Raw genomic sequence first — 127699 nt, 5'->3', positions numbered from 1 at the left:
TCCATTTGCGACCACAGTTTCCATGAGAAATGCTTAATTATGAATGAGAGATTGAGGAAGCATCATGAGCATGAGGACATGAATGAGATCTTTGAGGACTGCAATATGGGATTGTGAAGAAATTAGCCTTACTCTCCTGTGCTATGATGAGCAGGGACAGGGAGGGGAAGCATAATATCAGTGTTGAACAATAGAAGACAATTTGCTCAACAAAAGGTTCCACCTGTAGTTGTTTCATGTCATTTCTCAATAGTGGATAGGAAGTGAAACGGATTAGAACATCCGATTTAAAATACTTGGTTTCTATATCTTAGCCATAAGTTTTGAAGAAGAAGCTGAATCAATGTTTTTTTTATTTTGTATACTTCAAATAGAATTGAACCCCTCTATTCTTCTTCAAGTTCTGCTTTATTTGCTTGGAATCTCAATCTATCTCTTTTTATTGAATCTTCATTGTTGAACATTGGGAAAAGAAGAGATATATATATATATATACACTCCATGCTGCAGAATACCATATAGTTGTCTATGACTAAAATTTAAAATTGATCATTAAAAGGACTACAAATAGTTGCTAAAGTCACTATAAACTGTCGCTAATACCAGTGTAATGACTGTGGTTTAATGATAAATTTTTAAATTTCAGTCATCCAGCAACATTTGGCATTAGCATCCGACATGATTGAAAGTGAAACCAATTTAATTGTGACTGATCTTTCTCAAGTTTTGAACCGCTTAGATTTCAATGAAAAATCAGATTCTGTACAACCAGAAAAAATGTAAATCCTAAAGACCAAATCCTGCGTACTCTGAACTCTTCCTGCTAATAATGAAAAAGTATTTCAAGGAAAAAAAAAAAAAAAAAGAAGATACGTGTAGTCATGTCTTCGTTCCCGTTGGACCCACTGAAGAAAGTGCATCGCCTGTTAATGCTTCGGAAATCGACGGTCTGTAAATAATGGCGACTAGTGGCCGTGAATTTGAGGCAAACTGTGATTCCGGCAGCCTTATGAGCGACGCATGTGAAAAACGAAACCTTTTTTTTCTTGTCGACCGTTGATAATTCCAATCACACTCTTGCCACTGATTCACTGAACGTGACACTCCCAACAGAGATCACGGCCTAAGAGAAAGGAAAAATTATTGCAAAAATACAATAAATGTACAGACAAATGCATCCACATTACGCAAATTGACAAATGGGACTTCCACATTCCTCCATAATTTTCACCTTCGATTATTATTATTATTATTATTATTATTATTATTATTATTATTATTATTATTATTATTATTAAAGAATTTGACTTAGTTAAAAGAAATTTAATTTTGTAGATGAATATTGCTTTAAGGGGTTTGGCATAGCTGTCGGACCAGTGACAAATAAAAAAAAAAAGTCAGGCCTCTAGTTTGATTCCGTAGGTAGGTATCGGCGATCGACCCCAAAGGCAAAGAGAAGAGCGAAAAGACTTCCTCAACGGACAAAACATTCATCAACATTCATTCCTGAGATCCTATCTGCATCCGAATTTAATAATTGATACGGATCCAACCCAATTGTATGTGAAGTTTGGATCTTATCTTTGACTTTGCAAACTCAAGTTGGAGCTAGAGTCTGGATCTGAATCGAGTTAAAGAAGATCCAACTAAGTCTTGAACTTGGTAAACGAGTGGACCCGACCCGAGCGTGAACCGCTTACATGCCTTCATAGATTGTGTGGAGCCATTGACCAAGCTGTGTTTGAATAGAAAGCATTATAGTAGCATTAGCGCACCATGCCCAATATGGTCCCCTTGTTTAACAACTTTCTACTCGGCGTAGCTACTACGAACCAATTTAATCACACTATTTTAATATGAAACGGTACCCATTTCTCAAGAACATTCATTCATTCTCTGCATTGACTTGCTAAGTTGCAACGGGCACTTCATTTACACGTCTTAATGCAGATTCTATATCTATCTAAACATTAGTAACACATTCTTTTATATATATATATATATATTGATAGTAAAATTTATGCTTGTCTCTATACGTGGCCCATTTGTTGCATTTTATGTAAGTTTGATGCAACAAGCACGTCGTAGTCATGCTCATTCGTAGACAGGTTAAAGTGACACGACCGTGGGTCTGCCTTGCCTGCTAAGAAGCATATAAGCTTCCTTATCAAATCAGGCAATGCAGACATATTGATTTCGAATGTGAAACATCTTACCAACTCAACTCTCTGATGCTCACCAGTCACCTTCCCCATTTAAGCGTAATAATACAACTGAAATATATATATATATATATACATATAGATAAGTGGACTGAACCACATACTGTTGGTAAGAGAATTCCAGTAAGTTTTGTATAATTAGATTTTATATATATATATATATATATATACCCACATTTGCCAAATTATAATAAGATGCCTAATGTTAGAGGAAATAGTGTAGCATCACTTAATTTTTTAGAGTTGACAAACGTGCAGTCAAATTTTAAGAGTAGATATGGGAGAGGTGAGTGATTATATGGTACACCCTTTAACTAGAGTGTCACTAATACTACCATTTAATATACAACAAAACATTTTTATTGTTGAAGTGACCTTCGTATCCGACCAGCCATATTAGAATCAAGATATCCTCAAAATCCATCTATTGGAAAAAGTGGTAATCTTTTTATGTAAAATAATAAAAATGCCTTCCATAAACAACCACTGGTGAGTATTTTTGTTGCTATGAGGAGCATTTTTTTTTTTATCTTGTATCAATAATTAATGATTGATTTTGATAAGCAAAACATTTCTCTTCAAAAATCAAAATTGGACGCTCATTTGGTAACTTCCCAAAATCGAGCGGGAATTTGTTATTTGCGTAAATGTTAGTTTTTTTTTAAAAAAAAATTCTACTTTTTGTGGCGCTTGTTGGTTATTTAAAAAAGCTTGCGATTAATTGGCGAGGAGAGGAATGGTAACGGTTGGGTTGGTTGTAGATAAAAAGCCGGAACAAAGGACGGGCAAGATCGGACGCATTGTCTTTTTGGATTTTTCCATCGAAGGGGACGGTCGGGTACTCCCCGAGTCTCGAGGGGAAAAGGCCCCTCAAAAGGGCCCTGCTTTTGCTGAAAACTACGGCAACGTCCCTTCTCCCCCCAAATGACTGAAATGCCCCTCCCCCGAAGCTCACTGTCCTTGCGTGGCGTCTTACACACCGAGGCGGTTCGCCGGGTCGATGGTGTGGGTTTTCGGGTCTGGGTCGGATTTCTCTCCAGATCCGGAACTGACCGAGCAAAAGCAACGCGACCTGGGTTCAGTATGGGGGTTCCAAATCCAAGCCTTGACTGGATCTGGATCTGGATCTTTTTTCCAGATTTAGAACTGAGAATTGAATTTTTATTCAGATCCAGCGAGATGTGGAGCAGATGGAGGTCTGAGTTTGGATTTTGCACTTTATCTACTGCTGACCTTTATCTGGTTTACACTTTCCTGTGACTAGTTTTAACAATTTAGGTTATTGGATCATAAATCACAATCGGATCCGGTCAAACTTGATCTTGGCAACCTACCGATGGATATGATCTAATCTATGGGCTTGGAAATAGAAAAAGAGGGTTGAGTAAAAGATGTGGGTCCAATTCTTAAAATCCAAACTCAGAGTCAACCACATCTCCAAATCATAGAGGACCAAGAGGAGGAAAAAAAAATAGACAAGAAACTATTCTACATCCAATGGGTTTGAATACAACCCACAAAATAAAAAACTTAAAAGATATCATATACAAATGTAACCCAGCTTGAACTATACATAAAGATGACTATATGTATATCTTTGGTAAAAAAAACATTATGTTCTCGATATAATTTTAAAATAAAAAACATATAAATTAAGAAAATTATAATTTCTGCATTTTAAAAGGACGCCACACCACAATCTTTGTCTCCGGAAGATAGGCAAAGGCAAAGGAGACTTTCCGGGCCACGGTCCTGATCTAATAATTAGATGGACCGGGCCCAGGCCCACAAAAGTTCCCTTTTAACAACTTTCGACACGAATCGGATGTCCGGATCGCCTCCATACCGATCCGGATCACAGGGCACGTCGGCCGTTTCGCGTAATTTTCGCATACGTTAGGGGTATTTATGGAAAGGGAGTGCAGATGAAGACAAGGAACCACGTGGCACGTTACTGTGCCTGGGGAGAAAATATGACGAGAAGGGAAAATATGAAGCTGCGGTGCGTTTGCTGACGTATCACTCCATCTCTGTGTTTCCCCGCCGCTCTCTCTCTCTCTCTCTCTCTCAATTTCCACAGTGGGGGGAAGAAGGCGACGAAGTCCCCACGAACGTTTTCTTTTCTCCTCTAATTCATTTTCTCTCTCCTATGTCCTTTGTTATAAATGAGAAGTGGGGATCGAAGTTGTTGAAGGGCGGACGGAATCAACAGAGTCTTATCGATCTGTTTGTTTAGTCCCTTTTCCTCCTTCTTCTTCTTCTTCTTCTCATCGTTTATGTTCGTTGTCTGTTCATGAATTGTTTGTTCCCGGATTGGCGGGAGGGAACGGGAGGTTTCGCTTCCGATTGCCGCGAATTGCAGCAGCGGACTTGGTTTCTGACGCAGGACCGGCGGTTTCCTTCGTTGTCACGCAAAGGTTGGTACGTCGTGGGAGTTGCTTTTCATTTTCCCTGATCGGTAACTGCTTCGGCATTGTGGAAGTTGTTTTTTGTTGGTTGGGTTTCGTGAGATGAGTTTCGATGGTTTAGTGGAGGAATTTGGTCTGGTAGGTGTTCTGTGTTTTTTTTTTTTTTTTCCATTTCTGTTGGTGGAACTAGGGCGTCATGAGCTTTAGTAGGATGACGGTTTCGGGATTTTGAGTTTAGTTGTTCTTTTTTTCTTCGTATGTGATTATGATGATGATGTTGCTATGGTGGGACGATGGGCTTTGTTTGTGTTTCAGGGATTGGTCATGGGGCTTGATCATTTGCGGAGTGAGTTCTGTGGCGGTTTGTCGACTTAGAACGATTTTTATGTTTTTTTTAGTGAAAAACCATGACCGATATCGAACCGCTTCAGCCGAAGCAGGGATCGAGCGGATTGAGCGCCCATGAGGCGTTGAGACGAGGTTTTGAGGAGCTGCTGAGGGATCATTTTGATTCTTGCATGTCTCTTGCCTCATGTAGCAATTCGCCTCGAGACCCTGGAGGGAGGCGCTGCCGGAGATGTGTCGGTGTATATTGTGAGTCTGTCGAAGCCCGGTGCCTTCATGAAGATAGGCCGGAGGAAGAAGACGAGGAAGGGGACCAGTTGGTGCGCCGAAGACGGCGGTCTGATCTTGAGGGCGATGATATTGCGGAGTCTTCAGCCGCAAGAAGGCGCTATTCACGCATCCTCAGTAGGTGGGCGGCTCGGCAAGCTCAGGATATGATTACCACGATAGAGCGGCATAACCGGGAATCGGAATTAATGGCACTTTCCCGTTTACATGCCGTCTCAATGCTGGATTCATCTTTCCTGAGGGAATCCCCCTCTTCCAGGGAGCAAGGTGCGGTGGAGAGACCGAGGACTCAAGCGTCCTTGGTCCGCCAGAGGTGGAGGGAGCTAGAGGATGAAAATATGATCAACCATAATGGCCAAAGGCCAAGGTCTAGGCATTCCGATACAGATTCCCCTCGATATCAAAGACCTGAAAGTGGTGCTCCATCTGATCGCGAGAACCAAGGCAGTCATGCTGCAATGGTAAGTTCAGATGTCTCAATGAACCAAGAAAGTGAGCAGAGACGAGCAGAAGAAATTACAAATTATGATCCTGAGGAACGGCAATGGCGACAGGGTGAGCAGCGCGATGCCGAGCATAATGCTGCTGAGGTTCCAAACGCTGAAAGTGAGCATGGGTACGGGACATGGTCGCATGACCATTCAGATTCGCAGAATGATGACCGTGATCGAACCTCTAGCAGAGAACAGTCTCCTGATCTTGGTGAAGGTGAAAGAGAGAGAGTGAGGCAAATATTTCGGGGTTGGATGATGGAGAATGCCTCTAGTAATGGAACTTCAGCCATGCCAAGGAGAGACAGTCCCAGGGCTGAATTGCTTGGTGAAACTGAGCGTGAGAGAGTGAGACTGGTAAGAGAATGGGTACATATGGCAAGCCGGCAGAGAGATTTACGTGCTAATAGAACAGAGCAGACTTTGGCATCTGCAGTACAAGAAGGGCCTGTTACTGACTCTGAGGAAGGTCAACCTGAGCATATTAGGAGAGACTTACTCAGGTTACGGGGAAGGCAGGCATTTCTTGATCTTCTGGTGCGAATAGATGCAGAAAGAAGGAGAGAACTTCAGAGGTTACTGGAGCATCGGGCAGTATCAGATTTTGCTCATCGCAATCGTATCCAGGTGAATAGACTTCTATAAAATCAGACCTAAAACTGTGGTTCTTGGGTTTACATTCGGAAGTTATGTTCTTCATCGTGAACAATGATGGTTCTCTTCCATAATGGTGAAAGGCATTTAGTTTTTCGTGATCTTTAAGTTATGTGTGTTTATATGGTGAAGTAGTTTTCTAGATCCTAGTTTTCCAGTGGAACAGTGTGTCCTGTGAGCAACTATGGCTGGCTGAATTTCTTAAAAGTGAGTTATGTGATTTTCTAACATGTGAAGTTCAGTCACTTCTCAGGGGCAGGTTTCTGAGAAATGGCAGATCCGACCCTGAAGAGAGACCACCATCAGTAGCTGCAAGAGAACTGTCTCAATTAAGGCAACGGCATACTGTTTCTGGCCTAAGGTGTTCTTCTATTTGTCACAAGTCTCATTTTCTTCTTATTTTAACTTTCTTAGCTCGCATGAAATCCATTCTCCTTCCTCCTAATTCGTGTTGTATGGTAACTGAATCACCAAGCAATAATACGTTTTTGGATCTCATGCTCGTCAATCCTACAGATTCTAATGCAATCAATATTATTTTGATGTTCAAAAATTTGTATCTTGTCAAAAGTTGCATAACATGTAGCGGTATTGGTTCTTTTGGTGGATTATAATCTAAGTATCAAACTGCAATATAGCTAAAGAGTGTATTTTGGAGCCAATTCTGCTGTCCTGCTCATGGTTTGTTACGGACCTGGTCCGGGTCCTAACATGGTTGACATTAGTTGACAAACCTGTTAGCTTGTTGGCAGTGTTGTAACTTATACGAGGCATCTAGCAGATTGATGTCTTCTCTGCCTATGAAGAGGGGAATGACCTTCCTTTCTGAACCATCCTTTTTTTATAGTATTGTTTGTGCCTAGCATGCATCGTAAATTTTCTCAGTCTGGGAACTTCTCATAGTAAAGGCACAAAGTTGCCTAAAAGGGATAAAGATGGAAAGTTTTCTCCACACTACTTATCTTTGACCGCAAGCGGGTAGTTTTAAAAGAAAAAGATTTGACCTTCAAGCTCTTAGTGTGTAGCTCTCTTGGAATTTCTCTAAATTCTGTGCATTATCGATATGTTTCACTATTGATTGAACTTGGATAAGATTGTTTATTGAGCTTAGGATAACTGGGTAACATCTTGTTCTTCTTGATGTTGGTGGAAACTTGGTGAAACGAAATTGCCAGTACTGTATTTGAAATACCTTAGAGCTGGTTATACCTTCAAAGCATTGGCAAGGGCCTGACAGCATTTCATAGTCATTGTTGCAGTCCTCAATGTGTTTCCTCTCGAAATGCTGGCATGCAATGCAAGGATGTATAGGTTACATGGATTTCAATTTGTGATATGCACATGAATGTCCCCTGCTTCTTGGTGTGTGGGCATGTGATTTTTTTTTTCTATGCCATTGTTGCTGAAACTTTATTGATTAGGAAGGTACTTTTAAAGTCTGTCCATTAGTACTGAAACAAGTTGAAAAGTAATAAATTGAAACTTTTACCAACTCGGACAAACTATGAGTGCATTCTGTTGTATGATTTTCTACTACTATCCTTGTTTTTTTTCTCTTCAATCAAGTTATCAAGGTGTACTTTTGCATCTAATTGTTCAATTGTCCATCTGTTGAAAGTGGAAAAGCCCATATATCAGTTATATGCACCTATATGGCTGAACAAGTGTTCATCTTAATATTCAGTTTATGGCCTCCAGAGGATCTATTTGCCAACCAACCTTAACAGTCTTCATGAGCAAGCCAGGCTTGTCTAAAGGGTCAAAAAGAAGGTGAAACATGTCAAATATATCCTCTTTTCATAACACTAAAACTAATGGCTGGTCCGATTGCAAGATTAATGGTTTTTTACAGTTTTTGATATTTCATAGGTCTGGAAGCAGAAGTTGCATTCTTGGTTAATAATAGTACAAGCTGCATTATCGATGCTTAAGAATTTTTATGGTCCTTCATATGTGGTGTATTTTGTAGATCTGGAAAAGGTCTGTTTTTCTGTGAGTAACTTTGATGTTATGTGCATACTAATCTTTAATGGAGTATAATAATATGCCTTATTTAAAATTTTCTGTTTTTATGTTTCCACTTAATATGTCCTGGTAAAATATTTTTTTTAACCTATTGATGTGCACCTTATATTATTAGGGATAGTTTTCGATCCAGACTGGAAAGTATTTATCGGGGTCAAGCAAGCAACCATTCTGAGACTGCTACAAGTAATAGTACAGATATTTCTAGAACAGACAATTCAAGGGTAGTTTTGGTGGATCCAAGTGAAGCTCAGACCGAGTCTCAGGCAAGAGACGTTGAACCTGATGCACATCCAATAACAGAATATATCAATAACACAGAAAATGTTACACCGATATCAAATTCTCAGGAGGAGAATTTACAAGAAGCAACTACAGATGACACAAGAAGAGATTGGCCTGAATCTGATGAATCCCTGATTATTGATGGGCAAGATGGTGTGCAAGATGGACATACAGAAGAACCACAGGATGATTGGCAAGATCAGGTTCCAGATCAAACACATAGCGATGATACACTGGAAGGTGAGATTGATGGCCCTTTGGGAGACGATGACAGATGGCACGAAGCAAGACCTCAGGATGCCATAGACAGTTGGCAGGAAGAGCTTCCCAATACTTCAACAACTCAGAGTAGTTTCTCCTTTGAAAGAGTCAACCAGTTTCAGCCTCCTGATGATGATAATGTGTACAGCATAGAACTCAGAGAGCTCCTCAGCAGGTTTGGTATTCCACTATTCTGGAAATATTTTAGCTACTTGTGTGGGTGTATCTCCACGTTCACAGTTCACATACGTTACAGTGTTTTCTCTTGAGTCTTGATTTTGTCAAATCTGCTTGTCATTTTTTGGGTACTTTTGGAGGTTGAATTTAAACAATCTATTTCTCGTCTCAGTGTTTTCCCTTTTTCATTATTTTTCTCGTAGGCGAAGTGTTTCAAATCTTCTCAGAAGTGGATTTCGTGAAAGTTTGGATCAGTTGATCCAGTCATACATTCAGAGGCAGAGTCGAGCTCCTCTTGACTGGGATGGGCAGACTGTGAACCACCTTGAGACGACTGAGGAGCAAACTCATGATCAGCCAGAGGAAGCTGATCAGAATGAGGATCAGCCTAATCCTATTTCTAGCCCTATAACGTCTCTGCCAACTCCACTACCACCACCGCTACCACCACAACCACTTTGGCATCAGGACCTGCAAACAACTAGCTGGCCCAGGCAAAGCTTGCAGAGATCTGAAATGGTATGTATGTTTTCTTTGCAGCCTTATGTATGATGCTCAGCTATGACGAGTTGGGGCAGTTGCTGACAAGTTTTGGAACTTTAATTGTATGAACTTATAAAATGATTGAGCAATGTAATGAAGTGATTTATACTTTTTGTCATTTTCAATGCTCCAAAGTAAGGGGCTCTGAAAGCAAAAGTGAACCAGCACCTGCATTCAGGCTGAATTCTATCACGGGCATGATGTAAAAGAACACTAATTAGTTTTACTGTGTTCATATGCTAAGGAAGTGCATTACGATGGTTCGAATCCACCCGTCTGTGGATATTGGCACTGAGTTTCTTAGGTGTGGATTTAAAATGTTTGATATCTCATCAAGCCCATTTACATTTTCTCACACTAATAAAAGAGCATTTATTTGTCACCAAGTTCATCACAAGGACCCAGACCATGTCTTTGTGTCCTGATTCAAGACTGCATGATGAGGTTCAAGTTTGGTATGGTTCGGGTGCTGAACTCATGATGAGGTTCAAGTTTGGTATGGATCGAGTGCTGAACTCTCTATTCAGAATTGGATAAAGTGTCCATTCAAGCATGACCGAATCAAACACTATTTTGTTGTTTGTTGCATGACCTTTACCTAGCAATGTAAGTAAAAGTATGGCTTGGTCGAAAGACCATCATGAGAAATCCCAGCTTTCTGCCATTATTTTGTTTGTAAGTGTTGAAATACAAGTTTCTGTTGTTATTAGTACAACATAAAATAAGCACAAAGAGTGAAGAACTGATAATGTGATACATAAAATAGTGTTTGTGTAATTGTTTTGATAGACTGCATTCCTAAACCACCCAGATCAGGGATGCTTCTCACTTTTTGGTTTTTCAGTTGTTGATTTGTCATGATAGAACTGTAAAACCCGTAAGGAGAAAAAAGTTCAAGGAAATGACTTCTCAACTATGGCTGGTTCTTTTTATGTAATAAATCTGGATGTGCCTACGATGGACATGAGTAGGACCTCTTTGATGTATTGTAAATAAGGGGCTACTTAATATATGAGTGGTCCATACAGCTAAATGGTTTGTGTGTCTCCTATTATCTTTCAGGAATGGGAGATAATTAATGATTTAAGAGCTGACATGGCCAGGCTTCAGCAAGGAATGAATCACATGCAGCGAATGTTAGATGCCTGTATGGATATGCAGATAGAGCTGCAACGTGCTGTTAGGCAGGAAGTCTCTGCTGCTTTAAATTGTTTTAGTGGACAGAAAGGTCAGTTCTAGTTTTGCTTTTCTAATGGTTCTATTCTTATGCTGGAAATTTTCTTTTGTTTTGTACATGTTCATCGTTCTACCTTATGTTTGTCCTTTCTTAGTTTATAATCAACTGGGGCTTATGTCACATGAGTGCAGGTGCCAGTGTGTTTTTTCAGAAAAAAGTAGGTGCGGTGGCAGTAGGTTGTATATTATGTATATATTATATATATATATATATGGGAAAATTGAAATAAGTAGCCGGATGTTTTTTTTTTCTGCCACTAAAAACCATTGCAAAAGGTGTGTTCCATTTGAAAACCGTGGTCAAGCAACTGGCCACCGCAAAAAGTGCATTTGCAACAGCCGGTTGTGTGGCCATGTTTTTAGCAACGAAACACACCTTTTGCATTGGGTTTTTAGTAACAAAAAAAAAAAAACCATCTGGCCACAAAGGTAGCTGGCTGATTTCAATTTTTCTATATATATATATATATACATAAAATATAATAACCATCAGTTACCAATGGCCATATCCAAACTGCACCCAAAGTCCAAACCAATTGCTCACGCTACTTGGGTGCCACAGCTTATTGGCAGCATCCACGTGACATAGATTGGGTTTTGTTTACATACCTATGCATAGAAATGAAATTCATAAATTTGATGTGGAGTCTGGACACTAATTGTGAATGTGCTACCTGGGTGATACCTCAAGAAGATACAAAGAAACGAAAAATATAAACAACATAGAAAGAAATGGTAAAATGGCCCTGAAACCTGGGGATAACCTAATGAATTTTATCTGCCTGGTTAGTGTATTTTGAAACAACCATGAGGTCCCAGTCCCGTGCATCCTTTGGGAAGATTGTTATTTCTGTTGACTCTTGGTCATATATTCTGGAAGCTTGAAATGTTAATCTCGCTGTTGTATTTTTTAAAACTGAAAAGCAGTATGTCCTTAGATCAGATAAATAAGAGGAACAGCAACTTTTTTGGGGGAGAGCTATACTTCAAACATTCTAAAAGCATTCTTTCTTGTTGTCACGTTCAGCATATCTTCTGGTGGTTATTTAACCAAGTCTAGCTAGGATTAGTATGAGCTTGAAATTGCAGTACAATTGCGTCTTTGAATGCCATGTCTTTTTTATGTAAGGCATTGAAGCGCGATGTTTGGTCTGCCATAACTTGTAAGGATAAAATATTGTAATCAGCCATTGCTGGTGTTTTCATGTCATTTTCTCTTTTGTAGCAGCAAAAAAGAAAACATTGAGATGATGCAACCTGGCCTAGGAATACTTCCTAACAATGTTGTGGGATAGAGATTGTCCATGGTATATGTACAAAAACAAGAAATCTAATAATTTCCTTTTTCAGGGTTAGTTGAAGAGTCGTCTGAAGAGGGCTTGAAGTGGGGGAATGTTAGAAAAGGGACATGTTGTGTCTGCTGTGATACGCATATTGACTCTCTGTTGTACAGGTTTGGCTCTTCAACTTGTGGCAACTGCTTTCTGTATGTATATATGCTCAGCGACATTCATCCCTTTTTGCAGATGTGGGCACATGTGTACATGTTATAAATGTGCAAGTGAGTTGGTCCGAGGTGGAGGCAAGTGCCCACTCTGTCGCGCACCAATTGTTGAGGTGATAAGAGCTTACTCTATATTGTAAAAAGCAAAGATTTTGTCACTGTGATCACGTGGTTCTCTCTCTCCCTATCCCTCTCTTTCTCTCACTCATTGTTTTTGAGACCACAGTGTCTGAGCAGGCTAATTTCGACAGCCCTTATGTTCATGATTCAAGCTAATAAAGAGCGTTAATTGCAAGGCTTTTTATGCCCCTTGGAGGATTTTGCTAGTGATATCTTGGCTCATATGTACTGTCTGTATTAAGACGCAGGCCTGCCACTAACATGGGCTGCAGATTGGATGGCCGCCCAACTGGTCAATTTTAAAAAGAAACCATAAGGCCATTTTTCTTATCCAGGTCATTTCGAGAGGTGCATCTATATAGTTCTTCCCTGAAGGCATGGATGATAAGAGGGACGGCAAATCAACCCTGTCACTGGAAGCCAAGGCCCATCAGTTCCCTTTCCTGATAATCAATGGTTGCAGCATCTCCCCACACATTTTACCAATCTTTGTGTGAGGGCAACTGTTTCGGGTTACACATACACTTCTGCGCGCTCGTTGGTGTCTTCCTATTTCAATGGGCGGCGAGGATCAATGTTGGTGCTTCTTTGTGCTTGTTTTATCAAAATTTGTAATGTCTATGCCCTTATTAACAGTTCGTGTTCTTTTGTTGATTACCAGCTGAAAAGAAATCCAATTTGTTACAGAGAGGTCCATATGACTGCATTTGCAGTTTATGTTTGGATAAGTTGTAAGTGGCTGAGGAAGAAGCGCTCTGCACATTTGGCATTCTACAGGACACGATCAAGTTGGTAAACTCTGGCATTCGTAGTCTCTGGTTACATAACTAACCTGCTCCTGCTCCTGCTCCTGCTCCTGCTCCTTAGGGGCAGCCCACCTATCTTCTAAATGCTTTTACTTGATTTCCGGGTTTGTTTAGCATCAGATGCAACTATTAGGGATCTGATCGTTTGGCAGCAAAGATTCTTTGTGAGTGTTTTATGAACCTGCCTCAAAGATTGAGGTAGGTTTATGGAGCATAGGGTTTGCTTATACCTTTTTCTATCTAGAATTGACAATCACCCCCCTACCTTAATGCTACTATCAAGATCCACTCTTGCGTCGTGCATGGGAGCTATTTGATTGCGAGCAGGAAATTTGCTTTTGCAAAATTCTTATCAGAAACTGTGGTTCATATTTTTCTTTGAAACAAACAAGTGAGTAGTTGGCCGTCCGTTAAATGAAGATTTCAAATCGATCATTGTTAACTTTGCCAAGTGAAGGCGTTTTCTTCCTAATAAAATGGAAAAATCACCTTTCGAAAACTTTTGAAAGGCCTTTAAACTCCCACCTGGCTCAGTTCATCATGCGAGGTGGAGCCCTTTACCAGAAATTATCACTGTTTTTTTCTCACCAGCACTGCCACCGTCCCAACAACTATCGCCACTCATTCTCTCTCCCCCACTGCGTTTTATCTTTCTTTATTTGTTTAATGGTTCGTGATTCAGGTACTTGATGGTGACAGATATTCCCGTTCTTAGAATTGAATGTTATGTGTATGAACAACTGCATCTTCTCGTTCAAATGATTGAGAACCGCATTAAGTAATCGGTCATCTCGTTTTCAATTGAAATTTTGTTTGGCAAGTAAGAGGTTGGTAAAATATTGTGGCCATTCCACAAAGTTGTTACACTGATAAGGAGACGAATGCTCTTGATGCTGCTATTTGAACTAAAAAGTATTAGCACATTGATCAAAAGGAAGAAAAAACCATGGATAACAACTACCAATAATCGAAAAGCAGCTCATGTACCACCTGAAAGGAATAATTGGAGTAGAAATTCACTGATAAACACCCAAAATAATAACAAGCAACAGTAACAATTTGTTACTATTCCAAAGCAGATTGATGGGATTGCATGTTACAATGTTTTACGAATTCATCCAAGTCTTTGAATCATATTTAACTGTTCCCATTGCCAAAAGGCTCCAAAATAAGTTAGTAAAATTGATACCTCGTCGAATAGTGCTGATGAGACCTGCATATTTAGGATCAAGCTTGACTTGAATTTAGCAGCAGCTTGTTTTACCTCAACCTAGCAATCCAAACAAGATAGAAATATAGCTAAAGAACTTCTTTGAAATTCCATTATCACAGTGACATCATGCCCATCTTCACACTGTGCTTGATCTGGCATTTTACGGGAGATCCAAACTTTCACCGGATTGCGAATAAAAAAGTTGGATTTGATAACCAAGTTGTGCCATTCATTTGGCTATAAATGTTAAACTCAATCCCATAATTCTAGCTCTTAGATAGGAAGCGAAGTGGTCAGATCTAGGACAACTGAAAAGATGAACTGCACGTTTCGTTATTCACATACTAAAAAGTAACTATATAAAGGAACTCACAAAGTTAGTAACAGTTAAACGAACTATTAAATCCAAATGAGTTGATAAAACACGACAATTTAACAACATTATCTAAAACCCTAATAAATATCCTAACGGGTTTAACGGAAGGTTGAAGAATCCACGGCAGACACAAGCGCGGGTCCCACCATCTGGATCTGGATCTGGATCTCTATTGGTCGGGGCTCGGGTCCACCTAGGCGAACCCGGATCACGGGGCAGCAATTTTGATTGCCCGACCCTCTCAAATTTTCGTGGAAAAAGGGAATCCCTCGTCCTCCTCCAGAGGCGGACGCTCCCATGGTCATGTAATCGCTCTACAGCTACAAAACCTCTCAACTATTTCGAAAAAACTGCTGTATGTTTTCTCTTTTTTTTTTTTCAGTTTAATTTTCAAATTCTTGTTGTTGAAGCCAAACTATGTAAAAATTGGTAAAAATTGAAGTAGGTTCATAAAACTTTATAACATAAATCTACTTCAAATTTTGAAAAAAATTTATTAGACAATAACATTAATTTTCATAATCACGCATTGATATGATTACATTGGGACTAATTTCTAGGCTGTTCATAAATCAATACCACTGTTTTTTATGTTTTCTTTTTCATTTTTATTGACATTCTTGTGGTTGATTTCGAATTGCGAAAGTTTAAACGACATGAAGTGTCTTGAGAAGAAGATTGATTGTTATTAGAGGTTGAATACGTGCGAAGTAGTGTTGTTGGTTGTTGTCCCCCGCTCCGCTTGTCTATCAAATGATATACGAAGGACGCAAGGAGGTGGCTCGAGGTAATAAGCTGAACAATTGTGACCTTTTCTTGAAACATAGCATAATTCTGGTGCAAATCTTGTAAATTATTCTGAATATTTATTCCCCCCTTCCTTCCCTCTTATCGCTCTTCTCCCTCTCTTTGTCTCCGTCTCTCCCTCTCTCTCTTTCTCTGTGTGTGTGTGTGTGTGAGAGAAGCTAAGCACCCACCGCGCCTCCTCGTTCCCTTCCCCATCCGTTTGACGGATCTCGGGTTGTCTTTCGTTTGTCCCCGGGGAAGAAGACGCGGAAAGAACCCCCTTCCTGATTTGGGGTTTCCAGCGGATCGAAGCCGTTTAGGGTGAGTGCTCCCGTCGATCGGAATTAGTTGCTTCTCTTTCTCTGGGATGAGTTGAATGATTATGGTCGTCTTCTCCTCTGACTCGAACTCGCCGGATTCGGCGTCTTAGGGTTTTCGGGCCGACAATGGCAGAGGGGGTTCTCTGCGGGGAGTCGGGATCCGATGAACCGCCGAAGTTTATTTTGGGGCTTATGAGCCCAAGAGCCGGCCACAAGCGCGAGTTCGAGTTCGCGGCGAAGGTTCAGGTGGAGCTCATTGGGTCGCTGGGGCAGCGGAGATGCCGGACGAAAGACACGATCCCTTACCCTGAGGTTGCTGCTGAGGAGAATCAGAGCGTTAAAGTGGAGAGCGATCTTAACCCTTCTCCTGTTCCAGATGTCTCGACTGTTCTTTCAGAACCGGAAGCGAAGGTAACAAATGCAATCGATGAGGTTGATGTCGACAATGGAGACAACACAGAGAAGGATGAGAAGACGCCGGTTTCTAAGCCATGGGTCTCGCTGAGGAGGATTACCAGGTCGGAATTCAAGAGGTTGAATGGCGTCCAAGGGGATCCTGAATTGGAGGATAGCGAACGTCCTTTCGGCAGGCAACAAAGGGCTTCTGAACCAATACGAGTTTTCAAGAGGAGGCGTCTCATTGGCGACGCCAATGCCCTGAAGGCGCAGCAGGATAGTAGTGAGGTTGTTGGGAAGCAAGGTGGTTCGGAAGATGATGCTGTTGCCAAGAAAGGGAAAACCGATGCAGAGGATGATCCTTCATCGGTTCTTGTGGCAGACGTGGAAAGGGGAAACTCGGTGTCGGTGGAATTTGCTGAAGGTTTAGATGGAAAAGAGCCGATATGCCCCAAAGTGGAAGAGGAATTAGGATCGAAAATTGCAGAGGGGTCATCTTCAGCAGTAATCTGTGCCAGGGATCAGGAGGAGTCTGGATCATCCACCGATGATGCGGGGGCAAATAGTTGCAATATCCAGGAGAACTCAAAGAAGCTCGAACTGAAAATGTCGAAGAAGATTACCTTGACCCAGTTCCCCAAAACAATCAAGGAATTGCTTGGAACTGGTGTACTAAATGGATGCAAGGTTCATTATTTATGTCGTCGGTCCTCAGGAAAGGTATTAGTTGTGAGCTTTAAGCATTTAATCAGTGTTTGGTGCGTTCGTCAATTGTTCTTTGTTGAATTTATCCATGCCATTCTTGTCACATATGTATTGTTAATTATTAGGAACCACTTCGAGGGGTAATAAAAGATGGAATGATTCTCTGTTTCTGTGGAGCCTGCAAAGGCAAACAAGTAAGCATGCGGTTAATCTTACCCACTAGATCATTCGGGAAAGAATATCTGGGACTGACATGACTGAATGACTTTGATAATTTGCAGACCGTTACTCCTGTCGTGTTTGAACTGCACGCTGGGAGTCTTAATAAACGTGCAATTGATTATATTTACTTGGAGAATGGGAGGTCCATACGTGATGTTCTGCGTTCATGCGTTGGAACTCCGCTGGAATTGTTCGAGGAACGGATGCAAACGGAACTACGTTTATCGGCAAACCAGGCAGTCACTTGTCAACGCTGCAAAAGTAATAAGGATGTTTACGAATTTCTTTCTGCATGACTTCTGATAACTTTAGCAATACATTATTATGCATTTATCTAATTGCTTGACTTGCAAGTTCGTTTAGTTCAGATTTTTGAAAATCCTTCGTTTTCTCTCATTTAGAACCAATTGGTGTCACAACTCATGGAAAATCACGACAACTTTGCAATAAATGTCTATCTCCTCAGCAAACACCTGTAAAGAAATCATATGGTGCAAGGTAAGCAATTACTAGTTCAACTATTTGTTTTATTACCTTTTTATGTTGGTATATATCTATTAAAGTTGTGTCAAACTACTATTTTCTGTTTATTTTCCAATCTGGAAACTTACTTGTGGCCTTTGTGTGTGAAAAATTGTCGGTTTGTTTTCATAAACAGCAAAGCTTAAAATGACATGTAAACAGAATATAAAAGTAAAATTCCCTTGCAAGTCCAATTGTTTAAGTCTGATTTTCCAGTTTTCACTTTTTTCAGTGGCTTCTTTGATTCTTAAAAAATGCTTATTATTATTTTTTTTGGTTTTTCTTCATCAACCAATTCCGATGTTCTAAAACCAAGTGACTCAGGACTTGACTTGTCCATTAGCTCCTGTCTCGAAGGGTCAACTCGGTGATTCATGCAGCCTTGCAGGGCTTTATTAACTATTTTTTCTGAAAAGGAAAATGGTATATATGATCTACATGGAAATGTTGTAGAATGGTGTGATTGCTTGTATAATTCAGAAATAAGTCACCTTAACATCAAGTAAAGCATGATTAAGTTATATTTACTCATGTAATAAGAAGAAACCAGGCCACTAGGCTGCTTTGTAGTTGGATACTTCAACATAATGGATTGTCGCGTTTCTATATCAATAAAGAACAACTGCTCAACAAAAATAAGCATTAAAGTCAAGATAACTTCTATAGCCATATTTTAGGTGGGTCAAACTAGTCTACATCACACAGTTGTGGGGCGCATGTGCAGCGATTTTTCAAAAAGAATTTGGGGTGGGTGCAGTGAGGTATATAGATACACACACACACACACGCACCAGACCACTTAGGAAAGAGACAAAAATCAAACCTACTAAAAATCATTGTTGAAGTCTTTTTATGCAATCTAACCTATGGATATGATCTTAAGAGTGATTTGATGATGTACATGTAGTCATGTACTAAATTAGTCATTTTTTTACTTTAATCATGTTGTTTTAATGACCAAAACATGAACGACTTTTATAGCATCCATATTTTGATAGTAGAAAAATCAGTTTTGTTTTTACAAAAATAACTTGAATTAAAACATGGTTTACATTGAATTACTGTTTATGAACATGTTAGGATGTTCACATTTCAACATTTTGCTTATAATATTTTTTAATGCAAAATTAAGAGGTCTGGTATTTGTCTCTTAACTTAGTGGTCTGGTAGGTATTTACCAATCTCTCTCTCTCTCTCTCTCTCTCTCTCTCTCTCTTTCTCTCTCTCTCTCTCTCTCTCTCTCTAATATGCTGAGGGTGTGGATCTCGACCCTTTGAAAGATGTTTGAAGGAGAGAGAGAGAGAGAGAGAGAGATTGCTGGAGCAAATGTTGCTGATGAGAGGAGGTATGCCAACTTGCCAAGTTCCTTAGAGAATGGGTTGGATGATGTCAAGAGGAGCATAGATGCTGCCAGAGTGACGAGTTTGAGAGGGGGGGGTGGGGCGTGATGGAAACAGGTCAATCAAATGGGCAATGGCGTCTGGTCGAACCTTAATCCCCATTTTCATTCTGTTTCCCTATTTTTCAAGCTAACAAGAGGGTAGTTCGGTGTGGCTAACTTCACTGGATGCACATGACTGTGTCCGGCACTGTATCAATGCCACATTTGCACCTACACGTGTTGTTGCAGGTGGGACACAAAAATGATTCTGAACGCAGGTGTGGGTGCAAAAATAACACATCCTTGTGACGTAGAAACTAGTGAACCAAGTGAGTGAAACAAGTTCTGGGCACCTCAAACCTAGTTTTGGGTTAGACCAAGTCCCCCTGTTGGTTGGCCTGGGAGGGGCTGAATCGAGCTGAGTCAGCAACTTGATTGAGCGAGATTTAAACATTGATCAATTTAAATGTGATTCATCCTTTGGTTGTCAATTCATTAGATGTTAAAAAAAAAAATTTCTGGTTTATTGTATTTAACTTACTCTGTCGGTTTTATTTTAGGAAATTTTGTAGAGCTTCACTTTTATTATGTCTCAAAGCATAAATTTTGTCTCCTGGTTTCATGAACATATTGTCTATCTTTGTTCCTAGACTAGCCTCATGGACTTTCCATCTGTGACAAAATCTGGCACTTTTTTGGGAAGAAGCAGATTTTTGTTTCTGCATATGATGTATATGACGAATAAAGTTTATGGTACACTCTGATGTTTGAGTTTGTTGGCCGAAGGTCATTAAAGTAAACTTAAAAGCCCTAAATGCATTTAAAATAAGATTGGATGAGCTACTTGGCTCAGTAGGAAAAGGAAAATTACAATCACTCTCTGCTTCACTAATGTTTGAGTCTACAAAATTTCACATTGTTCTTCCATGGTGGAGGTTTGGAGTGGTTGGATGCGGACTTTCCCTAGTTCTGCATGTTAGAACAACAAAAACTGACAGTACTAAATTATTATGAGTTTATCACTAATTCCAGATTAAACCAGATTTCAGATCTTTAGAAGAAACTGGGTAAGATATCCACTATTTTATGCATTTAAAACCACATAAACACCACTTGTAAAATGTCCAGACTGAAAATATGCAATGTAGTCATTCCAAACAGTAAACTAGAACATGTACTTTATAGTTTATATATGTGCTTCTTTACCTTTTTTTTTTTGGTGCAGGCAGAATTTTTAATCAAGGTTCTTCTTTTCATGGAGTCAGGGTCCTTTTCTCTTACATGGATCACCAAGTGCTCAGTCATAGACAAACACATTTTCTTGCTTGCCTAACTAGTGATGATGTCCTATGTTCGAAATTTAAACATGTTTATTTGCATTCATATTCATCTGTTTCGGTTGAATATATGGTCTTATAAGTTTAAGCTGATAAGAGTTGAATTGGCCTTTCCTTTTGTCCTTATGATTGATAGAAAATGAAAACTCTTGTTGTGTACAAATGGTTTACTTTTCATCCACCTTTGATCTTTTGTTTGTTGTGTGATTGTGTCTGAGCTAGAACTTTGACCTGTTGTTTGAATGATTACTTGAATTTTGACTTCATTATGCTCCTAATGCATCGTTACTGTGGTTTCTGATTGTCTCATCATGCCTATTCAGGTTACCAAAACCAGTGGTTACACCCAAATCCACTGGTATCATTCCAGGGCATAAGGTGTCAAAGAGAAAGAGTGCACCAGCTAAGCTGACTAGGAAGTTCGTACTCTAACTCTATTTTTGCAACATTACTAGTCCTTCCTATACTGATTATCATTTTTTAAAATAATTTTACAAAGATATTTAATAAGACTGGAAATTGTGTTTTGTAGAGACTTGGGCCTGCACAAGTTGGTGTTTATGTCAAAGGGTCTACCTGATGGAACTGAAGTGGCATACTATGCTCGTGGTCAGGTTGTTCAATACTAAAGAGTTACTACCAAAGCAGTGTCCCTGTGGCTGTTAATATCTTTTAACTTTCTGATGATTTTTCATTTTTTCTAACAGAGATTACTTGAAGGATATAAACAGGGATTTGGCATATTCTGTTATTGCTGCAACAGTGAGGTACTTGATGTATTCTTCCTATTGTATCATTCCACATGCATTTATACACCCCTCACAAAGATCTGATGGATTTGAGTGCTCATTAATTTCAGGTCAGCCCCTCACAGTTTGAAGCTCATGCTGGCTGGGCATCACGTCGTAAACCGTGAGTTTTCTATGACTGTTTAGTTTGGGTTGGCTGTTTTTTACTTATCCCGTGATTCCTATCCACTTAAGGTGTTGCATATTATCCAGGTACCTGCATATTTACACCTCGGATGGAGTTTCCCTTCATGAGCTAGCAATGTCACTCTTAAAAGGTCGGAAGATGTCTGCTAATGATAATGATGATCTCTGTACCATTTGTGGGGATGGTGGAGACCTCCTGCTGTGTGATGGATGTCCAAGGGCCTTTCATACAGGTGATATCTCTTTTCTGTTTTGCACTGAAAAATATTATTTAGGATTTGTGTTGTGTCTACACATAATAAATCTAAAAAAGAGTTCAGGTTAAAAGTGTTAGAAAGTGCTGTTCTTTGTGAATGTTCAAAAGATGCTCTCCTCTTGTTTCATCAGTAGGAGACCACATGATTCATCACTATAATGTACTTTTCCCTATGGAATGGCAGCCTGCATTTTTTCCTGCTGCATATGTGCAAACTTGGCATAATGAGTTATGACACATCATTTTATATAATGAGATTTAATTGATATTCAAGTCAATGTTGTATGCGTCGTATGGGATGGGCCCTTATCATACTGGTAGATATCGTAACTATTTAGCTTTATGATACATTCAAGTAACCAGATACATCGTGTATCTTACCTGTATCACGATGTATCTTATGATATGGCCTCATATTTTACTATACAGGCGATTCATTCCGTATGTTATGTTGGGGGGAGGAGGGGGAAGGGGGAGGGAAGAAAAGGGTGCCTTGACCCCCTATTTTTCCTTTCGGGTTTTAATAAGCCATCTTAACCCAACTCCTACAAGCCTTAAGACTTAAGAGTTGAGTGTGAGGAAGATGTTGCTGCTTTTAGGGAGAAAATGTTGGTTCGAAGCTAGATTTGTGTGTAGGAGATTGTTTTGTGGTTGAAGAAAGAGAGTTTTCCAATTTCTTCCCATTTTTTGTGGTTTAAAATATTGTTCATTTATTATTTGCATTGAACAAGTTTATCTTGTGATCTATGTCACATGGGTGCGGATGCAGGTGCCGGTGTGGTATATCTCAAAAAACTTGGGTGCTTATGTGTGTGTGTGTGTGTGTGTGTATATATATATGTAATAATGTTTTATGTTTATATTTTTTATTGAAAATTAAATTTTATTCAAAGGCCATTTTGTCTCTGGGTGCATTTTAAAGTCATATGGAAATTGAATGTAGTTTATTTTTAAAATTTAAATTGAATAAAATATATTTTTTTTTAATATTGGCAGTCTGGTCATCCTTTTTAAGGATGACAGACTTGCCATCTTTTCACTGTCCTTTTTTTTGGGGGGGGGGAGGGGGGGGGACAGAGAGGCATGTGACTGTCTAACTGGTTGAAGAATGCTGAAAATCTGAAAGAGAGAGAGTGAGAGAGAGTGGGGAAAATAGGATGGAAACAAAAAGAGAGAGAGGGAGAAAAAAAAGAAGGTAGATAAAGAAGAGGGGAAAAAAAAGAGGGAAAGAAGCAGGTGCGGCTTGGGTGCAGCTCCTGCATTGGGTGCATTTTAAAGCACCCTTGTGACTTACTTTGTGATGTATAAGACTTATACCTTGATGGGTATGACCTTATGATTATGTTATGTTAGATTGATGAATGTTCATTGTTATAAGTCTGTATTTATTTGTTACATGTTTTTTATAGAAAACATATTTTTTGTTTATTTTTCTATATTTTTTCTATATTTGAAATTTTAAGCACAAAACTAAATTTATGATTTTTTTGCAATACGGCATAACTGTTGGCCCCACTGATGAATGTTACAGTACACACTACATAGTTTGCAAATTCTAAACTGTAGTTTTTAGTAGGGTCACTAATAAAGATTTGAAAATCACATAAAATCCCTTGAGTTGTCAGATTTGGTTATTACAATGTTTATGTTCATCGCAATCATAATGCATAATGATTTCTTTTTCATTTGATAGTGAAATTGCTGAAGTTCCCAACCATTCTGCATGGTTTGATACAATTCCTTTTTGGACGAGGGGTAGCTTTATCTATAGTAAACAAATTTCTCATAGATGAAAAATGATAATCGAACACCAGAAGAACTTAAATCACCTTGAAAAAGTTTCATCTTAACTACAGTTTTGTCCAAGTCTGTCCTTCACTCCTTCTTTGAGATCTAATCAGTAAGATATGGGTGTGTATGTACAACAACATGGGGATTCATATTAAAAGGGCTTGAAATGATAGTAGTTTGACCTTATCAAAACAATACTAAGTTGTACACAGTCTAAAAAATTGCCATGTATGCATCTAAGGATGAAAACATACTGGTCTTGTAGTTTGGGTGCCTGACCTGTCATATTTGTCATTTTATTTTATAGTTTTTCCATATTTTTCTAATCTTTTATTTTGTTAATCTTCGAGACTATTTTACAAATACGGAACCTCAAGGTGGAGGTTCGTACAACACTTATCTATATCTATAATAGAGCATGTGGCAATCAATAAAGAAGTCAAATAAAAAAACAAAATATTTTGATTTGGCTGGACCTGCTCAAACCCAAAAATTGTATAGTTTTTCTTTCTAAAACTGATTCTTGAATTTGGCATTTGTTCATCTTCTAGGTTACTTTCATAGATAAAGTAAAGAAAAGCCAAAATAAAATATTTTGGATTAGGTTGGACCTGATCAAACCCAAAATGACATGGGGTTCAAATTTGGGTCAGATAGATGCTGGATCCGACTGAGCTGGTTATTATCTGGCCAAGAAGGCATTTTTTTTACAATGTTGTAAGGTCTTCGTGGGCCAAGGACTGCATATTTAGGTTTTTCAGAAATTTTAGCTATGTGATTTAAAAAAAAAAGAGTCTATGACCTTTACTTTTCTTTCCAGAATGTGTAGCTCTTTCATGCATCCCACGTGGTAATTGGTATTGTTCATATTGCGGACGTAATTTTGAACAAGAACGGAATGCAGCTCAAAGCCAAAATGCATTAGCTGCTGGGAGAATTCCGGATGTGGAGGCTTTGGAGAATTTACGTTATCGTTGCACTCGTGTTGTCAAGAAGCCACAAGTTGAAATTGGTGGTTGCGTGTTATGCAGGTCAGTATGCAAATATCATTTTAAACATGTTCGTTTTGAAGGGCTTTGATTTAGTTGTACCTGCATGTGCACATTCATTATAAATGCATTTCTTTTCTTATTGTGTATAAACTTAAGTGAAAACAAGTTAGTGCATTTATGTTGAGATCTATACATGCATATTTTTCGTTGACTATTTCAAACACTTAGTTTTGTTTGAGTTATGCATTTACTTCTGGTGCTGCTGAACTCTCAGGGGTCATGATTTTAGCAAATCAGGATTTGGCCCTCGAACTGTTATGCTTTGTGATCAGGTAACACCTGACGTCATCTGCTTATCTGCTTATTTTCTATTTGGAGCTCCTTATTTCTTAAGAGTTCTGTGCTCTCACTGCCATTGTTTAAGCTGTGCACTTGTTTTGTATAGTGTGAGCGAGAGTTTCATGTTGGTTGCTTGAGGGACCATGGACTTGGTGATCTGAAGGTACGGATTTGCTAGATGAGTTCCGTTTTTTGAAATATGAATCCTTAATATGGGACTTTTACTCATTTTTCATTGCCTTTTAATAGGAATTACCAAAAGAGAAGTGGTTCTGCTGCACAGACTGCAGTCGGATTAATACATCTCTGCAGAAGCTAATTCTCCGTGGTGCAGAGAAGCTTCCTCCTTCTCTTTCAAATATTGTCAGGAAGAAACTTGAAGAGAAGGACACAGTTGTTAATGCCGATCTTGATATAAGTTGGCAGCTTCTTAGCGGCAGAAATGCTTCACCTGATAGCAGATTGTTACTGTCAAAAGCTGTCGCTATTTTTCAAGTAATCATCTTATTTGTCAATTGTCCTTTATCATCATTTTTTTATACTTTGGCTTTCTAGTCTAATATGATTGGTGCTGGTCTTGGTGCCAGTTTGGAATCACTATATTTGGCAGCGTGTTCTTAATTCATCGCTAAGCATCTATGTAGGAGGACATATAAAGCTGGTTACCTGTCTTCTTGATGCAAAATATTCCTGATGTTATAGTTACATTATCAAAATGTCACACTCACATACATGTGCAAAAATGCATACACATGCACAATCCTTGTGTCCTATATGTAAGGCCTATATATGGAACTGTGTTTTGTATGTAAGCCATGTAAGTGTACGTTTATTACCTGCTCTGTATGTTAAATTGCTGCTTGGGGAACTTCTGTTTCTATAATAAACACCACATATTTTGTAAGTGTAGAACCTGAACATTGTTGCACTTACAGTTCCTGTTTGGAAGTACTTATGAATCTTTCCACGTTGTCTCTTTGATTTCAGGATTGCTTTGATCCTATCGTTGACACGGCAACAGGTCGGGATATGATCCCACCAATGGTCTATGGGTGAGAATTTGTCTTTATTTGCTTGCCCTGCTGTGGTCTATGGCCTTTTGGTTATGTTAATTTGATTTTCCTTGCCGAACCTTCTGAGTGAAACTGATCCAAGTTTTATCTTCTTCAGAAGGAATATAAGAGGTCAAGAATTTGGTGGTGTTTACTGTGCAGTATTGAAAGTAAAGTATGGAACTTCGTTGGATGTGCAAAATTTATGCTGCAGTTAGTCTTCATTAAGGAGTGTTTGCTGACAATTGCCTCCATTTTGTGTATGCAGCTCAGTTGTTGTATCAGCGGGAATTCTCAGAATATTTGGGAAGGAAGTTGCGGAGCTCCCATTGGTTGCAACTACGAGTGGAAATCAAGGAAAGGTACGAAGGGCTGTCTCTCTTGCTTTTTTGTGCTTCCTGTAATATGATTGGAAGATCCAGCTTTAGTTCTACTGGCATTTCATTCCATCTAATTGCAGTGAATAAAATTCTTGTTTTCTGTCTATCAGAGGACTGCTTTTGACTTTAAGATGTAAGCTTTGAGATATTTTACGCTTTAACACTCCAAAACTACTTTCTCATCTTTCCCATCCACAATAACAATAATAAGTATGCACAGCTGCACAAGACCTGCCCTAGAAACAGAAGCTTTAACTTGATTCAATTGGTTTTTCCTTCACTTGGAAAGGACTGGGACGGAGTCCATCCACTTCTTACTTTTCTTGTGGGATTGCTTTCACATCTACTAGTTTTTTATAGTGGCCATTGAACTTCTCAGTAAATAGTGGTAGGACGAACTTTTTGTCAAATAAGCGTGTTTGAAAAATTATTTAAAGTTTGAGCTTTAGTGAATATGATGTATGAGCCCTGATGTATTTGGTCATTTCTACTTGCAATATGGTTGCTTCGAACTGATTCTATCATTTCCTTCATTCCTGTAATTTACATGGACTCACTTGCAAGTTATTGATGGATAAGCATTTGAATACCAGCCGTATTTGGTTCAGCTGCAAAATAGGTTACATCTTGCACTTTGTGTCAATGATTCATGTAATTGACAAATTGATTGTATTACATACACCATGCTTCAAGCCGTGACTTTTACTAAGATTGAAGGGTGCATGCTTGCTAGGCTTGCTCTGCATAGATAGAAATGAGATGTTGTCTTTCTGGATTTGTTTCTGGCGCTGCTAAAAGCTTCTAAATTACTTACCATGATGACCCAAGTATTTTCAAGTTCACCTCTTCAAATCCTAATTAGTATACGTCTTGCCCATGATGTGTTTCCAGACCAAATTGTTCATGCTTTCTAAATGTAATTGTGTTTGGTTCTGCATCATCATGCTTTCATGCATCACTTCCAATCTGAATTAGTGGATACTTGAAGTCATGTCAGCATTGGATCTAAGTTTGTCAGAGATTATCCACATGTATGAATCTGTAATTTGGTTCAACCTAATTCTTTTTTATTCTGATGTTTTGCCTTGTTGCGATATCTTTCATATGCTTCTATTTCAGGGTTATTTCCAATCACTATTCACTTGCATAGAGCGGTTTCTTGGATTTTTGGAAGTAAAGAACCTTGTTCTGCCAGCTGCCGATGAGGCCGAGTCTATATGGACTAAAAGATTTGGTTTCTCAAAGATGACCCCCGAACAGGTGGAGTGTCTTTCCCTTTTTTGCTCATTGATGTCGGAAGTGTTCACGATTATCCAAAATAAAAAGGCAAATATGTACGACTTTTTTTTTTATCAACATGGGAGAATACTAAAATGTGATGGTCGTATTAACTTCTGCAGGTCTCAGAATACACGAGAGACGTGCAGATGATGACATTTCAAGGCACGTCAATGCTACAGAAGCTTGTTCCCAAATGTCGTTTGGTTAACCGCCCGGTGACTGCAAGCGCAGCCGATGCTAGCTGATGTGAACTTTGTCCATGTGAGGAGGCATTCTTTTTGTCATTTGATAGGAGGCGCTTGGGATTTGTGGACGTGGGCATCTCTTTTCCTTTTTTCTTTTTTTTGCAGTTGATGTACAGGAAAATTCTGTATCCGCTAGTTGGTCTGGCTTGGCCTATTCTTGTACAGAAAATAGAACGTAGTTCAATTTATAGAGAAAGCAGGAAATTTGAGCTTAGAGGTTTATGTAACTGTATAGAATTCATTATGTCGTTGTTTCCTTAAGAAATATGAAAAGGAATTTTTGCAGCTCTTTTTCCGTTTGAAATTTGAAATTTCTTTATGGTGTGCACACATGAGAGAGAGAGAGAGAGACCCCGGTGCATATAACGGCCGCACGGATAAAACGCTTGCTGCGTGTTAAGGTGGAGACAGGACTCGACCTTGTCGCTTCCCCTGCCAAACGTACATCTCTTGTGCAGAGCCAACTCCTTTGTAACGAAACTTGAGCAGCTTGGATTTTCAAAAACACCTTCCTTTGTCCGTTGTCATGCAACAACTGCACCTTCCTTTGTCGAATGACAATTGCAGTTGAAGTTAGGTAAGAGTTACGGTCTCCGTCCGATCAACTAAATCAAGTCTCGACCGTTGAAAATCCAATAACCTTATCCAAACGAGCATGATGGATCCAAACAGCATAGATAAAAGGCTATCCACATATGAGAATAATGTAGTTTTGTTCCATAAAATGTGTTTTATATAAGCTATAACCGAACGTATTTCACCTTTTATTCAAGAAAATGATAGAGATATACACATTGTCGTGGATCCTATCCAAAATGGATTTGATCCAGAGTCCATGGTAAATACGAGTCTGGTCTTTGGATGGGTCCAAACATATTTGGCGGGGAACTCACTTCCTTTTCTAAGATTTGTTTCTGGGTTACATATACAAACAAGAGAACTCAATAACATTGACACTGACAACTACTAGCACGAAAGATGGAACCAGATGGTGAGCCAACGAAGGAGATCCGTTGCTAATGGAAACTCGAGTTTCTTAATGCTTGAATAACCTTTACAGTTTGTCGCTAAATGGAAACTCGAGTTTCTTAAAGCTTGAATAACATTTACATCATATAAAAGTTATCTTTGCCACAACAAGGAGACTCATTAGCTTGTTATTTAATAAGAATTAACCAAATGACAAACTCCAAAAGCCAATCCTTAACATGTCCTGATGAAGTTCTATGGCTTCACACCACTTGAAATCGAGCGAGAAATCTGATCTTTCTTCGCTCGATTGGAGCAGATAGCGACAAATCATTTTCATATACATTCACATTTTTTTTTCTTCAAATTGATTTAAAAATATAACTTTAAGGGATGTAGCATGGTAGCATATAAAAGGTGCGTGAAGTGTTCGATTCCAGTAAAGAGTCAAATGGTAGGATCTGAGAGCACCGCATGCATCCGCGACCGGTTGAAGCTTCAACGGGACGGTCCCGGACGCGCGCTTCTTGTTCAAATTTTGAAAATGCTTCGTCTCAAATTCGCCCACGACTTTAGTAGATATCCCTAATGTTCGAAGTAACTAGTTTCTGTAGTTTCCGCATTTGAGAAGGGCAAAAGGATCATTGCCCTTTATTAAAGGATGCAACCCCCCTTTTCCCTATCAAAGTCGGAAAAGCAAGCCAAGCCGAAAGGACGTTCTCTTTTTCTTTTGCGCCGTCTCGTTGCTCTAGGGTTCCGGTTTCCAATCACTCTCCGTCTGTCCCCTTCAATTCCCTTCTGTCGTTTGAGGTATTGTTGATTCTGTATGTTATTATGATTAGGGTGCTGGTTTCTCTTTGATTTGTTTCCCGCATTTCATTTCTTCTTTGGCGTGGTTTCTGCATCTAACGAGATGCGGATTTCGATCATGTGGGTTCCTGATCCGCGTTCTTGAAATTTCGTTTCCCTTTTTTTAATGCGATTTCTTGATTTATATCTTGAAGGGTACGACCTCTGGATATGCTGGTTTAGCCGAATGAAAGTCTGGAAATGGATTATGGGTTTTCAATTTGCCCTTTCTTTTTTTTTTTTTTGGGTGTGGCTTGTTTTTGTTGATGTTTATTTCTTTCTGTGAATTCTTTACATTGCAATTGTTGTTTCTGAGGCAATACGGGAGAAGAATGCCGTATTTGTACCACTGTGATCCGGGTTTCTTTTTTACCTGGGAACGTTATATCAATTTTGTCTGGTCTTTGAGGTTTTCACTTAACAACGGGTTCCTCGCTATGTCATCTTGTTGGTTGAATATTCTCGGGATGGTCGGAGTTCCATCCTCTTATAAATTTGTATGCATCCAATGAGCGGGGCACTGACATTTTTCCACGGCGGATAAAATTTCTTGTTCCTTCTTGGCAGGAATCCTTGTTCTTGCTAGATTTGGTGAAATCGACACCTCTGAAAGCAACGAGGTTATAAGCTGGGGACATGATAAACTTCTGTAACCTGTTGAACTTTTTTTGCGATGAGTGCACGTGTCGTTTTCTTGTCTATAAAATTGTAATTCGCAGGAAATTTCTCTTTATTTTTCCTTGAAAATTTGCTAAAGTTTTTTACGCTACTCTAAGAATTATGCTTCCTGTGATTTCTGAACCGTCTGGTGCTTGGTTTTTTCAATGTTTCATGCAGTTTTTATTCCTTTAGGTGCTTGGACCAAAACAAGTTTGATTTCAATTGTGCGCCAGTCATGCGCATGTACATGTTTCATGCATGTGTTCTATGGGCGCACATATTTTTGTGAATACTTGTAAAAAATTTTAAATGGGTTGCAAGAAGCCTGATGGCTTTGGTGTTGAAAGATATTCGATTTGAAACTTGGATGCGCTTTGGATCCCCACTAATGTGAAGTTGCAGCCCCCTGATCTTGTTGACACTTGGAAGACAGTGGCATCCACTTTTAGGGGAAACTTCCGTTCGGTGCAATATGGAGACACTGAATGGTTGTATGGTACGTTGTAGGCACCTAGAATTTTGCAAAATCTAGGTTTCTAAAATGTGATTAGCCGTGCACATATAGGGCTCCTTATAATACACGATAGGATGATAAAGGTAAAAAAGGCATTAAATTGAAATTATTTTTTAGCATGCATCCTAAAGAAAGAAGATTGTAGCCCATGAATGTTTAAAAATTCTTGGAATTCTTTTAGCAATTTAGGAAAGTTACAGGACTGCTTTATGTTTGTGAGGAAGAAGTTATATTTTAGATTTTCATAGTGAACAGGCTGAATTATGTTTTCCTTTTGGGGATATTGACAGAGGCAGCCTGCCAGCCTCCATATTTGAACATCTGTCTGGAGTCGTTGATTTATAGATGTGAATGAACTTGATAAAGCTTGAGTTCTCTCTGAATCTCATGAATACGTGCTTGAACTATTAATGGAAGTCTTAGCTCTTTTAACATTTTTTTAGAAGAATTACCATTGTTTTTATGTCTTTTGCATGTCTTCTCTGCTTCTGGTTCTGCAAGATATGGAAGATGGAGCTATGGTCTCTGAGTTCTGCATAACTATCTTTGGAGCTTCATTAGCAAGGAAGCTTTTAATGTTTTCTTTCTTAACTTCCGGATAGATTGGTGATTTGGACTGCTTGCCAGACAAAATGCTGTGAAATTGCATGACTGAATAGTCCTTAAAAATTCTGTGGCCCTTTGTGCTTTGTGGGACAATATATTCTTTGCTTTTCACTATCCAATTTTCGATTAGTTTTTGTTCCACAAAGAACAAGTTGCAGTATCTTCGTGGGCTACCTTTGGCAGGTAAACAACAAAGAACAGGATGGGCCAGATTCAGTATTCTGAGAAATATTTTGATGATACCTACGAATACAGGTCTGTCTTATTTTCTTTTGGTTTTTCTCAGTTTAAATCGTTCATCTTTGTTTGTGTTAGAAACCAGGTTGATTTTTTGCAGGCACGTTGTCCTTCCTCCTGAAGTTGCCAAATTGCTTCCGAAGAACAGACTTCTCTCAGAGGTAGGTTTGTCTTTTATTAGCAAGAAACCATACTTGTATGTTTTTTTTTTTTTTTTTTGCTGAATGTGATGTTGTTGTAGAATGAATGGAGGGCAATTGGAGTACAGCAGTCTCGTGGGTGGGTGCATTACGCAATACATCGCCCTGAACCACACATCATGCTCTTCAGGAGACCTCTGAATTATCAACAGGAAAACCAGCAACCAGTTCAGGCAGCTGCCAAATAATGACCCTTTCTGTTTTCTCAGCAGGATCTGCTCTTGCTGCGTCTTCCCAATGTTTCTGCCTGGAGACGAGAACCGTAGTAGGGTTTGTGAAACGTCAATGTTAGTTGGACAGATGGAATACAGAAGGCATTGGAACCATGCCGCTTGTTTCCGTTTTGGTGGTTACACATAGAAACAATTATTCTGCTTTTGTACTTTCACTACATGTTTGTGTCTTGAGATTGGCTTCATCTCAATTATGAAGTTTGGGCTTCTTTAATGTTGCTATGAATCTCTCTCTCTCTCTCTCTCTCTCTCTCTCTATATATATATATATATATATATATATATATATATATATAAAATTCAGGTTGATGGGCGTTGTATGTACCATCCAATCAGGTTGAGAATCATGAGGCGGAAACTGTGCCCATCTATGGCTGTAGACGTTATAACCCTCGATCTGCTACATTGTTGCTGTATTGCATACCAATTGCAATTTTTCCCTTTGTCAATGACACGAGACTAGGTGTGAGCATCCGGCCGGCAGGGGCCAAGGCTAATCCTGCAATGTTAGTTTGGTATGGCCGGCTGACCTTAGTTCTCTATATGAATTTGTGTGTGAGGAACTCGTTGCTTAAGACTCGTTGCAAGGATATTTTGTTTGGTTGAAATCATTGTATGTGCTTAAAAGGATTGCTCAAAGTTCGATTTTAATCATTGTATGTGCTTAAAAGGATTGCTCAAAGTTTGATTTTAATCATGGTATGTGCTTAAAAGGGTCGCTCTCATTTGCTTACACAAAATTTGTCAAATTAATCATTCATAAATCCTTGAAATGGTTATCACGTATTAACAGATATTAGCAATTAGACTGCTTAAACTAAATTCTTTAGTAATTTGCTGATGATAGCATTTTGCTTGTTAGACATAACAAAAGATTGAAATGCTTTCTTGGAAAGTCTGGTGGAGTCTAACAGACATGCATCTTTGAAGCACCGTATATATATATATATATATATATATATATATATATATATATATATATATATATATATATATATATATAAGAGGGATTCAAGGATTTTGTCAGTTGCGTATATTCTGATCAATTGTGCTCCCTGCGGAAAGGTGTGAAATGGACCCAGGTTGGAATACCCTGATCAGTTACATGGTTGCGCCATTTCCATGAATTTCAGCATCTCTGTTTAGCATCCAACAGGTATACTTCAAGATGTAGCTACCCTACTTGCTTGGTGGGTTCTTTCAAGAGAAACCCCATACTCACCAATCAATAATGCTGCCATAAACTGTCATAGAGCCCCAAGAAACATGGAGCTAACATCATACATCTAATGTCCAGAACTTCATTCTCAAAAACCAAAAGGTAGAGGCCCATAAACAAATCCAATCAGTAATCCAACTCTCAATATTATTCAATTAACGAGCAGACAATAAAGATGACATTCTCATATCCCATTTGATAATGAAGTACCATAGCCTTACAGTAAGAAAGAGATGATTGCAAGGAGATAAACCAAAAAGGAGGGAAAAAAAGGACTAGAAAAACTCTCACTAGTTGGAAAAGGACCTGAGCATTGCAAAGAAAAAGCCAGTATCACTACTGTCATCTTCTCTACTTGCTTACTGACCGGAACTGTTGTCCCCCAAAACTGAAGAGAGAAGCTTAAGCTGTTAACAGGACAGCAGACGCAAGAGACTGTAACGACACCAACAACACAAAAAATGCCAAAGGTTCCTAGTTGCCCTAGGGGATGAACCGCCATTCTCATAAGCTCATGCTAAAGCAGCTCTGCAGCTCATTCCGCCGCCGGATTTGGGCTTGTCTCTGGACCGACCAATCGGTCCATTGGACATTATCAAGTAAAGACAACGGCAGATATCGCGTAGAACTGCATGGAGCCGCCAGCTTAGTAACGCAGGCCATGCTTGAACCCGGCATTGCCGGAGGAGCGGTATGTGGTCGCATGGTCCTGCATTTTTCCGGCGCCACAGTGGGCTCGGGGTCGGTGTCCCAGAAGCCTCGGTGCATCTCATTGATAGTGATTTATAGAGCGCTATGAACGTTGAATAGCTGTTTTTCCTTGTAGAAAAAGGTGGTCTTAGAAGAGGATCTTCTCGAGTATATGCCAGCGCCACCAGCCGCTTTTCAACTTTCACGATTTCCAGCATCATAGAATATACCACCTCAGATAGAAAGTATTAAACACGTTCATTCTTTTTTACAGTGGGCAGTGAACAACGTGCCATGAATTTCTTTCAGCAAGTTCCAACAACCACCAGAAGAGATGCTCTATTTTCCAATCATAGCGAACGACAAAAATTGGAAAGCAAGAAGGGGCCATGTTCTGATACGAAACTTGTCTACTGAGGGCTTTAAACGTGTAAAGCTGATTGGCACTAACAGATAATGACTAGAAGTCATTCGTGTTGTCACTTGTCATCGATCAACTGAAGGGGATATTTTGCAAGTCAATCTAGAGTTTCAGATTGGGTAGAACAGTAGGTCCATCGGCGGTGCGCCAGCTTGCAATCTGGCAACAAATTATGACCTACTAAACAGAACCTTGTAGGGCCATGAGATCTCAAAAGTTAAAAAGGTAAAAGAGAGAGAGAGAGAGAGAGAGAGAGGAGTAGTTCTGAGAAATTACAGGTGGAGCATTATCCAACGAACATACCTATAGAATAAGCCTTTACTGTTTGTAGGGAATAACGTGTTTTCCGAATTCAAGGTGGGTGTTTTTTGAATTGGTGTCTACCTGATTGAGTTTTTCTTCAATAAAGGTCAAGCATTAGTTTACTGCATGCTATTCTTTTACAGCCGTTAAAAATCCTACATGATACTAGAAAACAAAGAAAACAATTTATTTCCTGAAATTTTGTACAAAACATGAACACGGCCCCAAAAAGTTTGTGAAGAATGTAAATACCATTCTGTGGGGGTGATGATTCTTGCCTTCTAAGAACAAACAAAGGGTTCAACTGCCCAGAAAAACTAATTACTGCTGCCAGTGTAGGGCCTTCTTCAGCTATGAATACTAAAAAATTTGAATCAAGCATATAACTAAGTGTGTAGAAAGTATGATACATGCTTCTCACCAATCTGTTACCGCAGGACATGAGAAAACTACAAGACATTCTTTTCTCATTGAAACATACGCGTCGTGGCTAGACGTACATACATCATGAAGAATACAAGAAGAAAAGAAAATGCATTAAACCCTATGCATGACTAGTGTAGAATAAAGAACCAAGAAATCAAATATCATTCAATTGCACAAGAAGAATAAGAAATGACAATGGCACAAGGAAAGAAAACAGTCTTCCAGTTTACAAGAACCACTCTCGATCATGATCCTAATAATTGAGAAAACCCAGATCCAATACTCCATAACCATTATTCAGTAACATTAGATCTCAGCATCACAGTCAATGCTGTCAATGTCCCTTGACGAAGAGCCTAATGGTAGTGCTTTGATCCAACAAGACACTTTCAATCTATACTTCTTTGATTTCCACAGCCCGACTTTGAAACGAAGTTCAGACATCAGCCTCACCTCCACATCGTCGATCTCATGCTTTGAGCTGTTCTGTTGCTTCATGTCGTTCCATGCCTTGGTCTGAAGTGGCGTTGCATCAGCTACAGCTACTGCATCCAGTTTCGTCGTGTTTCGCCGTGGCTGGACGAACCCGGAAATGCTGCCTAGAGCAATCGTCTGGTCATCATACCACACTGTTACATCGATCGACTCGTAGGCGATTTCGATCCTCTTGTTTGGATTCCTGACTTTCATGTCCAAGGCAAATGTGGCATTCAGCTTCTGGCTTGACAAATTGAAATTTGAAACTTTCGCATTCTCAAGGGTGTATGCCACATTAGAAGGCTGAACAACAAGCCAGATGATCAACACTGCTAAGCCAATTAAGACTATTATAGATAAGGCAGTGACTGCAATGCATCTCAAAACTCGCCGCCGGTGATGCCTTGAACCCGGCGACATGACTCTGCTATTTGCTGCTCCACCTGCCATCTCGGAGGTAGCACTGTAGTACTGCAAAAATTGCCTTATCCAAGTAACAAGATGGAGAAGTGTCTTAAAGGCTCTGCTCTGGCCTTCTGTTTGTGTAAAGAGATTCTTTGATCACATGAATTGGTTTAGTATGTGCTGTAAATGAGAATGTGAAGGATGGCTTTTCTAGTTGTTTTTTCCTTTTTTCCCTCGTTATCCTTCAGTCCAGGATGATTGCAGTCTAAGCAATTCTCTCTAGCTCTTTTAGCTCCGAAAGGCCTTGCCGTTACTTTTGAACTGGCTTGCCTGTCTCTTATTCTTTTCTTCATGCATCAGACACATTTTTTTAGAGTGGGATTTCTTGTTCTTTGTTCAAAAGTTAGAAGGATCACACATTATGTTAAGACCGATGACCGCTCTGTAACTGAAGCTGCAGTATATCACTGTATTGCTGTCATCACTGTTCAATATATTCTGTATAGTCAGAATGCATTTTTGGTTCTGAACTACCATGATCACATCTATAAATTAAAATCAATTTCGACCAACAGGCAGAAATTTTTTACTCTTTGGACGTAATTGCATAAAGATCATATGATTCCATTGGCTTCAAGATCACACAAAAGATGTTACTGGCCGACTGTATCTAACATTAACTGTTTTCATGGTTTGGAATGTCCTTAATTAGCTCGAGACGTTCCTGTTAGCTGAAGAACAGATCTTTGGAAATTTTACATGAGAGAGATTAAACGTCGTGGTTTCCAACTTCTTGGATTAAATGTTTCCTGAAGATAAAAGTAAAGCAGAGACCAAAGAAAAGGCGAAAAGAATGAAAAAGAAAAGAACAAAGATCATGGAGGACAAAAGCATCACCTATCTGGGGAAACATGCTAAAGATTATAAAAGTAGATCCCGAAATATCAAACACCAATCTCCATCCTATAAACGTTTTCACGTTTCCCAGGAACAATGGTCTGGTCAACATTTCTTTCAGGATAAAATGAGATCCACGAATTTTCAGGTAAAGGATCTCATTTTATACATAAATTAAAACCATGCAATCATTTGAAAAAAACTAAAATCAATGGTATACAACATGCACACATTCTTATGTTAGCCGAAGGCTTAGAATCTATTTGCCACCGATTTGATTTAAACAAATGGTCGACGCTAAGGGCCGATTTAGGTGACGCGTTCAAAAGCTGTTTTAAAGGTAAAAAACAATAGATTTTGTTATCAAAGATGCAAACTGTTTCTGAGTGAACAAGAGGTTAACAATCTATCGTTTGGAAAAGAGATTCAAAAGTTGGTAAGATAACCGGATTTTCACATAACCACATTTTTTTAAGAATGTTATCAAAACACAACCTAAACTGTAGAAGATCGATTAGAGAATAAAGCGCGGCCAAACATGAAACATGTATTTTTTTTAAGACAAACATGTTGACATGTTCCGGAAAGGATTGTATTTTCATCCGTCGGTGAAAATTTTTTTGAACTCTTGAAGGTTCTTTTATGAAAAATTTTGCGCGCGGCAAACACGCGTTTCTCCCATCGATTAAAAAACACATCAAGAAAGACTTGAGATCTTTCTGCGAACAAATTTTTCATGCATTCAGATCATTATTTCAGGTCTACGCGCGCTCGTCGCGTCAAGACATCTTCTAAGTTTTAAATTTTTTGTACTCTCTTCCTCTCTTTTTTCGGAACGGAGACACAAATTTTTGAGACAAAGGTCAAATTATAGTTTCAAAATTTTGACTAGAACATTATTTTTAAAATTTTTAAATAAAATAAATATTTTTTAAAAGAATTTATATGTAAATTTAAAAAAAAAATTGAGGGAGGCCTACTGGGCCCCCTTGACTCAGTCCCTGCTCGTTTCTCTTTTCATTTATCCACTCTCTCACTACCTCTCTTATTTCTTTTTTAATGTGTGGTTGTCTTGTATATTTTATCCTTTTTTTTTTTTGCGATTTGTTTTTGTATTTAAAGGACTTCTTGTCTCCAAATTTTACTATAATTTCTCATTTTATTGGCTCTCTCTTTCTCAAGGGTGCTGCTAATGAATGGCAACCATTTGAGAAAACCAATTCAACCTTCCACTAAAAAAGATTCAAAAAGACTTCACATCCTACAAACAACCAAAACGTTTCATACATTTTATTAGCATAAGCATAATTACAAATATCGTAACAGCAAGATTTTTCGATAAAGCTGAAAATCTAAGGAAAGTTTTGATAATTTTTTTTAAACAAGCAAAAATCCTAAGAATTAGAAAAATAAAGTAAATAAAAAGCCTAAAAATTGACGTTTTGGTAGTGATAGACATGAAGATAAATATTTTAACTTACGTTTTAGACTTTAAAACAAAAATATTGTAAAATAATAAAAATTAGAAAACAAACAAAAATCATTTTGGATTTTTTTTTCAAAAAATTAGGGAAAGACGTTTTTTTTTTGTTTCCATTTTTTTTTACTTATCAGGCCATTTTTAGAAAGCATAGGTTTTTGTGACTATGAGTTGAAGACTGCTAGAAAAGGTCCTCCTCTTTCATTGCCAACAAATTTTAAAAATTATAAAAAAAATGCTCAAAAAATGGGAAAATAACAAAAAAATCTGTACTTGGACAAATTCAAGCAATTTCCCAGCCAGCTAGAAGGCTGAAGCCATGTGAGGGTATTTAATGTGATGGATGCATGCTAATGTTGTCTTATCCCAAGTCAAGTTGCTTTGAATTATGACTCACAAAATTGTGTGGCCCTTATGGCAATGAATAGGGAAGCCACTCAATAAATGGGTCCAAGAAGATGCATATAATATGCATTGCTAGCTATCATAAATATCAAACATACAGAAATTATACTTACAGTTTTGAAAATTTTTAATTTGAATTTGACCTATGCAAAAATTCTGAAAAAAAGATTCGGCGTTCAAATATATTGTTTATATCCAATGATTCTGCCTTAATATTTGAGGTAGATTTATGAAATACTATGTTATAATTTTTCGTAAATCTACCTCGACAATAACAATTTGTTATTCGTGCCAAACGACCTCCTCTTAGAGTCTTGAAGACAGCTAAAAAACTGATAGGAAATTTGAGTCGCAAATATCACAATAAATTGTGAAGGTGGTCCATGTTGAGATTTCCTCCAATATGGTGGAAGGGAAATGAGGCTTGGAATTTCAATTATAGATGCATTTAATGCCCAAAACTAGAAATTGGCAATGCGTGTTTGACTGCCATCAATTTAAGGGAGGAACTGTTGTGTTATGAAAATTAGTACAGCTTCAAATCCAGCAGAATAGCCAAGGGTGTGTTTGAAGACAAGAATAACTTGTCTTTTGAAGACAAAAATAACTTGTACCCATGAAGGGTCGTTTGGAATCTAGAACACTTTGTCAGTGTCTCATGAATATACTCTAATAATTGTGCCAGATTCATAAAACATTAATTATGTTCTAACAATTGGGCTAGATTTATGAAACATTAGAAATAATGTTCTATAAATTTGGCTAGATTTATGTAATACTCACAAAGTGTTCCTTACCAATAAACGGTTTCTAAGAACTAAAATTGTTATCTATGTTCTTGTGTATTATAAAAGAAAATTTGGGTGAAATCCATTTATGGCTCCAACCTTATTATATGCGCAGCAGGAGTCTTCGTCCTGTCCCTCTACCAGGAGACGAATGTTCCCTCCTACCAAACACCATTAAAGAAAGAAGAAGAAAGCAGGTAGATTTTGAAACAGTTTAGTACGTGAAGAGTTTATCTGGGTTTGACCCAAAAGTGCAAAAAACAATATGAAATTCTGAGTTTAGATTCAAACACATATTTTTTTTTTTTCTATGATAAAGAATACTTGGCTATGGTCGAGTGTGTGTGGATGTCTATGCGACTGGCGGATCTAGATCCCCAAGTTCATGCGCGGATTAGTTTCACCTTGGCCGTAATTGCTGAATGAGATAAATTTCCCTAAGGTAAAATTATCACCCCTTCGGAGTGTTCATGTTCACGACGACGATCAGAGGGTGAGGAATCCTCACCCGAAAATAAAAGATACGTATATCAATTTCACCTCAAAATGAGGGTGAAATTTGTCCTATGTCTAAAGGTACGAGAATTTTCACGTGGTGTAATTTTAGCCCTACCTTTTGACAGTCACACATAAGTTTCACCAAAGATAAGATATTCAAATAAAAAGTTAGTACTAGTTGATCTATTCCCACCAGTTAGAATTCTAGATCTGATTATGTTGGATCCGTAAATTGAACAATGCGTATCTGATTATGATCTGGTTCTGAATCTGCTAAGCGAACATGGTAAATAAATCCAATTACTAGTTGGATTCAGATTAAGAAAATCGACTAGATTCGGTTCAACATTCGAATTCAGGTTCAGATATGAATGTAAACCTTAGATACATATGAAATTTGGATTGTGAAATGTGATTTTGGATTTGGATATGACATTTCTTTGTTATTATTCAAATCTAAATCGAAATTCAAATAAAAAAAACAAATATGATTAATGATATATCCCATTTGAATCCGATTCATTGAAATCCCTAACTACATCCTGTTTAAAACAAAACAAACATGAAAAAAAAAATAGTCAACGGAACTTTGTCCAAGAAAAGATGCTTCGGACTCCCTTGGTCCTTTGGATTCTTTTCTCAATTTTATAATTGTTTAATACTGTGGAGAACCATTGGTCCCTTTGATTGTGTAATCTTTTTGGCTTCTTCTCATTCTCTTTCATTTGCATATCTTTGCTTTTATAATAAATGAGACGCACGATTCGCGTGGAGCGAGCGACAGAATTTTCTGGTTTTTTTTTTCGTGGCAACTTTTAGACAAGTTGACGTATGCTTTTAAATCTTAATTTTGGTCAAGGAAGAAAAAATCCTGAAAGATTAAGCCAAGGATTGACCATCAATTGGGACTAACTATCTCAGTCTAGACGTGCATTAAACCATTATTAGTAAAGATTTAGTGAATGCACGACGGTATCTAACTACATTTATATCTGTTGTATCTTATGCGCTTCGACGTCTTCCGTTTCTTTTTTCTCTTTCTGAAAGACTTGCACTCTCGAGTGTTGAAAGCGTGAAATTTTGTATTATTAGAAACCGTTGAAAGCATGCATTCCGTCGCTAAAAACCGTGACCAAACGACTGGCCATCATTGTCAATAATCTTTTATGCTGGTTTCTAACGATGAAAAATAAACATCCGGCCACAGAAGTAGCTGGCTGATTTCAATTCCTCATAAGTTTTACATATAAAAATGTTTCTGTTTCACCAAATATTTGGGTTGTATGTCGATGTTTGAACTTGCATAGTGCACTTGCATTGGAATTGTGAATCGAATCTAATGCCAACTTGATCTCCAATGTATTTGGCTCTTTCTGGATGCTTGGCATCCTTAATTTTACAGTAGGAAGCAACTTTCAACATTAGCTTGCTTGCTTGATACAGCTTTTGAAAGTTCAGAGAAAGAAAAGAGAGAGAGCAACCACTCTTATATGTTCTTGATCTTTTGTGATAGAAGAAAACTTAAATGAGGAATGATTCTTGGAGCATATATTCAACACTGTCATCACCATGTGCTGCACCAACTCCAAAGGTTTAGTGCTTTTGAGAAAAAGTGAAAAAGAAGGAAAGTGACTCCAACAAGTGAATTTTTTCAACATGGTGATCAATTTTTTGGTTCTTCTAATCAGTGTTGCAAAGAATGCTTAAATTAGTTTATCCAATTTTAATCAGTTGTAAACATAACACAACTCACTTTCACATCAGGTTCGGCTCCTGGCTCGGCAAATCCTAACTCACCCCTAAAAATTTTTGTTGCAGGATTTAATAAAAAAAGGCTAAGAACTAAGACAATCCATTTATTGATAAGCCCTTCATGTATCTCAAGATTTTTCATAATCTTACAAACACGACTAAACCTTTGAGATGTTTGAGTAAATCTATCTATTCAGTTCATCGGTAATCAGTCACTTACATATATAAATTAAAGTTTGGAATAGAACTTTTTTGTTGGTTCACAGTCAATTCAGCTTCCAATTTTTTTACAAGATTGCTCAAAACATGCAAGAAATTTGTAAAACCCTTCTTTCCATTTATTTCTATCAAAAGTAGAAACCTTTTTGTTTAAGTTGGTAGTCATGTTCCAATGACTGCCTCATGGTCCACTTATTGTTAAGCTCAGCAACTAAAAGGTTGGGCCCTGGCTAATAAATAATTTGAGCAAGATTAAGGTCAATGATTTAACTTGGTCCTAAACAGGACGCCCACCGACGCAAATTTGTAATAAATAAATATTCAGATCCAACTTGGTAATTTTGGAAAACCTGGAAAATGTAATGAATACAGAGAAAGGGACATGTTACAGTGGCTGCTCAGCTTCAATTATTAAACCCTTTTCAGAAATTCACAGACCAGGTCTGACAGAAATATTCTTAAATTTAGCCAATTTTAAATGTCATTAATTCGGAATTATTTTTCCATATCTTGGAATAGGTGTGGCAAGTTGGATGTTAGATGGCCAGATTATATCAATACAAATGTGTTCATAGCATGAGGCAATTGGATAAAAACTTGTGTTTTCCTCCTGTATATTTCAACCTGTATGAAGTATTTCTTAAAATTAAAAAAAAAAGTTTTATTGCTATTGTTTTAGGAGGTTTTATTGCTTTAAATTTTAAATGAATGAATCAGATGTGACATGCTTTTTATCAAAAAATTAATACTAAAAGATATCATTCATCAAACTAAAGATATTAAGTTAAGAGTTTAAATCCACATTTGAAGTCCTTATATTTCCTTTCGTGTTGACAAAAAAAAAAAAGTCTAACTTACCATCGTAATCTGAAATCTATGAATCTCATATCCTAAAAATTTCATATGAAAGTAGAACAAAAATTCTCCCCTATAGCGCTTATATTATTGCAGAAAGAAAGAAAATGATTCAATTATTTTTTAAAACCAAGGATTTCTGAGCAAGGCAAAAACGGCGAGGTCTTGAATTTACTGGATTCTTGGTTGTCATCAAAGAACGAGAAGCTACCAGGGAAATGAGTTTAATAACAAAAAAAATGGAAGTTGGTGCAGTTTTGATTGAAGTCTTTTCCTTCAAAACGTGTGAACTTTCGAAGAAAACGTGTAGATTTCTGGTAAACGGTCTCATTTCTTTAATCGCTCGATCAAGATCAAATTTATTTTGTTATGTATTTATTGCGCCTCTGTTACGCAAAAATGAAACGGTGAAGCTATTGGATCAAGTAGTCCACGGTATAACCAATCAAGAACCCCGTGATCCACGGCGTAGAACGGTCTTCAGGCAGCAGATAAATCCTCCTCCTCTTTGTTTCTTCCTTCTGGTGGTGATGGCATAATGGCGCCAAACAAGAAAATCTACAACTAAGCATAGGCTATAGCGTTAGAATCGTTTCTTTCTTCTTTTTACATTATAACGAGAACGAGATCATTCGCAGGAAGCTGAGAGGTCCCTTGTTTGGTTCGCTGCAGTGGTTTTGGGAGCAAGAACGGAGAGAACAGGCACCACGAAGAGTGTGGTGATCCTTACTTCTGAAGGCCACACCGCAAAGGCGTCCAAGTTGGGTACCACTAGAATTAAGAGATGACCGCCTGAGTGAAACGTCCAAAATGCAAGCAACCAACCACAGAGAAAAGGATTTGCCGCCTTTTGCCGGTCTCTCCTTTCATTAAGTGACCCGTCTTTCATGCTTTCGAGAAGTTGGAAGGGAGATTGCCCTTCTGCTTTGGGCTAGAGAAGGATCGGGCCTTGAGAAGAGAAGCGGCTGGAGAAGATGTTCGGCAGATTGCAGAGGTTCAAGTCAGAGAAATCGGGAGACAGAATCGAGTTTAAATTCTCCCAGATCCAAGCAAATCAGGTCGGGTTTTCTTTGAAGCATTACATTAATGCGGTTTGCGCGGAATTTTCAGATGAGGTGGATGGTGGTGGTCTTTGGGTTATCGGATGTTTTTGGCTTTTCTTCTTTATTGAGTTGGTTTTGTTGCACGATCGCTGTGACCTTTGGGTTCTTTTTTTCCCTTTCGAGATGATATTTTAGTTCCCTAGCAAGTGAAATTCTGTATCCCAACCAATAATTATTCTGTAGGTTGGTTGCAGAATTCGAGAAAAAGCACAATGAGGGGATCTTGGGCTAACCAATTAAGGAGATAACAGGAAGGTTATTCCATTTACTTTTCAATGTGGGTGAATTGATCAATGCACTAACAAGACCGGAAGTCTTTCGGAGAATGTTTGAAAATATCCTGCATATGTAAGAATGGATACCAATTCTTACAATTAGAAATTACTATCAAGTCTACCAAGAGAAATAAGATGCATTTGATGGCAACAAGGTGCTGGTCTGTGTTCGTCGTTCAGAGTATAAGATAGTTCAACTGGATGCTTAAAAATGTTTTATTTTATGGGTTGCGCAGGAGAAGAATTTTTTCGTTACTAGCGGTCTCAAGATTTCCCCGTTGCCGATTAATTTCTGCCCTTATTATTGTCGTTTTAATCTTTTCCCTACGAAGTTTCGTTTCTAAATTGAAACGTGTATTGCTTGATGACAGCATTGCCCAAGATTATTTCCAACTTGTTCGCGTCCACAGTATTTTGACATTAGTAAGAGCGCACTTGTTTATTATCTAGCATGCGATCTCTATTAGCTGTATAATTGAAGGTCCAATAGTGCGTCTTAGAGTATGGGATTGTACAGTTTTCACTTGGTTTTTTTCCTAGGCTATTATTTCCTTATTTTTCTGTCTGCTACTGAACTAAATTCAGTTTTAACAGGTTCCTAGAGGATGGGATAGGCTTGTGGTGACAATTGTCTCCGTGGAAACAGGGAAAATAATTGCCAAGTCCAATAGATCATTGGTACGAGATGGGACCTGTCAATGGACGGAGACATTCTCAGAGTTTGTATCGCCTTCTCAAGATGATACGTCAAAAGACAATGAAGAACAGCTATTTAAGTTTGTTGTTGCCATGGTTAGATGCCTGTATGCTGCCAAATTATATATCATGAACGTGCACATTGTTGTTCTTTCTCATAATTTTGTTAGAGTTGACTGCTTTCTTCATTCATCGTTAAACTTTGTGTAATGAGATCTTAATGAAATATGCAGGGATCAGCTAGATCAGGTATCCTTGGAGAGGCTGTCATCAATTTGGTAGATCATATGACTTCAAAAGATCCAGAACCAATCTTAGTGCCCCTGAACAAGTGCAATTATGGGACGGTCCTGCAAGTAAGCACATATACACATTTTTATGGTTTTCTTTCTCCAGAATGATTCCTCAGAGCTCATAGGAGGAACATATTCAGCCACAGTCTCAAACACTACTCCATTCCCCTGCTCATGTACTTTTACATGAAAAATGACTAATTACTAAAGTTTGAAGATTCTTTTGTCTCCTTGAGTAATATGAGATCATATATGACAAATAAGCGGAAACTATACTATTGATGTCAAGTGAGAAGCTGAAGAACTGGTTGAACCATCACTATGAATGGATGTAGAATCACAGTCCTAACTCCTTGAGGGCCTATTCCACAACATATCAAAAACCCACTCAGTACATCTTCAATTATCCTCCAATGTTCTCTATAGTCTCCTGTTATTTTCTTTGAAATGAATATGTACACTTTTCTTTTAATGTTTTTCAGGTCAGCATTCAGTGTCTTACTCCAAAAGCAAGATTAAGGTCATTCACTGTTGTTGGATTGAGTTTACTTAGCGAAAGTTATTCTAGTATGAGATTTTTATCAACGATATTTCTCTAATTTTTTTCCAGGGGCAGGAGGCACAGGAGTCAACAATCTTCAGATGCTGATGGATTCACTGCTGAATACGATGATATGCACGAATATTCTCAATCTGAAGAAATTTCTGCTGGAGGTTTTGGAACTAACTCTAGCAAGCATCTGGATGGCACTAGTCAACATGGTTCAGGAAGAAGGGTTAGTCACATACCCGTAACTCATTTTATTTGTAGACTGAATCAAGCGGAGAGCACTAACTTCTTATTTGAGTGTTCTTTATGTGATTTTCTCTGTGTGAATGAATCCTAGATCATTTATTTTTCTAAGCAGATGTGGTTTCCTTGAAGATACTATTCTTCAAATTTTAAGTAGACTCTAATAAGTTTGTAGTTCTTCGACTCTTTCCTGCCTTGTACCTGCCTGTTATAGTTTGAGATAATATCTACAATCGGTATTTAAATGCTTGAATTCTCATTGCAATACATGTACATAGTTCCCGACTCCCGAGTTGATAAAAATAGACTTCACTTTTTTCAGGTTTCATTTTACATTTTTCTCAAAGAATAAAAAATAAGATCAAGTCCATGTTGCCAGTGACAATACGAGGTTGAAATATTTGATGTTTCTGCAGCTTCTGAAAACTAACTCGGTCTAAATTTTCCAGGAGAATAAAAAATCACTCAGCCACATAAAATAGCTAGGTTCTGAACATAACTAATTGATGCAGTAGCTGATTCAGAAAATTTTGATTTAGGCAGCAGCTGGTGATTGGATGTTACTATCATGTGTATGTTCCTTCCTCTACTTAAACAAGAAAGGTTCGTGTGTTTAATGTCATAATTAGCTTAGTCAGAACATATGTACTGGTTACTGTGGATGGCCTTGTGATAGCTTAGAAAGTGCTTGAATAACAAAGAAGATTGCCACATCTATCCTGGCCATCAGCTGTATATTTGAAGGATGGAGAATGCAGCTGAACTTGAACCATAGAGATGATGTATATAAAAGTACCTTAGTAGTAATCAACTTGGCTGATTACATTCATACTGAATGTCTGTAATAGCCATACTGGATATGATGTTGTAGCTGATAACGAGAGAAGCAACTTGGAGAAATAACTATCTGAACTGGAGTGGACACTGAGGCATAAAGGTCAGATCAAATTTTCTTAACCCTTGTGGAGTTTATGGTAGAAAAAGAGCAGTAATACAGATAATTGGTATGTTAGATTGTAATCATTGTATGAAGCATAATGGTCTGTTATAATCATAAAGTTTTGACAAGCAGTTTGCAAACTATAACCATCTGGGCTTCTCATTGCATTCAATGTGTAGCTAAGAATTCCATGAATAGGAATGAGATATTCCTGGGTTCATCAAACAAATTGAAAGAACCTAAAAAGATCCTTGGTCCAATTGATGCACGACTGAATCTTGTATATCAGCTCCTACTAATTTCTCCAATTAACCTGAGGTCTGATCTATTGATATCTGTTAACAGCAGCCTTACTGGTCCGCCAATTGCAAAAGGACTATCCTTTAATGCCAAAAACACCTTTATTGCTGTGAACTGTAATAATTGAAGATTCTAATAAGCCATCTTTGAAGCTGAGGAAGTGAAATTTTCTATTCTTACACTGTAGATTAGTTACAAAACTTATTGATCCTTTTATGTCATGAGATGGATCCTCAAGCAGTCTGATAAATGGAGCTGGTACTACCGTACTGGTTCTCTTATGATTTACCAAAATAGCAACTACTAGTATATAAGGTAGCGACTGCAGAAAGTCGGAAGTGGATGGGCTCAGTCACAAGTTCCCAAGCTTCTCTGGAGATAAATAAATAAGGAATTCATTCTATGGTAAGATCGCATAATAGATGCATATGTGCAATGGGAAGGTGGATATATTGATAACCCATTTTGTAGTGATATCATAAGATATGAAGAACCATATGAATAGATTCAATATTCAAAGTTGCATAAGAATGCATGGATGACTTGTTTGATTAATGTTTCTATTCTAAAACTGTTATTTTTCTTGAACAAGTAGTGTTTGTATGACTCGATTTGTGTTTAGCTATGATTTTGTTCCTCAAGTGTATGGAGGCCCTCACTTTTGTTTACATGTGCAGCACAATTTGATATTCTGTTTTCTATTAACCAGTTTCTCTCCCCATTTCCATCAGGACACGAGTTCCTTGAGGGTAGCATCAACAAACAGTTCTTCATCCAGAGAAAGTTCAGTTGTGGGAACACCCTCTAGGGATAGCTTGAATGGTGACATGACATCAACCACTGCCTTTACAACATGGCAAGATTTAGATGACTCCAGAAGTAGCACATCTAAAGCTGGTTTTGCTGAAAGGCGGCGTAGATCAAATTCCTCATCTTTTGGTTCTAGCGAAATGGGGTCAGTGGCTAACACAGAGAGTTTGGGATTAAATATTATGGATCAGAGTTCCCCACAGGCACATTCAGCATCCTATACAAGGACAGCAGACCATAAAGCCTATCTGGAAGCTTCAGAAGCAACAATTAAAGAGCTCCAATCAGAATCTTCGATGTGGGAAAGGACTGCTGAAAAACTAAAGCGCGAAGTTGCCAGCCTCAGGAAGGAACTTTCTGATCAGTCTGAGCTTAACCAAAATCTTGGTGTTGAAGTTTCTGAAGCATGTGTGGAGCGTGATAGATTGAAGCTCGAACTAAATAACTTGAAGGCATCGCAAGCTTCTAAAGAAAAGAATTCTTTTAAAGACAATTCAATGATTCATGAAGAGGATGTACAAAACCAATTAATGGAAATGAAACAAGAAATTGAATATCAGAAAGAGTGCAATGTTAACCTTGCTTTACAGCTATCAAAAACTCAAGAATCAAATATGGACCTTATTTCTGCAATACAGGAACTTGAAGAGACCATTGAGGAGCAGAGGCTAGAGATAGAGAAGATATCAACACATGACAAAGATGATGATGGAATAATTCCGAAGTTACAAGACAAAAAGGTCAGTGAAAATGACAACCTACATATCCAGTTGCAGGAACTTCTTCAATCTCAAAAAGAAATGAAATCAGTTATTCTGTCTCTTCAAAAAGACATTGATGACAAGCAGAAGGAGATTGAGTATGAAAGAAATCTCAAGGACCAAACTGTATTAAATCTTGATACAGAGAAACAGAAATTGTCTGCAAAGGAAGAACAAATTAGCGAACTGGAGGCTCAGGTCGCAGGCTTGCTTGGCAACCATCCTCTGCAGACTACAGTAAGTGGTGAAAATTCTGAACTACTTGAAGAAATTGAGGCATTAAAGGCTAAAGTCCAAGAACTTGAGAGAGACTGCAGTGAACTGACTGATGAAAATTTGGAGCTTATATTAAAGATGAAAGAAGTGAACAAGGGAATGCCTGGAACTATTGCAGAAGTTGAAGATAACTTAGCCTTATCTCAACAACCAGCAAAATATGAGCTAAAGGGCATTGCAGAGGGGAGAGATGTTAATGCCTCGAACCCAGGAAAAGTCAAGCAACATGGTTTGAAGGACGAATTCTTAGAGGTTATGTCCCTGGTTAAAAAGCAACTAAAGGCATCTTCTGAACTTGTAAACAGTCAATGGTATACCCTAGAAAACTCTGAAATTGAGAATAGAGTAGACCTACTCCAGGGCTGTATTCTTGAGGATGCCGATTTGATGGAGGAGGCCAAGGGTTTATTTAACCAGCTTCATGAATTGAACAAAGATTTGGAGGCAAAAGTTCTTGAGTGCAGTCTTAAGTTTTCAAAAGTTGATTCAGGGACCAAGCAGCGAGGAGGTGCAAATGGTTCAGATACGCATCAGTTGCTGAAAGATCACGAAACAAGAATAGGTGATCTTGTTAATTCAGTAAAACAACTAGAAACCATGAACATGAATTTGCAACATGAAATTGGGGAGCTGAATAAAGAGCAGGCTGCATGCAGGTGTAGGGTGCTCGACCTCGAGACTGAATTGTCCACCAAAAATGAAGAGATGGAAACTCTGAGGCTTGAAAATCAGGATCTGACAACTGATATTGAAAAGCTAAAAAAGGAAAAGGATTGTTTGGATGAGAGTTTAAAAGATGTGCTCAGGGAAAGTGGTCTTGCTTCTAAATTCTTGGATGATGCGCGTCAAGATTTAAGAATGCTAGCTAGCAGTGTGGATTCACATATTTCTGCAAGGAGGTCTCTTGAGAATAAGTCAGTGGAGCTAGAAAATGTAAAGGAAGAAGTGGAAGCCCAACTATCTGAACTGGAAGAAGAAAATATACATTTATCGGAGCGTATTTCAGGCTTGGAAGCTCAACTAAGGTACTTAACAGAAGAGAGAGAATCAAGTAGATTAGCAATTGAAAATTACAAGTGTCAAATATCAGACCTTCAAAATGAGCGAGAAACCATTGAAAATAATCTTGGCAAGGAGAAGGCAGAGTTAGAGTTAAAGTTAATAGAAACACAGACAAGATTTTCTGAAGCTCAAGAAGCAGCTGAACTTGCCAGACGTGCTCAGTCCAGATTGCAAGAAAAAGTTGAATGCCTTGAAAAAGATTGTGAATCCCTCCAGAAATTGAATACAGAGCTAAGAAGACAAAGACTTGACCTGCATGATAACTGTGAAAGCCTAGAGGGAAAATTCCGTGCAATGCAAGATAAGTTTTCTATTTTCCTGGAGAATGTTGAGCTCTTGGAGATGAAACTTGACTCCATTCAGAATGATGTTGCTCTTAGAGAGAATTCATTTTCCTCCGAAGCAGAGGATCTCACCATGCAGTCCAAGGAACTTACTGAGAAACTCCATCAGTCAGAGGACCTACTGAATCAGTTGAGTTTGGATATGAAGGTTGAAATTCAGAGCCTTCAAGGTGAGGTCGAATGCCTTAAAGCACAACTGTCGATGACTGATGACCAAAGGGAGAACCAAGCTTCTAATGCAGTACTTCAAATATCACAGCTACAAAGTGAGAGGCGAAGGCTTGAATGTGTTCTGCAAGAAGTACATGATAAGGTTAAACGTTGTGAAACTGAACTTTTCACCACTAGGCTGCAGTCTGAAACCAAGGTGCAGGAGTTGATGGGTTCACTTGCTGCTTCTAAGCAAAATGAGCAAAGCCTCAAGGTTGATCTTGAACATATGCAGAAAGTGCTAGAGGATACAAGACTTAGTGATGGTAACTCAAAAAAGGTGGCTAATGAACTGGAGTTAAAGCTAAGGTCGCTGGAATATGATAGGCAAAAGCTAATGGAAGAAATTGATGGTCTGAGCGATCAGATACAGAAGGCAGTGCATCTTAAAGACGAAAATTTGTCACTTAGGAGCTCCCTTGATGAAGTTACATTTGAAAAGAACAGACTAGAAGCTTCTCTGGAATCAATATCTGCAGATTATGATGAACTGAAGTCAGAGAAGATGGTGCTAACTGAAAAAAATTTGAAAATGCAGAAGGCTATAACTGAGGGAGAAAGTGCCAAACGTAGTAGGGAAGCTTTGGAAGAAAAGATTCTGCGTTTAGAAGGTGATCTAGCTGCAAAGGAAGCATTGTCTACTAACGAATCAGAACTTAGAAACGAAATTATCCGCTTTAAGCGGGCAAATAGCCAATTCCAGCGTAAGGTTCAGTTGCTTGAAAAGGAGAAAGATGAAGCACAAAAGAAAATCTCTTCTCTTCAGAAGGAGCTTTCGCTGAAAATTGAAGGCCCAGTTTGGGAGGAGAAGGGAGTCCTAACGGGGTCAACTGGTGAAGAATCATATAATCAGGATGATGGAGTAAAAGATGTTGGTGTTTTCTGTGAGAAGATACAGATTGTTGAGGTAAAATTTTTTTCTGATTTAATTTTCTATAAAATAATTGTGATGCTTCTTTTCTCAATCTCTTGGTAATATGAACTGGTCAGGATGATGTCGATACACTCAGCAAGAATGGAGGAACGACGATGCCATGTACAAGCATTGACCAGTCACAGCTGCCACCAGAAAAGCACAATTTAGATGATCATGTAAGTGGAAAAACAGAGTTTAGTTTCTGTCGTACCATGCTGTTTGCTTTTGTTGTTCCTTGTAGATGAAATATGGGACTGACATTTTTCTGGTTTCTGTTGTATCTATTTTGTGCTGCTAGTCCCTTTTCTCATTTTGTTCACTCGAAAGTAATATACTATTTATTTTCTTTTTTCTCATGGGCGTGGGAAGGGATGCATCCATGTGACCTAACACCATTATCTTGATGCTGAATCCTGCTGCCTGCTAGTAGCTTGTTGATTCTTATGCAGGGGTCAATTTCTCCTTCGGAACTTTTAAGCTTTTATCTGGTGTACCATGTACATGGTGAAATTAAGGAAATTGTTTGCTTCATCCGAGTTGGTTTTTAGTTTGGAACCGATTTAGAACAACCACAAGCTATTCTGTTGCATCGTATTTCTTTCTTTCATGATTTCCCGTTGCAAACATTATGAACATTGTTTTTCTAAATGATTCCTTGGATTTAATTTCAATCTGATGCTGTTGGTCTGGATTTCTTCATTGGAAGCTGTATGATTCTCTCTTTAATAGCACATTGCCGTGAGCATAATGAGCCCGATTGAATGTTTTCCTTCCATGCATCTTTGTGCTTATTACTTCTTTTATGTACCTGGTGATGCATTTGATTTCCCCTGCCAGATGCATATTTTGAATTGTTGAGAAACACAAAGAAGTGTTTCGAAGTCTTATTGTTGGGAGAGAAAAATGCCCAGGATATTATGTTAGTTTCAGCAGTTATTTTGAGCTCAATGTGCACCTGCGATGCCAGCTGTACCAACTGTGAAATTTTACCATTTCTCCAGATTGAGATGTAGAAAGTAACCGAACAAACAGAACATGCACAGATAGAAAGCAAAAGTAGGGAATTACTATCTTATGAGTGCCAGCTTGCTGCTGAAAGTTTTAATTCCCTTCTTCGTGTTTAGAAACTGAATGATTGCAGCAGATTTCATTGCTTGATATTTGTGCATTTCAGGTGGACCATGAAGTTGAGTGTGTAAAATTGCACAAGGGAAGCGCAGGCTGTAATGATGATGCCTTGAAGATCCAGATTCTAGAAACCGAGCTGGCTGAAGCTTTGGAGGCAAACAAATTGTACAAGGTACAACTAAAAAGGTAAGATGTATCTCTCTCTCTCTCTCTTCTCTTAGGAAGTTGGAGCATAAACAAACAGCATTTGTATCTGGGAAATCACCTTAATATGGTACAAAGCACCAGTACGGCTATCAGATTTTACCTAAGACTGGCATTTTGTTGCTTTCTGTTTCTGTGAGTGGAGGTGACATCCTTCAACTTGATGTCCATGAGATGTGAGACCAAGAGCCCATTCGTTATTCAGTTCTTTGTTGGCTAACCGTGAAATATAACGAGGCAAAAATTACTTGATCAGTCAAATTAAACCATGACTGCAACAGAAGCTGCTCCCTGAGGTCATTGAGTACCTTAGCTGGGGTCTCAGTCTCCACATATTGCCCTTTTGGCCTTTGCACAGCACTGACCTAAGACCTTGTCTTTATTACCTTGTGCAGTCTTTTATGTGAACCATCAAATATATGTGCGTCAACACTTGAGAAACTCGGGACCCTTGGCGAAATGATGAAAGACTTGGAGGACTATAAGAACAAAGTGACATCTCTTGAAACAGAGCTCAAAGACATGCGTGAGCGCTATTTCAATATGAGTCTCAGTTTTGCAGAAGTGGAAGCACAGCGCGAGGAACTTGTCATGATCGTAAGGTCTCTCAGAAACGGAAGTTAGCTCATGCACTTAGGACCTGTCGTCCATGCACTTGTTATTTGTTACTTATTCTTTTCATTTAGTGTAAATAATGAGCAAAATTTTTACCTGAATTCTTATCTAATTTTGGTGCAAAACCCCAATGGAAAATGGTAGTGATAATTGCTGGGAAGCGGGAAGGGGAGGGATTTTGTCAAGCATCAGCCGCTCGTCACTTGATTTTTAAGCGGTTTTAGTGGTTGTGTATTAATAATAGTTTTGTTTGCTTTGTCCTTGTTGCAGAAGAATCTGAAATTTCCGAGATTCCAGACTTACAGGTCGCTTTCTGACATAATTATGCAGAATAATAATGTAATACTCATGTTTATCCGCGCTATATGACTCATTGACCAGATCAACTTAACAAATATCCTGAATGTGCATTCATCGACTTAACAAAAATCGCCTGCAGATTTTAACATGACCGGTTCAGTGGAATAAGAGATTTGGATATTAAAGTAAACAAACGCGCATTTTAAAGGACAAAGTGCTTTCAGGAATTGAGAATTTGTCAAAAAAATAGATCTAGGTATACAATATTCACGAAAGTCTATTCTTGACATGTAGGGAATTCAATGCATTCCTTGTCTTATAGTGATTAACATATCAGTTACATTTGCATTTTATACAAATTCATCGTTTTACTATTTTGCCCATGATTGGCAGCTTATTATTCCTCGCTTCCTAGAAGGAACTCGTAACATTTTTTTTAAACCAAAAAACATTTTTATGTATTTAACCTCAGAAACTAATTTGGAACACTTCAAGTAGAAGGCAAGGACAAATTGATATTTCTCATAATCCAGGGATGAATTTGGAAAAACCCACTTTCTATGTAGCACGCCCGTTTGAAAGTTTCACGTAAGTCCCTTAATATGTTTTTACATCCCTTCCTGAATTATGACTGGAAATTATTTCCTGGCAGATTATTTTCCAGAAACAAAAGTTCAACTGTTCAAACAATTCACATAATTCAAACAAAAGATAACGGCTGTAACAGAACAAAACCCATAGGCAACTACATATACGTATTATCACGTATTTTGGCGAATGCCAAGCATGATGAAGTGATTCTAAAACAAACTCTCTCCTGGTACATGCACCAACACGTACATCGATCCAAGCACGTACACAAACAGACACCCTTCACGAAATAATTAATCAATCTGATACGAGTTGGAGGTTACAAGGTTTGGTGAAATCATCAAAAAGTGGGGTTCCTCTTGCGATACATCTGACAGTAATCAGTTACTGATATTCGATATAACGGAAATGAGGTGTGCATTAGCAAATAATATTCACAAAGTGCGCATATAAAACCATTGTAACCAACCGTGTATCAAACTAACAAAGCAGTTCCGACATCCGCCCTCCTCCCACCTAATCTTCTAGCTTCTGAAAATGTGCTTGTTGCTGCCCTATATGAAGACTAGAGGGCAGCATCATCGAGATGATCAGAAGAAGGCACTGTACTCTCTCACATTGGACCTCTTGTAAATGTTAGTATCCGCCTCAATTAGATTCTGCAATTTCTCTCCCATTGCTCATCTGCTCCAAAGAAAATGACCACTATTTGGATGAGAGAGAGTGTGTGGTTAATAAATACAAAAAGGAAAACAGTGAATCCAGAATGTAGAGGCATACAATCATCATCGTTCAGAAAAAGAAGCAATCCGCTGGTCAATCATTGTTTGTGCTGCACGAATAGCTTCCTCTGTACCTGAGATTGTTACTTTCCTGCCAAACGAGGTGGATTAAGCATTTCTTCAAGTATGCCCATGTGAAGCAATGAGAACCTAGACTTGTACCTTTTAGATGTACCAGATATAAAATCGCCACGATCTGAAATCTTTATTCTTGCTCCACTAGCCTGCCGAGCAAGGTTCTGTAAGCATGAAATCACATGGTGTACTGAAAGAAAATAAATGTGAAAAACAGAACACCTGCATAATCTCTGTTATATTCCTTCCACCACGACCAACAACCAAACCAATATGCTCATCGGCAACTCCAAGTGTCACCGGCTTAGCAGGTGGGCTGCTTTGTGCTTCACGAGAAACATTGGATGGCCTCAGTGCAATAACTGGTGCCATTAAGCCCTGAACAAAGTTGGAAGCTATTAGGCACAGCAAGCTGTTATTCTAAGATTGCATGTCTGCAAAGCTTGTGGACAGAAATCAAGCACTTATTGATAAAATGAGTCAGTCCATGTACAGAACCAATTTACACGATTTCTGACTAAATAATTACCAAGTATCAAAAGGGAAACCCTTCGATAACCATTTGGCCATGATCCAGAAGAAAAGTTGAGAACTTCACATTCAAAAGTTTATGAGCTTTATGACATTCACTCCCACGCTCACCATTCTATTCAAGTTGGGAAATACCATTTCCTCTATATTGGGACATGCTGTTCCAGAATCCATCCACTAGTCAAAAAGGTATGGAATAGCCACATTTGGATTACTCCTTCGATTTAAGATGTTTTCACCTCTGTATATCACCTCTCTTGTTTGTTATTCAGACATAATTCATGAGATGGAATTTGATCCAAATTTGCATTGACTACCATTGAGAAACTGGAGTAACTCAAGACTTGGACCAACTTTGTTTATCAGTTAAACAGCCTCATACAGAATATGATTGATCTTCCTTGTCAGATCCAGAAAATAAAAATTATGTCCCCACCAACTCTACTTCCAATTCACCTCCCAACGTTACCTCTTTTTGTAATATGAAGACCATTGAGACACAAAGTCAGGCTCTCCTAACATGCTGATCAAGCTCTCCTAACATGCTAATCAACTTTACAATTCTGATATTGAATATGTTTGGTCATATAAAAGTTTAGTTATCCATACTTTAACCATTTTATCCACTAATAGAGTATTTGATTTTCAGACTAGCAGCACGTACTGCTGTTACTTTGTTGGTTCAAGGGCTTACTGTAACTTCAGCATGCTGACTAGGAATAAACTGGATGATGGTGCACTAGGTCATCTATCATCGTACTCAAATTCTTTATGAGATAAAAAGATTAACTATCAGCCCAAATCGTTATGAATCAGTTACATACATAGATGCATCTAGTTCCCAAACAGACATTTGCAATTGCTCTATAGCTGGCCGGTTTTCATTGGCCCTGAACATGAACCAGGCCTAAAATAGGCCCCAACAGAATCCAAGGTTCAATATATCAGATATAGTTATATGGTAGATCAGTTGTATTAGACTTGACTAAAAATTGTGCTTAAAATGGCCCCCCAAGAAAAATAATCAGAACCAGTTTGTTTGGGGGACTTGAACATGCCTACACTTCTCAGTACTCTCCCCCATTCATTCTGTCCTACTCTTGACCAGTATCCCTTGTTCTGCTAATTAGAAAAAAGAAAAAGAAAAGAGGAAGCTCCTTTCTTAACTTCAAATTCAATTCCTGGGGAAAAATGAAAATCCAGCTCTACTGCTTATCACATGTCAATAACAAAGTAATGTATACCTTTATTGAAGACGGAAATAAAAAATTAATAATAATACTATCCTGCACCTCCATTAGGTTGTGATACAGCTGTAATTAGAAAAACATAACTAAAAATGAAAACAAGGAGCATACCTTGCTATTGTGAAATTTCCCAGCAGCACCATTGGATCCATAATTAATTACATTGTATGCAGCTGGAACAATGGAAGGAACCACATAATTAACTGGAACTCCATGAAGCCCAGAGAAATTGGCACCTAAATACCCACAATTTTTAAAAAGGAAAAAAAAGGTTAGATATGCATCAGAAGTCCAAATGTTTGATCAAATTGAATTTGAGCCTAGCATGATCAATCAACTCAACAGGCCTTTACAAAGACCCAACATCATTCTGCAAGCAATAACACCATGCTGAAAACTATATCTAATGCATTCGGTTTCAGCAGAAATAAAGAGCCATAAACTTGTGCCAGAAGATTTTTATCCTTCAATACCCACAGAACATTAAGATCATACAAAGTTTGTCCCTCCTTTAACAATCAGGAACTGCTAAATCAATTATTCATTTGATGTTTTCAGAGAATCATTAAGTGGGAATGACTCAATGGTGAAAGAAAAGCATAATGCAGTCAATATGACATGTCATAGCATTTTATTTTCCTGCAGCTTAAAGTAATGCCATTGTCCAACTTCCTTTCGCCATCTCCAGTAGGGATCCACCACAAACGGCTAGATTGCGAATCGACTTTAAAATTCCATTTCAAACAACAGAGCCTTGGTGATTTGTGAACAACTAACAAAAGAGGGTGACAATGAACAAGACTGAACAGCACCTCCAATTACAATAAAGGATCAAATAATACTAAAAACCACCGAAACCGCATCAAGAAGTAGCTGTGGAAGAAATTATGGATTACACTTCCTATCCAGTAACAAGCAGAGAGACCAATATTCATAACGGGAGAATATCTAGAAATGCAATTTCTCATGCTGATACTACAATGAAAAATGTTTCCAGGAAAACATAAGAAAATCCACCTGATAGGTAGAAAGGAGCAAACAACACTTAGAAAAAACACAAAACAGTAATATTATATAACTATCAGGATATTTAGAAAATCATGCAGTTTCTCAGGATATTTTGACAAGAAATAACAAATGAAGGCATAATATTGTAACGAAGATCTTTTTCAAATTTGAGGGTGTATAAGAATGTGAAACTAAAAGATAAAAGAAATTTCTACCTGTACTCAGAAGTCAGAAGTATAAAATAGGAAGATTTGAGAACCTCTCAATTTTCTTTCCCTTAATATTTTGGTACAAAGGTCAGAAGTATAAAATAGGATATTTTAAAATCTCCCAATTCTCTTTCCCTAAATATTTTGATGCCAAGATCAAGGAGACAGGAAGAAGAGGTCTTGATGTCAAAGAAGCATGCAATCACCTATCTGACTCTGGAGAAAAAAAACAAAAGGATGCATGATTTAAGGCGCATTAGATAAGATTCTCATTGTATCCAGAAGATCCAAATAATCCCATGGTAAGCAGTATCAACGACTAAACAGGAAATATAGCAGTTCCTGTTTAGTTGTCGACGCTGCTTATCAGGAAATATAGCAGTTCATTAGCCACCAGTTCAACCCTGGACAGCATCATTTAGCACATTGTTGGCTTGAGATACAAAGCATGCCCGAGCAGTAAAAAATTCAATATTTGTGCACACTGATATCATGAATCAACCAAGTCTCTCATCAAAATTTATCAGGTTTTTTGTTCATGTGTAACCAAACCACCCAACACAGGACCAGAGTTTCAAACCTTATTCGACAAAAATAATTTGAGAAATGTGGTACACAATACACTGAAGTACCAAAAGATAAAGATAGAAAACCTGCATAAGAAAGAGGAGAATTTGCATATTGTGAGTAATGGGGATCTTCTATAAGTTTGTTTACAATAAGGAACAATGCTCGCAGTTGCTCCTCCAGAGATCCTGTCACTGTGACAACTCTATCATTCACACCTACAAAGCTGTGGTCCTGTGGGGAAATCTTGATGCCAGCTTGAGAATCTTCTATGAATGACCTGTTCATGGTTGAAGCAGAGGAGAAAGCAAATGTCATCAAAAATCAGTTCATCTCATAAACAAATAGCTTCACAAAAACATAAAATATATGTGACAGCATGCCAAATTTTTATTCAAAAGCAATAATTCCTGACATTTTCTTCAAGGATTTCTATTGGTCACAGAATCCTTGCCCATAATGATGTATATGTATATGTTACATAATCAAACACAAATAGTTGCTCTTTAGTTTTTCTACTTGACTAGTTTACAGAATTTTGTTCACTAAGGACATAATATGAGTAAGTAAAATTCATACTTTATGGTAGAGCCTCCCTTGCCAATTATGCCACCACATGCACTGTTGGGAACAACAAGCCTCAACTTTGAAGCAGACTCAGCATCATCACCATCTTCAACATGTGACTGAATAACATGATTGCAGCATAAGAAGATCATGGTTGTTGCGCAAATATATCAGCAATGGAGAGGGGGAAAGAGAGCCTTTAGTTTAACTACTATACCTCACTCTGCAGTTTTGAAAGTATAAGCTCCATTGCTGTAAGTATATCACTAACATTTCCAGATACCATAATTATTCTGTCTGTTGTCCCAGGAAAATATTCATGATTGCGAGACAATTGGATGCGAGTTCCAGATTGTGATTGCAATTCCGTGATGGTCGAACCACCCTTTCCAATGACAGAACCAGCTGCTGCATTTGACACGAGAAACCTGATGCTTGTGGGCTTCTCTTTATCATCTGTAAAGTAATTATTCAAATATTTAAATGTTAGAACCGATACAGTGGAAGGAAGACAAAAAAAAAATGAAAACTCTAATGCACTCTCCAAAGATCTAATTTAACAAACATTATAAAGAAATGATTATGGTAACTGAATCAGTAAATCAGAAACCTCGACATTAGCACCCCTCTGGGGAAAAAAATGTATGAAAAAACTTGAGTATCGGATCTGAAATTACTTACTGCAGGTGCACGTCAAAGGACAGGGGACTATTGCAACTTGCAAATTTCTCTAGGTAGCTCAGAAAATAGTAAAGATCAACTCTTAAAGTTTGTAAAAAAAAACTTCTTTTAAGAACAATAGCATATAATATAAAATTCTCACGACAATATTGCTTCTTCATCAATCAATGAGCATATGTGTAGCATCAAGAAACTAACATAAAATAAAACTTGAAAGAAACACTCTGAACATTTTTATCCCGAAAAAGATGATGTGTGGCTAGGAATCACTCGAGCAACCAATCTATCTTTCTTTATCACAAAGATTAGCATGAGAAACTAAGTTTATATGTTAATGGTGAGAAGCTCCAACCGGCTAGGAAAATCACCGAAGCAACAAAACTACCTTTTTATCGCATCAGTAAATATGAGTACTAAGTTTATGCGTTAGTAGTAAACATCTCTGATCTAATGTTTTTCACTTGAGATTTCCACGGGTATAAAGGCTGAGTACATTTTCCCATCAAGGCACAGACAGCTCTTTCACATGTATGGAAGACCACGTTAAGCAACCCACCCATGCTCTATCTGATGCAATCATTCGACACAAATCGATCTAAACACAACAAAGGCAGATACCAACGTCATGATCTTACTTCACGCATGAGTTACGCATTCAACACACAAAATCCACATCCACCAGTCATCAGAATCATCAACTATATTGGATTCCATATCCTACTCCCCACCCTCTGCACATCAGTTACTTTCTTTGTGAAGTAATTATCAATAGTTTCTGACAATATTTGCTTGCAAACTCCGCATCGACTAAACAACATCGTGACAGTCATTATTCAACGTTGGAATCGAGCAGAAAGAAACAATTTGCAAAAAAGACACATCCAAATTCAGCACCTCAACCAAGTAATGATCTGATGAACCCAACTTCTTGTCGCTCCATGCCATTCTGCCGTATAATCGAAAATTCACGTTCATGAAGATCTCGGACACATCTTTACACAATTCCCTACAAAGGCAACGTTCCAAATCGCCCACGATACGTGCGAATCCAAATGGCAACAAGCAACAAAAAAAAAAAACCAAGTAAAAGAACCCGATAGCCATCGAAAGGAAACCAATCTCAGCACCCACCTCAGAAATCCAACTTCGTCAATCCAAAATCCGGATACTCATTTCAAGAGAACGAGTCACGATTCGCATTCAAACTCCACTATCGCAACCATTGTTACGGAGCCGTCAACCGACGTCCACGAGAATGAACGACCCCCCCCCCCCCCGACAACCCACCATTTCCCGGTTTTTTCCCCTCATTCCAAGCGAAAAATGAAGAAATGGGTACCTGTATATCTACACGTACCACGACAACATCAAGATCTAGCGCAAGGAAACAGGTCCCCACGTGCCGAAACCAAGGACAGGAAGTGTGATTTCGAAAGGGGGAAGAAGAAGCGAAAGAGAAAGATGGGGTGTTCACTCACCATGGTTGGTCCTGTTGGGAGGGATCGACGACCTCTTGGGGGCGACTTCAGGAGATGAAACGTAGGACGAGTCTGGGGACTCCATTCTGAGGGAAGCAATCTCCAACACCATCCCACGCGCCTCCTCTCCTCTTTCCTTTCTCGCCAATATCGAACTGGATCATTGGACCCCAGAATTTTCGTTTGGCCCCTTTTTCTCCCACAACCAACTTTATTTCTAGCTTTCCTTTTTTCATTCCAGCGATTATAAATTTAGAATATGGCTTGCAACTAGGGCACGTTATGGAGGCGTGAAAAAAATCTCATAACCGAAGCAAAAGTGCGTCTAACGAGATATTTTGCTTGCGTGTTTGGCATGTGACGATCTCATCTAGAGAGAGAAAAATGGATGTGAAAGTTAGCCTTGCCTAAAGTGGTAAAATATTTTCCTTCCAAAGCATCACATCGGACAGTGTTGTGGATATTCAAAATGTAAAATTTTACTGAAGGATGCGGCTAATGAGGTACTTTTTTTTTATTCCTATGTCATAATTGGGGATTCAAACAGATTGGAAACTGAAAAGATAGGAATATTAATGAGATTAATATTGCTTTGATGCAATGGGTATCGAATAGTAATAAGGTGAATTAAGTTGAATGTGGTGTTGCCATAAAAATAAAATATCTAAATCAGACATAATGTTTACTTAGAGAAAGCGGCTTTTGTGTAAATCCTTAAAGGTTTACTTGTTTCGGTGTTTCGGTAGATCCACAATACATATTCGGAACAAGGTAGGTAGACCCACCGTATATCCTTCAAACGAGTTTGTCATGTACATTCTTAAACATTAGATTCAAATAGTAAATACTTTTATGACTGCCCGTTTTATTAAAACCAAAGTCTCAGTGCCCAAAAAAGATACTATAAAGTATTCATTTCCCTTGCCTGCATGACTTTTTGGAGTTTCAAATGAATTATAGATGAAAAAAAGAAGGTAACTTCTCATTAGAAAATAAAATTGAATTTGCTTATTTATATATTAATACCACAACCTCTGCTACAAACTTCTACCTCCAAATAACCTTTAACTGTATTTTTAGTTGCTCATATATATCACAAATACATTTTTAATTAAGAGCATAGAGACATTAGGTATTTACATCTGTATGCTACTTGGACATGTGCAGGAAGCTTAACGCCATAAGCAAACATAATCAAATAAAGACCCCTCTTGGTACACCAAGCCTCAAGGGGCTTGTTTCTCATGGAAGTTGGTGAGAAACATTTTCACATCAACTTAAATAAGCGCATCAACCTTTCATATTTTATGGAGAAGCTACAAAAGTTACTTCGCTTTCAATAAATTTTAGGTGAGCGAGAGCTTAACAACCCACAATTAAAAAAAGAAGTGTGAAGGTCCTTCCATTCCGTTGCTTTTGAAGTCATGAGCTTCGCTCGAGTTGTGTCAACATTAGTGACCAAAACAATGTATCAACCTTCATCGTTTATATAACACAGATGCATAGTGCCAACGAGATTGAAGTCTGTTAGTCCGACCAACTATGCTGATCATCAAGACCAAGTTTCCAACATGTTTAGGTTGTCCAGAAGAGACGAACACGAACACGAACACGAACACGAACACGGACGAACCACGTCCCGACCCAGTCGATGGCCGAGCAGGGCGGCGCACTGCTTCAGGAGAGATCTGACCCGTTAATTTCCTTCACTCTCGATCCGACGTTCGAAATTTGTCAATTCGCGTCTTCCGAACCCAACCAATCAGAGTGCAGCTCATTTGTCTATTTATATGTATATATGCGCGCTTTCCCCGCAGTTCGCTTCACCCATTTCGAAGTTCCATTTTGCCGATCGGCCGAGGTTTGTAGTCTGTAGAGAGATGGCACCCAAGGCGGCGGAGAAGAAGCCCGCGGAGAAGAAGCCCGCAGAGAAGAAGCCGGCCGCCGGAGAGGAGAAGAAGGCGGTGGCCGAGAAGGCGCCTGCAGAGAAGAAGCCCAAGGCGGAGAAGAAGCTGCCGGGAAAAGAAGGAGCGGACAAGAAGAAGAAGAAGTTGAAGAAAGGAACGGAGACGTACAAGATCTACATTTTCAAGGTGCTGAAGCAGGTGCATCCTGATATCGGGATCTCCAGCAAGGCAATGGGCATCATGAACTCCTTCATCAACGACATCTTCGAGAAGCTTGCTCAGGAGGCGTCTCGACTCGCCCGCTACAACAAGAAGCCCACCATCACCTCGCGGGAGATCCAGACCTCCGTCCGCCTCGTCCTCCCCGGCGAGCTTGCCAAGCACGCCGTCTCCGAGGGCACCAAAGCTGTCACTAAGTTCACTAGCTCGTAGTCTTGTTCTAGTTTCGTGTGTGTGTGTGTGTCTGTTCAGCCCTTTGTCAAGGGTTTTCCCTGATCAGCTACCCTGTTTCTATTGTGGCTAGCGTATACGTTGTTCAAAGAATGAATCGAGATATCAAAAATGTCAACTTCTTCAACATCTTTATTTCGTGAACTTGTTTCTCTTTGGAATAGTAATTGATTTTAACCGATTGAGCTATCCTTCTGGCATCCGCTTCTCTGTTCCGATTTTCTTCGATGCCTGTTTCTGTTCGTTGCTTCGTTTCTATTTCCAAGATCACCAGAGCGGTGAGTATCGGTGTATGTACTTCAACAAAAACGAGAAAGAATGACCACAGTGGATCTACAGAGTTCTGGTTCCGTATCGTTTTCAGGAGCGAAATGGCAAGAACAACCGAGTCGTTTGTGTCCATGTGTCACTGTCTTTCTTGCCCAGTACATCGGTGCGTTTTGAGTCAAATCCGGAGGCCTTCGCGGGAAAACATGGCGCCAAATGAGTCGCACAGGTTCGAATTTCCTCGAATCGGATCGATCTAAAAACGGGTTCAAATGAAAAGTGTGGGGTTTGTAAGCTTAAAATTCATGTTTATGGTCGGACCGGGTCACTTGAGGGCCGATTCAATATTGCACATCAAACTGGATCAGGCTACCCATCTGATCCAGACTTAAAAGTGATTATTGCAGCACAAGAAATGACTCAAATCTGCAAAATGATGTTTTCCACATTTCGATGGTAACTTTCAAATCTTGTAACACTGAAGAATGAACAATATATTTTCTATTTATTTATTTTTAGTTTTTAGTAAAGTTAATTAAGATTGAGCAACATCATTTAGTATTTCTCTGAACCATTTCTAAATCTGGATCCAACATGGACGTAATGGGTTCGACCCGATCTAAATGACGCCCGCACGGTAAAGAAATGCATCTCGACCGTCAAACGAGCAGTCTGATGAACGGTTGACGTTCGTGATCCGCGTCGACAAGAACTAGCCAATGCAACCGCAGATTCGAACACTATATATATTTTCTTCCCTCCTCCAGCCGCCTCACTCTCTTTTTCATAAACCCTCGCTCCTTTGCTCTCTGTTTGTCTGTCGACGATAATGGCGCCCAAGGCCGCGGAGAAGAAGCCTGCGGAGAAGAAACCTGCGGAGAAGAAACCTGCTGCCGCAGAGGAGAAGAAGGCAATGGCGGAGAAGGTCCCCGCAGAGAAGAAGCCCAAGGCGGAGAAGAGACTGCCTGGGAAAGAAGGGTCGGACAAGAAGAAGAAGAAGTTGAAGAAGGGATCGGAGACGTATAAGATCTACATATTCAAGGTGCTGAAGCAGGTGCATCCTGATGTCGGTATCTCCAGCAAGGCGATGAGCATCATGAACTCCTTCATCAATGACATCTTCGAGAAGCTTGCGCAGGAGGCGTCCCGTCTCGCTCGCTATAACAAGAAGCCCACCATTACCTCGCGGGAGATTCAGACATCCGTCCGACTGGTTCTCCCCGGTGAACTCGCCAAGCACGCCGTCTCCGAGGGCACGAAGGCCGTCACCAAGTTTACGAGCTCTTGATCATGCAGAGGGGTTCTTATCTTTTGGCTTTTTCCTCTTCTTCGAGGGAGGGGTTTCATTTTCCTCCTTCTAATGAACCGGTGGAAACAGCGAGTGCGGGGGGATTTGGGTTTTGGGGATGACTAGCGATTTGTGGTCCGTGTAAATGAAAACTTAAACTCTTGTTACCCTTTTACAATGAAGTTAGTTTAGTTCTCTCTCCGATTTTTCTTCTTGCTCTTTGGTGCAGTGTTCTTGCTGGTAATTTATGGTCTAACAAAACGTTGATAATCTTGCTGGTAATTTATGGTGGAAAAACAAAACGTCGATAGCTATCAGTTGGTAACTGATGACCTTGAAGGCGGCGATGGTGATTGTGATGTCACGCGGATCGTTTTGATCAAGTTATCCGGTTTCGGGTTTGTTGAAATGGGGAGTTTCTCTGGTTTTAGCTAGAGACTGCACCTTTGTTTTGCAAGTAAAATATCTTATTTTGCTTGCAGAACATCTTGTCGTGAATTTCAAATGACCCTTCCATGAATTTGTCTATGGTGTAACATTTTTGTATAGTTTTGGATGAAACTGTACACGATGGAATCAACTCCTGGAAGTTTTGTTCGGGGTAATAATTCATTCTGTATGGTTAGAAAACTATTCTTATGTCGTATTGAAAACTATTCTCCCAAGCTTAAATGAATAATGTTGTCAATATTTTCAACTTTCTTCAATAGATTTGTGGTTGGTGCTGGAGGCCGATATTGACAACGCTGATCTGTTATTCCCAAGCTTTTTTTGTCTTAGTTTGATTTGCTTTACTTTTCTCAGATAAAACCCCACGGATGGTTCTAGACTTAATTAGGATATGGTTTTCAAATTCGTAAATATGCTCAGTTTGCAAATTAGTAAATATACTGAGTCTAAACCATTTACATCTTTAGATTTCAGGGAAAATGCAGGTTTGACTAGATGTGATTTCCAGAGTGTCACTGATTTAGAGCTTAAAATGGTCCCTAGTCACTAGCCCATCTAGGCCTAAAGCCAAGATGTACCTACCTGTATAGAGTCGAAGGGTTGCAGTCAAAGGTCTTGTTCCAGGAGAGTGGGGATTTGCTTTTCCTCGACGTCAAGATGCAGGGCTTCAATCAAATGATTACGAACAAATTGATGTGACAGACACCCGCCTTTCGTCTTCCAATATTGTTGGCTTCCATTGTGTATCACTTAAACAGATGTGGTCCGTGATCGTCCCAATCATGGACCAGGAACGAGAGGGAGGGAGGGAGAGAGAAAGACTACTCCGCTTATCTACACGGCGAAGCCAAGTGCAGCTAGCGCGACGAAATATAGCAAAGCCCAATCGTATCTTTTACCGCTAAGAGTGGCAGGCATAAGGAGAAGAAGAATTAGGAGGCCTAAGGAGAAGGAGAATTAGGAGTGATGATGAATCCCCCGTCATCCTCATCCGTCATACGCGACCTTTCTCCTTTGAGCTACTCGTTGCTTCCTATCTCCACCAAGCTCCATGGAAGAAGCGCCAAGCAGAGAGTGGTATTCCCTCGGGCTGCTCTGGACCCTCTCATCGGGGCTTCTTCTCCTCCTCGAGCCCGCTTTGCTGCTAAAAGAATGGAATCTGTGACCGTCGTCCAGAACCCGGAGCGACCACTTGGTATGAGCGATACCCACGTTCTGGTTCTCTTTCCTTCGGTTCGCTTCTTGTTTTAGAGAAGGACCCACCACCCAATTCCTGTGCAGAGCAATACATGAGGTTGCCGGCGAGCCAGTACTCGGTTTTGGACGCAGAACGGATCGAGCGGGTGGATGAGAACACTTTCCGGTGCTATGTCTACAAATTCAAGTTCTTCAATTTCGAAGTTTGCCCTGTTCTGATGGTCCGAGTCGAAGTAGAGCCTAGTGGTTGCTGCATTCGCCTTTTATCCTGTAAGGTAGGCTGCCGTGGTTGCTGCTTCTGGTGTGAATCTATAGCTGTTCGAATCAATTGGATCTCTACTTTTGGGTCATTGAATTAATAGGTATTCTGCTGATTGTTACTCTTTCACTTGTCGATCGATGTAGCTGGAAGGGTCTCCGATTGTTGTACAGCAGAACGAGAAATTCTCAGGTGCAAACTCACATACTTCTTTTGCTATTCCAATGGCGAATTTTCTCACGCCATTTGCTTCAATTTCTATATAGGCTGTTCCTTACCTGTCTGATTGATCTCTTGGCCGTTGGTTTGTGGGGTATCCGGCGATTCTTTTCTACATTCCTCGTGTAGTGCGGAAATAACTCGTTTTCCCCTGACTAATGACTATATATACTTCAATTAGTGGTTTACAGACAAACATCAAGTTGGCCTCTAGATATATAAATATTGAAACTAATGCGTTGTGTTGCTGGACCTACTTTCTCGATTCCCGGGTACCAGTCCTTGTTGCTATGCTTGGAGACACGCAGTATCTTCATGGTAAACGCAGATAGGTGTGAACCGTGATTTATGATTTCGATGAGGATAGAAAGGAAACAATGGGCACCTGCTTTACCGGTGATGCATCAAATCTGCCTTCAAGTATGCTACTTCATGGTTGATGGAGGTATTTACTGCACGCCGGGGCGGAGGAGGTGTGGGCAGGAGGTGTGGGCAGTTGCCCACACAATCCAATTTTTTTTTAAAAGTTTTGTATTAATATTTTTGAGTAATTTTTTTTTTCACTTACATCACATGTTGGTGCCCCTTAAAATTTAAAATTTTATATTTGGTGCCCCTTAGCTAGAATTTTCTGACTCCACCCCTGCTGCACGCTTGTTCATGACAGAAGAATCTGCAATAGGAAGATCGAGTCACTATCCGTAGCTTGTCTTTCTCTTGTAAGATTTGTCCAAAAAAGCATATGCTATGTGGTTTTTGGTTCTTTTTGTTCCATGGTTGTAAGTTCCAAAAAGGATCAACTCAGACATGGAGAGTTTGGAGTCTCGCCTGTCAATATCTAGTCTCTTAAATTGGGCTAGACTGGGTTCAGGGAGGTTGAGCTTAGGAATAAGGCCTTTTGATAAAATGGTGGTGACTACTATAACACTACTCAAGGAGCATGATTTGGCGGGTGGTGGAGATAACTTTTGTACTCAATTTCTGGTTTGCAGATGGGAGCAGAATTTAGCATGTCGATCCTGCCCAGGAACATGGAATCCTGCCCAGGAACATGGAGCATTGGTTGAAAGAGATGGATAGTTCAACTAGGAAAACAGCCAGGATACTAGTTGATGTAATCTGGTGTAGACTTGGAGTCATTTATGCATGTTCTAAGATTTTTCTAGTCCTTCAACTAATTTCATGTACAAGAGGGTGGTTGTAACAGATTGCTGTGTGGTTACTTCAACAGATAGCTATGTGGGCCTTAGCATTTTGGAGACATTTTTTTAGAAAAACCCTGCCAAGATTATGGTAAATGAGACAGGAATTTCATAAGGACAGAAAGATACACATATGAAGATGAAAGGCAACATTACATGAAGTTACAAGAAATCCAGCTTATTTACACTTAGCAAGCCACCTATGCCAAAGGGCATTGGCGTGGCATCTTCCCTTTGGTAGAGAAGTGACTGACACAAACCTTGAGAAAATGGACTTGTAGGCAAGAAAGGGCTCTCTCTTTCTGCTGACAAATACTCTACTAGTACTTGATTCTCCATGACCTTTTCTAAATGCAGCCAGACTGGACTGTGCTAAAACTTTTGGGACAGCTTTTCTGGCTTTTCATGTAAGTCCCAAAAAGAGGATGTTGATTAATGTGGAGACGGGTGAGAAGCTGAGAACAATGGTGTGATGAACATGGCTGAACCAGGTGCAAATTGTATGCAGTCTGCCATGCTTTCATAACCGGTGAAGATATATTCTCCAGTGAAATTCAAAAGTGGCATGAAGAAGTTGCCTTATTGTGGATTTTCTTATCTTTTCTGAGTTGGATCTCTCTCAATTGTGATAATGAGGCCCTTGATTTACAATGGGGTATTCCTTTCAGGAGATCTCTGATTCTATTTTTTTGTTTCTTCCAGCTTCTATGGTGAATAGGATATCCTGCAGTGTCAACAATAATGGCTCAACGATGCAGCAACTTATATCAGATACTGAAATTGAGGTGACTTGCACAAATTTGAATATCGCTACAGGAAGCTTTCCTCCTTTCTTCTTGTTCTGACTCTGAATGAATTCTTCAGGTTGTCATAGACATACCTTTTGCATTCCGTGCACTTCCTGCTGCGCTGATAGAATCAAGTGGAAATCAAGTTATGGAGCAGATCTTGAAGATTATGCTACCACGGTTTCTTGCACAGGTTAGTCCAAGTTTTTAAACTGTCTTAAATAGAATTTTCCCTTTAATTGATTTAGCCTGTGATTGTGAGATCATACTGAATCCATAAGTCTGTTTTTTCTCACCCTTGAATACCTGCATTTTCCATTGGAACTGCTGTTCTGTTACCATTAGTCACTTCGCTATGCTTTAGGGCAACTCTTGTGCATAGTTATGGTTACTAAGAGCTATGTGGCTAATCGTCCACCTTTCTGAAGTTTGTTAGATAAAGACAACATATTCATGGCTGGTCCTCTGTTAAAGTGTTCATAGATCATATCCTGATAGTTCACAAGGTTTATGGAAAAAAAGGTACTATGTGATATGATCTGTCAAATCAGCCATGTAAGTATAGCAGAAAGACCACCATCTGTCTGGTATGTATATTTTCTCCCGTTATTGCACTCAGCAACATGGGTTGTGAACGCTTGGCCCTTTTATGAAGAGTAGTGAATTTTTAATATGACTATAGCCAATTTTGAGACATGAGCACTTGCCTTGTTGTGAGACCAGATCCATAGATGGTTCATTATGGACTTAGGTTCGTACCTCAATTGTTTCAGCTGGTTACAACTTTGAGGTGGTTGCCCATTATTTTGCTTCTTGCTCCAGCATGATGAGGAAAACTGCGGTTTGTGCAGAAGCACATGAAACATGGAGCATAGTCAACAACAGATACCAAAATACAACATACTCAACTTTCCTAGGCAACAACGCATTCAATTTGCTTGGACTTTAATCTTGCCAAGCATATACATTTTTGCTTTGATACAAAATGACGGAAAAAAATGCTAGTAGAGGACTATTTGCTTAAAAATCAGGACCCAATGAAAATTGCACAAGTGCATCGCTAGAGTAATGGATTTTGAGGGACTCTGCTATACACGCAGACCTTAATGGATCCAGTTGTAAGGAAGGCAACTTGAAAAAGGAAAGAGGAAAGGTCTAGCGAGATGGCTCAGAAAGTACAGCAATAGTCATTCAAAAAGTTCATTTCGTCAGGCGCTTGAAGCCTTGATTCTTTTCCTGTCTAGGGAGCACTCAGCTTTTTGTTGCCCCTCTAGTAAATGTAAGAATTCAATTTTGTTTTATCTTGTGTAGTTCATGCCCATTTGCAACTGTAACATGCTCATGCCTGGAGTTGAGTTCACGGCTTGTTTTTTAGACCCAGCAATATTGACCACAAAGATGACCATCCTTGTAAATCTATTAATGATGGTAGACCAATAAGTGAATGGCCCTCTTGGTATGTCACCTTGTTAAGTGGAAGGACTGAATAACCTGCGTTCAGCCTACCCCCTTTTTTTGTTGAACATGTATTATGGTCCAATTATTTTTGGGTGCAATATGACTGCATTAATTTATATTGTCGTGTTCCTTAGCTTGTAAAGGACTACAAAGCATGGAGCTCTGGTGATGATTCCCGACAACCTCTTGGAACTGGAGAAATATGAGCATTCATGCCAATGTTTATGGTTGATTCAATTCTTAGGATTTAGGCCATTTTTTTGCTTTCAAGAAAAAATGTTTCGATGGTAATGGTGCACCAACGTGCTTTCTTTTGTTGTTTCACTTGTATCGCAGCCAACTGATGAATGCTATTGTACTTAATTTTTTCCAGTTTTTCCCCATCAATGGTCAATCTTTTCATGAAGAAAAGCGTAAGGTCTAAACTGCTTTTAGAAGACAACCCACCTCTCCTTGCTTGGGCTAATTGTAGCTACCTGTTACTATGTTTCTCTTAGTCGAAGGTGTTTGATTCTTCCTGATTATGAACAAATAGATAACATGAGTTGATATCTGTCATTGACCTAAAGGCGTATGACCCACTATTCCAAAAAGGAAGCTGGCTCCTTTGCATTTGTGCCTAGTGAGATGATAGTATACCGTCAGCTTGGTACCACACACCACTCCATATGGTATTGGAGAATAGGACGTGAATCAATTGGGCAACATGTCTTTCCCCATGCCACCAGCCTGATTATGTTACGCCCTTGGACAATATGATGAGTTGGTATCTTATGTTCACACGGTTTGTTGTATTAAGACGAACTGTGCTTATGCATGTGCAATTTGAATAAAAATTTGCCGGGAGGCAGGCTCCCGTTCTCACGCCTGTGGAACTGAATCTCACATTTCTCCATGACGTTTTTGGGGGGTTGGGGGAAGAGAGAGTGTGAGCGAGAGAGTTAAAAACGTGGTGTTCCATGTGCAGTAGGCCTTATTACTGGGTCCTTCTTTCAGCCGCCAAGAAACAGACTACATTTCATATGAAGTGGGGGTGAATCAAGAAGTTTAGAGGGAAAAGTGCGGCAGGAAACCTACCATCTCCAGCCTAATGCATTTCTAAGAGATCCAATCCTTGATATCCTCCCATTGCTTGTCATCGCTAGTGAACGTGAAGCACTAATTAGCACTTTCAAGGGTGCCTGCCCAAGAGCTTCAACTTTAAAAAGCCCTTGCACTAAGAGAAGTCTATTCAAACACTCAATCAGCATCAGAGTAATAAAGGAAGCGGCCCAAAGAAAAAAAGGGAAGCAAAATACCCAATAAATATGCTAGCTCTCAAGGAAATAAAAAAAAAGAAAAAAAAAGATTCATTATCAATGAAAGCATCTTCTTGCTGAGTGAGCATGAGTGAACAGTCTGTCCATCACCTTATGGTACATGCTTGCTTTTGATGCCTTCGGATAGGCACCTTCCTGATGTTGCAACTTGCATCCTGTTGGTACCATTTAACTTCAAGGATTTGGTTTCCTGTCACTGTTCCAAGTGCAAATCCAAATCCAACTTCTTATGCGTTTAACTAACCGGAATCCAAATCTCCTACTTCTTTTGGCTTGTGGAAATTTGAGATCTTGGAATAGACTATCACATGGTCACTCTCACCGTAGAAGAGCATTTGCATTCCATCGTCTTGGTATGAATTACGAATAAGGCTGGAAGCCCGGAAACCCGAAATTCAGAAAAACCGAAATCATGCAATAAATGAGCCTAACTTAAGGGAGAGTTTTTCTCGTTATAGTTTCACAAACGGGTCTCACATATTTAATTTTTTATACAAGCTTCACTTTTGCTCCCAACTGTCAAATAAGAGTCTAATTTCATGTTGTATATAACTATAATTGAACGGGGAACCGATTATTCTTTCGCAAAAATAAGGATGTAGTTTTTGACTTGCCATCGAGAGGTAGTAGCTAACAGCCTAACAGTTATCAGAACGGACGAAGATGAACATCAATAAACGCGAGAGTTGAAGCCTTTTTTCAATTTGTGATTGTCAAAATGGCAACGTCTAATGGCAATGGTTAAAAAGCGAGCCCATTGGATTTTGGTGCTTCTGCAGCTACCATGCACGAAATCTAAAGGTCTCCCTGTCTGTGTGTACCATAAGAACAACAATAGTTCAAGGATGCTCCATTTCGCTTTCCGTGTGAGATCAAGTACCCTGGGTTCTTCTGGGCAAGAATCAATGGCCTAGATAGGTTGCTACTTTGGTAATTGCTAGTAGCATTACATGCTATGGAGACACAGACAGAGAGAGTCAATACCACCCTGGCCGACGATTTGTCGCGCGAGACACAAAACCAGCGGTGACAAGAGAGAGAGAGAGAGAGAGAGAGAGAGAGAGAGAGAGAGGGAGAGATGTATCACAACACAGAGAACGTGTATGGACGCGCTGCACATTGAGTTCTTTCTTTAAGAAATAATTTTCTCGCAAAGATCCCTCCATTGTAATCGACTCTCATCCCTCTCTCTCTCTCTCTCTCGCTCCCCGTCGGGTGGCCTGCCTTCTTTTAGAGCTTGTTCTCACGCCCTCATACTTCCTGCGCATCTGCATTATCGATTCCCAGCTAGTTACTCCCTCCCTTTCTCTCATGAAGAAGCAGCTTAAAGAATCGCATAAATTCCAATTGCCCAAGTGCTGTCAGCAACCAAGAAGCGGTGGAACGAAGCCTCGAACTGATTTTACCGAATCTGTCTGGTCTTCCTCTGGTTCGTTCTCCTCATCTTACAAACTCCTTGTGTATCTATTGCCATTCTCAAACTGCAGAATTCCGTCGTTTTGTCTTTGAGGGATGGTTTGTTGGGTGGTTCTCCCTTTATGCGTCCGATGGTTTGATTTGACGTGGAGATTGGATTTCCTAACCTTGTTATTGGGCTTGTTATACTACATCAATTTTTTCTTTCTGGGTTTTATTGGCTTGGTTATGGAATCTTTGGTACCAATTCGTCGCATTGTACTTTTGTATTGTGTACTGAGTTTGGTAAGGAAACATCTCAGTTCATGGTTGTAGCTTCATAAATTCCTCATGCTTGTGAGGGCTTTTCATGATCAAAATCGTTTCTTGAATGCTTGTTAAGTTGTAATCATGATTTATAAATCTTCTTGTAGTTTGGAATTTAGTAATTGGATAAGATGTGCTTTCTTCTGTTAGACACTGTGCCGTATCAAAGAAAGCACGACGAGATGTTGCACGGGTTGCTTGTGTAGAGAAAATCTTCTACGCTTCCCTGGAAGATTGGTTCTATATTAGCAGTACTTGCTACCTATCCTAAGAGCCCACTTGTATCAAGCTGAGTTTGAAACTTTTACTCGAAATACTCTTGTTCTTTTTGTCCTTATCAGGAACCTTGGAATTATGGAGTCGATAGTACTTCAGTCTATTAAACCAGCTGCTCAGAGCGTAGTAGTGGTTTAAGTGCATTCAAGCCCCTGGACCGCTGGACGATGTCCGCCAAGATAGTGATTCCAAAAATATTGACGATTGGAAAAGAAGATTAGCATGATCCTTCATGTGATTGGCTCTGTATGTGTTAAAACCCAATAAAAGATGGTGTCAAATTCGTGCTAGAGTCAGCTTTGATAACCGCGTATAGTCATCTTGACATATTTGGTTCTAAAAACCAACATGGTAGCTGTTCATACACTAGCATCGTGTTTTATGCACTTCTCATCTTGTGGTGTTTGTGATATTTTTGTTAAGGAGGAAGTTGAGAATATGGTAAATAGTCGGACACATGAATGCTTTAATCTTTCTGTGGGACTTTTTTCTTTTTCATCACATAAACAGTCTGTTGGGCTTTTATTTTCCAGTTTCCTGAAATGCTTTGATTTTTTTTCTCACTATTATGATAAGATCATGGATTTTAGTTTGACCAAGAAAGTGGTTGTTAGTCTAGTTATGTTTTATTTTATGTGTTTCTTCAATTGATCAGCGTTTCTTTTGTTGAGCATGCTTTTTTTGCTGCTACCAAGAGTGACATATTATCAAATGTGCTATTTGTCTGTTGTCTTGTCTAATAAAATGTTTACGTATTTGTTGCAACAGGTTCTGATCTTGAGAGTTTGATATGCAACCAAAGCATGCCCACCGCCATGACTACTGGAATCAGTCAGGAAATTTATCGTCTTGCACTAGGATATGACAAGAAAATGCATAAAACCTTTCCCATTCATTGTGTCTCGGTGGATGAAGGGCACAGAGTGCCATTTGCAATTTCATTAGATTCTCGTGCTGAACTTAGCCCTGTTTCTCGGGAGAAATTTGTGGACGTTGACACTATTGGGTTTGTCTCCTTATTACATGTTCATCTTTTAAGTTTTTGAGTTGGAATTCTTATTCTATGCCTAGTCACAGCTATCACCAACATTTTAAATATATGACAGTATGAAAGTGAGATTTCCTGGAATGAGATTGAAGAGGCTGTGACCTTTCTTTTTCCAACCAAATTTAACTTTCTGTTTTTTCTATTCTCATAAAATCTGTTTTTTGTCATGCACATGTTCTTCTCTTCTACTGTTGCTACTTTTCATATATTTTTTTACCTTTTTTTGTTATTTATTAAGAACCTATACTTTGAGGTTTTAACTTTCCGAGCTTTAGATGAGACTGCAGTCTCCATTACCATAATTTTATGATGTCATATGTACAATATCTTAGACCTTCTCTTCATGAAAAAGCATTGCTATCAAAGCCCACTGTAGCTCTTAGTTTTAGGGCATGGTGATAACATTTTGCATTTTGATGCTTCGTACTTTGCTGGAGTTTCTGGTCTTGGTTGAAAATTGAAACTTGAGGCGATAATATTTTTAGGCAACTATTGAGAGGTTAATCTGGAATGATTAGTTTTATGTTTTGGTTAATGTTGAAGTCATTGATTTCTGTTTCATTCAGTGCTTTCGTTTGTTGACCTAAGACATTGTCTGGTCCCCTTTAGATTACAGTTACAAGATCAAGGCGATCCCTGTGCTGATTTCTCATCTGAAAAATTTGTTTCTACTCCAATTAATAAGTCCCATGGAACTGATAGCAAGAATACTCGGGAAAGCGTGGCTTGGGCAAAACTCACTGAGGATGGAGGATGGCCTGCAGAAGTGTGTTGTATATCTAACCAATTTGTAAGCTTTGGTTTTGGAGTTTGGGTTGCATGTTCCTTTGCATTCCTCTATATTTTAGCTCAATACACTCTTTTGTTGTAAATGAAAGTACCAGACGATGGTTTATACCTTCTTTTCAGTTCTAGACTGTCAAAGTGACTGCCCACAGGAATGGCGGAACAAAACTTTATGAGATGGATGCACACAATATTTGCAGATTCTTGTTCTATTCTAAACTAAGTTGCAGTCCTAGAAGTACTACTTTTATTTATTTTATCATTCTTTGTTCTGACGTTTGGGTTGGTTATGTGGAATATTTACAACTACTTATTCCTCCAAGATCTCAATTTTGTATGGGATGTTCTCCAGTTAATCCATCATATCATTCTTTCGATCATGCAAATTCTGGACTTGTGATAGAATGACTTGTCGAAAATTGTTGCTGTCCCAAGCTTTTTATGGCATGCACATGCCCATGCAAGACCATAATATGATGACTTGCTTGGTATAACGTAGTAGCTCAAGAGAATTAAAACATCGGTAGACATTCTCCACATGTGCACAATGCATGTACATGACCAAAAGCATGCTTAATTAGATAATACGGTCAGCCTGCCATAATAGATTATGAATATCTTATGATTATGCCTAGGTATGAAATGCCAAAACTGTGTTATGCTTTTTAAAATTAAAACTTGTAGTTCAATTGTCAGATAATAGAGCTATGGCTATAATAGAAACATAATGTAACTAATGGAAAATTTTTGAAGTAGAGTACAAGTTAATATAATGCGATCAAAATCGTAAGGATAATCTAACGACTCCATAACTGATATGTGTCTCTGATGTTGAACTATTGTTGACATAGTGTACCAAAACTCTGGGTCCAGTCTCATGTTGGCATAGGATACACTTGGTCAGTAAAATGTCCATGTTACATTGTGAATAAGCCAATATGGTAAGACCCTTTTGTTTCTTTCGGAAAAGGCCGTCCATGTACAGCCTATGGAATGCATATTGCTGGTTAACTGGAACACCTTCTGGGCGCTGGACAAAGGTGCAACATAGAAAGAATATATGCTTCATTAATCCAGTTATTCCACATATCCTGGCATCCCTTTCTCGGTGCTTGTGTCAATTTCCTTTCAGTCCCAGAAGTAGAAGCTGTGCAATTTGTGCCAGGTGCTCTCCACGCTCAAGGGCCTTGAAGGCCCATAGCAACTGTTATGACATAAGAAGGCCGAGTAAACTGGTAGGGTAGTTGTCCAAATAAGTTAGTTAATGGTGCCCAGTTGATGAAGGTCTTGATTACTGTCCACTCCCTTACTGAAGATTTAGCATTTCAAAAATGGGGCCACAGCTTACTGATAATACCTGTTACTATATATATATATATATATATATATATATATATATATATATATGTTTACCTTTTCTGTTTTTTTATTGATGCAACATTTAGCAACTCAGAAAAAAGGGGCTGCAACCTGTTGAAATTTTTCTATGATTTGCCGTATTTTTATCCTTCTGTATTTACACTTGACGGTAAACTTGCATACTTCTCCAGTTTTTTGGGAATGATTTCTTTCTTTCCAGGCCTTGAATAAAAATGAAACTGTCAACTCATCCTTGGATGGAGATAAAACTAGATGTATGCCAACGACTCCAATCCAAGTCCACGAATACTCTGGTGTGCATCTCTGAAACTATATTACTTTTTCAGATTTCTCAATCTTATCTTCCTTCGGCATTAATCTTCTTGTTCTTCCCCTAAAGCTTTCCACGTTTTGTATTCTGAAACAACACTGAGCTGAAATTGGTTCGGCGGGCACCGTCTGGACACTCCATACAAACTTCGAACTTTTCTTATATTCTGTTCCCTTTCTTTCAGTTGTAGCTTCACGGGATGCGTCCTGTTCAAGCAGAAGCGAGGATAGTGACCATGACAAAGGAAGGGGCAAAAGAAAACGCAAGCGAAAAGTGCACTTTGATGTGAGTTTTCATTATTCGTTTGCACACAAGAATATGGTAGTAGGAAGTTCCAAAGGTGATGTTTTTGGCCTCTTGTAGGAGACAACACCCCCAGCAAAATCTATGAAGGCCTCACGGAGATTGAAGATAATGCGCCAGCTTGGGCTGATACCTCCGCCTGGCTCCTCATACGCACACTGACCATTGAAACTCTAAGCTTGCATCCTCTTAAATATTTTTTTTGCTTTCATTTTCTGTCTTCTCTGTCTACAAGTGGCTTAGGTGATAATCTTGAACCTTAGATAATGCCTATTTGTGTAGTGGAAAAGTTTTGAATGTCTGCACTCTCTCACGAGCAGTTCATTCAATTCTGACAATTTTTGTGTTTGTTATTTCTTGACGGATTCGGTGCATCTGACAGACGCCTGAGCTGCTGTTATTTTCTTACTCAATCTACATTATGTATTATATCGATTTTATATCCTTATAAAATTCTACTTTGCATTGGAAAAACATCCTTTTGTGTTGATCCACAGGTTTTCCGACATGGGAATTCTGACTTTTGTCTTCAGCTAGTTTTGTGTTAACCCCAAGAATTGGACAAAGAAGAAAAAGAAAAGTTGGAGGATGTATGTGAAGAACCTGACTAACCAGGTTGAGCGTAGACCTAACAGAATTAATCCAAACTGTTGGTGCCGAGTTGCTGGCGGATGGTGTCGCTTGTCAACTCAGCTGAACTCAACCGTCGCTAGTCCAAGCGAACCTTAGTTGAAAGACTTCGTTGTTCTCTTGGTTTTCAAGGAAATTAAGGAATAATCGTGGTGAGTCAGGAAACCACCCAATTATACGTTTATTCTTGGGTAAAGGCGACTGCATTATTATTTTTATTTAAAAATCGAGATTTATTGTCACAAGATATCGTGAGATTTTCGAAAATCTCACGGTATTTACAAGAAAATCAAATAAAATGAAAAAGGGAAAAAATCACCATGTTTTAAAAATCTTGCAAAAAACGAAAATCTCTTAATTTTATAACGATTTTTCCTAGAAATTTTTATATTTTTATATTTTAAGGTTTTTTTTTATGATTTTTATTTTAATTTTTTAAAAATTGCCAAGATCTTCTCTTGAGATTTACTTGAAAAGAACAATTTCACAGAGAAATATCCAAGCAAAAACTCGCCGAGATTTTTCTGAGAACAATATTTGTGACAATAATTGAGATCAATCAAGCATTCTGTCTCTCATGCTCTGGCAGCTTTTTGAAAGAGGAAACAACTAGTCATTACATTGGTTTAATCTTATTATTATCCTTTTCTTGGTTTCCCGAGCAACTACTGAAAGTGGAAAAAGCTAATTACATTGGTTTAATGTGCAGTGTCTAGACTCACCTTGTCCACAAGGTGAACATCTAGTAAGGATTAGACTCCTTTCACTAGGAAACGCAGTGTGTAATGATTGAAATTTAAGCATACGACCAACCCTCTGCTATCTAGGCCCTTTCTCAATTGCTATGGTTTTCGTCTTTGCTACTTGAAGAAGTGATTAAACACATGAATGATCAATATTATCTTGATTTTGTATCACATGTTTTCGTTTCTCATGTGTCAGAAAACAGGAACGGGAACAGTCAAATCACAGTTTGATATTATGTCATAAAGGTGTATCATATGGTTTTAGGATGAAAATCCCCAAAGATCAGATGACCTTTATCTGGTTAGAAATTTGTCTTCCTTTGCCGTTGATGTGAATCTGCCAGCTAAAACTTCCACTTCCCCTGCAATTTCGGACAATGCCCAACTATTGTGACTTGCGCCAGACAGAAGTAGAGAACAACCAGATAAGAATGATCTATCTTGCAAACTAAAGCTTCATAGCTGCAGTATCCCATTAGAAGGGGACCCGTTATGGGGGTCGAGCATTTCCCCTGTTTCGCCTCAGAGGAATCAAGGGACGAGGGCTGCCACGAGGAGGACCTGCCCATCTCCTCCCTGTCGCCGACAGAAGGAAGTGGCGAAGAGGATGACGGCGCCGCTGGCCTGGCCTGGCCTGTCGAGCCTCTCTCTTTTTCCTCCTTCATCCTTTTATTCTCCTGCCCCCAAAAACAGAAGAGGAGAGGATCGGCCACCGGCATGGCCGGCGGTGACCCTCTACTTACCGAGGTTGGGAAGGTGCCGACGCGGCCTCCGACCTGTCCCCGCCATGGCCGAAGACGGCCTCCGCATTCTCCGGCAATCGGTGCGAAGGTCGGATGCCGATCTTCCCACTTTCCCGCCTTACGAGGATCTTTCAAAGGAGACCATGTTGAAGGGCTACATATTCATGCCGGGTCGGATCATTTCGGCTCAGATCTGACAAGAAGGAATAAGGTCTTGCTCCGGATTCGGGACGGATCCAAGTGAGCTAGATCCAATATGAATCAGTTTTCAGATTTTATCCTCTTAAAGGATCCAAGATAGTGATGTTTTGGATTCTCATTAAGGATCTGATCCATAGGGTTTAGGGTCTTGTGTTGAATAGAGCGGGTCTTGTCACACCGGGTTCCTATCCAGCCATCCCCATGTTCATGAACCTCCGTATCAAGGGTGAATTTGATTTCAGATTCTAGATCTAATCAATCCAGGAGGAATAGAATTGTTCTTGTTCCCTGATTTTATACACTTGTTTTATGCATAGAAATAGAATTATACGACTCATTGATGTTTCAAGCATGTTTTTCATGATTCTTATACGTATATGAATATGTTGGGATGTTTCTGTGATTAGAAAAACATGCATCTCATCTTTATTTTATCCATTTCTGTGCACCAAACAATATATTTTCACATATAGGAGTATTAGATTTCAATTAATATACACTAGTTATCACTAAAGTGGTTGGTGTCTGTTTTAATCACACGTAACCATGCTGCTATTTGGAATGGAACTGTGCTAGATTTAACGAAGCAATGCATTGCCCAAAGGTGGTGTTGTCATGTTCAAAGCTTATGAAGAGGAAATGAAAAAAAGTGCACTTTAAACAAGAATAACAATGATTCATAGTTTCAATGGTTTCAAGTAAATCAAATGCCCCTTAAGGATTAGACACCTTCACTAGGAAACCACAGCGAGTAAAAGATTGAGGTTTCTCAACTGCACTTACACATTGGGTTTCGTGTTTGTTTCTTGAAGAAGTTATTAATTGTGTTTGCATAAGTGATGGGTATTACCTTGATTTTGTTTCAAATGCTTGGGTATCTGCTAAAAAACAGGAGCAGTCAAATCAGAGTTTGATATTATGTCGTAACAGGTGGTGGGTAAGATGATAAGAAGAAAATGTTAAGGTTGTCAAACTGAAGACCCTAGATCATGTCTCAACGCTACCATTATGGTAAAGTTGGAGATCGCATGCTTAAATTTGATGTTGGTAAAGTTAGGACGGAACTTTCGAGAGGAACAAGCAAACCCCAGCCTCATGTTTCTGATTTTTTTATATGAATGATCGGTTTCATAATTGTAGAGTTTAAATATTAGGGGCAGGTCTTCAATTTAACCAAATAATTTAATAATTTCTAGCATATAACCATGCTCCATTATTAGAAGCCACAACATATAGTCTTCTTTGTCCTTTTACTAAACTGATTAAATAAAATAAAGAATATGTTTGGACTCTGACAGATGACATAATGAATCAATTATTTGGTGGTTCCAACCACAATAAACAACTATTTTACTTTTACATAAAACTCCTGTTTTGAAAAGAGAGAGAGAGAGAGAGAGAGAGCTGAAAGATAAGGTGATCTTTATCTGGCTAGAAATGGTTCTTCCTTTGCTGTTGACGTGAATCTGCCAGCTGAAACTTCCACTTCCCTGTAATTTCTGACAGTGCATAGCAGAAAGAACTGCGTTTCTTCTTATCTTTGAGATTCTCAACTACAGGGACTTGTTTCAGACTGAAGTAGAGACCAACCTGATAAGAATGAGCTATCTTGCAAACTGAAGCTTCATAGTTGCAGTATGCCATTACAAAGGGGATGCGGGGAGCTGCATTGAATGAATTACTCATAAATTCTTCTCACCAGTCTCGAGAGGCACCAATAAACCAGGCCAGCTGAGAAGAAGCTGATGAGCCAGGCGTTGTCATAAGCAATCATCAGTTCTCTTGAGATGCTTTTCAATAACCCAACCTTATGAAGAAACCCCGGGATCATTGGCAAAATGCCGGCGATTAGTGCCCCTAATGCGGCAGGATTGTAACCTTCAAAGTACCAATATGGGCCGGACGGATTTGTGGAATACAGAGCATCCACATTCAATACAGTACGCCGGAGAACATAGTAATCCACGAGGATGATTCCTCCAATGGGTCCCAATAGCGCGGAATAACCAACCAACCAAGTGTAGATGAAGCTCTTGCTGGACTGAAGAAGTCGCCATGGCTGGAAGAGAATTCCAAGAACCGCAGTGAGCAGAGCTCCGGCTCTGAAGCTGAACCTCGAAGGGCTAAGGTTAACGACGGCGTTGGCGGGGGCGACGACGTTGGCGGCGAGGTTGGTGGTGAATGTCGCGAGGCAGATCCCAATTATAGAGAGGATTACAGGCAAGGTACCGCCAATTCTCGACAGAAGCTGAATGGGGCTGGTGATTACATGGCCAAAGATGACTTCAGTAGAGGAAGTGACTGCAAGGCCGACTAGGGTGAACGCTCCCATGAAGATCGGAAGCCCGGCCTGGCCGAGAACCTGGTCGGCCTGCGTCTTAGCATACCGGGTGAAATCCGGGATGTTCAGGGCCACTGTGGCCCAGAAACTGATGTTCGCCGTCAAAGACGGGAAGAATAACCGCCAGAATTCCGGAGCTGTGAGGGAAGAAGAAGCAGAGAGCATTCGGCCGAAGCCGCCGGCTTTCGAATACGCCCAGCAGAGAAGAAGAAGAGTGCAGAGGACGAGGATGGGAGCAGAGTACTTCTCCAAATCCCGAACTCCATCCATGCCTTTCCATATGACGCTCATCTGCGCAATCCAGAAAGCGACGAAACAACCAAATTCGAGTACGGAGGTGCCGAGCCAGGGGATGATTCCGGACAGGGAAGCCGGCTTCGCAGATTCGGGGAGAAGGGCGAATATCGACTGGCCGCCGATCCAGGTCTCAATGCCGAACCAGCCGCAGGCGACGAGGGCGCGGAGGAGTGTAGGGAAATGAGCGCCGCGGATCCCGAATGCCGACCTAGCGACGACGGGGAAGGGGATGCCGTAGCGGGTGCCGGGATGGCCGGTAAGGACAAGAGGAAAGAGGAGGATGAGATTGGCGACGACCACCGTGGCGATTCCTTGCCACCAGGCCATGCCGAGCTCGACGAGGCTGCCGGCGAGGTAGTAGGTGGGAACGCCGACGACGAGGCCCACCCATAGGCTGGCCATCTCCCAGCCGGTGAAGGTGCGTTGGCTCGGCATAGTGGGTTTCAGGTCCTCGTTGATAAGTGCAGGGTCGGCTTCGAAGTGGGAGGTTCCTTCATTGGCTGCTCTTGGAGCGAAGCTCAGAGATAATATCGGCTGTGGTGGTCTGTGCCGGCAAAGGAGTTGCGGGAAGGGGGTAGTGATGGTGATGAACCGGAGGTTCTTTCCAATTCCGGGTTTAACTTGTGGGATCGGAAGGAAAGGAACCTTGAGATGGGCGCATCCATGGAGGCATTTGGATTCCATTATCCTCTTCCTGTCAGAGAGAGAAAGGAGACGGCTACCAATTTATAAAGGTTTGTCAGCAGCAGAAGGAACAGGAAACCATGAAAGTCTGGAGGAGGACCAAGATAGACTCACCAACGGCCTCCATTAATTTTCAATAATTTTCTCTCATTTACCTTCGGCCATTATCTTTCTGCATTTCTCTTTGAATTCTTGTTGTTGTAGCTAACATCGGGGCTTAGGATCCGAAAATCTTATTTTATGGAACCCACTTTACGAGTTTCTTACATTGATTTATACCATATCGGTCTAGTATAGTATATAACATAATCAGTGCATCAGATTGGTATCATAACATTTCACTACACCAAGTTGGAGATCATATGCTTAACTTTAACGATGGTAAAATACATCAGAATTTCTTTCTAAATTGGTTTATACTACATCGGTATGATATATAACAAAATCACTGCATCAGATTGGTATCTATCATAACATTTTCACTACGCCAAGTCGGAGATCATATGCTTAACTTTGATGGTGGTAAAATACATCAGAATTTATTGAAGCTACCGTTGGGATGGAACTTGAGAGAGACCAGACATCAAATCTTGGGGACGTCATCAAGTTAACCAATAGAACAATTTTAGTCATTTTTAGCTTATAACACATGGTCCATTATTAGAGGCCACAACATATATCCATCATCACGTTTGTCCATTAGTCAACTGATTAAATAAAAAGAAATTAAGCGTTGGATTGGACTCTGAGTACATGGCATCCATGATTCAATTATTTGCTGGCTCCAGCCTCAATAAACAAATAGTTTGCTTCTATATAAAAATCCTGTTTTAAAAGAAAGAGAGAGAGAGAGAGGGAGCAGCTGCAACAAAATCCAGCATGCTACCAAACTCAAAACCTAACTGAAAAGAGGGCGCTTTGTTTTATGGAGGAAGATTCTTACTATTAATTTTTTAAAAAAGAAGAAAAATTATTCTATGATTTGTTTGATAGCCCTGGACCTCACATTAGCGGTGGTTCAGAATTTAAAACCATGCCTTCTTTCGGGAAACAAATTTCATAAGGTAACATAGATTTGAGATCCTCAATTGAATTCACTGTTTGTTTAAACTATAGATTTAATCTAATATGGATTTAACATCAGCCTCTGATCTATCAAGCATAACCTAGCAACTGTTAAGCTTATAAAGGGACTTGACATTAATGGAGTCAGAACCAAGAACTCAAGCCGCTAGTCTAACCAACTAGTCTCACGCCAGATCCACCTTTTCATTGCAAGAGGATGACGTCCATGATCCTAGCTCCCATCTTTGACAAATCCATTCAAGCCGTCACATCAAAGAAAGAGCCTTATATGTTGGTTTTGTTGTCATTTGCTTCATTTGGATGAAGTGTTTGATATAATCATAACAGAAAAAAAATTTCCCGCAATTGTCATAAAATGCAGAGCCCGTGTAAAAAGATGTAGAAAGCTGAAGCTCTTTGTAGAAATTAGATGATAAAAAGTTCAGAAATTAGATGATAAAAAGTTCATGTGAACAAGAGGTTAACAAAAATCCCGCAATTGTCATAAAATGCAGAGCTCGTGCAAAAAGATTTAGAAAGATGAAGCTCTTCGTAGAAATTAGATGATAAAAAGTTCATGTGCAGAACAAGAGGTTAACAATTTACCATCTTCAACTGCCTCTGGGTCCTCTAATGTGTCGGCTCCAGCGTTTGGATCTTATGTATCAGAGTTTTCAAATCTCTAATATTACAAAATCCGCATGAATCTTTCTGTGGAAGTGTACAGCTTACTACAGCCACAGTGTTTTAAACAGAAACTGGAGTCACATGGTGCTGTTAAGCAAATGAATGGATCTCTCTCTTCGGTACCAACAAGTTATTTATGGTTTGAATTTTTAGAACACATCCAAGGTCTTTTTTGAGATTGAGTTCACATTTGCTTTCATGGATTAAACTAGTTCTTGCTTCCTAATATACTCTTGCTGCATGATCAGTAAGCACAGCCCAGATCATCTTCGTTTCTGTCTCTGTAGCCTGTGATGCGTTTTTCCATAACTGAGATGATAATAACCTTGCTTCTCCGGAAAGATACTAAAAGCAACAATGCAGCGGCTGATTATTAAAAACAACAATCTGTGTTCCAATGCTTGAAATAAATCAAACTTTACAGATGAATCAATTGGAAAGGTGAAAGGTAAGGCAGCCCGATACCAACAGTGATTTGTTTGAGTTCTTTCAGTTATTTCTAGATGATGCCTCCCCAATTCGAAAGAAACTGTAATATCCACCACTTGAATCCAGAAGCTCACGAATAATATTAAATACAACGAACCTTTCTCTATACGAATTTTTACGGGAAGTAAGGAGCATGAGATCAAGATCCTCCATGTTTATAGTTTCAGATTCTACATCACCAAATACGTTCTGCGATTCAGTTCACTGGCAACCGTTCGTTACTGCGACGCTCTTCAAGGAGAAGAATTGAGCAGCAGTGGATCGTGCACTTGGGCCATTTTAGTTCTTCCCCACAAACTAGAAAGAATCCAGTAAAGAGCGCCGGCAGAGAAGAAGGTGATGAACCAGGCAACGTCATAAATCCCGACTAGCACAGCGGGAACGGAATTCAGAATTCCAACCTCATAAAGGAATCCCGGAATCACAACCAACACTGGAACGACCATTGCCGCGATGGCGGCAAGATTGAATCCCCTGAAATACCAATATGGACTAACCGGATTCATAGAGTACAATGCACCAACATCCAGAACACCTCGCCGGAGCACCCAGTAATCGACGACGACAATGCCGGCGACGGGTCCCAGAAGCGCGGAGCAACCAACCAGCCAAGTGTCGACGTAGGTCTCGCTGGACCCATACAATCTCCAAGGCTGGAACAGTATCCCAATGACGGCAGTAACCAAAGCCCCACCTCTAAAGCCAAACCTGGCCGGATTGAGATTCACGATGGCATTCGCCGGCGCGACGACGTTCGCGGCGACGTTGGTGGTCAGGACGGCAAGGGTGATACCGACTATGGAAATGAGGATGATGGGGACGCTGGTGCTGATCATGGGGAGGAGCAGAATGGGATTGGAGATTGTCTCGCCGAAGATGACCTGAGTGGAGGAGGTGACGGCGAGGCCGATGAAGGCGTAGGCGGCCGAGCTGAGGGGCATGCCGATGGCCTGACCGAGGGCCTGATCGCCCTGGCTGCGGGCAAACCGCGTGAAGTCCGGGATGCTGAGGGCCATGGTGGACCATGTTCCGACGCAGGCGGTGAGGCAGGGGAAGAAGAGCCGCCAGAACTCCGAAGGGGTAAGAGTCGACTCTGTAGAGAGCATGCTCCCGAACCCGCCGGCACGCACATAGGCCCAAACGAGGAGCAAGATAGCGAGGATGATAAGAATAGGTGCAGAGTACTTCTGCAACCGTCTCACGCCGTCCATGCCCTTCCAGATGACGACGACCTGAAGGATCCAGAAGAGGAAGAAGAAGGCGAGCTGGAGAAGGGAGGCGTCGAGCCAGGAGATAGTTCGGGAGAGGGACGCTGGCTTGAGGGAGTCGGGGACGAGCAGGAGGATGGCCTGGCCGCCGATCCACGTCTCGATGCCGAACCAGCCGCAGGCCACGAGGCCGCGGATGACGGTGGCGATGTGGGCACCCCGGACGCCGAAGGAGGCGCGAACGAAGACCGGGTAGGGGATGCCATATTCGGCGCCGGCGTGGCCGGTGGAGAGAAGGGGAAAGAGGATAATGAGGTTGCCGAGGGTGACAGTGAGCATCCCTTCCCACCACGACATGCCGAGCTCGACGAGGCTGCCGGCCAGGTAGTAGTTGGGGACCCCGATCACGATGCCGACCCAGAGGCTCGCCATCTCCCAACCAGTCAGAGTCCGCTGGTCTCGCATGGTTGGTTTCAGGTCATCGTTGGTCAGCCCTGTGTCGGGCTCGAACTCCATGGCACCCATCCCGTCTCGTTGGTTGGTTCTGTATTCAGCAAAGAAGAAGAAGGAAACGGAGGAGAAGCAGACGCAGAAAGAGGCGTTCACTGACCTCTTTCTGTAATTAATGGCGGTACCTTCTACATGTACACATACTCACCGGCCATCACTGATCGTTCCCGCAGTTTCTCCGTAAAATTGGAGAGCTCCTCGCTAGCTGCAGGGGAGACGTCAAACAGCTTTCTTCTTCTTTTCAAGAGGAGAAAGATCCACTGTCCCATTGCTTTCCATATGAAGATCTGTTTACAACAGGTGTTTGCAATTCATAAGAATACAGCAAACAAGCAAAATTTTTAATATAAATCGTATCAACTCGACCAACCTTGAACGATTAGAACTTAAATATCAGTCGTCATCGTTCACTGTTTGAACATAACCATATTGAAAGAACAAGATATAATTAAAAAGACAAAGAAGCTCTAGTTAATATTTCACCCATCAAGGCGGCGGGGCTTTGTTGCCCACTTGTGCTATCGGACATATTTCTAAAGCAAATTATCACCAACTTGGATCTTTTGTGAAAAAATCGGTGAGAATATTCAAGCAATACGTATAGAGATTCATCTTCTACGTGCATTATTATCCACACAAGTTACTTATTTTTTATACATTAGTAACTTTAATAATTTTATTATGCATTTGACATGTATAATTTTTTTTTTTACTAGGTGGCTCTCCCTGTTTATTGATTTGATATGATTCAGGACTACTTTTTGGTGTCTGGAGGTAATTCCACTGTTATTGTTTAACTTGTAAATTGATGTTTATTTTTACAGCATAAAGAGTTGACAACAAGAAAGTTTGAAATAAAGATTGACCGTGGCTTTTAATCCGTATGCTGTGCTGGCTTCTTTGAGGATCAATATATAAATATAGAAATAAGTATATAGTTAAGCAAATGATTCTGTGACATTAATATAAAAATAAATAACTTGTGTGGGTTTTGTGTAGGCAGTTGCACACACATGTCCAGACATGACTCTATCTAACTTGAACTGAGCTTTGGGTTTGAGTACGCAAAATAGCCAAAGTCATCCCACCTCGAGGTTTAGACCGGCTTTAGTGTCTTGGTGGAATGCAGTCAGTGGTGGCGAAGCCAAATTTTTTTTTTGTTAAAAAACACTATAATTATAAATTTCAAATTTAATGGGGGCACTCATATGTAAAAAAAATAAAAAGTTAATGAGGTTTTTATATATAAATAATGTAAATTTTTGTGGTTTTGTGTGGGCAATTGACCATTCCAACCACAACGTATTGTGGTTCTGGCACTGAATGCAGTACAAATGTCAATTAAAGTGTCCAGAGATTAAAGACTTAAACCAGAACTTTTTGCTTAAATTCAATTAAAATAAACTCATTACTTTACAATAATATAAGAGTAAATACTATATTAACAAGTGGCAATCATTAGGTGGGTTAGGTTAGGTGACCCCACATACCTTTAACCCGGTTTGAATCTAAAGTGGATTTGAATAGGTATTTTCTTTGGATCTAATTTTACATCTCAAGGCTTTATACTAAAAGATTCAAATAGGATTCAGATTTGTTAAATCAGACTCCATTCGGTCTTGAATCACGTCCAGATCAATATTTCGACTTTATGTCCAGATCAAAATCCATACTGAATTGCTCCTTTTTTTTTTTCATCTCCATTTCCTCTATTAATACCAAATACAATAAAAATTTGTGAAAATATTTTTCTTTCCTTTAATAAAAAATTATCTATAAGGTACATTGGAGAATTTAAGCCACTATTATTTTAACCGACAAAGTTATTTGAGTTTTAATATTTTTTTTGCTCTCACCTAACCAAAGTAAATGTCACACGCAATTTAGTCAGTGTCCTAGCGACTGGCTGGTGGCGGAAACGACAGTGGCCTAACACCAGGAACATTTTTTAGTTTTTGTGTCAAATTATTTCCAATATTTTTAAATAAACAATAAATAGGACGATACGGGTTAGTGCATACTCACACAAGTGAATAAAAGATAAATTTATAAATTTCTATATATATATATAAATTTATAAATTTATATATATATATATATATATAACATTTTTTTCAACCAAAATTTCTAGCTCTAACAGGTCCATTAAGTACTGAGGATGAGAATAGGAATAAGCCAGATATAATATTAAAATTTGCCTTTATGTGGCTGATATTTATTCAACATAAACCTAACTCTCAATCTAATTTAGCTCTTCATGCTTCCTCTGAAGGTTTCCCCATATGATCAAACCAACCCCAACAGTTACACACAATAACTAGCATTGGTATCGGAATATTTGCAATTAAGCTCGAGAAAAAATTACAAAAAAATGTTTTGCGTTTGGGGAAATAGCAAACTACTGCTTAATTGTCAAAAGTTAACAAGTCATGCGCTTAATATTTGAGAAACATTACTCTCGAGGAGACGCTTTAAAACATAAAGTATTAATTTTTGATATCGAATGATAGAATATGTACACAATCACTTTTGCCTTGGACCCTTGGTCGATGAAGGCTAGTTTTAACTTCAATAAAGATGGTATTATTTTGATTATTTTACATAAAAAGTTAATGTTGTTTTTTTTTTCTTTTCAGTAAGTGGCTTTTTGGAATATTTTTAACATAAATTGGACTCTACTTTATTTTTTTAAAATGTGAGTAGTAATTTATAGATTGCTCAAATTTTATGTGTTTTATTGTAAATTTTTCCAAACTTGATGAAAGTTGTGCAATTCTGAACTAGTTTAGATAGCATGTTATTCTAGTGACGAGAAACAGTGACATGCACAACACTTGAGTTAATTTACGATGATGATTGCTGTGGGAAGATGTCTCCGCTGGAAATGCCACTAAAATATAAATTATTAATGTAGCTTTTGTGTCTGGTTGGTTCAGAACACAGTATTTCCTATTTTTCGAAATTTTGAATCACCCACGGGTTCCCACTGAAAACCCAGAAACTTTCCACTTGGTTTAGGAGAAGATATAAAAAATATTTTCCTGCACATTGAACATTTGTGAAAGATGTAAGATTGGTTGGGCTATGAGCTTGGGTTTTTACTACTTTTGTTCTACTAAATCTGATATTTCTTTGGTTGAGCTCCCCAGTTTCGAACCAGCGACCTTGGTAAAGAAGTTTAAGCAAATTGTTTGCATAACAAAACTGTGCTCAACTTTCATAAATTTTCATTTTACTCACTAATTTGATCGATAATTTGAATGACTAAGTATAAGCTAATGAAGAACCGAATATGTTGTTTATTAGGAAATTCCACTCGCTAAAGTGGACTGTCCTAACACTCAAGGCGCGCATTGATCCACCGGATTTGGATCCACCGGATTTGGATTGCACTGTACTGAGAAGGAAAAAGGTCAAAAAACAAAAAAAAAATCAATCGCTGGCCCTCTTTCTATAACCCGGATCCGAATGCATTCTTTACAAAGTTACGAAAGCGTTTCTTCACATAGAAGCGAGCCCCACAGATAAATAACGGGGGGGCCCACTCAACTTCATGCCACGTGGCGGACCCCACTGGACGGATGAGACGAAAAACAAATTTGGAACCTAAACTCCAGGTGGGCCGCCACAAGCTACAACTTCTGCTGGGACCCACCCATCCGCGCGCGAAGGCTACGCGACAAGCTTCCTCCTCATCTCCGTACGCCGGACTCCCGCTCTCCGGCCGCCGGAGAACTCCCCGCAGCCTCCTCCACTACGACCACCACCTCCGGCACTCCATCTTCTCGCGACCCCCCGGCATCTTCAGCAGACGAAGACTCTTCTCCCGGAGGCCTCCTGCCTTCCGGTTCGTCGGACTGGCGCTCCTTCGGTTGCGAGGGAGGCGGAACCAGGGAGGCGCGGCAGAGCGGGCAGGAGGTGTGGGAAGAGAGCCACTCGTCGATGCAGTCGGCGTGGAAGAAGTGGCCGCAGAGTGGCAGGAGCTTGGCCGTCTCGCCTCCTTCGAACTCGCCGAGGCACACGGCGCAGAGGGATTCGTCCTTGGGCGAGACGCTCTTGAAAGGGAATGTGGGGAGCGAGCGGATGAGGGCGGGGTCGAGCCCCGGGGACGAAGAGGGTCGTCGGGCTCCGGCCCCGGCAGCCCGCCTGCGGCGGCGTGCGGGTTCTAGGGAGTCCTCGGAGAAGCGGCGGACGTAGATTGAGAAGAAGCCCATGAAGAAAAGGGCGGCGAGGAGGATGAGGATCGTGACGGCCATGGAGGAGTTGAAGCCGGGGCTCAGCTGGCTGTAGGGGTTGGTGTTGTTCGAGGAGGTGGCGTTGCCCGTTTCGTTACGGGGAGGCGAGGCCGGCGGCTCCGCCTTCCCTTGCTTCTGCTCGCCATGGAAAGTGAGCGTCGCCGGTTCTCCGAACAGCCGTCTTCCTGGCATTGCAGACACAGAATTCGAAGATGGTGGTGGGTGTTGCCCAATTTCCCTCGAGGGGAAGATGTTTGAGAAGCTCTTCTGGTCCTCGCTCCTGAGAAACGAAGCCAGAGAGGGAGAGATCGGACGCGAATTTGCAGTGGGCAGAAGGGTAGCAAAAGAAGCAAGAGAGGGAGAAATTGAATTCTCTGATTGCAGAAGTCGAGGAGATTGAGATTTTTATGACTCTTTTTAGAGAAGAGGAGATCGATGGGGGAGTGGACAGGCTGCAGCCGGTTTTGAACGGCATCCCATGGTTTTGTATCGGGAACTTCCCACAGGAAACATCAAAGGCATGAATGGCGGTTTTCAAGGGGAAGAGGAAAAGTGTTGCTATTTGCTCAGCCTCATCTGCAGATATTTATAGATAAACTCGACCATTTGATTTCACCTGAAGATTTTGAATGATAACCTAAAACTAGAACTAATTTTTGCTTATTTGGATCTCAAAACTTGGTTTTGGTAAAACCTGGATTTGATGGAAGTGGGGTTTTCAGGTAGGACTAATTTTTGTGTCGAAATAATTTTTTTCACTTTTAGTTCAAACATCTAAACCAAGTTTACAAAACTAAGTTTTCACTTACGAGGGTGTTATCATTCAAACGCTCCCTTAATCTTTGCAAGAAGTTGACTCGTTTGGATGAGCGGGAGTTTATTCCACCATCCAAGCCGAAGCTCCTCCTTGTAACCACATCGGAACCAAACGGTGGGATAGCCGCATGTTTCAACTTACATATACAACTCACCCTTATGGAGGAGACCCACGGCTCTTGCTATCCATCAAATATCTCTCTCCTCTCATTTTTCTCATTAAATGTGATTTAATCGTGGGTATCCTGACCATCAATACTTAGCCAGCAAGAGTATTTCAAAAATCCAAAAATTTGATGGAATTGAACGAGTTTCCAATTATGTGATTCAGCTAAATTGGTTGTGGATATGCAAAACATGTATTAATGTATTTGCTTTTTCGAGACATAAATGAAAATGACTTATCAAATAATTTAAACTTGGAGGGATATTGAAAAACAATAAAAAAAAAAAGAAGAATGTGATCAAACACGTCGAGTGGTCCATGTTGAGAACTGAATCGGAGGAAAAACCTTGAAGGAAATACATGAGCGCCCATTTAATATGAACTCAAACACATTAACTTCTCCATGGACACTGTTCAAGGGAAAGGCTTAGGTGTGAGCACCTAACAATAAGACATGATAATGATGCCTAACTTCTTGGTTCGTTAACGACGTATTTCCCTTCGGGACCTCTCATTTCAGTTGTAATTCAGAAAGGAGCCTCGTGATTTTTGAAGTTTCCTTGTACAGCCTCCATTTTGCTGATAACTGCCGATTCGGCACTTATTTTTTTCTATTATTTCATATCCAAAATTAGCTACTAACCTAAGTGAGGCTGAGATCTAAATTTCAAATCCCCTAAATTTAGTGAATGACATTATTTCATATTACCCACTTTGGTGAGGAGAGAGTAGAAATTAGGGTTAAAACAATAACCTCTTATATTCCCAAGATTAAGATTAAGAAAAAAAATTCAAGCACGTAAAGTCACAAATATTACGTGGTTCGGAAAGACCAAAGTCTTCCTACATCTACGGCCGCACCGAGTCTCTATTGTTTCCAGCAAAAAAAAAAAAAAAAACAGATACAAAAGATTTCAACTCTTTACAAAACAAGAGTCTAGGCTAAGATGGGAAAGCATGCCAAAATACAATTATGAGTTCATTAATGACGCTAATAAACAATAAAAGTATGGTCCATATTGTTGAATTTGCGGATCCAAACACCTAGATTAGAGGGAGCCTATAAAATGAGGCATGTATAAGGAAATTCAACAACATGATGTGGGGGGTTTTCAAGATTGTGAAAAAGAAGAAGCCCTTAAATGGAAAAAAAAATTCCCTTGATTATTCCTTTCCCCTTGGTGGTTGGTTGTCTCATAGACTTCATTCTTATCTGACCCATGTGGAGTGGGGGAGCCGAAGATCACAATCATTATCAAGAAAAGGGGCAGATAAAGGGCGCGGATGGCACGAATCTGATCCTTGGATGCATCTAAAGTTTGCTCATCCCACAAGCAAGGTGAAGGTGGTGGGATTGAATCTTAAGAACATCAACACTAGAGTAGAGTTAGGAATTTTTTGTTACCGGCAGAAACTATAGTTTCAAAATTTTGATGTAGCCGAAATATAATTTTTCAAGATTTTTATGTAGGTAAAAAGAATTTATTCTAATAAAAAACTACACATGGCCTCCGCCGGCTCAGTAGGGGTGAATAACGAGTTCGAGCCGAGTCATTTGCTTGACAAGTCGAGCTCGAGTTCGTGAGTCGACTCGTTCAAATAATCAAGTTGAGTTTGAGCTCAACACGTAACTGCCGAGTCAAGCTCGATCCTTAATCAAGTTTGTCGATCCTTAATCATGTGCATATATTGAAACGAGTTTATGAGTTTGTCGAGCCTCAATCGAGTCGAGCTCGAGCTCAATAAGTAAGGATGAATATCAATTCTATTCAAACGAGTTTGTCGAGGCTTAATCGAGTCAAGCTCGAGCTCAATAAATAAGGATGAATATCAATTCTATTCAAACGAGTTTGTCGAGGCTTAATCGAGTCAAGCTCGAGCTCAACATCATATATAAGTAAGGTAAAATTTGTGGGCGGGCGTGGGCAACTGCCCACATCAACTATAAAGCAGCTCCGCCCCTTCCAACACACACAAGCCAGAGTCAAGCTCCTCTCCAACACAAACTACCCTTTGAACTCCCTTTCAATCCAACATCCACATCAAGCTTATAAAGATCTTGATGCCATAATATATTAATGATTCATGTGGTCAACTTAGATTTAGGGAGGTCAACTTCTGATATATTTCTTCCATCTGAGTTCATACCGGATGTATTGATATCCGATTTATCGGATGGTTGCATATTTGGATTCATATTCGGACCCGAATGAGCTGAAGGAAAGCCTATACCATGTCCAGATATGATTTTTAAATTTACAATCGGAATATGTCTTCTAAATTCAAATAGGAACCCGAATTCGACTTTTAAATACATAACTGAATATAAACTACATTATTCTTTTCACATGTTTTCCTCAACCCAAATTCTAATAAATTCGAATGTCATTTCTTAAATATAAATCCGATCCAAGTTTTTTATTGGATGACAAGTTTTTTTTTTTTTTTTTTCAAATCTTGCTTGACATCTTTATCCAATAGATTCACATGATCAATAAAGAATTATAGATGACAAGTCGCTACCAAGTCTCAATACAATCCATTAACATCCCTATCCCCATAGTTTCATAACGTCAACGGAGATATACAGATGACATGACATATTTTCTATATATATTGAATCCATATAGGGCGTTTGGTAGGAGGAACATTATCTGAGTGGTTCGTGAATCTTCTCCAAATATCCAAAAAATATTCATGAACTACTTGAACAAATGTGCTATGAATTCATTCAAATATTTATAATAGATTTATGAAACATTCATATAATATTCCTCATGCCAAGCAGCTCCTTAAGTGCTAGGCCTGCATTTTACCTAATAATTTTATTTTTTGCATGAACAGCTGAAAAGAAAAAAAAAGCAGAAAAAAAGGAAACAAAATATAAAAATAATGCTAAATAGATAAAAACAAATTAATTTTATAGATGGCACGCAGAACCAAGTTCGCACATGTTGTAGAGAAAATGTATTCTTTGGATGGAATTGAACTTTGGATCGAAGAAAGCTCAATACCGGGGGCGAGAGTCTGTCCAGATGAACTCACAGACCTTTGAAAAGGGAAACGGAAAAGCGTTCCGTTTAAGGCTAAGTTGCTGGAAAGGGTGGAATGGGAGCATCGATGGGAACATGTGCTGAACAGTGGTACAGGTTGTCCATGATAAAGCATCAAACTTTCTGCCAACATTGTGGAGATAGACAGTGTTTGCAAAGTTCATCATATTTGGTCCCATCCAACCATTCTTGTCATTATCAACAGTGAGCCCATCTCAGCCCTTTATCTGCTTTCTCCACTCAAAAATGATTAAGGTAACTCAAAATAATTAAAAAAAATTACAAATCTTTTGCTAAAAAACCGCATTTGATTGAGAATTAATACGGTGGTGCGACAACGACGAGGTCCAACTATTCCTGAAGCAAGTGGTGGGCCCCCAAAATGCCGCGAGATTGAGACTCAATCCAAGGTCTTTAACTTGGCACTTTTTGTTTTCTCTAGTTATTGAAATATAAACTACTTAGAGATTGAAATATAAGCAACAGAGGTGGAACTTCGAGGTACTGAAAGCAGGTCTTGTACTTTAAAGGAACAAGGGGTTGGATGAGAGTTTAAGCTCTTTGCTTTGTACTTTAAAGGAACAAGGGGTTGGATGGGAGTTTAAGCTCTTTGCCGGATTGGTGGATCTCTTCTGCTCGCCTGATAAACTTGGAGATTGTTTTATTATGTAAATTTGTGCATCACTTGCCAAGCAAAACATGATTTAAGGGACATGGAAGAGCATGTCTAGGAGAATACCCGATTGAAGCACAAATCTTAATATCTTGGGAATAAAATCTTCAACCAGCAAGCAATAGCAATCTTTTAATTCGACCATGAGTTCAAATCCCAGTTTTCTATTAAACAAACGCAGGTGGATTTGAACTCATAGCTTGAAAAAGGTTTGGTTGGCGGCTTGCTTTCTCTTTTCACTTGTTGTTTTGAGGAAAACAAGATGTGGGAGCACTCAATTTCTTGTTTTCGAATCACTAATACATAATCTGATGTTTACACGTTAATAAGTTCATGAACGACGACACAGATATCATCAATATGTTTCGATGTAATGCTTCTGTTTATCCTACAAAGGGTCCATTTCTTTATTGCTAGTTAAATCTTATTTAGATACTACATGTGGCCCAACTGCTTCAAAGAAATGAGATATGGGAAGTGACTTGATATGATGATATCTAATTAAGAAATGACATTGGATTCATAAAATAACATTCTATCGGATTTAAGATCTAGATTGAGGTCGGATTTAGTTTTATATCTAATGTTTATACGTTTCTAAAGTTGCATACTAATGTATCGGAATATGGTATGGATTTGGTTTAAAAGTCAGATTTGGATGTGACTTTAAAATTCCAGATTTAAATTATGAATTTAGATTCATATTAAGATATGACCCGCTTTCAAGTTACTACCATATAATAAAACGGCATCTTAAAAAAAAAAAGATAAACGATGACAACCGTTTTCACTTGAAAAGGCCACTTTTGACATACCATGTAAGTTTTGATCAAATTGACACGACTTAAATTGTCTTTGAAAGAATCAATATTTTAGTTGCTCTCCTTCACAATAAACCGAACTCGATTCCAACTGGACGTTTCAATTTTCAAATCTTCTTGAGAAACTGACTTAATTCAGAAGTCACTTTTACAAGATTCAGAAGCATCAGAACTACAGTACTTTGCCGACAGAAGCAGTAACTGTTCTAAAGTTCTACCGGTGCCGTTCAAGGTGCAAGAGAAAGGATGAATCTAGCCACTGTGAATCTGACCACTCCCAACAACCAGCCTTTAACATACATTAACACAGAACCAAGGAAGACAAACAGAAGTGGTACTTTCTGTCCTTACCTGTGACTTCGTCCACAGCGAATTACAGCTAATAACAATGGGAACCTCAGCAATGGCACCGGCAGATATGCTCTTTTACCGGGGGCTTTGCCTCACCGTGAACTCTGAATCACTGCCATCGTGGTTCCCTTAGACTGGTAGTTGTAATACAGCAGGGTCAGCTATGAACATGAACACAGACTGTACTATGAACAGGCAGAAACATTATATAACACCTTTTTCGCGTTGAGTAAAATGATTATCTTACACCACTATGTACACAAGATAGAACTCCCAAACTATTCCTTCCAGCAAGTTTCTGTATCCTTTCCATGTTTAGTCCCTGCCCATCAACATTTTCCTGACTTCCTCCTCAATCTTGTTTCTCACACCAAACAGGCCATGGCCATCGTCTAAGAGGAGGATTCTGTAGACTTCCCATTCTCGATTGCCAATCATATGCCTTGCGATTTCAGCCTGTCATGATGGATTAGAAGATCATAAAAAATTATTAGGATTAGTTGAGAATCAGATGCCTAAAATGAGAAGAAAAAGTTGGACTCTGCTTTCCCTCCTCATTTCTTTTGAGCACCACTATGATAGTACCACAGTACTCAACTTCCATGTTTTTTTCAAAATAATGACACCTTTATAGTCTTAGATGCACAACCCACAAAATAGCACACAATCAAGCAAATATTATGCACGATAAAATGCATAACTGAAAACTTAGTAGCCATTAGACTAAGCTGCAAACTTGGTAATCGCGCTCCAAATTGGCGTACATTGATAGATTCACTAAGCAGGCAAAAGAAAGAACACATACCAAGAAGATGCAGATCTTGAGGTTTTTGAGGGCAAGGGTGATGTCATAGAATACCAATGGCCGACCCCTGCCGCCTAACTCGACGACATTAGCAACCAGAAGCTCTGTGTCAGGACCTCGGCTCACTACCTTCACTTGCAGAGGCTGAAGCAGTTCTGTACGTAACCTGGAACACAAGGCCCTCTGTTTCTCAGTATCAATAATCTTCTTACCATCTGCTTGCACTATAAACAACTCCCCCTCACAATTAGAGTTGTCCTTTGAAGTAAATCTTCCATAGCACACTTGTATGTTGTAATCCTTCAGAGTTCTCATGACGTCATACAACAGGCCCTTGTGATCACAGCAAAGGATCTGAACAACAGTGTGAGATGGGCTAAGAGAATTGTCAATTGTAACCGAGACATTAGCGTCTGAGTTCTGGTTTCCGTAGGTTGTTTGTTCAGTGAACAAAGATGTAAAGTCACACGAAGAGGAAGCTTGCTGGCAATTCCCCATCTCCGGATCAACCAACTCAAGCTCACAGCTGATCATAGATCCTCCCAAGACGCTTCGTAGACGCTCACATGTTTCAGCTCGCCTCTTTTCCGTGTGGAGTTGTTCCCTTCAAAGAAACGGAAAAGTTACTGTAAGTTTCTAACACAATGGTCCTCACATGCAGGTAAATGTACCAATAACTTTTGCTCAATCAAATCTGAATTAGGTAAATTTCTAGCAAGCAAGGAAAAATAAGAAAAGATCTAAGACCTCTTTATCATTAAACATGCCAAAATTGAAAAGGCACTGAAAATGCCTTTTCTAAGGCTATTTGTACTGTGAACTGTTTAAAACGAGACTGGTAAATCTGAAATGGCGAAGAGATAAGGTAAGGTAATCATGACTCCTCAACATCAGAAAGCTGAGAAAATCATCACATAATGACATCGGCTCCAACCTTGTGTCTGTAACAAAGAAGAGATCCATAACGCTTCCATCAGGAGTTGTCGAGACCTTCACTTTTCTGATGGTCAGCTCAAGCTCGCAAAGAGCCTCAGTAACATCTGTTCATGAATTGACGGAAAGAATGAATGGAAGATAAAACCAAGGAAAGAAAACCCAAAAAAAGGAAGTAGAAGGGGGAGGCAGAAGCTTACCGTGTAGAAGTCCCCTCCGATCGAAGGAGCAGAGCTTCAACAAGTAAACTTCAGACGGTCTCGCAGGAACGTCTTGCGGAAGATACAAAGAAGCCGCCGACGAACACGACGGGCAAACAGATAAGAGGCGCTTCTTCAGACTGCTCCACCTTATAGGCCGGTTGTGAGGCCGAGGAACCACCCAGAAAACCAAGTAACACCACTTCCCGTCCGTCGAAAAGTCTGAAGAACACCATCTTAATTCCTCTTCTGAGAGAAAAAGTAGATACAACTACACCCAGAAACGGAAAACGCAGAAGAAGGAAGAGAAGAGTTACCTCCTCGAGTAATGCTTAACCCAAACTGCAATATTAAACGGCAAACGTCACAGCCCAGGCCGGTTTTATCCGGGCAATTGACGGTGATGACGGTGGGATCTCCTTCCTTATGGCCATTTCTGATGAGAACCACGTCGTCGTCTGATTGGATTCCCATGTTGGTCGGCGTCCTTTTCGTCCTCCTCACCGGGAAATCTCAGGATATCTCCAAGGGAGTAGAACCATCGTCGTCTCTCTCTCTCTCTCTCTCTCTTTTTCCCTCTAGCAGAAAGCAAGAAAAAGAGAAAGCCAAAGAGTTGCAGTGCAGAGAAATCTCCCTCCCCCTCTCCTTTTAGTGCTCGTTTCCCACTACAGGGGAAAGCACTTCCCAGAGTGCTTGTCTCAGCCGCAAAGGAAAGCACTCTCCCACTTCCTCAATTCCTTAGGCTGCCATGTTTGACCTAACCTCGTTCGTTGGTGTTCTCTCAGTCACCCACTGGACCTGAATTTCTTTCTCTCCCTCCTTTTTTTTTTTCTTTTTTTTTAATTTCCGGCCTCAGTTACGGTACCACTGTCCTTGATTTGATTATTTTAATCCACTGACAAGAACTTCAGACGGAATCTTGACTATCATGTAATTGATCCAAGACAAGTGATTTGACCATCAAGCTGCATCGACCGTATTTTTGTTGGAAAACTTTTTCTCCCTTTTCTTCAGAAAAATTATCTTACCAGCTTAACTATATTTACTCTCTCTCTCTCTCTCTCTCTCTATATATATATATATATATATATATATATATATATATATATATATATATATATATATATATATATATATATATAAAAGCTTAAGGCTGTGAAGATAGGGTCCTTCTCATTGTTCAAATTAAATGAAACAAATCTAACTGAAAGGGCAGAGAATATCTGGAATAAAATTTATGGGATACAGCATATTCTTACTAGTACGTAGAAAACGTACTGTTAGGATGTACGGTAGTTAGCTTGATTCGTGTAGGGGCTTAATAACTGTTTATAAACAACTAGAATCTTGGATGCCAGATCTATCATAATGTTCTAGTCGTATTCCATGATAATGCCCATGTTGTTCTATCTGGCGGTGATGATTCTATTGATGCTGCTTGACGATATTGTTGCCGTTGTTTACAACCATCAGCAGCATTTTTCATAATTTCTTGCTCATTCCCCTCACTTTTTATTCTTTCTCTCTTGGGCATGGGAATAGACAAACTAATTTTTAATTTTAAAGGTCATATGTTCAATCCCATCACAACTACCATGGACTTAGGCCGTACACTCGATTATCATGAATGCTACTTTTTTTAACTTGAAACAGTGGATATACGACACTTTAATTAAAAGGTATACTGCTTCCTACCTAGGTTTCGAAGTAGCCCTCTACTTTGCTAGATATACTATACTTTAATTAAAATGTGTACCACTTTCTACCTAAGTTATGAAATAGTCTTGTACCTTGGTGGATACACGACACTTTAATTAAAACGTGTACCGCTTCCCACCTAAGTCCCAAAGTAGCTATGTACCTTGACGGCAAGAGAAGAGGGAGGGGTTTCGGTCTCTTCAGGGTATCTATCTCCATTCAAAGCAAAATTAGAGGCATAGGCTCATCAGTTATAGTTGTGAGATCTTGCTTATTTCAAATATGACTTTTGTTCTATATAGCTGATCCATATACACAACCAATTAGCATCTGAATTGCTTAAACAAAGTTCCTAAACAATGAATAATATCTAGAAGCTACGAACATACGAAGAACCTTTTGTCATCAAATTATCGATAGTCTTACTAGAGAAGATACTTCTTGTTTCCAAATGCTTGACTTAAGAAAAGAACTCGAAAAAACCTATGTGATGTAGAAGCCAAGTAGGTCTTTTATTTTCTAATGTCGGCACACTTCTAACCTGCATTATCTTCTAAACCAGGGCCAGTAGGTCACTGCAACACATTAAGGAGCTTTCAGCGGATCTGGTCCATATTTATTTAGGCCCAAACTGAATGACTTTGACATGGAACTTGGGTCAGGTTTTGAGGATTTTTGTGTTAATTTACTAATATGTCATTAATCAAAGACCAAAGGCAGAGTTAAGAATTTTTCATTGCAAAAGCCAAATTATAGTTTCGAAATTTTAACAATGGCTGAAATAAAAAATTTTAAATTTTTATATAGCTTAAACTATTTTTTTTTAATTTACATACACATTCCTGAGTTTTTTTTAAAATCTAAGGTGGAGCCAAGGCCTCTACGGGTCCCCCTCATCCACCCCTGTCAAGGACAATCTTTGTGTCAATGTAAAAAAAAAAAAAATCCAAACACTCTTTATATCCTTACTTGAGAAGTAAAAGCAAATTTGAAGGGGTTGACACAATGGCTGGGAGAGGTTGGAGAGTAATGTTGTTCTTATTTTGAATTCTTGGGGTGTCAATTTTTTGTGTTATAAAAGGGAGAAAGTGTAATAGGATTGACACTCTGAGGTAGTGAAAGCAGACTCTAATACAGATAACGGGTTAGATGAAAACTTCGGCTGTCCTGTAAGCCACATGAGTAATATTTCTTATTCTCACCTAAAAAAGTAATTTTGAAGAAAAAAAACAAGTGAAAAAACAATAAAAGTGAAAAATGCAAGGACAAAACAAGTACCAATAAACGCTGCTGGGAGGTAGACTCTCATCCTCTCATCCTTTTATTATAAAAAAATTAAGATATGTACAAGACGAAAGAAAAATTTACACAAAACTGAGTATTAGCCACATGAGGAGAAAAGACCAAAAACCGAGGCAAGCGTAACCCAGCTGCCCCAAAAACCGTCACCAGAAGGCCAAAAAAATCCCACCAGCGTTTCAACTCCTGAAAAAAGGCAAAAGACTAAAGCAGAAACAATATTAGAAAAGGTTATGAAGACATTAACCACTATCATCCCTCCCATCTCTTTCCACATACTGACACATCTGGTCTCCATAAACCCGAAGCTAACTATAAAAGTGTACAACAACTCTACTATCATTCTTCAAAACATCAATAAAAGTGTCAATATGAAAAACATGATTCGTGCATTGTTGTAAAAGGCCCTTTCAACCTTTTGCCCTTTTTTCAAATGTCAGCACTACAGAGGAGTTCTCCTCTGCGAGCATGAAAGAAACGTGTGAAAGTTTTTACGCCCATAAAGCAATCTTTTGAAAAAAACGTAGCCCTCAACATTTTCACAAACCCGAGACTAACTATGAAGGAAAAACAAAAGCAAATATCAAGTTTGTCATGTTGAAGTAAGTTAAAAAAGGGAGATCTCTTAATTTTGTATTAAAATAATATTATAATGAAAATGCCAACATCTTAACATGTTCGTAAACTGTAATTCAATGTAAATCATGTTCTAGTTCAAGTTATTTTTTTTTGTAAGAAGATTCGATTTTTTTACGCTATAACAACTATTCATTTATTACTACTAAAAAACCATGATTTATCCCATATTTCTCTTCAAGTCACTCTTAAGATCATATCCATAAGATTAAATTGAATAGAAAACTCTTTAACAATACTTTTTAGTATGTCTGGTTAGTGGTCAGGCCTTTACCAAATTTTCATAGACTTCGGTGGTCGGTGCTCATCCTATAACATTACTTGGAAAATTAATTTCTTTCCATGGATCTCTTTTCAGTTGCCATGATAAAATGCGAATCCTTGTGGCAGTTGGTCATCAAAGTTAACGTCATGAAAGATCACATGAATCTTGTGAATGAAAGAGAATAACAACACGACATCTACATTGTTTAATTACATTATTTTTTAGTTGCCTTGTTGCTACTTGGTGTTTACCACTTTTATATCATCATGGTCCCCTTCTTGTTGGCTTGCTCCCCTTTTCATGGCAGCGGCGGCCCCAGGCCTTGAGGTTGTCCAGATTCAAAGAGAGAAAAATATCTTCTCATGAAGATCTTTAGGAGAGCCCTGAACAGTGGAGGCAGGGGCGGAGCCGAAAAATGATGGTTAAGGGGCGCTAGATATAAAATTTTAAAATTTTAAGAAGTACCAATATATATATATATATATATGAAAAAACAAATTGTTCAAAAATATCAACTTAAAAATGAAAAGTTTGTTGGATCTGTGTGGACAATTGCCCACATGAAACTCACACCTACTTCCACCCCAACTACACTGGATAGCAGCGGAGAATCTGGAAAGCACCAGTGACCATAGAAATTGGAAGATAGGCCGCTCGAGCCACTTGGGTTGAATGGAGACGAAGATTTGCCGTTGATTTTGGTGCTCACACGACACGAGGGATGATGATGATACGGAATATTGAAGATGAACCTCACTTAGATGCGACTTGTGAAGATAGGATTCCTTTTCTTGTTTGTTTTTTATAGGGTTGCTTACTTGGCCTAGCATATTCCCTTGTCAAAGATGCAGATGCAGATCTAGGGTGGTCCAAGATCCACACTCTCTGTACATTTATGACTCTTTCTCTCTCTCTTATATATATATATATATATATAAAGAGAGAGAGATCTAGGGTGGTCCAAGATCCACCCTCTATACATTTATGACTCTCTCTCTCTCTCTTATATATATATATATATATATATATATATATATATATATATATATATATATATATATATATATATATATATATATATATATAAAGAAATTGATAGAAACCAAATGGTTAGGTCAGAGACAAAAACCAGACCCTTTAATTTTTTGTTAAAAAAACATTTTAAAATAAATATAAACATCCTAATATATTTATACAAACTATTTTGATATAAAACATATTCAAGTTGTTTTTAATGAAAAATGTGCATTTTTCTAGTATCAAAATGTTGATGCTAAGGGAGCTATTCGTTTTTTCTTCTTATTATTATTATTTATATATATATATATATATATATATATATATACACACACAACTTCTGCTATTGATCTTTTACACATCGGCAGTCAGAGGAAAATAAGAAGAAAAAAGTAAAAGTATAAACTGGTGTAAGTTATGAACTAATACTAAATCATGAAAATACCATGTCACCTTTTTTCCTAGTTTTCTTTCAATACCAATCTGTAAAAGATCAAAGTTGAGATTATACTTATCCATCTACCATCCAAGTATCCAACACCTACCAAATTATATATTCATGTATACACACACACAGTCCAGTCTATTTTTTCTTTGGACAATTATAAAACTGTATCTATTTGCATAAAATAAATCAATATGTTTGAATTGTAAGCTTTGATCGATGGCGATCCCACATCTATATGGTTCTTGACTTTCCTGATCTGATTATTTGTCGTTTAGATTGCATTCGGTCCTCCCTCAGCAGCCCTGTACAAAACTAAAAAGGTGCTGGTTACCATCATAACAGTAGGCATACTTCTCATTTCATTTTAGAGGCTGTTTGGTCGCAGTAGGAAAAGTGCTGAAATGGGGAAAGCTTTTCCAAAGGAATACGGAACGGCCAATGCCGTTTTCAAAATCTCGACAAGCATACGAAACGCTTTCCTGGGCAAATTTTCCCAAAGGCCCGTATTGTTGTTTTGCTTTGATACAGTATCATCACATCCGGAACACAAATATGAAGGTAAAAGATCCGGAAATGGAACGCCAGATTCAAGGGTTTTGTTGTCACCTTTAGCAATCAAATAAACATTCAACTTGAATCTACAAATCTAAATCTGGTTCATCATATTAAAAAGAGATGCAAAAATATGAATTCAGATCCAAGCAAATCTCTGAACATTTATCCAAACTGCACTGACCCATTTGATTGCTCTGAATAGGGGTTGCGGGAGGGGAACAACCAGTCCCGTAAATTATATTTCATACTTCTCAACCCAATACCAACATTCCTCAATGTCATCAGTATATAACAAGACACCTAGGAGTAGAGGACATGCCCATTGCATGCCATCCGCCCCATCCGATTATGCCACCCAACATTTATGGGTAAACGGGGTTTCCCACCACCCGGTAGCAATTTTTTAAGGTACATGTTCTGCTTTCGATGCTTTAAGGTGCGGTCATGCTATGCTTCAGGTTGCATGTCGTCGATGGCCTTTTATCAACTCGACCTATTATTTGAAGAAAGAGAGAGGAAGAGGATATGCTTATGTTGATGTTTAATCGATGTCGGCGCCTAAAGGCCTCCGATATTGTGGTAATGGAGCTTTTGGCATCTCCTTATCAATTGAAAGGGCATACGGCCATTTTTCTATTTCTACTTTTAACATTAAAAAAAAAAAGTTTTCAGCTGTAGTCCACCACCGTCCCACGCTGAATGTGCAAGGGTTGGGTCCACAGGGTCGCATAAAACCAGCCGTTTTACCGAAAGGAAGTCTCCACCATCTCAAAAAAATCTGCCGACCCTATAACTTCCACCGATCAATATATATACCTAACCTTTATCAGGGACATGGGACCCTCCCCGACGTGGAGAGATTTTATCCTATCAGGAATCATAAGCCAAAATCTTGGAAACGTTATCCAAACAGGGACCAAGTAAGTCCCTCCGAAAAATCAACGCGAGAGAACGCCTGGCTCAGAGATGGTCGTGAAGGGCGGATCTTGGTGCTCCCAGAAGGTTTGGTGCACCGGAAAAACACTGTTTTTTTTAACAAAAACGTATAAAACAGGATAAATGAGTCAACCATTTAAAACTTAAAAAAATACCAACTTTTTGGAAAAAATGGCAGAACGAAAAAAATGCAAAAAAATACATTTTTTCACTTTTTACCCTATTAAACATTTTTCATGTTTTTCAATACCAAACACTTGTTTTTATCTTTTAATTTTTATTTGTTGCTTACTTGGTTAGTTTTTGACGTTTGTATTATTAGTTTCTCACTTAATTTTTTTTTATGTTTTGTGATTTTTAATTTAAAAAAAAAACTTACCACCATTTTTCTTTTTCTTTTTTTTTCCCCAAAATAATCGTATTACTACACCAGTAGCAGATGTAGCTCCAAGTATGATTCTCCTCCTGCAGGACATATTTTTCATATTTCTAACATTAATATAAACAAGTATCAGAAATCACCAGGTCCTTCCGAATCCGAAGACGCCAATTGCATCACAACGTACGCAAGTGACTGAAACATAAGCCGAACGAATGTAACTGTCCGACATCACCATACTCGAATGAAGGTCCTGTCATCTCTTCCCATGTACCAATGCGTTCATCATTAGCACTAGTTTTCCTCATGAACAGTCGCACATTATCCATATTTCACCAATACAGGATGAAGCAAGAAGGAGAATAAGAGGAGCTTGACAATTGTAAACTATTTGATTAAATTAATTGCTTAAGAGAGATCACCAGAAATTTACTGAATAGACAATCATACAGGAGAACGACACAATTTCGCCTGAACCATACAAGCACTAAGTTACCATGCATTCCTTTAACAAAACTCAGCAATTTCAAAAACTCTGGCAGTTGTATCCAGTGAAACTGAGACAAGATATTGCCCATCGGCTGAGACTCCCAAAGACTGGATTGAATCAGAATGCCCAGAAAAGGTTCTCAAGCAATTCCCAGATAGGCTGTCCCAAACCCTAACTTTCCCATCTACACAGCCAGTAGCAACGTACTGGGATGATGACCCTAGCCACAACAGGCAAGTCACTCCCTCCTGCCAAGACAGATAATATTAAGTGAAAACTGTGCGATGCCCAAGAGCTTTGACATAATTGTGAAATACCTCATGATCACAGGTACAACGTGCCAACGAATGTTGCATATCCCAAATAATAAGCTTTTGGTCCATGCTTCCAGATGCCGCCCAGCGGAAACTACAAGAAGGAAGCATGATTGCAAGGAAACTCAAAAAACCATAAATAACATGGGCACTATTTATCATCCCTCAGAGAAATTTAATGAACGACATGCTTGCACTTCTCCAATGGAAGTACCTCCACAGCCTGGAGCATTCCAAGTATCATTTTGCTTCAAATGTTTGAAGCAAATAAACAATTGGCTCAAAATAGATTTTATGCAGACGCTAGCCCTTGCCAAAATTATCTACACTCAGAAAAGAGAAATAGCAAAAAATGCACAAGGATGCATGTTTACTTCGAAAGATCTAAGCAAGTTCACTATATTCTCTTTCAACCATGGTTGCCGATCTTCTCATTCAATAAGAAGATTACTCATAATTTTTTTTCTCTTCAAGAGGTGGACTTTTCTTGGGAAAAACTTAGGAAAATATCAAAGTTCTAAGACTGAAAATAATCTGCAATGAATGCAAGTCATGAAATAGTAAATTTTCTAATGTTTTTCTTGTAAAACTATAAAGAAGCATGTAGGAAAGGTTTCTAAAACATAAAGCCAACAAAAAATAAAACAATTTTGCTGACATTGTTGCCCAGCATTATGATGATATCTTGATAATTTCAAAATATTGGTGACATTGATGGCCATGCTTACAATATGTAATGAAGAAATACAGCCAGGAAGCCGATAGTGTAATGGCTTAACTTCACACAATTTATTCACTGAAAGGGACCATATCTTCCTAAACCTACATATTTGACATAATAAAATAGGGGTTTCAGTTGAAAGTTATTCCGTTGCAGCACAATATCTATCTATCTACACATCGGAGAATGTCTTCTTTCAAGGGAACACATCTGTCTAAAACCTACACATGAACATAATAGAATAAGGTCCAGTTATATACTAACTCAATGTAATGTCCAAGATTGTCCCGATCAAGGACACTGAGAATAAAATACTCTTGACTAACGGGAAAAAAATTCATGCAGATTCGAGAAAAGCTAAATACATCAAAACGTACCCCTGTGAAAGTCCAATGCATTCGATAGAACCCGTGTGAGAAACAAGAGAACTGATGACCTGTTCCAAGAAAATAAGATAAGTTGGTTACCTATTAAAGCTACAGATTTGATTTGAAAAACACTTGTTTCAGACATGTCATACAACCTGAAGTCCACATATTGAAATACTTGGTGCATAGACAAGAAATTATGGGATGAGATTGATGCATGCTTTCACAAGAGTTCCACAGGGAAACAAACCTTGCCAGTAACAATATTAACCAAATGAACAGACCCATCCTTTGAACCAGTTACTGCAACAGCGGAGTCTGAGCTAATCTTCAAGCATGTCAATCCCTCTGTATGATATGGATGACCTACAAGGAAGTGGGTTCATGGCACCTTAGTAGTCTTGTCGAAGAAAAGAAAGTTTTAACAGCTTAAGAGCTTTATTTACCAAAATATATAATTTGTAAAGCATGCAAGCACTATTTTGTTAAAAATCACAAGGGAAAAAGAGCATTAGATGCTCTGTGTGCCAGTACTTACAACTGACTGCGATGCATATGAGGAGCCTAAAAAAATCAGCACATACTTTGTAGCGGCAAATAGGGTTTTACATTCACTATGTTGCAACAACCTATGACATTATGCACTTATTTTATGTGTTGTTTAGCAGTGCAGCCCATATTTTTTTGCACTGAATGTATATCATTAGTTTGCATGTCAGTGGTTGTGATTAGATTACTGTTCCGAAGGAGATTGCAACAACAACAAGTCATATCTCAATTTGACAAAGTCAAAGCACTGAATACAGAAGAATCCTAGAATACCATCTCCTTTCATATCAGAACCTTGAACTCCAGTCCACATTTCTTCAAAGTGAGGTTCCTCCATTCAGATCGCACAAGTCTAATGAGGAGGTTCTGCAACATCAAGAGTTATAGGGGGACTCCCCAGTTGTTGGAAGCTTATTACCATCTCGGACAATGTACATGCCGCAGGGAGCTCCTCACTCCAGAAGAGCAGAAAGAGGACACCACTATCACATGGTGTACAACCTAATGAAACAGGGCATGATAGTGTTGAAGCAAGCTCAGTTAGTAGTCAGCTTCAATATTTACAAATTAAAATCATATTATAAGGATGTCTTGCAAATACCAACATATTGCCCTCTTTTGGCTTCACAATGAAAGCATAATGTGATGTTTTTTATCAAAGAAACACAATTTTTGATATTGCTAAAATGCAATACATATTTGTACACATTTCACATTTCTAAATCACTTTTCCTCCCCTTCAGGAAGACTTTCACAAAGTTGTGAGCTTGATAAGCTTCCAAAATATTATTGAAATCAATAAAGGAAATAAGAAGCATCATGAAGACCCTGCATTTTACACACAAGAAAAGGTGTAGCCAAGTCTAATAAGTTTGTTAGATGAGTCATTTTTAGACCACAAGTTCCAGTACATTCCACAGCACAAAGTTCGTTTACCGGTCCAGCAATTTATAGCTGACAAACCAAAATCTACATCATAGATCCACTGGACCACTAGTTAGAAGCTCCCCAGGCAAGCTGACAAAAACAAAAAATAAAAAAAATTGAAGTCTACAGTCAGTTAAAGAAACAGCAATGCACACACATCAATGTTGTCACTGTAAGCAGTCACCACAGAAATCAGTCATCCACAACATTCACAAAGCGTGCTTTTTGAATAAAAAGTTGACTGCTTCCGTCATAGACATAAAGACATCCTGTGAACGATGAGTAAGAAAAGACTACAATGGCCAAGTTTGACGTAAAATATACCTCTAACCACATGGACTGTTTCACCAGACTTTGGATTCCATATCCTCAATGATGCATCATCAGAGCCCGTGCAAATGGTTTTACCTTCAGCAGAAGTCAGCTTCAGTTATATATGCCATGGAAAAACTAAGGCCATGTCTGCAAGTGAAAACAATACTTGGTAATACCTATTATAGAAAATATCTTGATATTCGTGCCATTTTAGAGTCAGCTCATAATGCTATCAAGGCATAACGAGATTCTAAAAAAGGTTTGATAAAAGGTGTGAACACTGGTAAGTAGTGACAGCATGACATTAAAGCAAGAAACTCTTTGGCCAATGATCATTTTTGTGTGTAGTACTGGCTGTTTTTTGTGGCCCTTTAGACTTCTTCTAATTGTTTCTTAAACTATGAGGAAAAAAAACTATAAATTCTTTCCTCCATTGGTTTTCTTGTTTTCCAGATGAACAATAAAGGAATTTTCATGTGTGAAGGAAAAAAGCTATAATAAAGAATTATAGCAACTCATAAATAATCCTGACAATCAATATGCATTCTATATGACAATGATCAAATCAGATGTACAATAGACAAAATCAAAAGCACAAGTCATAGCACCAAGTCAATGAACAAAATGAAAAAATATCAATGATAAAATCAAGTGCAACATAAGCACCAATCTTCTCCTGAACACAACTTAAAGGACAACAGCCATAAAACATACAAAGACAGAGGACAAAAGACACAATTATCTACGTTATACCATCAGGTGTAAATTCCCCACAGGTAACAGAATCACCATGACCAGTGAATACATTGAGACAAACATTTTTATCAGCGTTCCACATCCAAGCAGTGCAGTCATCAGAGCCTGCCAAGATTATGTGTCCCTTTGGGTGCCACTGGATCCACTGACCAATATACCAAACACTTAATCAGTCATACTAACAAAAGCATCTTTAACAATATTTTTTTTTCCTTTCAATAGGCTTCTTAGAAGATTCACCTCGATGCTTCCACCAGGACCACTAAGAGCACACTTCAGGGCCCCAGAAGCTGCATCCCAGATTTGAACAGTCCCATCAAAGCTTCCAGAAGCAATCAACTGACCATCAGCACTGAAAGACAAAGAAGAAACTGAATCTTTGTGTCCTGCAAAATGAACAAAAATTTTAAACAAGCCTAATTTGTAATCAAACACAATAATGAGTACAACTGCTGCAAGGTCCATAATATGTTACTTAAGGTACTAAAATGAAAAAAATTGCAAAAGAAGTTCATGAACTCACATGTAATCTGTACAAGGTTCGGGAAGGTCATCAAAGCAAAAAAAAAAAAAAATCTTAAACCATAATCAACAATATCCATGATACTTTTTGAATATCATAATACTTTTATGTTTCTCATAGTAGTTTTCAGTCAAAGCTAAAAATCACTGCTTTTACAACACAATAGAGAACTGTTTTAAGAAGATATTTCTGTGATTCCTTGCATTCTCTCCATGCATTCAAGCACTACTTAGTAATTAAGAAGGCAGAGAATAAATCTTTAATAATAACAAAAACAACAATTATTATTATTGTTCTATTATTATTATTATTATCTATAATCAAAACAATTCTGTGAAACATTATGATGCTAAAGCTTGAGGACCCTATTAAGAAATCAAAGTTAAGAAGTTCTATGGGGAAATAGCCAGAATATTTAAACAAAGATGTACACATCATACAATTTCTATCAATGGACATATAACTCATGCTTCAATACAAGAATACAAAACAATAGCCTAGAAAAAGTACAGACACCTGCAAGTTCCAAACATTCCAGCTGACCAATCTTCCAAACAAATCCCTTGTCATCTCCACCTCCAGTCACCACTAATAGAGGATCAAGTGGGCTGCATGCAAGAGAATACAGTTCACCTGTCAAAATCCAAAAAGTAGTCGCATGAGAACACTATTAACAGCTATTACATCAAACCATCAAAACTCATACCTCAAATAAGCTCATTATCACATCAAAAAAAATAATGAATTGCTCAAATTTTTATCAAGGAAAAAAAAAAATACAGGTATAACCCTGAAATAAAAAGAGATTCGCATTCACTGGCAACATCATTCATGCCACCTCGTACACAGAGATAGAAACATGTCCATAAAGTCAGATATAAACCACAGTATTTCCCCAAGATGGATTTCCAACCAGAATGAAGTAGTGCAAATGAGTGTTTGAACTGCCCTTAACTTTAACGTTTATATGCATAAGTCACTAATTAGCATCCCAAGCAGCAGAAGGAAACAAGACATCTGCTATGTTCCCAAACAGAAAAAACAACAAAATTGGTCATAAGGATGCATTTGATGATTTTGATCTAAGCTAGTGTACATGTTATATTCATGAATCACATCGACAAGCTTTTAAATAATGGAAAAAAAAAATTGAACTTTAGAGTAAAACAGGAAAAACTTGTTTTCTTATACAAAATAAAAAATAACAGTTGTGCTCAACAATTGAAAGAGGACATGAATGGTGAAGGTTTTTCATCCTTGAAAATTTTATTAATACTTGCGTTTTTTAAGCAAGGATGCATTTCCTGGCCTTGTTTTATAGTTATACATGTAAAGAGATTCTGTATTCTATTGAAGTTGAAAGACACCAGGATCCAGTACATATCTCCCATTCATTTTGAAATCATACACATTATTTGGTGAATTTTCAAGTGAACAGGATGATGGGGCTGGTGGCATTTGGAAGGTTAACAGACATTGAAGACATTTAGCTGATATTGCAATTTAGTGAGCAAGAGAAAGATAGAGCCACACACATGCACAACATTTGGGAACCCCTTTTTCTGGTCCCACATCAATGGCATCAGTGGCCCTATAGGAAAATGTCCCTCCTTCAAAACGCGCAGATCACAAAAGCTCATTTAGTGCCAATCTGTAAAGCATCCTGTAACAATGTATACCATCCATTCTGGTATTCTATATTCCATAATGTTCATATTATATGTTAAATACACCATAAACACAGATGGTTGCACTCAATGTAGTGGTAAAATGCAAACATAGCCAATTTTCTGATAGTGGTAAAGAGCACTTAACATTCTCCATGATTGACTAAAAAAGCTAGATGAGTTTATTTCCTTCAAGCTGATGTGGTAATTAACCACTTCACAATCTAAGAAAGATCTAAAAAGCTCCGATCAAGTTAACAAGACCATTAAAAAAGCACCTGAAGTTATGATAACTCTTTCAAAGATGCACCTCAAATTTTCAAAAGATAACTAGCTGAGCAGAGCTGGCAACAAGAGTTCCATCAAGTGATATCAGCCTCACTTAAGAGATTATACTTAAAATTTTTGAGTTGAACGAGATAATCTATGAAGGAACAGATCAACAGATGGCCAGTGCCAACAAGGTGCCTCTCTTTAGCTTGTTAAATTGGAGCCAGGGCATGCTTCCTTGCACAAGCATTTGCATGATGGTTCCCCAAATAAGTAAATAAAAAATAAACTCACCAGAATGACCAACGAATACATGAAGAGAGTCATCAGCTTCATCTATCCCAAAAGAATACAATAGAACCAACCAGTTAGTAAAATCATGACTTCCAACTATTCTGCATGATAAGGCAATTAATAATATAGATTCTAAAGAGCTATATACATAATCTAACAGTCACTTCTCATAAGAAATTTGGCTTGAAATGACTCATACTTTCAGGAACACAAGAAAATCCACTCTGTATTTGGAAATCCAAAGAGCATGTGATAGTCAATGTCACCCAGACTCACCTAGGAAAACACAGCAGCCCTGGACATGGTTAACACCGTGTCAGTTCCGGCCCTTAAACCCTGTCTCCTATGGTCCAAAACTGGGCTCTGGTCAACTTTGACCAAGTCCATCTCCATCCATATTAAGGTCATACTTATACTAACTTAATTGAAGAACTCTCTCTCCCTCTCTCTCTGTAACCAGGTCTGTGTTCCTTTTTCCTGCTTCGGTGCTGCTTTTTTTTTTAATACTGTGACTGATTGCACCTGATTACTGACTGATAGTGATTGTGTGTCATTGTACCTATCTGTGCCTGTGTGACTGGGCATTATAACTGTATGCTGTATGTGACTGAATACTGTGTTTACTTAACTATGTGGCAGTGTATGCCTGTGTTTGACTTTAGGTTAACTAATTTGTGTTACTTAACCATGTGGCTGTGAGACTGCATGGACCTGCTGTCCTGCATGTGGGTGTTTATGTGTTTATTTAATTGAGGAACATCAATTTTTTGTTTTATACTTATTCATTTTATGCATTTGTGTTATTCGTGTATATATATGTATTATGTAAACACACAAACACGCCCAAATTTTTAAAAGTTGGTCCACACCTATGTGAAATAGCTGATAGTATAGTAGATAACAATGATGAAACATGAGAACACATTGACAAGAGTTCAGACCAATCTACACCCACAACTGGGCAGAAGAGTGCAGTAACTTGTAAATTTGAACAAATATACTGAACCTGGCCAAAGTCTAGATCCCTTCAACTACTGTTGGAAGATGAAATAGGAGAAAAAAAAGTATATAAACCTAGGTTGATAATTACATCTCCAGCAAAAAAAATCTCAGCAACCATGTTCCATGTTAAATGCTTGAATAGAACTCATTACTACAACATCAATCGTGGATAATGTGGAGAGATTTTCTTTACCTTACCTTGACAGTTTGATGAATAGATACACCATAAGGTAAAATAAAAAGAGAACTGAAAATATTTCCTTGAGACTCCACAAGGATGACAATGGGGACTCAATAAAAAAAAAGGAAATAAAGTTGAATAGAAGGGTAAAATGAGCTTGGTAAATACTGCATTAATTTCAACTTTCAACTTTCAACTGGCAACATTGCCATAATATGCTTTTTAGTTAACAAAACTCATGAATGTGAAGTTGTGAACGCCAAAAGCATAAAGAGAAGAAGAAAAGTCAAAAGTGGTTCCAACATAATTTAACCATTAAACTATTATTCCTTTCTAGCACCTATATCCAATGCAATGGCCTGGAAAACAAAGTTCACGAGAACACTTGTATAATAACATGAACTCCAAAAGGGATTCCACCATTTATATGCTACTCACTGAATGAAGAATTTCTAACTACCAGCTTCTGGAAAAGCACCTTAATATATCAAAAAATAAAAGATGACCAAAAGTGCTGGTTGACAATCAGCAAAACTGCAACCAACAGACACAAGAGAAAGAAGTAGGAGCATTAACACTGAATTTCTTGTCAATAATTAGCCAATGGCAAGCACCTGTAGAAAGCATACCTATGTTACTTCCTTCAGCATCGGAGTCCACCCCATCATTGGCATCAGGAAGATCTAGTGACACACGTGTAAAAATGAACAAGAAGCAACAGGAAGCTGACAGAGGGGAATACACTTGTTGGCAATGAATCTGGGAATTCTATGAAAGCCTACCTTCATCATCAAGTGTTTCTGCATGTATAATGTCATCCTCATTGATAAAGACATCTCCATCTTCTTCATTATCCCTAGCTGGGTTCATCTCTTTCTATACTCAATGCTCTTGCTGAAGCAATGCTCTTAATAATTCAACTGTCACCCCCTGCTCTAGGGAGTGAGGAGAAAGCTCTAATTATGTCACATATTTCAAAATCTAATGGTCGTTAGGATAAAATTTCAATTCAAAACTGAAAATATGTGCTGGAAATTGAAATGTAATGGCTACTTTATACATGATATGTATAGCCTAATCAATAAAGATCTACCTATTACACAAGGAACTCAGAGGCTTAAATATAAATTAATGCTTAGCCACCTTCATTGAAAATTCTATCTTGCTCAACTAACAAAGAGAAACACACAGGTAGTGAGTCCTATTGAGTCAGTGAGCATAATATTGTAAAACCATTACAGTCAAGAGCAAACACATGATACCACCAAATCAATAGATATCACTACATAAACAAGCATCCCAGCATATCCTTTTAGAGTTGTTCTAGACTCAAAACTTAATTGTCTGCCATTGGACTTCAGCTTTCTTATATCAATCTTTTCTTTAAGAGTTCGCTCTATGGCCTCAAGAGAGACTCACTCTCCACTTGAGGTTTCACTCTTGAAGGACTCGCTCCTTCGTGGATCTTACGATCAATGACCATCTTATTTTTAATTCAACTCTCCATAAGTAACAATGTATGAGAGTTAAGATTACTCGTTTCTCACCCCTGGCGGGCCATGTCCCTTATGGGCTATCAAAGTGGTCAACGCCCTTAGGCAGCCCTCGCAGCCAGCCGCAATAGAGACTTGCTGAAAAGTTTTACTAGTATTTGATAAATTTGTCTTCTCATTATAAATGCTTGCCTTCAAATATATCAACTTATATTAACAAAGTTCTGTCTCAATTCCCAAATACCTGATCTTTTAACAAGTCAAACTCTACAATATGAGATAGTCTGTTGTTTTTAATCATAATGCTACCCTGCTTGTAAACTTAATTTAATTATTTCATCAACAACTCGATCATACATTATGTAATGAAATAATCATAAAAGATGATTTAAGCAACTTCAATAGCTATAAACATCAAAACTTAAATCTGTCTAGCATATAACTTAACAAATCACAGTTAAGCAAGAGGTCAATCATGTTCCATCTGCTATATTTATCTATTTTCATGATCCATCCATCAAATAATTAAATAACTCATAAAAAACATAAAAATTCAGTTGTGCTAATAATCAATTGCATGCACGTCCTTGAGTGTGGTTTCACGAGTCAGCCCACCTAAAGGAAATTAAATAATATAATTAGAAGCTCAACATTGTTGACCCAATGCCTAACTATCGTTAGGTTTCAGCCCTCTTACAGTCCAGCCCTAACGACAGCTGGACTCAATCCATTACTATGCAAGCATGTCCATCTTTTACAATTGGATGCTAACCCTAATTAAGATCCAAGAATGGACTCTTAAGACGATAACGTTGACCCCCTTAATGTATGCTGAATCAAACTTCTCCTTCATGCTCATCTAGTTCAACTTCTCATTTCTAAAATAATACACATATGAATCTCAGATAAAACCTCAAAAATTCCCGACCTGCATGTGACTAGAAAAGCCCTCCAAGGGATGACCGTATGCACCACAGCCTCCTTGCTAGCCCAAGAAGGATGTTTTCCCCTTAACTATATTGAAAATCAATCCTTCTAAGCTCAGGTCATTATATTTTTCCCTGTCCAAGCAAACCCTTATCTGAATTTAGGAAAACTCCCTAAAATATTCTAACCGTAAGATTCATTCAGCCCTCTTTAGTCAAGAATTATCATTTCTATCAATGATTCCATACCAAAACTGATAAAACTATGATTCTGTATCATAAATTAACAAGGCAGGGATTCAAACTTCTAATCTAAGAAGGAATTTTAAAGTTGAAGGAGAAAAAAAAATTCGGATGAACTTACCTCCACTACCGTCCCTCTCCTTCTATTCTATCTCTACTCTATCTCTCAATCCCTCGTCTGCTCTTTTCCTCCCTCGTCTCTTCCCTTCACCTTCACATCTCTCTCTCTCTCCCTCTCTCTCTCCTGTCCTTCCGCTTTCTCCCGCTCCCGCACTCTCCCGGTTTTAGTTTGAAAAGAAGAGGTGGTCGGCAAGATAGAACCCTCCTTTCTTCAAATTCGTCCCATACTAAAAGCAAAATTTTCAAGAACGCCCCATGGTTTAACATTTTTCCCAAACAACCCTTTTAAAGATTACGCGGGCGTAGCAACAACAATCAAAAGCACCAGACCGTCACCACTGGCAGAAATGTCACAGAATTAAAGGAGCCCCCAACCCGAAGGAGATCGTCCATTATTGCTCACTGCGATTGTGTCCAAAAGAAAACCCAAAGCTGTCACCGGTTAAAGACTCAATCGTCATTCAACGACGAAACACAGAGAATGATGGGAATAGAAGATTGGAAAGGAAAATTACAAATACGAAAAAGCAATGGAGAGACAAGAAAACGACGCCAGATCACAGGCATGAAATGAAGTTGCAGAGCCAAGGGAAAGCAAATAGTGCAAACCTGTGAGCGAAAGTAGCCCTCACAGTTAGCGGAGGACGAGCAGGTGGGGGCCTTCGAGAGAGCGATAGACAGCGCGTAGAAGGTGGATTCGTCAGAAAGAGAGAGAGAGAGAGGAAGAGAAAGCGCGGGCGCGGGGGAAAGAACGGAAGGCGCGGGCGCGGGGGAAAGAAGGGAAAGGCGCGCGCGTGGGAAGTCGGGGGCGGGGGAGATGAGAGAGAGGGTTTTAAAATCGGACGGTCCTCGACAGAGGAGAGCAGCCGAGGGAAGCGACGCCCGTATATATATATATATGTATTCGATCGATAGGTACCAAAGCGATTAAAACTTAAAGAGCAATGGGTGTGTACTAGACCGTGAGGGATAAAAACCAGGCCATTTAAATTTATATTAAAAATATTTTCAACAAAAAATTAACTTGTATATAAACATTAATTTAATATAAATCAAACTTGAGTTCAAGTCATTTTTGTAAAAAAATTGACCTTGTTCGTTCTTACTATTAAAAAGGCCTTATTTAAGTAAGAAAACTATTAACTTAATATATGTTTCTCATCAAATCCCTTTCAAGAAATAAGTTGGTTTTTGTTACTTACTCTCAACTTATATATATTTATATATACTAACTATCAAATCCAACGTGGCTCAATTGATTCAGAGCTTGACTTGGCTGAGTTTGGTGTGGGGATGTGTCAATACAGCCGATCTGGATCGGAGAATGATTAAAAATAATGAATATCCTATTTAAAAATGACATCCGATCATATTCTTATTCAGTTTTTTATTCATATTTAGTTTTAAATAAATATGTTTATACGTAACATCGATCCATTTTCAAAGTCTAGCATACTTTTTCCATAATGGGATTTAAATTCGGATTTCGATGCAAGATCAAGATGGAATTTAGATGGTGAATTTGGATTCATATTCGAACATGGTATTAGATTTTTCGAATCAAAATATCCGATAAATGGAAGAAAACCCTTGAATCGTGTGACGGGAATTTCATTCCATTTCCGAAGCAAGGTTTTGCGGAGGTTAGTATGGGAAAAGAGTCTTCGGCAGCGGTCACCTTCCACTTTCCACCCAATTGGAAAAGGAGATTCCCGCTAAACCTTCCCTCCTCGATCATCCGACGGAGACCGAACGTTCTGACGATCGAAAAAGCGGTTCCTCTCGCCCTCATCTCCAACAAATCCACTGTCCGCTCCTGTTCTTTCTTATCATCACGCGCGGAGAAGAAAGGAAGAAAAAGGAGGAGGAAGGAAAGTAGGAGAACGAGCAATGGAGGCCGTGAAGGCTCTATTGAAGCCGAAGGCAAACCCTCAGCAACAACTCAGGGATTGGCAGAGGCGCCTCCGTCAAGAATGCAGAAACATGGAACGCCAAATACGAGGCAAATTCTGAAAACCCTAATGCCCTGATCATCCGATCGTGATTTGCCCCCTGTTTGTTCGTTTCTGAGATTGAGGGTTTCGTTTCTGCGCAGATATACAGAGGGAGGAAAAGAGCGTCCAGAAGGCCATCAAAGAGGCGGTGAAAAGGAACGATATGGTCTCTGCGAAGGTAATTCTTTGGTTTTGCGACTCTTTTTATATTTTATGCCTTTTATGGGATCCATTTCCTGGTGTAATGGTTTGTGATTTAGTAGGCGCTTGCTAAGGAGATTGTTAGATCGAGGCAGGCTGTTAGTCGACTGCACGAGAACAAGGCACAGTTGAATTCGATATCGATGCATCTTGGCGAGATTGTAGGTATAGTTTCTTCGACCTTGATTTCCGTTCTTCATCCCCCCAAAATCGCCATTTTTCCCCTTTTTGATTTTCGGGGTGCTATTACGAATCTCCTTGATGCTTTTAGCACTAAATTATGCGAATTATGTCCAACTATCTTAGTTGTACTGGTTATTCTTTTATCGAATCTGAAAGAAGGCTATTGTGCTCGCAATTTGACCGCCAGAAGGCCGGAACAATATTATTATGTTTATTTACGCAAGACGCTGTCGGATAAACTTGATGCCGTAACTTATGTTCTTGTCCAATGGATTCACCAGATTTCGTGTGGCATTTGTTATATTATTCTGGCATTCTCTTGTGGAAAACGAAGTGGAAACCCACTAGTTGCTTGCCATGAAATCGATTAAAAGGATCATATAAGCAGGTGTTACACTTGGAAGGTTCTTAATTTATGTGAACAAGCATAGAGGCTTTAACAACATGCATTTTCTTGTTTCCAAGACTATATGTAATATTTTGGCATATCTTATTTTTCTGTAGCTTTCTTTTCCCCGGGCCATAACCTGTTGTGCAGTGTGACTCATATCCCTTTCAAGCACCGGAATCTTCAAATATTGAAATGTCAAGACTATAGTTCTGGTCTCTGCCTAATTCACAGAAACCAACACAGGGTTGGCGTGGACATGCTTTATGGTTTTGACTTTCATTTGTTAGTTCAGATCTGCATCTTTTACTAGTTTTATGGTCAAGAAAAATGTTGTGAAATCTGTTTTTATGAAGTCAGAGATGGCAACATAAAATTTGTTTAAACCATAAACGGAAGGACAATTATAGTTGTAAATAACTTATCATATGCAGTGTTCTATTGCTGGAGGGGCCCTTAACCTAAGTTTGTTCTTGATATTATAAAAGCCACTGCAGCAGCACCATTGTAATGATTTTAATCCTGCGGTTCTGCCTTGTCCAGGTTAATTTCTCCTAGGTAACCATGACTAAACTTTAGCTTAAGCATCCCCTTTACAGCCGTACTTTAAATATAAATGATTGTTAGCCCATGCATATCTATAACAATTTTGCTTTTATTGAAGTTCAAGTAGGTGAGCACAAGACATACCTCTTGGATGAACTTTGTTTCACAGAGATCTTTGACCTAATTCATTAGAGATTGATTAGGGGTTTAGAAATTGGTGGATGACCAACTAATCTTGGACAATGAATCTGTGTTGGCCTACTGCCATGGGCTTACCTCCTTGATTGCCTTTAGAAGAATAACATTCTAAAGGTGACCATAATAGGCAGGACAAAGCACTAGTTTGAGTAGATTTTCTTTCAAGTAAGTAGACAGTTGCACTTTTACTGTGTCACTTGACATAGAGTATTAGACATTCAGTCATGTCAGCAACTGCAATAGTTTAGTATGCAATCTGTCATATGTTGCTGCTGATTCATTGTAAATTCCAATACGACATGGTATGGACCTACTTCCTAGCCTTTTTTGAATGGATACTGTACAAGGAAAAAATGTCGCATGTGTCATCATCTTCTATCTTTCAGATATCAACTTGATGCCACATCTCTGTTCACTGTTTTATGTTGTCATTCTGTTCCATTCTCTTTGTTAGTAAGGGTAGTCATATAACAGTGGGCCATCAATCACCAATTGATCAATGTATTTTCCCTTGTCATTGACAAAAACTGCAGGTCTTTTGGATCTATTACCACTTGCTTTTTTGGCTGACAATGGAAACTTTATTGAATTCTTTCCAAATTCATAAAAATGTAACATTTTTTTAATGGAAACTTTATTGAATTCTTTCCAAATTCATAAAAATATAACATTTTTTTGTAAATAATTGAGATTCAAAATATAGAAAGTGCTAGTTCATCTATGGTGCTACAACATATATTTTCCTAGTATTGGATTGGTTTGCTGTTCTGATACTGAACACAATCATATTGTTGTTCTTCTACAACCGCTTCTTCTAGAAGAGGATCTTGGACAGACTTGTTGATCGTCATCTAAAACCTGTTTAGTGGAAATTGTCTGTCCTATACTAATGTCTCCATTTGATGTTTCTAATCCCAGGTTTGGTGTGATGAAGTCTGATCATTGGGATTCTAGTTGGTTCATTGATATTTTTGTTGAGGCCTTACTGGTCTTCCACTATCTTTTGATATAACAACCTGCAAAATTTTTCCCGAGGTCATGCTGGTTTCCTTTGCAGCTTGAGTTGTAGAAAGCCCATTAATAGTATTATTCATGTTCTGATTTTTTTTTTTTTTAATTTTCTGGGAGATTGGAGAATAGTTTATTGGACCCATTTGCTTAATTTGTGCTTGAGGGTATTGTGTATAAGTTTTTGAGAGAATATTTTTATTCATGTTCCTAGTATTGGACCTTATGCTTGTGTATATCTTTAAATTGTTCAGCTACTGCTCGTACTGTTGGACACCTGTCAAAGAGTGCAGAAGTGATGAAACTTGTCAATGGGCTCATGAAAGCACCAGAGGTGGCTGCTACTATGCAGGAATTCACCAAAGAAATGACGAAGGTCAAGTATACTTATTACTAAATCCTCTGTGATACTTTAAGCATGTAAATGAAAAATTTGACACCATGATCTGGGGCTTTGCCACTTGTTCTCCTTCTTGATCCTTCATCACTTTGCTTTTCATTGTCACCCAGCTGCAATTACAATTTTGTCATTAAAAAAGGAACTGAAGGTAGATTGTGTTACCATTATCTTCATCTAGGGTGTGTATGAATGGGGGAGGAAAAGGTCTGAGACAGACTGTATATCTCATTCGCACTCTCCCCATCAAGCACCATGGAGGGTGTCTCATGACCGTTCCTCTCTGTTTTTAAGTGGTTCCTTTCCAAAATTTTAGTCACACCTCAGTGGGTGAGAAGGTCGTAAGATGAGGAATGACAGTAACTGAGGCGGAAACTTTTCCCTGGGGCACTAATAGATAGTAACCAAACTTAAGCCTTTCAAAAAAGGTTAACCCTTCAAATACATAATAAAATATTGTGGGGAACCAAAGTGTAATAAACCAATTTAGGTGGGTCTATGTGGGTAACTGCCCACACTAGCCCACAATGGCTGCACTACTGGTGCATGGGCACTCCTCTGCCTTTCGAAGATGCCCCTAACGAACAAAAGGAACAATAGGTAAGAATGGACTGACCATGAAAGACATGATAACGTAGTTGAATTGTTCTAGCATTCAAGGATTAACCGTGCTCAAGCTCTTTATTCATCAACCTATCTGGCAGCAGTTGATGTTGCTTATACAAGACTACGTGATTTTTTGAGATCAGCTTAAGGTTATATAATATTTATTGCTGAAGACTCATATCCAGAAATTTGAAGACCATCTTTAACTGGACTTGGCTTCTTCTTCCCTGCTTGTGTGCTGATCTGAGTAAACCGAGAAAAGTAAAAGGAAAATGTGCTCTAGATTCCGAGAATAAGCATTTCCAAAACCACTGCTGCAAGCTCCAGTGACAAAAGCAAGTTAATTATGTTGTCTGATTTCATGGCAAATAATCATGTTAAAATGTGTAATGGATGGTGTAGTAGATGTAGGCTACCTTGTCATTGCAAATGGGCCATGGCTTTACACTCCTTTTCTGTTTTTGCTCGGTTTGGCAGGTTTCATTAAATTGTGAAAGTGTGTTCTTGTAATAGCTCAAGCTTGTTCCTAGAAGACAAGTTCGTAATTATGGTCAACTCAGAAATACAGCAGTTAGAAGAGCCGATCAGTGCAATGTGTTTTGATGTTCATCACTCATTTGGAACTAAATGCTCTCTTTTCTGTAGGCTGGGGTAATGGAAGAAATGGTCAATGATGCTGTTGACACTGCATTAGATTCAGAAGACATAGAAGAGGAGATTGAAGAAGAGGTTGATAAAGTGCTAACTCAACTCGCTGGCGAGACTGCTGCACAGTTACCAGATGCTGTGAGAAGAGAAAAAGTAAAGGAACCTGCCCGGAAACAAAGAGTGCAAGGACAGGTATTGCTAAGCACTTGCACTGATTAGTTTATTTTTATTCTTTTCCTTCCATATTCTTGAAAATTCTGCTCACGTGTTCACCACTCTTTTCAGCCTGAAGCTGTAGCTGAGGGTGTTGACGATGATGAAGACATGGAAGCAATAAGGGCTCGCCTTGCTAATGTGAGGTCATAGTTACTAGCATCTCGATAATCCACCTATTTAAGTTCTCTTTCATGTTTTATAGTGTGATAATGTGCTAACATAATGTGAAATTGACACGGCATGTAACTTGGAACACTGAGGTTTGCCCTGGTTTGTCATCTACGATATGTAATATTCACTACGGCCTGCCCATGTGCTTTCATTCTCTCTTATCTACGTTACAGAAACTGTTACCATATCGATTCTCCTTTTGCATCCTGTGTTATGCTACATCTGTTACTTTCGAAGTTGGTTGGATCTCATGAGATCCAATTGATAGAAGACCTTTTACCGATAAGGTGGGGAACTAAGGTCTTTACTTGAAGTTCAGGCAAGTGAACACCAGCAGTGGAACTATGGTCTTCTGGCTGCACCTCTCATCTATCTGACTTCATTGCATAACACAACCGAATGTTTTCTGGATCCTGGCCAGTAGTACTACTGTCTACCTTGTAATAATTTCCGCACCTCCTTTGGCCGAAACCGTCTCCCTACAGAATTAAACTTCGGTCGATTCCACATTCCCACTTTAATGATTAGTGTTGCAATTGCATTCAGAACATGCGTCTACAATTGGAAACTGGACTGCTTTTTTGCTTCTTTTTTTTAAAAAAAAAGGAATTTAATCATGCGGATGTGTTTTGCGTGAGTGAGTCTTAAGAACTCCGTTATATTAAATCAGGTCCGCATGTTTCTGTCTGGGCTCAATAGTTTGCTTGTTCACACCCTACACAGCTGTTAAGGCTCGTTGAATAAGATTTTGAGAATCTACCTGTCAAGTGGTAGATCTTGGTTCATCTCCTAACCCGTTCACCATTCTTATTGCGAAGTACAGGGTTGAAAATGTCGTTCTTATGGCTGTTCACACATATAGTCCGTTCATACGTATTCCAACCCCGTAAGTGTCCAATGTCATGATGCTAACGAACTTTTGTAAAATAGTCTCTACCTTTTAGGGTATTACAAGATCATCACTTTGTCAATTAGCCACTGTCATTTTGTTAACAAGGGTCATTGTGGTTCACAATCTGTTACCATTAAATTAAACATTAAAAGCAGGTAAGTTAACAGACTAACAGTAATACTTTCGTTTGTAAATTTTAAGGAGGTATTCAAAAGTTCGCCCAAAAATTTGGTGAGAATAAATGTTAGAAGCACAACTGCCTTTTCTCATGAATAATAAGGAACTTTTATATATTTTTGGGCAAAAAGTAGTTGTTACTTCAGTATTGATTACCATTTTACCCTCTAAAAATATACCTGAGTTTATTAGCACAATTAGGGTTTTCTTGGACAACTTTATGAAATAAAAGAAACACGCAATAATTTGGATACTAACAGTTTGAATAATTTGGATATAATAGATCATACTAATATTATAATATATAGTGAAAGGGGCTAATACAAACTACGATTAGTTAACTTGAAATTTGTCTCTGTTAAAGGCATTTTAGTCCTTTTTGTGCCATTAACCACAGCTCAAGTCAGTAATATAAGGTTAAACACCAAAAGTTTCTTTTTTTTTTTGTTAAAAGGAATAGGTATGGTTTCAACAATCTGAAAAAGTTAGGTATGTCTATTATTTATCATTAATTCTTTAAGTGTGTTTACTGAAAATTTCTCCATATTATAATAATAGGCAAGCTGGGGAGGTCGGCCCCTACCAAGTCAAAGGTAAGAAATCCCTTCATTTTAGTTATGTTGGTTGCAAACTTGCAATAGCTTAATTTGCGTAGGTCAAGTTTCAATAATCAAATAAAGGGTCAGTTTGTCGCAACTAAAAAAAAAAGATTCCTTTTACAAAATAAGTTCTAAAAGAAACATTAGCTGTTTAAGTTATTCCACTTAGGGCCATCAATTCAAGTAGCTTCCTAAAAGTTTGAAAGCGTAGGGATAATGTAGATTTTCAGCAATATGAAATTCTTTTTGCACATCAATCTTTCTAATGTATGTTGAACTTCTGAGTTTCATATCGTATTCTTTCAAAGAAAAATGATACGCTTTTTTTATCTTTAAATGTTAGAAAATTAACTATCACCGACTCTCCAAGTCCTCTAAAGATTCTATCTACAAATCTGCTTTCTGTCTAAACAAACAACATATTATCACATGTGGGAGGTCAGAATATATATAAAAAGACAATTGAAGATGAATTAACAAGATAGACCATCAACTCCTTCCATAAGCAGAATAAGCTTCCCTTCCCCATGTACACCACCTGAGCAATTGAACAATCAATTAGAGGGCCTTTGATTCCACCAGATCTTAGACACAAGGGTTCGATTTAATATGGAGCTCACCACAAATCAACTTACGAATTTAAGAATTTTGGATTGAACACCCCATTATGCCTCAAATTTTGAACGTAGTCTGACTTGATTCTTGTGGACATTAAGATTTAAAGTTTTCAGATTCATGATCTCAGTACTCTTGCAACTCACAACCGAAGATCTGAAATTCATATTAAAAAACGAAGAATACAAAATCTTTAGGATGTAAGATCTTGAGGTAATACATCACCTCGTTTCTATGCTTTAAGATCATCTGACACCTCTTTATCATCTCTCTCTCTCACACACGCACACACAGGGCGATGTCAAGGAGTTGCTTCCATGCGACTGAGGAATGGAAAATGTAGCATAATCACTACGTGTCTGACAAAGAAAATAGAACCTAATTAAAGGGTTTGGGACTGTGTTTAGCTTTTTCATCTGAATCGTG

At 38.9% G+C, this 127699-nt stretch overlaps 15 protein-coding genes across 32 annotated transcripts; 8 read left to right on the top strand and 7 right to left on the bottom strand.

The window, feature by feature from the left end:
• Window positions 1-4258: 4258 nt before the first annotated feature.
• Window positions 4259-13655, top strand: LOC116265667 (uncharacterized). 3 transcript variants are annotated; one of them, XR_004175159.2, is made up of 9 exons: window positions 4259-4639; window positions 4946-6381; window positions 6651-6769; window positions 8549-9154; window positions 9360-9675; window positions 10762-10927; window positions 12286-12388; window positions 12462-13135; window positions 13221-13655. XR_004175159.2 is itself a non-coding variant. In XM_031646451.2 (9 exons), the coding sequence occupies exons 2-9, from the start codon at window positions 5038-5040 to the stop codon at window positions 12919-12921; spliced, it is 2772 nt and encodes a 923-aa protein (XP_031502311.1). In that variant the 5' UTR covers window positions 4259-4639; window positions 4946-5037; the 3' UTR covers window positions 12922-13243. The 3 variants fall into 3 exon arrangements, 2 of the variants coding, with proteins under 2 accessions (XP_031502311.1, XP_031502310.1); XM_031646451.2 differs by having other exon boundaries at window positions 12462-12552; window positions 12895-13243; XM_031646450.2 differs by having other exon boundaries at window positions 5029-6381; window positions 12462-13243.
• A 2196-nt stretch (window positions 13656-15851) lies between these two features.
• Window positions 15852-28179, top strand: LOC116265560 (uncharacterized). 4 transcript variants are annotated; one of them, XM_031646253.2, is made up of 19 exons: window positions 15852-16061; window positions 16171-17176; window positions 17287-17355; window positions 17443-17644; window positions 17785-17881; window positions 20947-21042; window positions 21156-21237; window positions 21331-21390; window positions 21483-21535; window positions 21625-21791; window positions 24426-24636; window positions 24872-24929; window positions 25043-25099; window positions 25186-25431; window positions 25924-25988; window positions 26107-26163; window positions 26257-26350; window positions 27488-27628; window positions 27769-28179. In XM_031646253.2, the coding sequence occupies exons 2-19, from the start codon at window positions 16187-16189 to the stop codon at window positions 27892-27894; spliced, it is 2871 nt and encodes a 956-aa protein (XP_031502113.1). In that variant the 5' UTR covers window positions 15852-16061; window positions 16171-16186; the 3' UTR covers window positions 27895-28179. The 4 variants fall into 4 exon arrangements, 3 of the variants coding, with proteins under 3 accessions (XP_031502113.1, XP_031502114.1, XP_031502112.1); XR_004175096.2 differs by having other exon boundaries at window positions 15852-17176; window positions 26107-26158; window positions 27769-27981; XM_031646254.2 differs by having other exon boundaries at window positions 15852-17176; window positions 24510-24636.
• A 1220-nt stretch (window positions 28180-29399) lies between these two features.
• Window positions 29400-32384, top strand: LOC116265224 (cyclin-dependent kinases regulatory subunit 2). 2 transcript variants are annotated; one of them, XM_031645785.2, is made up of 4 exons: window positions 29400-29673; window positions 31623-31747; window positions 31830-31890; window positions 31971-32384. In XM_031645785.2, exons 2-4 carry the CDS (start codon window positions 31695-31697, stop codon window positions 32115-32117), a joined length of 261 nt encoding a protein of 86 aa, XP_031501645.1. In that variant the 5' UTR covers window positions 29400-29673; window positions 31623-31694; the 3' UTR covers window positions 32118-32384. The 2 variants fall into 2 exon arrangements, with proteins under 2 accessions (XP_031501645.1, XP_031501644.1); XM_031645784.2 differs by having other exon boundaries at window positions 29445-29673; window positions 31676-31747.
• Window positions 32385-35358: 2974 nt separating this feature from the next.
• Window positions 35359-36203, bottom strand: LOC116266129 (NDR1/HIN1-like protein 10). The gene has a single exon (XM_031647230.2). It carries the CDS (start codon window positions 36146-36148, stop codon window positions 35528-35530), a length of 621 nt encoding a protein of 206 aa, XP_031503090.1. The 5' UTR covers window positions 36149-36203; the 3' UTR covers window positions 35359-35527.
• Window positions 36204-43413: 7210 nt separating this feature from the next.
• LOC116265563 (sporulation-specific protein 15-like) lies at window positions 43414-54078 on the top strand. Of its 4 annotated transcripts, none has more exons than XM_031646257.2 (10): window positions 43414-43579; window positions 43670-44055; window positions 44970-45167; window positions 45305-45427; window positions 45847-45884; window positions 45975-46140; window positions 48129-51767; window positions 51851-51952; window positions 52951-53090; window positions 53504-54078. In XM_031646257.2, exons 2-10 carry the CDS (start codon window positions 43972-43974, stop codon window positions 53730-53732), a joined length of 4719 nt encoding a protein of 1572 aa, XP_031502117.1. In that variant the 5' UTR covers window positions 43414-43579; window positions 43670-43971; the 3' UTR covers window positions 53733-54078. The 4 variants fall into 4 exon arrangements, with proteins under 4 accessions (XP_031502117.1, XP_031502118.1, XP_031502119.1 ...); XM_031646258.2 differs by adding an exon at window positions 44284-44355 and having other exon boundaries at window positions 43414-44055; window positions 44970-45178; XM_031646259.2 differs by lacking the exon at window positions 45847-45884 and adding an exon at window positions 44284-44355 and having other exon boundaries at window positions 43414-44055.
• Window positions 54079-54878: 800 nt separating this feature from the next.
• LOC116265797 (protein BTR1) lies at window positions 54879-61986 on the bottom strand. The gene is made up of 9 exons (XM_031646736.2): window positions 61760-61986; window positions 59818-60056; window positions 59613-59719; window positions 59120-59313; window positions 57361-57485; window positions 55694-55849; window positions 55559-55620; window positions 55395-55487; window positions 54879-55298 (listed from the first exon to the last, which is right to left on the bottom strand). The coding sequence occupies exons 1-8, from the start codon at window positions 61869-61871 to the stop codon at window positions 55400-55402; spliced, it is 1083 nt and encodes a 360-aa protein (XP_031502596.1). The 5' UTR covers window positions 61872-61986; the 3' UTR covers window positions 54879-55298; window positions 55395-55399.
• A 1582-nt stretch (window positions 61987-63568) lies between these two features.
• Window positions 63569-65872, top strand: LOC116265799 (uncharacterized). Its single transcript, XM_031646740.2, has 2 exons — window positions 63569-64091; window positions 65230-65872. Exons 1-2 carry the CDS (start codon window positions 63640-63642, stop codon window positions 65669-65671), a joined length of 894 nt encoding a protein of 297 aa, XP_031502600.1. The 5' UTR covers window positions 63569-63639; the 3' UTR covers window positions 65672-65872.
• A 1020-nt stretch (window positions 65873-66892) lies between these two features.
• LOC116265798 (uncharacterized) lies at window positions 66893-71990 on the top strand. Of its 2 annotated transcripts, none has more exons than XM_031646738.2 (6): window positions 66893-67316; window positions 67403-67593; window positions 67724-67769; window positions 69701-69783; window positions 69863-69979; window positions 71618-71990. In XM_031646738.2, exons 1-6 carry the CDS (start codon window positions 67088-67090, stop codon window positions 71666-71668), a joined length of 717 nt encoding a protein of 238 aa, XP_031502598.1. In that variant the 5' UTR covers window positions 66893-67087; the 3' UTR covers window positions 71669-71990. The 2 variants fall into 2 exon arrangements, with proteins under 2 accessions (XP_031502598.1, XP_031502597.1); XM_031646737.2 differs by lacking the exon at window positions 71618-71990 and adding an exon at window positions 71379-71616 and having other exon boundaries at window positions 66895-67316.
• Window positions 71991-73313: 1323 nt separating this feature from the next.
• On the top strand, window positions 73314-78862 carry LOC116265985 (uncharacterized). Of its 2 annotated transcripts, none has more exons than XM_031647012.2 (6): window positions 73314-73992; window positions 75330-75567; window positions 76219-76375; window positions 77975-78068; window positions 78270-78370; window positions 78449-78862. In XM_031647012.2, the coding sequence occupies exons 1-6, from the start codon at window positions 73875-73877 to the stop codon at window positions 78548-78550; spliced, it is 810 nt and encodes a 269-aa protein (XP_031502872.1). In that variant the 5' UTR covers window positions 73314-73874; the 3' UTR covers window positions 78551-78862. The 2 variants fall into 2 exon arrangements, with proteins under 2 accessions (XP_031502872.1, XP_031502871.1); XM_031647011.2 differs by having other exon boundaries at window positions 73319-73992; window positions 76219-76399.
• A 3145-nt stretch (window positions 78863-82007) lies between these two features.
• LOC116266458 (purine-uracil permease NCS1-like) lies at window positions 82008-84255 on the bottom strand. The gene has a single exon (XM_031647694.2). The coding sequence runs from the start codon at window positions 84028-84030 to the stop codon at window positions 82387-82389; it is 1644 nt and encodes a 547-aa protein (XP_031503554.1). The 5' UTR covers window positions 84031-84255; the 3' UTR covers window positions 82008-82386.
• A 1894-nt stretch (window positions 84256-86149) lies between these two features.
• LOC116265898 (purine-uracil permease NCS1-like) lies at window positions 86150-88496 on the bottom strand. Its single transcript, XM_031646891.2, has 2 exons — window positions 88360-88496; window positions 86150-88276 (listed from the first exon to the last, which is right to left on the bottom strand). The coding sequence occupies exon 2, from the start codon at window positions 88002-88004 to the stop codon at window positions 86505-86507; it is 1500 nt and encodes a 499-aa protein (XP_031502751.1). The 5' UTR covers window positions 88005-88276; window positions 88360-88496; the 3' UTR covers window positions 86150-86504.
• Window positions 88497-91414: 2918 nt separating this feature from the next.
• LOC116265899 (RING-H2 finger protein ATL57-like) lies at window positions 91415-92769 on the bottom strand. The gene has a single exon (XM_031646892.2). The coding sequence runs from the start codon at window positions 92414-92416 to the stop codon at window positions 91682-91684; it is 735 nt and encodes a 244-aa protein (XP_031502752.1). The 5' UTR covers window positions 92417-92769; the 3' UTR covers window positions 91415-91681.
• Window positions 92770-98021: 5252 nt separating this feature from the next.
• On the bottom strand, window positions 98022-100828 carry LOC116266406 (ACT domain-containing protein ACR10). Its single transcript, XM_031647613.2, has 5 exons — window positions 100360-100828; window positions 100043-100264; window positions 99844-99949; window positions 98910-99513; window positions 98022-98560 (listed from the first exon to the last, which is right to left on the bottom strand). The coding sequence occupies exons 1-5, from the start codon at window positions 100514-100516 to the stop codon at window positions 98420-98422; spliced, it is 1230 nt and encodes a 409-aa protein (XP_031503473.1). The 5' UTR covers window positions 100517-100828; the 3' UTR covers window positions 98022-98419.
• A 6820-nt stretch (window positions 100829-107648) lies between these two features.
• On the bottom strand, window positions 107649-119264 carry LOC116265891 (uncharacterized). Of its 7 annotated transcripts, none has more exons than XM_050080718.1 (13): window positions 119044-119263; window positions 118436-118836; window positions 116435-116608; window positions 116282-116335; window positions 114470-114511; window positions 112755-112871; window positions 111956-112101; window positions 111713-111860; window positions 110969-111052; window positions 109419-109534; window positions 109178-109236; window positions 108083-108173; window positions 107649-108013 (listed from the first exon to the last, which is right to left on the bottom strand). In XM_050080718.1, exons 3-13 carry the CDS (start codon window positions 116520-116522, stop codon window positions 107783-107785), a joined length of 1176 nt encoding a protein of 391 aa, XP_049936675.1. In that variant the 5' UTR covers window positions 116523-116608; window positions 118436-118836; window positions 119044-119263; the 3' UTR covers window positions 107649-107782. The 7 variants fall into 7 exon arrangements, with proteins under 7 accessions (XP_049936675.1, XP_031502737.1, XP_031502736.1 ...); XM_031646877.2 differs by having other exon boundaries at window positions 116435-116587; XM_031646876.2 differs by having other exon boundaries at window positions 116435-116582.
• A 799-nt stretch (window positions 119265-120063) lies between these two features.
• LOC116265894 (vacuolar protein sorting-associated protein 24 homolog 1) lies at window positions 120064-125151 on the top strand. The gene is made up of 6 exons (XM_031646886.2): window positions 120064-120436; window positions 120530-120606; window positions 120692-120794; window positions 123207-123328; window positions 124601-124795; window positions 124889-125151. Exons 1-6 carry the CDS (start codon window positions 120325-120327, stop codon window positions 124967-124969), a joined length of 690 nt encoding a protein of 229 aa, XP_031502746.1. The 5' UTR covers window positions 120064-120324; the 3' UTR covers window positions 124970-125151.
• Window positions 125152-127699: the final 2548 nt, after the last annotated feature.

The sequence above is a fragment of the Nymphaea colorata genome, chromosome 12 (genome assembly GCF_008831285.2).
Source record: "Nymphaea colorata isolate Beijing-Zhang1983 chromosome 12, ASM883128v2, whole genome shotgun sequence".
In the NCBI taxonomy this organism is placed as follows: Eukaryota; Viridiplantae; Streptophyta; class Magnoliopsida; order Nymphaeales; family Nymphaeaceae; genus Nymphaea; species Nymphaea colorata.
Note: the sequence above shows the minus strand (reverse complement) of the source record. Positions and strands in the feature narration are given on the sequence as shown.

Bases quoted from the DNA above. Each gene is read 5' to 3' on its own strand.
- LOC116265667 (XM_031646450.2), top strand. From the start codon at position 5,038: ATGACCGATATCGAACCGCTTCAGCCGAAGCAGGGATCGAGCGGATTG. The intron at 6,382-6,650 runs GTGAATAGACTT...TGTGAAGTTCAG, and splicing joins CTCATCGCAATCGTATCCAG to TCACTTCTCAGGGGCAGGTT. The intron at 6,770-8,548 runs GTGTTCTTCTAT...TTATATTATTAG, and splicing joins CATACTGTTTCTGGCCTAAG to GGATAGTTTTCGATCCAGAC.
- LOC116265560 (XM_031646253.2), top strand. From the start codon at position 16,187: ATGGCAGAGGGGGTTCTCTGCGGGGAGTCGGGATCCGATGAACCGCCG. The intron at 21,792-24,425 runs GTGATATCTCTT...TTTTCTTTCCAG, and splicing joins TCCAAGGGCCTTTCATACAG to AATGTGTAGCTCTTTCATGC. The intron at 26,351-27,487 runs GTACGAAGGGCT...CTTCTATTTCAG, and splicing joins CGAGTGGAAATCAAGGAAAG to GGTTATTTCCAATCACTATT.
- LOC116265224 (XM_031645785.2), top strand. From the start codon at position 31,695: ATGGGCCAGATTCAGTATTCTGAGAAATATTTTGATGATACCTACGAA. The intron at 31,748-31,829 runs GTCTGTCTTATT...GATTTTTTGCAG, and splicing joins GATGATACCTACGAATACAG to GCACGTTGTCCTTCCTCCTG. The intron at 31,891-31,970 runs GTAGGTTTGTCT...ATGTTGTTGTAG, and splicing joins AGAACAGACTTCTCTCAGAG to AATGAATGGAGGGCAATTGG.
- LOC116266129 (XM_031647230.2), bottom strand. From the start codon at position 36,148: ATGGCAGGTGGAGCAGCAAATAGCAGAGTCATGTCGCCGGGTTCAAGG.
- LOC116265563 (XM_031646257.2), top strand. From the start codon at position 43,972: ATGTTCGGCAGATTGCAGAGGTTCAAGTCAGAGAAATCGGGAGACAGA. The intron at 44,056-44,969 runs GTCGGGTTTTCT...CAGTTTTAACAG, and splicing joins CCCAGATCCAAGCAAATCAG to GTTCCTAGAGGATGGGATAG. The intron at 51,953-52,950 runs GTAAGTGGAAAA...TGTGCATTTCAG, and splicing joins AGCACAATTTAGATGATCAT to GTGGACCATGAAGTTGAGTG.
- LOC116265797 (XM_031646736.2), bottom strand. From the start codon at position 61,871: ATGGTGTTGGAGATTGCTTCCCTCAGAATGGAGTCCCCAGACTCGTCC. The intron at 59,720-59,817 runs GTATAGTAGTTA...CATGTTATTCAG, and splicing joins TTTCAAAACTGCAGAGTGAG to TCACATGTTGAAGATGGTGA. The intron at 59,314-59,612 runs GTATGAATTTTA...AACCATGAACAG, and splicing joins AAGGGAGGCTCTACCATAAA to GTCATTCATAGAAGATTCTC.
- LOC116265799 (XM_031646740.2), top strand. From the start codon at position 63,640: ATGGCACCCAAGGCGGCGGAGAAGAAGCCCGCGGAGAAGAAGCCCGCA. The intron at 64,092-65,229 runs CTCGTAGTCTTG...GCCCAAGGCCGC, and splicing joins GCTGTCACTAAGTTCACTAG to GGAGAAGAAGCCTGCGGAGA.
- LOC116265798 (XM_031646737.2), top strand. From the start codon at position 67,088: ATGATGAATCCCCCGTCATCCTCATCCGTCATACGCGACCTTTCTCCT. The intron at 69,784-69,862 runs GTGACTTGCACA...TGAATTCTTCAG, and splicing joins TATCAGATACTGAAATTGAG to GTTGTCATAGACATACCTTT. The intron at 69,980-71,378 runs GTTAGTCCAAGT...CGTGTTCCTTAG, and splicing joins TACCACGGTTTCTTGCACAG to CTTGTAAAGGACTACAAAGC.
- LOC116265985 (XM_031647011.2), top strand. From the start codon at position 73,875: ATGAAGAAGCAGCTTAAAGAATCGCATAAATTCCAATTGCCCAAGTGC. The intron at 75,568-76,218 runs GTTTGTCTCCTT...GGTCCCCTTTAG, and splicing joins GTGGACGTTGACACTATTGG to ATTACAGTTACAAGATCAAG. The intron at 76,400-77,974 runs GTAAGCTTTGGT...CTTTCTTTCCAG, and splicing joins GTTGTATATCTAACCAATTT to GCCTTGAATAAAAATGAAAC.
- LOC116266458 (XM_031647694.2), bottom strand. From the start codon at position 84,030: ATGGAATCCAAATGCCTCCATGGATGCGCCCATCTCAAGGTTCCTTTC.
- LOC116265898 (XM_031646891.2), bottom strand. From the start codon at position 88,004: ATGGGTGCCATGGAGTTCGAGCCCGACACAGGGCTGACCAACGATGAC.
- LOC116265899 (XM_031646892.2), bottom strand. From the start codon at position 92,416: ATGCCAGGAAGACGGCTGTTCGGAGAACCGGCGACGCTCACTTTCCAT.
- LOC116266406 (XM_031647613.2), bottom strand. From the start codon at position 100,516: ATGGGAATCCAATCAGACGACGACGTGGTTCTCATCAGAAATGGCCAT. The intron at 100,265-100,359 runs GTAACTCTTCTC...GGTGTTCTTCAG, and splicing joins GTTAAGCATTACTCGAGGAG to ACTTTTCGACGGACGGGAAG. The intron at 99,950-100,042 runs GTAAGCTTCTGC...ATTCATGAACAG, and splicing joins TCGGAGGGGACTTCTACACG to ATGTTACTGAGGCTCTTTGC.
- LOC116265891 (XM_050080718.1), bottom strand. From the start codon at position 116,522: ATGAACCCAGCTAGGGATAATGAAGAAGATGGAGATGTCTTTATCAAT. The intron at 112,872-114,469 runs GTGAGTTTATTT...GGATTTTGACAG, and splicing joins TGTATTCGTTGGTCATTCTG to GTGAACTGTATTCTCTTGCA. The intron at 111,861-111,955 runs GTGAATCTTCTA...TATATTGGTCAG, and splicing joins GTCCTGGTGGAAGCATCGAG to TGGATCCAGTGGCACCCAAA.
- LOC116265894 (XM_031646886.2), top strand. From the start codon at position 120,325: ATGGAGGCCGTGAAGGCTCTATTGAAGCCGAAGGCAAACCCTCAGCAA. The intron at 120,437-120,529 runs GCAAATTCTGAA...GTTTCTGCGCAG, and splicing joins CATGGAACGCCAAATACGAG to ATATACAGAGGGAGGAAAAG. The intron at 124,796-124,888 runs GTATTGCTAAGC...CACTCTTTTCAG, and splicing joins AACAAAGAGTGCAAGGACAG to CCTGAAGCTGTAGCTGAGGG.